Source organism: Diceros bicornis, unplaced genomic scaffold, assembly GCF_020826845.1.
Source record: "Diceros bicornis minor isolate mBicDic1 unplaced genomic scaffold, mDicBic1.mat.cur scaffold_122_ctg1, whole genome shotgun sequence".
NCBI lineage: Eukaryota > Metazoa > Chordata > Mammalia > Perissodactyla > Rhinocerotidae > Diceros > Diceros bicornis.
The window spans coordinates 274,796-418,974 of record NW_026691042.1 but is presented as its reverse complement, the minus strand read 5'-3'; the positions used below and the strand labels follow the sequence as shown (position 1 = coordinate 418,974).

Sequence of the window (144,179 nt, the reverse complement as noted above, 5' to 3'; positions counted from 1 at the left end):
GGGCTAGTGAAATTGTTTTCAAATATGTAATTGATAGCCCCCCCATATCTGATGGTCTAAAATCTGAAAAGATGGCTCTGACACTCCTTTCCTGTTTCTGATTCAGGGATAAGGTATCTGGAAAGACTTCTTTTTTATTTCAGGAGGATACACCTGGCAGGCAGCCAAAGTGTTGCCTGATCCGGGTCTGTAAAACCCAGAAAACCACAGAGCGGGAAGGAAGTAGGAAAAGGACTAATGCAAGTGCATTGCATCCTGGGAGATGTAACATACACAAAGAAGGTGCTGTAGGTTCCTGCTAATCAGAAAACTTCAGCAGGAGTGTACTCTGGGATTTACAGTTTCGTTTTCATGTACTCCATTACTTCAGAGTGACAGAGAATTAACCCGTGGGTGGGGGAAAATGCCTTCTCAATAGAGCACAGGCTCATTACATGGAAGTTTACAGAATACTACTAAAATTGTGCGAGAACTATACATTTAAACTATTATTCAGCCACAGCCCTGGGACTAAAAGAGCACTGAAGCAAAAGAGTCACCCCCAGATCAATCTACATATCCTCTCTGTTGGAAAATACTAGTCTTAGACAAATCTTTTCTTGTTCCAGGCTGAAGAAATAGAAAAAAATAAAAAAACAACTGTATGCAACCCTTGAAAATTATTGCATAACAAAGGCAATGAAATATTATCCTGAAAAGCCGCCAGAAGAGCACACTAATGAAAATTATGTACAGTTGAAAACCAAAAAATTTTAGAAAACTGTTCAAAATCCTCAACAGAATGAAAAAGAACCTGGCATCCAAGAAATAGAGTATAAAGTCATTAAGTGGAGAGTAGAGAAACAGAAGGGTAACAGGATGCGATGAAAAGGGGAGTGGGTGAGATAAGGGTAATTGCAAGACTCTAAAAAATGCAGCGGCAAAATTAAAATCGACAATGGGGCCAGTAAAAAATAAAACTGATACTGTGGAAAATCAGATCAGTATGGCAGAGAACAAGGTAAAGAAATCCTCCCAGAATTCAAAAGAAAAGGAAAAAGAAATTAAAATAATGAAAGTGAAGCCTTGAGGTAAAGAGAATGGAGATTTGATAACAATTATTGATTGTTTCTGAAACATAAACCACAGTAGTAAGAACAGAAATAATAAGCAAAACAAAATTGAAAAAAAATTCCCACTGCTGGGGGGGGGAGAAAAGCGCCCAAGTACGGTCAAGCGCAGCATAACGACATTTTGGTCAACGGACCACATATATGATTGTGGTCCCATAAGATTAGCACCATATAGCCTAGGTGTGTAGTAGGCCATACCAGCTAGGTTTGTGTAAGTACACTCTATGATGTTCACATAATGACAAAATCGCCTAAGGATGCATTTCTCAGAATGTATCCCCGTCGTTAAGTGACACATGATTGTATATGGATTGAAAAGCTTCCTGGTCTCTTAGGCAAAATAAATAAGAAACGATACACACCTGGACTCATCCTGGCAAAGGTTGTGATTTGAAATAATTATTAACCATCATGTAAGCCTCCATGCATGAAGAATGAAACAAAACATAAATAGAGCACTCCAACAAATTACCTGCTAAGGAGCAAAAATGACAGTACTCTGAGTCATCTAAGTTTAGTATCTATCATTTAGGCTCCAAACCAAAGTAACAGAGCAATACCTACAGAATTTTGAGGAGAAAAATGATGTGATCTAAAATTTTATACCCAACCAAGTTATCTTTTTGAGTTCAGGTAATTGACATATATATCAGTTACGTAAGGTTTCAGAAAATCCCACCACTATTTACCTCTTCTTGTTTTTTTTCATTCTATTTATTACTGCCTTTTTACTGAAGAATCAGAGAGGAATTAAAATGTAGAATTCAAGCATGAAATAGAGATAGTATAAAACTTGTGTTGTCTCTGAAACTGATGGATTATAGAGTTAAGTCTAAGGAATCTATTAGGTTTTTTTCAGGTTACAAGGAATAGTGGTACAATTAAAAACTAAAATGTCAGTAAGGCAGACTACTGGTTGGAAATCTAGCTGAGTTAGTGAGGTTTGCATTTTATGTATTTTTAATGCTGTTTTCCTGCTTAAAGTTACACAGAACTATCTGGCCAAATATTTCCTAGCAGAGATACGACTTTAATGAGTACATAAGAATTATTTGTAATTAGAACCTGAAAGTACTCATTTGAATAGGGTTGGTTTTTGCTGCTTTCATTGTGGTTTACATGAATGACTATAAATTGATATGCCTAAATTGGCTAAATTATCTTTTCTGAACTATTAGTGTGCTTTTATTGTTGGTCAGTTTCAAAGGTAAATTCTAGTATTATTTAGGCCTATCTAGAATGAGAATGACTCAGATATTTTAAAGACCTCACCCAATCAGACTGCTCCCATCTTTGATCTTAAATTCTGATTTCAAATAGTGTAGAGTTAAAAAAAAAAAAAAGAACCTTGTGTTATTGTCAGTGTAAATAAGACTTAATCTTGATACTTCACAATGTGAATTCCCTTGGGCTAAAATTTCACTTATGTGTTTACTACCACAGTGCTATGCTGGTATGGAGGATCAATAAATACTATATGATAATAATTGATATGCAGTTTTCTTAATGACTACTCTAAGGAAAAATAATTTCAAAATGAAGAAAAGAATATCTTTCAATCTAGCCATAGATCGCTATCTATAGATCTGTATCTCTATGTCTGTCTCTATGTAGAGATCTCTATCTCTGTCTACATCTCTATCTCTGTTTAGAGATCTCTATCTAAGTTGGAAGTTAATAAGAGTATGATATAGATATGTTAGGAATACAATTGCAATTGCTTTATTCCTACTTGACATTTTTACTGAAGGGCAACCTGGCATTATAATTTAAAATGAATTTTTTCTTCTCATATTTTTAATTTTTCCATATGTTAACACAAGTTAAACTCATAACTTGACTGTAATAAACATATTCGAGCCAATTTCTGTTTGCCACAAAAAGCCATTATGATGTGACCTAATTTGATATTTTAAAAATTGCCATTAGTGACTTTAGGCACAAATAGAAAGGGAGCAGCACTGTGTCAGAAGATCTAAATTATGAAGGCAAAATGAGATTTTTTTCTAGGAGAATGCCTGTCAGATGTAACCTCCTTTGCTTTTTCCTGAAATGGGGCTTGCTCTGTTTTTTTGTAGTGGGAGAATTTCTCAGAGATATTCTGCTGTAGCACCTTTCCCAGTCCTTACGTCCCTCTCATTTCCTTCTTTTTTTTTTTAACACAGACTCTGTGGTCCAACATTATAAGCACATCGTTGCAAACCATCAACTACCATATCCCTTTTTGCCTTCAATCTTATTTACCTAGAAAATCTGTAATTCTAATTAGACCCAACTACCTGCCTACTCATGCCTGCATCTGAGCAGCTGAGTATGATTACAGAAAATCACAGAAGCATGCTATTTGGTCTGCTTGTTATTCGTGATCACAGGTATCAAGTGGGTCCTCACTGCTGTCCAACAATGTACCACATGTCCCTAGTCATGTGAATCTCCTATTCTTACAATGCCTCTTTCACCTATTTTCCTCTATCCTCAAATCTTGGGCATCTCTCCCCTGATCCTCTCACTCAGATCACTCTGTCGCTCAGAGAACAATCTCCATATTGGCGAAAGAGTGTAATGAACTTCCTGTTTGTTTCAATAAGAAAACAAAAGCTATCAGAAGAAACTTCTACATTCTCCCACCATCAGATCTGCCAATCTACCTTCATCTGAAACTGTACTCCCTGTTCCCTGCTGTTACAGTGGATGAACTGTCTGGACCTCTACACTTTTCCACGTGTACGCTGGACTCCACAACCTCTCGTCTACTTGAGCGTTCCAAGACTGACATTATCTCCTCTCCCTCCTGTATTGTACGGTTTTCCATTTTGACTGCTTTATTTCCATCAATCTACAAACATGTAGATTGGTATCTGTGTCATCTCTCAACGTAAATAGAACAGAATAAAATTGATCTTGGTCTTGAATCTTTTCGTGCCACCTTATTTCTCTTGTTCTGTTTTTAGCAAAGCTCCTTGAAAGAACTCTCTGCACTCCCCGTTTCCACTTCCTCTTCTCCCATTCTCTCTTAAACCCACTCCGCTCTGCTGGAAGACCTCTAATCAAGGTCAGCGGTGGCCAGCACGTTGACAAATATAATGCCAATTCTGAGTCTTCATTTAACATAAACTCTCAGGAACATTTGATCCAGTCGGTCACTTTCTTTTTTCTAAAACACTTTCTTAAAACTTGGCTTCTGCTAAAATACATTCTCCTACTTTTCTGGCTGTTTCTTCTTAGTCTGCCTTGCTGGTTTCTCTTCCTCTGCTTAACCTCTCAACGTCAAATGCCCCAGAAATCAGCCCTGGATCCTCTTCCCTGTATAGTCTACATTCCTTCGTTGGGGATCTCACCTATTATTGTGGCTTTAAATACATTCTATCTGATGATGATCCTCCAGATCTATGTCTTGAGTCCCAATCTGTCCTAAGCTCCATTTTCCTATATACAACTGCATGCTTTAGGTCTCTGCTTAGAAGATTAATATGCATTTAAAATTTTTGTTCAAAAACAATTCTTGGTTTCACCTCCCAAATCTGCTTTTACTTCATTGTTCTCTATCTCAGTAAATACCACCATCATCCAGGACTGTGGTTTTGTACAAATCCGAGGTGCATTGTTCTTATGGGTTAATTGAATTTTTATTTACATCTTCTGTGTATTTTCCCCAAGGGCATCTCATTTATTCAAAATGGACTTAAAAATGTAAACAATTTGGCAATTGTACCTAGCTCTTGAAATTTTCAACCTAACTGGGCAGCTACTATATTAATTACATGATGAAAATGATCAACTAATATCCTTTTGAGAAATTACCAAAAATCAGAGAATAACCTTCATATCGGACAGAGCATGTAATGCAAAAACAAACAAACAAACAACAAAAAAAAAACTTTTAACCAGTTTTAGGTCTTGAAGAAATTTTAGCAAAGGGTTTTTGATTTTTAAAAAAATCAGTTTTTACCTAGCATTTAGGGGAGTAACCATACCTTATTTTTTGATTCCACAAAAGATGGCCACATTTGTTTTTCACTAAAAAGTGGTAAATATTATGTAGAAAATCTAAAAGAATTGACCAAAATACATCTCCTAAAGCTAATAAGTGATTGCAGCAAGGTTTCAGGATACACTCACTTTCCTATATACCAACAATGAACAAATGGAATTTGCAATTAAAAACACAATACCATTTACATTAGGAATGAAATGAAATGAAATACTTATATATAAATCTAATGTATTATGTACAGGATCAATATAAGGAAAACTATAAAACTCTGATGAACAAAACCAAAGAAGAACTAAATAAATGGAGAGATAGTCTATGTTCATGGATAGGAAGACTCAATATTGTCAACAAGTCAGTTTTTTCCAACTTAATTTATAGAGATTCAATGCAATCCCAGTCAAAATGCCAGTAAGTTATTTTGTGGACATCAACACACTGATTCTAAAATTTATATGGAGAGGCAAAAGACCCAGAATAACCAATCCAAGATTGAAGGAGAAGGGCAAAGTTAGAGGGCTGACACTGCCTGACTTCAAGACTTACTATAAAGGCATAGTAATCAAGGCAGTGTGGTATTGGTGAAAAAATAAATAGATCAATGGATAGATTAATAGATAAATAGATCTCTGTTCTGAGAATAGAGAGCCCAGAAATAGACCTAAATAAATACAGACAACTGATCTTTGACAAGGAATAAAAGGCAATACAATGGAGAAAAGATAATTTGTGCTGGAACAACTGGACATCTACATGCAGAAAATGAACCTAGGCACAGATCTTACACCCTTCACAACAATAACACAAAATGGATCACAGAATTAAATGTAAAATGCCATATTATAAAAGTACTAGACGATAACATAGGAGAAAACTAGATGGGTTTTGGGTATGGTGATAACTTTTTAGATACAACACCAAAGGCATGATCCATGAAAGAAATAAGTGACAAGCTAGACTTCATTAAAATTAAAAACTTCTGCTCTGCAAAAGACAAGAGAAGGAGAAGACAAGCCACAGACTGGGAGAAAATATTTGCAAAAGACATGTCTGATAAAGGACCGCTATCCAAAGAACTCTTAAACCTCAACTGTAAGAAAACAAAGAACCCAATTTAAGAAATAGGCCAGAGACCTTAACAGATACCTCACCAAAGAAGATATACAGATGGCAAATAAGCATGTGAAAAGATGCTCCACTTCATATGTTATCAAGGAAATGAAAATCAAAACAACCATGAGATACCATTACACACCTATTAGAATGGCCAAAATCTGGAACAATGACAACACCAAACCCTGGCAGGGATATGGAGCGACAGGAACTCTCATTCATTGCTGGGAAATGTACAGCTAATTTGAGAGAGAGTTTGGCTGTTTCTTACAAAACTAAATGTACCCTTACTATATGATCTAGAAGTTGTGTTTCTTGGTATTTACCCAAAGTAGTTGAAAACTTATATCCACAAAAGAACCTGCACACAGATGTTTATAGCAGCTTTATTCATAATTGCCAAAACTTGGAAGCAACCAAGATGTCCTTCGGTAGGTGAATGAATAAATAAACTGTGGTACACCCAGGCAGTGGAATATTGTTCAGCACTAAAACGAAATGAACTATCGAGTCATGAAAACACACGGAGGAACCTTAAATGCATGTCACTAAGTGAAAGAAGTCAATCTGAAAAGGCTACATAATGTGTGATTCCAACTATAGGACAATCTGGAAAAGGCAAAACTATGGATACAATAAAAAAATTAGTGGTTGCCATGGGTTGGGGGGTGGCCGGGGGGATGAATAGGCAAAGCATAGAGGATTTCTAGGGCAGTGAAAATACTCTGTATGATACCATAATGATGGATACATGTCGTTATACATTCATCCAAACCCATCGAATATACATCACCAAGAGTGAACCCTAAGGTAAACTATGGACTTTGGGTGATTATGACTTGTCAATGTAGGTTCATCAGTTGTAACAAATGTACTACTTTGGTGCAGGATGTTGATAATGGGGGAGACTGTGGAGAAGGGGCAGGGAGTATATGGGAAATCTCTGTACCATCCCTTTAATTTTTCTGTGAACCAAAAACTGCTCTTAAAACACTAAAGTCTTAATTTTTAAAAAAGTGATAAATATCAAAGAACTAAAAGCACATCATTAGCTTTTTTTATATGCTGCTGCTACTGCAGAAAACTTCATAAGCTTTTCAGCCAGAATATTGCAAAGATCAAAGAGCTTTCAAAGAGATTTCTAATTCTAACAATAAATATAGATACTCTCTCTATGTAATCCAAGCTTGCTATGCTCTATGACATAGGGTACTCCATATTCTAAGCAAGACAGAGACCTCTTAAAAGTCAATCATGGAAAAAATGATAAACGTTAAATAATATAATAGATGTGTGCACAAATTATTAAGCATAATTAAAAATTCATTTTATGACTACTGTTGTTTTCCATATCATGGTCCTTTCCCATCCTATATTTCTGCCTCCTGCCTAGATGTAGCTGCCATCTTGAATTTTGTGGTATTCCCTTTTTAAAAAATAGTATGTACTCCTAAACAATACATTGTGTTGGTTAGTATTATTGATTAGTTTTGCTTCATAAAAATGGTGTCATTATGGAGGGTTTCTTTATCCAAATAGATATAGCATGTTTAAGTAGGTTAAACTTGACAGTACAATGAGTACAAAAAATATTGTTTACATGCCTGTGTTTTTTATTGCCATCAGTATTGTGTAATTTGGTCTTGCAACTGATTAGCCAATTAGGAATTGGAAGGGTGATATGTAAATGTTACTGTCTAACTGACAGGATGATTTATTAGGAGCGGATTTTTGTGGAATTTCACCTGCGTTGTTGTTGGAGAGGCCCAGTGCCGAACTGAAACATGTGTGTAATGGCAGACTTGTGCCCAGCTTTTTAGTAAAATTCAGCCAGCATTGAATTCCATTCAAGTATGATTTTCTTTGTTTGCCAGTGGTGTCATACTGATTTAAAAACGTGTTTACCCTTTACATGGCTTCAATCAGCATTATTGAAACTTTCAACACCCATGGGATATACGCCATGGGCCCTGATGTCACCCACTGACTATGCTAGGTTAGTTTTTGCCACTGTTTGTGCTAGTACTTTCTCTTCTTCCAATGTCAACTGCTAAGTGGATCTTCTGAACCATAAGATTTGCATGAAGAGGGCTTCCCTTTGCTCTTAGAAAACTGTGTGTTCTACTCATTGACCCAGCTTGTTTACTTTGGTCTCAGAGATGGTTGGAGTTTTGCTTTCGTTAAAAATATTCTTTTGGCTTTTGTCTCAATGTGATATGGATAGAAAAGGCTATCAATTATTTTTATAAGGAAAGCAGAAGAAGAAGGAACTGACATTTTTTAATCTACAAAATAAAAAATGTATTCATCTACTTTAGGAAATAATAAGAATCAATATTATGAAAATGTACTAGTTAAGTCTTCCTAGTTTTAAAAGTGCTCCCTCAAAATTCTCATCTGTCTTTATTCCCTTTGTTTTAAAAGGCAAGTGATGTATACATACCCTCCATAAAGATTTTATAAGCTGTTAATGGAGAATAGAATAATATGGTCATACTTAAAGTTTATTGCCTTAAATAATTAATTTAAGCTCACTGTTGTAAAAAAAGTTTGAATTTTATTTTGTATCATCTTTGGATGCATATCTGAAAACCTTTTATTTTTCTTATAATTCTTTTTACTTATGCTGATGTTAAACTGCTTTAAGTAACAGGCACAGCTAAGTTCACAAAAATGAGATGGATTGCTGGCTTTCATTCTTGAAGTTCCTATTTTAAGGGAATAAGGTGAGAAAATATGATAGTGAGATGGCACATGTAGAGGCATCTGGGAAACCACTGAACCCAATGATCAAAAAAATCCTGGAGAGAACATTCCATCGATTAAAGTGCAAGTAGCCTGCAAGAGTGGTACATATCAATTATTCACAACATTGTGCAAATTACTCTAATTAGGTAATTGCATTGTTTGCCTTCTACTATCTTAGCCTAATTTCTGGGGAATTATTGGTTAGAGGAAAGAGGAGCTATTTGGAAGGGTTGGGGAGAGGAAGACCGTGTTTAAGGGCATGTATTCCTTCTAGAAAGAAGCTTGGAACAGGTAGAGGTCTGCAGGGGCTGGAGACTGTTGGAGGACAGCCGTAGGGATGGGGCCCTGAAAATCGGGGAGACAGAGTCCAGAATGACATGTCAGACATGACCACGATAGAAACATCTACTGTGATCCTGAATTAATGTCTTAGCAAACATTTTCAGTCAGAAGAATGACCTAAAACATCCAGGAGACTTTAAATTGAAATATTATTTCAGGACTCTGGATTTTTTTTTTTCTAGGAAGATTGGCCCTGTGCTAACATCTGTTGCCAATTTTCCTCTTTTTCTTTTTTCTCCCCAAAGCCCCAGTACATAGTTGTATATCATAGTTGTAGAGTTGTAGTTCTTCTATATGGGACACTGCCTCAGTAGGTCCGCGCCCAGGATCCGAACCGGCGAACCCCGGGCCGCCAAAGTGGAACACGCGAACTTAACCACTACGCCACCTGACCGGCCCCTGGATATATTTTAAAGACCATAGACAGAATATACCCAATGAGAGATTATACTAATTGTTTATCATTGCATTCATGCTAACATTCTGAATCTGGCATGTAAAAGTGTCCTAGATAAAATAATAGTGGAGTTGACATTATTTTTCATCACCATCGTGCACCTTTACTTTTTGTTCTAGTTAGCAGATATCTGACTTAATAAAATACAAAGGTTAGTTATGAGCAGAGACAGATGTAGACATATCAAAACAGTCGTTTATTTTTTCATCAAAGTCAAAAGCAAACTAAAACAAAGAAACAAATAAAACTCCATACACTGGATTGCCACTTAATTTAATTTTTATGTTATCCCAGAGTCCTGAAGATTTGTGTACACATTAGCACAAATATCTAGCATACATATATGTCTTAGGCCATTACCAGTGAATCTGTTCTTTCAGAAAGTGTCTCCGAATTATACATTTAAAATCAACGCAAAGAAAATGAAAAAGGAGCCATTTTTTATTAGTTGACTTGTTTACTCAGCAAACACTTTCTAAATACCTACCATGTGCCACTCTGCTAGGTTATGGTAATACAATGACAAGTAATACACAGCTCCTGCCTTCAGAAATGTTGCAGTCTAGTGGGGGCATCAGACCCAAACACTTATAAAGCAATGTGAAAGTGTAGTGAAATAGACATGTACAGGATCTTATGAATGATTGAGAACTCTGCTCCGAGCAGTCACTGCTGGATTCTAAGGTAACATTGATTAGCTGAATTAAGACCACCCACATAAGGAACCACACTGCGTGGTAGAGTGCATATACCTGTTCTGCCTTTGCCTGGTGAAGGATATGGCTGTGTTCAGAAGTACACTGTTTTAGCTCATGCGGTTTCATTTATAGCATTGACAGGTAGATGTGATAAATATCAAAGTTTTCCAAAATGAGTTACTAAACTTCCTTCTTCCTGCGAAGTTCTAACCCAAAATTGTTCAGTAAAGGAGAATTACCAGGGCCCACGAAGAGGTTTGGGTACTAGCCAGAATTCTTATGAGTAACTGAGTGAAAAGTGTTTTCCTCATCAAAGTATTTTGCCTTCATTTTCTGAACTAAATGGAGGGAACTGACAGTGTTTCTGATGGTTGTTGCTGCTGATGGTGGTGGTAGTGGTGGGGATGGTGGTAAGAGATTTCTCTTTTTATTTTAGTCAACCACAGCATTGTTTCTCAGAAGCCATTTGATACACAAATATGGAGGTGAGAGTTGATCCATGCTGGTTTCTGAGAATCCTCCTCATTGCCTTTCTTGAACTTTTTTATTTCAAGTTTTACAGCTAATTCTTCCATGGAAACAGACAAGGGACTAAAATAAAAAATAGAACCATTGCCAAGTTACAGGGCTTCCAGCCCTATTCTATAAAGGCCTTTGCCTTATATTCCTCTAATCCCTTCACAGTAGTAAATGAAGGACACTGGCCCCTCTTTTAATTGAGGGTGGAGCTTCCTTCTGACCTCATTTTAGTGGAGGGATTCTTTTCCTCATGAGGGCACCTCTTTCCAACCTGAAGATGCCATCTGCGGAAGAAGATAGTGGTCCTTTGTCTCAACTGGGCACTTTGTAATTCTAAAGACCTTGAGTGTATGACGTATGATTCACTAAAGACCTCTTAGCCTGCCCAGGTGTGAGCTCTTCTGTTTTTGTTTTTGTTTTTCAGTGCTGGATCAGAGAAACCATGGAAGCCATAGAATATCCTGAGTGTATCCCAGAGCTACAGCTAGTGGGCCTAGAACTAAAGCCTGGAATTGGGGATGTCTGTCTGGGGTGGACAATGGCCTATTAGCAATTTAGCTCAGCTAAGACAGAATTCTGAGTGTGTTCTCAGCTCATTGCCACATTTCTACATTTTCACAAAAATATGTTTAAAAGAAGAGCAGCATGGTACAGACCAAGGAGAACAGAGCAGAATACTGAGGGTGTGGTCAAGCTAGGGTAAGGTAAGTGGTTAGTGAAGTCTCCCAACCAAGGAAACCAGATAAACCAAAGGCATTTGACCGACCGAAGAGAAAACTCAAGACAGTGCTAAGAGTGGGAGGTAGTGAACAGCATATTAGGGGAAGAGGCAGAGCCCTGAGTGGCACTCAGAAGAGAGGCGTCAATGATCTTCACGTTGAGGCTGCTGATGGAGCCATGAGGGTGAGCAAACAGAGCATAGACCTGCAGAGACAAAAATTCGGGAAGCTCGGAGATCTGTTTTGTATTGTCATTTTCCTATTATTTACATCCTTAAGTCTAAAATATTTCCCTAGGAGTGTGATAGCTGAAATGCTTCCTCAAGTTGACTATAAACACTATGAAGTGTAGGTTTTACTGAGAAAAAAGTACCAAATGATATCAATATTTTCCCCACAGCTCCAGAAAAAATGTGTCCACAAGCACAATTCTATCCTTGAATTGGCAACACAAGTGAAATGGATCATTTTCTGTCAGGGAATGTATTACTGAGTTCTCCGATTTATTTTTTTGGAACTTCAGTATTCTGGGTTCTGACATATGGCTTTGCTTTGGAAGTTAAGTAGAAGGCAAGGACCGTCACACAGCTATTGTGCACACTCAGTTGCAGTAGCTCCCATTCATTGAGATTTTAGCTCTGCAGGCAGCCAGCCTCCCACTGGGGCAGATGGTAGGGACAGGGGACTGACTTGGAAATAGGTGGTAGGAATGGAGGCCATTAAGGAAAGTCTGTGGATGATTAGAGGGAGGTTGAATGCCTTTCTTTCTGTATGGTTTTGAATTGAGTTGTGTCCCCGCTCCACACCCCCCCCAATTTTTATGTCAAAATCCTAACCCGCAGTACCTCAGAGTGTAACCTGATTTAGAAATAGGGTCATTGCAGATATAATTAGTTAAGATGAGATCATAATGGCATAGGGTGGGCCCTAATCCAACCTGACTGGTGTCCTTATAAAAATGGAAAGTCTGGCACAGACACACACAGGCGGAACACCAGGTGAAGATGAAGGCAGAGGTTGGGGTGATGCTTCTACAAGCCAAGCAATGCCAGAGATTGCCAGGAAACTACCAGAAGCTGGGGGAGAGGCATGGTAGAGATTTTTCCTCACAGCCCTCAGAAGGAACCAATCTGCTGACACCTTGATCTTGGACTTCTAGCCTCCAGAACTGTGAGACTGACTATACATTTCTGTTGTTTAAGCCATTTAGTTTGTGGTACTAGAAAACAAATATGTGTATTGTTTGTGTTTCTTATCTGTCTCCTCCAATTCACTCTGCATTCATTGAGGTCAGGGACCATGTCCTGGTCATTTCCAAATCCTCGTCACGTAGAACAGTGTCTAGCACACTTAGAGAGCCCCCAAAATGTTTATTGAATAAATAAGTAAATATATTGGTTTCTACCAATAACATTTGGATATCTCTCGATTAGCAAAGCATGTATTCTATTCTCCCAATTCTCAAACTTAGTTCAATTTAGTAATTTGGACCCTGGATTAGGTTCAGGGTGGCCTCCCTTGATTATCCCTTCTTCTCCCCAGATCCTACCACTGCCCTTCATTCAGCTATTTCTGTATTTAAAAGTTAAACATAACAATTTTCATAGTATCTACAGATAAGTGAAATTTTTATACCACTGTTCTAGGAAAGCCTTCATTTACGATAAAATTTGTATAGGTTATATCAAACGTTGGGTTAGGATTTTCTTGAGGGTAAAAAAGCAATTTTTTTTATTGATGGACAAATAAAATCAAGGATTGATTTTAATATAAAGATGTCTACTCATTATAGAGATGTGTCTTGAGTAAATAAAGAACATTAAGTGGACAATTTACTTAGAGCAAAGTGATAGCTTATCCAAAACATTACCATAGATGCAGATCCTATCATCTAGACTGTGGAAACTAGCTATACAAGATTATAGTGATGTCTGAGTGAACTGAGATATTTTTGAACTATAAGTGAAAATGTAGGTCCTTAAAAGTAAACTGGAAAACTTTTCCCCCAGATGCAAGCAATGAAAATATGCCAACTGGCCATATGTGGAAATCTCGGCATCTATTTACTTGCGTTTTAGCCTTTGTACCAAGTAGTTGAGAAGCAGAGGGGAAGGAGCCTTACTGGAGGCTCCAAAGGGGACAAGATGACATAGGGGGACACAGGGAAGAGGGGAAGAATTCTGGGTCAGAGGTGGACAGGATATCTTTCTGTAAGAGTCCTCTGAACCCCTGACTTAGGAGTCTCTTGTGAAAGCTTGGAGATCAACTGAAATATCCTTACACCATGATAACTTGGAAACGTTTTCAACTTCGTATCTTTTGTGTGTTTCAGTTCCTGGGGTTCTTTGTGTTTGTCTGGTTATGTTTCTTCTAAAAGAGGGAAACAAAGATAAACACTTCCATTAAATTCCTGGTCCAGTTAAATATATGATGGACAGCATGATTTTACATAAACTTCCCTCTGAAAACTCATTTGCTTGAATTATGGTTGTTTTAAGTGGAGTTATATGTTTTGCTTGAACGTTTAGACTAGTCAAAATGGCTGCACAAAAGCTTTTATGCTGAATTACATGTCTCAAGTTGCAGTTCAGTAAAAAGGATTTTCAGAGAAAAGGGAAGGTCATATCCCATGTGGTCAGAGGTGACTCTACGCTGGCTTTTCTCTCCGTGTTTACTGTGTAAGATTGCTCTAACAGTGTGAATTAGAGGCACTAGACTCAAATCTGTTTTAAGAACATTCCAGATTTACTGTACTAAAAATGGTGAGATAAAATTTTCTGTAAGCTTTCCCACTTGCTACGTGGCATTTAAGAGAAATTCACTCAGTTGAAGAGACAGTATCTTGTGAAACCTAAAACCAAACGAAAAGACTTGGAAGGAAGCATCTTCTGACTGGGATAGTCCAATGTCTGTGGTGTCTATTCGATGGTGCAGCAAGCGAAAGAGAACTCCTTGGTTTTCCTTGTCCCTAATCTAACCTCGGTTTCTAGGAATTGAAAACAGAAGGGCAGTTTGCAGCTCAGAGAATTCTCCTTAACAACTTCAGCTGGACGGAGCCCAGAATCTGGCTCTGGTATATAAAATTACGCTTTTAACTGTATGTGAGGATATTAACACTCGCTTTTGCCAGTTTCAAACAGACTTATATATGTGGTATACACACAGATATTGAATTTTCTAAGACATTTACTGTGAGAAATGCCTTTTAAACCCCTGGACTAAAGGTGCGTTAGTGTGGAATACCATGATTCCACACATTTGACTCCATTTTACTATGCCCCATTTATTTATAAATTTCTGTATTCATTCACTCACTCATTAATTACTTAATTTATTTATTACCTAAATGTAACAGACTTACTGAGAAGTACACAAATCTTACGTGAGTAGCTCAAAAATCTTTTACAAAGGGGACACATCTGTAAACCACCACCTAAATCAAGATATCAAACACCAGCACCCTGGGGCCGGCCTGGTGGCGTAGTGGTTAAGTTCACATGCTCTACTTCGGCGGCCCGGGGTTCACAGGTTCGGATCCCAGGTGCAGACCTACGCACCATTTATCAAGCCATGCTGTGGTGGTGTCCCACATATAAAGTAGAGGAAGATGAGCACGGATGTTAGCCCAGGGCTAATCTTCCTCAGCAAAAAGAGGAAGATTGGCAACAGATGTTAGCTCAGGGCTAATCTTCCTCACACACACAAAGAACCCCACCAGCACCCCAGAAGCCACCTTGAGTCCCCTCCATGGACTTACCTCCTCAAAGGTAACAACCCTTAAGACCTCTGTCACTGTAGACTAGTGCTGCTGGTTCTTGATTTCCATAGAAATGGAATCATGCAACTCGTACTGCTTTTTTCTCTATCTTCTTTTGCTCAGTATTGTGTCTGGGAGGTTCATCCATGTGATTGCATGTGGCAATAATTTGTTCTATTTCATTGCTTTGTAGAATTCCATTTTGTGTATTTTAAAATTTACGTTCCATCCTATGGCTGACGCATTTTGGGGTTATTTACAGTTTTAAGCTATTAAGAATAATGCATCTGGGGCTGGCCCAGTGGTATAGCAGTTAAGTTCACACACTCTGCTTTGGCAGCCTGGGGTTCATGGGTTCGGATCCTAGGCCTGAACCTACGCACCGCTCATCAAGCCATGCTGAGGCGGCGTCTCATATAAAGTAGAGGAAGATGGGCACAGATGTTAGCCCAGGGCCAACCTTCCTTAGCAAAAAGAGGAGGATTGGCAACAGGTGTTAGCTCAGGGCCAATCTTTATTAAAAAAAACAAAAAGAAGAATGTATCTATAGACGTGCTTGTGTGTGTGTTTGGTGCACATGTGTGTGCATGTCTGCTTAGGATTAGAATGGCTGCATATAGGATACACATTTGTTCAGCTTAGAAGATACTGCCAGACAGTTTTCCAGAGTGGTTTTAAAATTTTACATTCCCACCAACAGTGTTTAAGAGTTCCAGTTATTCTGTATCCTCACCAGTGCTTTATAGAGTCAGTGTTTTTTCTGATTTATTTTATGACTTTTATTTAGCTATTCTGGGGGATATGTAGTAATACTCCATTGTGGTTTGTATTTGTATTTCTCTGGTCATTAATAATGTTAAAATTTTTTATTTGCTTGTTGGCCATTTGGGTAGGCTCTTTTATGAAGTGCCTGTTAATGTCTTTTGCCATTTTTCAAAATTGGGTGGTCTCTCTTTTACTTTCTGATTTGTAGGATGCTTTTTAAAAAAACATGAATTCTTTGTTAGATATATACTACAAGTGTATCTTTTATGATAGCTTATCTTCACTCTTCATGATGTCTTTTTTTTTCTTTTTTTTTCTTTTTTTTTTTTTTTGATGAGGAGGATTGTCCATGAGCTAACCTGTACCAATCTTCCTCTATTTTTTGTACGTGGGATGCCACCACAGCGTGGCTCGATGAGCAGTGTGTAGGTCCACGCCCGGGATCCAAACCTGTGAACCCCAGGCCTCCGAAGCAGAGTGTGTGAGCTTAACCACTACGCCACCGGGCTGGCCCCTTTTCTTCCTTTTCTAAAGCTTCAGTTCGTGGTTGTGTATCCTAGTTGTTAGTTTTAGTTCTCTACGTGAGCTGCCGCCATTGTATGACAACTGACAGACGCGTGGTGTGGTTCCGCGACTGGGAAACAAACCCAGGCCGCGGTGGCGAGAGTGCCAAATCTTAACCACCAGACCACCAGGGCTGGCTCTGTGATATCTTTTGATCAATTTATGTTCTTACTTTCAATGAAGCCCAATTTATTAATGTGTTCCATTACTGTACGTGCTTTCTTTTGTCCTTTTAAGAAATATTTACATAATCCAAGATGGTGAAGATGTTCTCCTATGCTATATTCTGGAAGCTTTGTCATTTTACCATTCACGTTTATGATCCATCTGGTAGTGATTTTTGTGTGTGGTGTGAGGTAGGAGTTGAGGATCATTGTTTTCTTATATGGGTTTATTGCTAGTTATGTGCCCTCTTTTTAGCAGAGAGCTGCTTTAGTTTGTCTAGAAGCAAAAACCTTCCTTTGGACTCACACCCTGAAACAAAATATGACAGAGAAACTCTATTTTGAAACTGAAGAGAGGAAGTGTCCTTGCGCCTTGAGGGGGAAGTGTGGGGTTCTTTTGGTTGTTGGTTTGAGGTAGGTTTGAGGCAGCATGAAGATAGTGCCAACAGCATTTTTCAACTGCTCAATAACCACATGTGACTAGTGGCTGCTGTGGATCTATAACATGTCCATCATCATGGAAAGTTCTTTTGGGCAGCTCTGTTCTATTTCTACTTGCTCTTTCACTCAACAGTATGTCTTGCAAACCAAGAGAAGCAAATTTTTTTTTGTCAAGCATTGAAGCTGGACAATGGGCACATGGCCATTTGTTATACTATTTTCTCTGCCTCTGATTGTTTAATATTTCTATAATAGAAATTTAAGAAAATAATACATTTTGGACAACTTTCCAAGTCAGTCCATATAGACCTAACTCATGCTTTTTAACAGCTGCATAGTATTCCATTATATCCATGAGCTATAGATGCACCAGAGATAGCGAGGTAGCCAAAGATCAAACAAAAACTCCACACTCCCCTTTCTATGGTGTGGAATTGTCACTAGAAGGCAGCTGCCCAACCATGGACTACATTTCCCAGCTCACCTTGCTTCCAGGTATGGTCATGTGACCGTGAGTAGAAGTGACATGTGTCACGGCCAGGCCTAGGATTTTATGAAGTGGATGTGCCTTCTCCACTGTTTCTTTCCCCTTCTGCCGCTGTCTGCAGAAGACTCTGAGACCCTAGCTTGGCTGAGCCACAATACAGAAGGATCTTTGTCCCTGAATCATCGCGTGGAGGAAAGCCACTCACTAGCCAGAAATATCTGCATTGGACTCTTAAACAAACAAGAATTAAATTTCTTTTTATTAAGCCACTGACAGTTTTGGGTTTATTTGTTACAGTAGCTAGAGTTATTCTAACCAACACAACAATTAACCCAACCAGTCCCTGAGTGTAAACAAACATTTAGTTTATACCAGGTTGTTACCAGGATAGTACTAACATGCACACCCTTGAGTGTATAGTGAGATATCTCTCTATGTTATATGACTATTTCTTTGGAGTAAATTCCTGGATGAAGAATTGCTGTGTCAAGTGTATGCGCATTTTGATAACATTTTACTAAGGGTAATATATGTATAGAAAAGTGCAACTATCATAAGTGTACAGTTCAATGAACTCTCACAAAGTTAATACACCTGTGTTTATGGATTTTTAATCCTGATGGTACCAAATTTTCTCAAAGGTTAAGCCTTTTGAATTCCCGTTTATAAATTCCTTGTACATCCCTCTCCCATACTTTTCTCACACTCTCTCTGTGGGGCACATATTCTTCATTTATCCACCTAACTTCCCCACACTCTGCCAGGCTTGGGCGGGGTCCCAGAACTGTGGAGATTAGCTCTTTCTCACCAACCAAAGGCTTTCTGGGCTCAGGTTTATTAAAAATTTTTATTAAAGACTTTTATTGTTTAAAAAATGATAGATTTTTTAAATCAAGGATGATCTTTTTGGAAATATATTGACGTAATTTTCTCTTTTCCACTTATAGGGATGTGACACCCCCCCCCCTCAAACCCATTCTGCCAAAGGATTTCATCTCATTCAGGAAAATTTCAGATGTCTTAGCTGCAGACACACAATGACAGCCAAACGGTAATGTTCAGATTTTCCTTATCAAATTGGGTTTTTGAGTTCCCAAGAAGACAATAGTCTTGAAAGCAAAGCCTTACAAGATGCATAAGTTTGGGGGGTCTAAAGTACAGAATGGTAACTATAGTACACAATACTATATTATATTCTTAAAAGTTGCTGAGAGTAGATCTTAAATGTTCTCACCACAAAAAAAATGGTAATTATGTGAGGTGATGAAGGTCTTAGCTAATGCTATGGTGGTAATCATTGTGCAATATATAACTGTATCTAATCAACACATTGTATGCCTTACACTTGCACAATGTTATATCTCAATAAATTTTATTTTTCAATAGCCAGGCTTGGAGGACTGGAAGATAGAGATTTCATTAAGCTGTGGTGTAGCGAGGACTCAGGATATGATGTAAGGGATATACCTGTTATACAGGCAGAAAGAAAACTGTGGGAAGCTAAAAGAGAGATAAGATGAAGAAGACTCACCAGGATTCCTGCTTCTCTGCCATCTCACCTCAAGGCTAAATGCAAGTGGAGATGGGTCACCTCAGAGACTTCCAGATAGGAGTGGGTGAATTTAGGGGCATCAAGGCTAAGGGGTGACTTCTCCCAACAAAAGCTTTCTTTCTGCTGTTGCCACATCCAACATGGTGTGGGGGCCAAGGATTAGAACCAGCAGACGGGGAGAGCTAGTAGGTGACCCAAGAAAACTCTTCTGGTTTCTATAGCCTGGACATGGAAACCAGGAGCTACTGCATGGACCCCTGGGAGATGCAGAGCTTCTGAGAGGATTGATGGACAAGCAAGAACCAAGGTAGGACCATGCTCCATCTGTAGACAAAACACCCCAACCAGAGTCCACACTTCACAGCTACAAGATCCCATAAGCTGCACCTACACCAACACCCAGATGCCATCTTGGGAGGAACAAGAGCAGGGTGAGAAATTTTGAAAGATTAAGTCTTCACACAATATAAACTGGGTTTTCCAAGTAAGACTAAACTGAGAAACTGAGACATTGAGAACACTAAGAGCTGACAACGTTTTCCTCCTCTATCCAACAGGAGCTTATATGGAAGATGAGAATTCTTAATTAAACATAAAAAATGTATTTTTTTCACATTGAGTTGTAGTTTGATTAAATTTCATCCCAATACCCACCACACTACCATTTATGAAGTTCTTATTACACATACCAGGTGGTTTACAAAGTTACCTCTTTTGATTCAAGCTTCACAACATCCCTGTGGGATAGGAATCTTGTTATCTGTATTTCATAGCTGAGGAAACTGAAGATCAGAGAGGTTATGTGACTTGCCTGAGGTCACACAGCAAGTCTAAGGTACAAAGGAAAGAGCCTGGAGTGGGAACCAGAAGACCTGGAAGTTATCCCTTGTTCTGCCACTAACTAGCTCTCAGCAAGTGACCAGCTGTCAGCCTCTGAACAAAAGAATCTCCTCTCCAGAAGACGTCCTCCCACCACATTGGTCATATGGATTCTCTTGGACCAACTTACGCCATGTCGCTGATTCCGGTGGGGTTGATGCGAATATTCTGCAGCTACATATACCACAACACCCTGTGTAGAAAGAAAAGAAAAATACCGTGAAGCAGCAAGAAGCTTTTTGGGCTCAACCTTAAAAATTACTCCTGGCATGGCCTCAGGTTTGATGAGCTTACATGAGAGACCCAATTGAGTGAGAAACATACATTATTGCACATAATCTTCACAGCCACCATTCCTGCCTTTCTGCACTTTATTTTGGTTTTTCATTTTGATTGTATTCATTTTCTTTTCAATTACAAAAATAGCTCCAGCCGGTTTTCAAAGATGTACAATAAAACACGCATTCTCAAAAGGAATGACATCTCCCCCAAAAGGGCAAAACTTGGTTCTTTTGGGAAAGATGAAAAAAATCTTACTCCTTTATGTATAATACACATATAGATATACATATAATACACAAATAGATGTACAGTCTACCTGTGGTATTAAAATCTCATGAAATGGTAGGGCAATTAGTTTTTTTAAATATCTAAAAGGCAGTGTAGTCCTCCAGCATTTAGCTCTTCTTCAACATCATCATCATCATCATCATCATCATCATTATCCCTCACCACCATCATCATCATCACCACCATCATCACCTTCATCACCACCACCATCATCATCTTCATCAGCACCACTGCCACCACCACCACTACCATCATCATCCTCTTCATCATCACCACCACCACCACCATCATCATCACCACCACCACCATCATCATCTTCATCATCACCATCACCATCATCACCACCACCACCACCATTATTATCACCCTCACCATCAACATCATCAAAGTCATCATCACTACTCTTTGCTGGTTGACTTCAGGGCATAATGAGGGGTGCTAATGGCTAATACCAGTGCTGACCCCCCAAAGCAACAACCCTGCATTCCTGCATTTGGAGTCCATGACTTATCTGCTCCTTCTGATGAAGCCTTCCAGTCAACCAGTTCCACAGACCCAAACTCCCAACACTCCAACTCACCATCACTAACTGAAATCCTCTTGCTCATGAATTATCTTAGAGGCAACCGAGTATCGTATTTAAGCATACCAAATCTGGCATCAAAATATGCGGGTTTAAAAATCTGGCTTCACCAATTACAGACCATGTGGCCTCAGGGAAGTTATTTAATCTCATCATACCTAAGTTTCCTCCTTCATAAAATAGGAGAAACTCTACAACAGCAGAGGAAACCCACACTTGTCACTTAGAAAAGATCCCTCATTCTTAGATTTGAACTCATGACCCAAACTCACAAGACATGTCAAAGAAACCACAACATAGAAGATAAACAATACCAAGAAAAACTGACGCCTAAAGAAGAAGCAATAAGAGGACAGACAGAAAGTCTCCATCTCATTGTTCTGATCTTAGCACAAATATCATCCCCTCAGAAATGTCTTTCCTGACTTCCGCCTTCAATACAACCCCTAGTCACACTCTATAACGACTTCTTTCATAGCACTTATTATTACCTGAAATGCTTTTGTTTATTATTTGTGGTAGCATAGTGTAGTGATAAAGCATACAGACTCTGGACCAGACTGCCTGGTTTTAAACCCTGACTCTACCCCTTACCAGCTAAGCTGTCTTGGGCAAGATATTTAATCTCTTTTGCCTCAATTTTCTCCTTTGTAAAATGGAGCTATTGATGACCCAATATCAGAGAAATTCTGTGAAGGTTGAATGCATTCTATATTTGAGGAACTTAGAATGATGGTAAGTGGGTGGTTGCTGTTACTGTTAGTGGATTCTTTTCCACCCACCCCCTCCCACTAGGATGTTAGCCCCACGAGAGTAGGAACCTCGCCTGTTTATTCACTTCTCTATCCTCATTGCCTAGAACAGCTCCTGATACATAGTAGGTACTCAGGAAATACATGTCAAGTGAATGGCTATAAAGGAATTCTGCTCTGACGGATGGAATTCCCTGAGCTAGAGTGATTTTTGTTGAAGGTCCCCCAATAAAGGTGTTTGCAGTGTACAACCTACATTTATGACCTCTTGGCTGGACGGTCCATGGCCCTCCCTTTTTCCTACAGCCTGTTTCCAGCCCAGGCTTCCCCGAGTGCCCCATTCAGCCTCACATTCACCCCAGAAGAGGAGCAAGCTGAAGGTCCACATCGTGCTGCGTTTCTGTCACTCAAAGAGGGGAACCTTTTCTCTGTTCTCCGGGTTTTCAATTACAGAAAGTGTGGGAAGAGGGCAGGGGTGGAGCTGGAATTGCTCAACACTGTGAGAATATCATGACCCTTTTTGCTGAGTTGCTCCCACTAAATGAGGACAGGGCGGCAAACCCCTTATATTCTCCTCTCATCACCGTGAAGAAAAATTGGTCTGGCTGCTGTGTCACCATGTTCTCTCTCTCCTTCCCTCCTGCTCTCTTTTTTCTTTCCCCACCAACATCTACCTCCCATCTCTCATCACCTTCCTCCATTGCACCCAATAATAAATGGGCTTCCACCACTTGACCCCGATGAGGCAAGTCCCAACTCAAGGGTCTCTTCCCAGCCTGCTCCATAAAAATAAGCACCATAGCCATCATGTACCAGGCACTGTGTAGACACATTGCCAACAAAATTTAATTTCATCATCATGTCAACATTGTAAAGTAGGGATTCCCACCCCCACCTATTTTACCAAAAAATACAAAAGGAAACTGAGGCTTGGAGAAGAGATGTGACTTGTCCAAGATTACTTGGACCTGAAACTTGAATCCAGGACCCTCTGAATCCAAGGTCTAGAGTATAATCATTTCATCTGCCTTCAGCTCTCCATTATATCTGATCATATCCATCATCACCACAATGCACAACAATACTCCCACCCCATTCCCAGCCCTCCAACCCAACCCAACACACACACATGCACAATCTCATACATATGGAGGTCTAGTCATGCCTTAGTTGGGGTCCCCCAGAAGCAGATGCTGAGACAAGAATTCTGGTAAGAGTAGTTCATCAAGGAGGTACCCAAAAACTCCAGCTAGCTAGGAGGAGAAGTGAGATAGGGAAGGGAAAGAGCCCACAGTGGGTGTGTTATCAAGCAGGTTACATAGCGAGAAACTGGATCTTAATCTCCCTGGCACCTCTAGAAGGCAGCATAGACAGCACTTTTCAGAGTTATCCCAACTTAGGGGTGAAGGAACTGGGGTGTTTATCCACCAGCTCCTGTCACTCACAGATTGAGGCTCCAGAGTGTAACCCTCTTGATAACAAAATGCAGTGGCTGGCAGATGTCAGTCTAGTGTGCCTTGAGGGGTTGAGGGTCACGGGGGTGGGCAGGCACCAAGACTATCTGCTACAAGCTAAAAAGTGAGATGGAAAGACCAGCCCCAAGTTCTTGGGAAGAAAAGCCCCACTTGTCTTTGCATTCTCCCTTTTGATCTGTGCAAGGCAAGATACCCATCTTGGAGTTATGATCACTGAAGCAGATTCATCAAGGGACCCTGCCCCAGTGAGGCTGCAGTTAAGAGCCAGCATGAAAATGCAGCAAATTCCACCAAGAAGGAGGATAAACAGAGCTGTGTTGTGTTTGAGAAGCACTGGAGGGTAAAAGCAGACTCTAGAACCAGCTTGCTGGGGGGTTCAAATCCCATTTCCACCACTTGCCAATCATGTGTTGTCCTGGGCAACTTCTCAATCTCTCTATGCCTCAACATTCCCATCCATAAGATGGGCCCAGTAATGGTAGGATCTACTCCGTGTGGCTGACATGAACATCCGAGGAGTGGTCATATGTGATGTGCCTGGAACAGAGCCTGGCACACAGGAAATCTCCAAGCGTTGGCTATCACAGTGAGAGGGTCTGAGGTCAGACAGACCTGGGATCAAATGCTGACTCTGCAAGATATTCCCAAAGTGACCTTGGGAGATGACTTGCCTGTCTGGGCCTCAGTTTCTTCATCTGGAGAAGAGGAATAACAATAGGTCCTGTCCCAAAGGATCGCTGTGGAAGGCATGCAGTAATGTCTGGTAACATTGCTACCTGGGAGGGGATGCTGGGACTTGCACTTTCTTCTATAATCCTTGTTCAATGCATCCAGGAGTGTGGACCCTAGAGGCAGAAAGACCAATGGTGTAGCTTTAACAGATGTCCACAAATTCTTTGATACTCCTGGGTTCAAGAGGGGGAGCCTAATTCCTCTCTCCTTGAGTGTGAGCTGGATTTAGTGACTTGCTTCTAATGAACAGGAAAAGCAGGATGTGACATTGTGTGACATCTGAGACACCTGAGGTTGTAAGAGTCATTGTGGCTTCCTCCGTGCTCTCTCTTTCCAGGATCACTCACTGAGGTGAAGCCAGTCACCATGCTGTTATGACACTCAAGCAGCGCAGTGGCGAAGCCCCTGTGAGGAGGAACTGAGATCTCCAGCCATCTGTTTGACTGCCACCTCATTAGAGACCCCAATCTAGAACCACCGAGCTAGGCCACCTCCAGATACCTGACCCCGATACAGTATAAGAAAATAAAAATATGTTGTTTAAAGTTGTTAAGTTTTGGAGTAATTTGTTACACAGCAAGAAGTAACTAACACACTGAGAAGCAACGTTTCCCCATCAGTAAAATGACGATAATAACTTCATAAGGTTTGAGGTTTCATGTGATAAAATCAAAAAATCCTGCATGACAGATTAAATGCTCAAGAGTATTAGTTACTGTTGTCAATATCATTATCCCACTATGTCAAATAGCTACAGCTACTCATAGGAGGCATGGTACCAGCCACAATTGAATTGAAGAGGTCGCTAAAGATCATTTCATCCAGTATCTTCTGAAGTGGGTGAAAGGGTTGAGGCTTTATCCTCAGGACAATTAAGGAGGTTCAGGAAGGGAGTAATGGGCAGGTTGGTGTTTTACAACACTTGTGCTGTGTAGAGTGGGTGTTGCACAGGATGTGGTCATGGGTGGGGAGACAGGGAGAAAGTGAGGCTGATCCAAGAGAGAGAAAAGAGTGGTGGTGGTCTGGTCTAGGACAGGGGCTGTGGAGATGGAGAGGAATTTGGGAAGTAGGAAGAGAATTGGGGTAACATCAGGATGTGGGTGGGGAGTCTGAGACAGAAGGAAGAGTTGACTTTTGGAGGTTGCATTAAGGAATTGGAAGGTTTTCTGATCAAGCCCAGATTCCTCCTGGGGATGGGAATGGGATGAGGTGATGAATGAGTCTTCTGCTGCTGCCATAATGAATCACCACAAACTTAGAGGCTTGACACAACACAAATTTATTATGTCACAGGGCTGGAAGTCAGAGTCCCACATGAGTCTTATGAGGCCGAAATCAAGACGGCAGCTGGTCTGTGCTCCTTCTGGAAGCTCCAGAGGAGAATCCATTCCTTGCCTTTTCCAGCTTCTGGAGGCCACCTGCATTCTTTGGCTCAAGACCCCTTCCTCCAGCTTCAAAGCCAGCAGTGTAGCCTCCTCAAATCTCTCGCTTCAAATCTCTCTCTCTCTCTTCTTCTTCTACCTTTTCCTCTTTCTCTCTCTCACCCTCTCGATAGATAGACAGATAGATAGATACACACATACATACATACATACATACATACGTACATACATACATACATATATAGATACATAAATACATAGAAACATAGATACATATATAGATACACAGACACATAGATCCCAATCTCTCTCTCTCCCCCTCCATCTCCTTCTCTTATTCTCTCTCTCTGACCCTTGTGCCTCCCTCTTAAAAGGACCCTTGTGATTACATTGGACCCGCCTGGATAATCCAGAAAAATCTCCCCATCTCAAGATCCTTCACTTAATCACATCTGCAAAGTCCCTTTTTCTGTGTAAGGTCATATATTCACAGATTCTAGGGATTAGGATGTGGGCAACTTGGGGTGGGGAGCCACATTATTCTACCTACCACAGATGGGGTCTGGGGTCTTAGTGAGTGATTGAGCACACAAGATGCCATTCACTCTTCAAACCCAAAAGAGGTGACCAAGGCTATAATATCTGGACCACAGAGGTCCTGCAAGGATGAGGGAAGTCGTAAAGGGAGAAAAAGGGGAAAGATGGGATGGAGGAAATGAACCATTCTAGTCAAGCGATTGCAGAAACCTAACCCCTTGTGACTTTCCCAGCAAAGGGGAAATCTAAGGACACTCAAGACGGAAGAGGTCAGCCTGGAGGAGCCCCAGAGATGTCACTCATCCTCACACTGTGTGTGGGGGACTCCAGGGAAGCCCTGCCCACCTTGACTATGCTCCTTCTGTGTTCTAAACCCTCCCATGGCTCCCTATTACCTTCAGGATGAAGTCCATGCTCATTAATATGGCACTCGAGACCCTCCCTCATCTTACACTGGTCTCCCCCTCTAGCCTCCCCACTCCCCCAAAACCCCAGTCATCCTAAACTAATTGAAGCCCCCTGTAGCAGACACTGTTGATGCCTCCCTGTCCAGCCACCCTTGAGCAGCTGGTGCACCCATCCCCCAGCTTCCGGGGGTGTCGCCTGCTCAAAGCTCACAGCTTCCGCTTCCCCAGAGGACTGCTTTCCAGTCCAACAGCTGCACAAGCCCTCTGACCCAGCCCACAGCCAATAACTGGTCACAGAAGTACAAAAAGCCAGCCCTCGCCCCAAGGTGAGATCAATTCGGTGGTGTTGTTCAGGCTACAGGGCTCCCCATGGGATTAGGCTGAGGCTAGATTCCAACTGAGACCACCTCCTTGCTCAGCTCCTCCTTCTGTCCTACCCTGCTCCTCTCGCTCCTCCTCTGCTAAATGTCCTCCCTCAATAAACCCAGTGCACAAGAATCCTCATGGCAGGGTCCAAGTTCCCAGACCCCAACCAATGGCCAATTATGTTAATATTTTTCTGCACAGGTGATATTAAAAGTATAGGATTCCTGGTCTGGGCAGGGCACTGACCATACAGAACGGACACTGGCTATGAGCCTCAGACAAGATCCTAGGGGCCACCCCTGGTGCCAGCCACTAACTCATCAGTAGCTGGATTGGGGGATATCTTATGGTAAAGGCTAGATATGCAGCTGGACTGAAGTCGTGATTTACCAACTAGAATGGAAATATATCCATACACTTTTTTAAGTTTAAGATGTACAACGGGTTGATTTGATATATTTACATATTGTAACATGATTACCACTGCAGCATCAGTTAACATCTCCATCATGTCACATGATTATCAATCCTTTTTTGTGGTGAGAACATTTAAAATCTAGTCTCTTTGCAACATTAAAGTAAACAATACGGTATTGTTGACTATAATCACTATGCTGTGCTTGAGATCCCAAGAACTTATTCATCTTATAACTGCAAGTTTGTACCCTTTGGACAACATCTCCCCATTGCACCAACACCCCAGCACCTGGAAACCACCATTCTACTCTCTGTTTTTACAAGTTCAGCTTTTCTTAGATTCCACCTATAAGTGAGGTCATACAGTACTTGTCTTTCTCTGTCTGACTTATCTCACTTAGCATAATGCCCTCAAGGTCCATCCATATTGTCACAAATGGCAGGATTTCCTTCTTTCTCATGGCTGAATAATATTCCATCATATATATGTCACATCTGCCTTATCCATTCTTCTGTTGACAGACAGGTTGTCCCCACATCTTGGCTATTGTGAATAATGATGCAATAAACATGGGGGTGCAGATATCTTTTCAATATCCTGTTCTCATTTCCTTTGCATATGTACCCAGAAGTTGGATTACTGGATCATATGGTATTTATCCAAGAGAAATAAAAACATACCTCCATAGAATGACTCACACACCAATGTTCACAGCAGCTTTATTCACAAGTACTGAACACTGGAAAGAACCCAAACGTCCATTGATAGGTGATATGTCTACACTATGAAGCGCTGACTTGCTCAATGATGTGGATGAATCTCTAAGACATTATGCTGAGGAAAAGAAATCTGACATAAAAGACACAAAAGAGTAAATGCTGGAATAGTTCTGTACTAGTCAGGGTTCTCCAGAGAAACAAAACCAATAGAAGAGAGAGAGAGAGATCTTAAGGAATTGGCTCATGCAGTTGTGGGGGTTGGCAAGTCCAAAATCTGTAGGACAAGCCAGCAGGCTGGAGACTCAGGTGAGAGTTGATGCTCTAGTCTTGAGGCTGAAGGCCGGACACTCAGGCAGAATTTCTATATTTCTACATTACTGTCTGGAAGAAGAATTCCTTCCACTCTGGGAAACCTCAATCTTTGCTCTTAAGTCCTTCAACTGACTGGATGAGGCCCACCCACATTATGGAGGGCCATCTGGTTTTCTCAAAATCTACTGATTTAAGTGTTAATCACATCTGAAAGATACCTTCACGGCAACACCTAGACTGGTGTTTGACCAAACAACTAGTCCCCACAGTCTAGCCAAACTGACACATAAAGTTAGCCATCACACAGTCCAACAATAGGAAATTTTAGAGGTTGCAAACCATATATAGGGGAGAGAGGAGGAACAAATCAATGGTGGCCTAGAGTGAAGCAGAGGGAGGGATGTATCAGAAAAAGCCTCGAGGAAAGTGAGGGGGATGATGGAAATGTTCTTTATCTTGATTGTGACAGAGGTTGTCAAAACACAGCAAATTTTACATTGTGAAAGGAAGCCGTGTGTTGTATGTGAATCATCCCTCCAAAAGTTGATAAGATTGGCTCCAAAATAAAGAGTGCCCACCATTCTGCCAAGTTATTTTATTGCCCATTCTATATAAAGGGACAAAATTATTTTATGCTATACAAAGGGACCAAAAGACATGAGTTTTGAGTTTCTCCAGAGAATCGCGGTCTCTTAAATTTGTTTTCATATGGGGCTTGATCTCATTTCACAAAGATAAATACATTTGACCTTAGAAAGCTAAGATACAACCTCTAGCTATACTTCCTTAAAAATCAAGATAAAACAATAAAAATGTGTACAGTTTCTATTTCCTAATTGCACTCTGACTGATAAGAAATATTTCTTGGAAACCCCTTCCTTAGCAATAGTTAGAGCTCGGCCACACTCTTTTCAATCTACATTGTGTGCTGTTCTGTGAGTGTATCACAATTTGCTTTCCCACCCCCTTGGAGCAGATTCCTGGTGTTTGCAAGCCCTGATGGACACACACGCTCCCTCTGCAGATTACTGCAGAAACTCAGTTCCACGAATGCTCTTACTTATCATTCTATCTCAAAGGCAGAAGGAACAGCTAGAAGAACTGTCACCCTAGACCTTCAGACACTCCCAGAAGTAGAACCAGAGGAAGATGTGAAAGTGCAGAAGCTTGGAGAGGAAAATAATACATCATCACATTTGCTCCCCAAGCACAGGGCCCACGGGCCAGAATTTCAGGGAAGTGGATCTGCAAGAATCTAGAGAAGAAAAAACGTGAGCCTCCAGGCCTAAGCCTCTGAGAAGGAAGAGGTTCTAGAAGGAGAGGGACGTCTGAAGGGTACAGCCCAAATCAGGGACAATAAATTCTGTGAGCTTAGAGGACTGGCTTTTCTGGCAGATCGCATGAGTTTCACAGGATTAGTTTGCTAGGGCTGCTGTAACAAAATATGACAGTCTACGTGGTTTAAACAACAGACATTTATCGTCTCACCGTGCTGGAGTCTGGAATTCTGAGATAAGGTGTCAGGGGGGTTGGTTTCTCCTGAGGCCTCTCTTCTTGGCTTACAGACGGTCACCTTCTCCCTGTGTCCTCATATGGTCTCCCTTCTGTGCATGTCTGTGTCCTAATCTCCTCTTCTTATGAGGACACCACTCATATTGGATTAGGACCCACCCTAATGACCTCATTTTACCTTAATCACCACTTTAAATGCCTTGTCTCCAAATACAGTCACATTCTAAGGTCCCGGGGGGTTAGGGCGGCAACATACCAATTTGGGGAGACGCAATTCAGCCATAACATCCGCATTCCAGATCCAACCATGTAATATGTGACCTTAACAATTGACAGTCTCTTTGACCCTCAGTTTTCTCATCTACTAAAAAATATTTGTCTACTTCACACAGTTATCTTGAGGACTAAATGAAACAATGCACAGAAAGCATTTGGCAGAGTAGGATGTACACAGTAAATATCTATCAGCTACTATCACTATTACTATACACTGCATACAAATATGTACATATATTATTTTTACAGGATATTACAATGAGGCTCTCTCTTAATTTGTCTGCAGCCCGCAAATGTGGGAGAACATAATAAGAAGAAACAAGAGAGCATTAATATTTCATCCAAGCAGAGATTGCAAAGGAGGTGACTAATAATGAACCTTCTGATTCCTTCGCCGAAGGTTCAGCAACTGTTTCTGTAAAGGGCCAGGTAGTAAATATTTTCAACTTTGCAAGCCATAGGGTCACTGTTGCAACTCCAGTGTTATAATGTGAAAGCAGCCATCGATGTTGTGAATGGATGTGGCTGGGTGCCAATAAAACTTTATCTGTGGACAACAAAATTTGAATTTCATATACTTCTCATGTGTCATGGAATATTATTTTTCTTTTGACTTTCTTTCACCATTTAAAAATGTAAAAACCATTCACAGAAGCACTATTCCCAATAGCCAAAAGGTAAACAGAGCCTAGATGTCTATCAATGGATGAATGAATAATCAAAATGTGACATAGCTATATATTGGAATATTATGCAGCCATGGAAAGGAGTGAAGCAATCCACAAACAAAATGCAGGAAGATTGGCAACAGATGTTAGCTCAGGGTGAATCTTCCTCAGAAAATGAAAAAATATATATATATATATTTGTTAAATGCCCAATAATCTAAAACATTCTAGTTATTAGAAAATTAGTTAAAAGTCACAGCTGTTACCAACAGGTATCTGATTATCTCCAGACTTCATGCTCCTTATGCAGGGAGAATTGTAGTCCTGGATTTAGGAAGAGCCCTCAGGAGAGAGAGGCTTTCTGTTGTTTTCACTGCACTCCCTGCCCAGAGAATGAGATTTCCAATGAGACAGGTGAGTATATGCTTTACAGAGACTTTCTCTACCTCTCTGTTATGTCCGTTATTCATCCGAGGAAATATTCTGGATGAGAACTGCAGAGTTGAAATGCTTCCTTAGTCAATTTAGTAATTGACTATTATAACAGGCCACTCTCCTTCTTGAATTAAGTTCATGTATCCTAAATAAAAATCAAATCAGCATTCCAAATCCAGCTATATTTTATAAGAAGGCCATATCATGACTAAGCTTGGGTCATGCCATGTAATTCAGTACTCTAGTCCCTGAAAAGGGAGAAATAATAACCTCGATAACTGCAGAAAAGGACATTTAATTAAATTCAACACCATTTGTGTATTAAAAAATAAACAGCAACAACAAAAACAACTCTTACAAAATCAGGAATAGAAGGGAACTCTGTCAATCTCATAAAGAGTATTTACAGAGTCAAACTTTATGGTGCAGTGTTGAAATCAAGGATAAGAGAAGAACGTTCATTATCATTGCTTCTACGAAACACACACTGGAGGCCCTGCTTAATGCAATATTGGCAGGAAATGATACAAAAGGAATGATTTATTGGAAAGGATGAAATAAAACTGACATTATCTTCAGCCGCTCCTCGGCTCAGCGGTTCGGGTTCGTCTCTCTCCGATTTCGCGGCCACAGTTCGGCTCTTTCCGTCTCTCCCCGCCAGGTCCCGGGCTCCGCCCACAGCCTGGTCCCCGCCCCTTGCCCCGCCCGCACCCTTGTCCCCGCCCACAGCCCCGCCTCTTTAACTGGTTTCCACCCACAGCCCCGCCCCTAGACCTGGTCCCTGTCCCTGGTGCTGACCCAGCCCGCGGACCGGTCTCACATTAACTCTAGAAACTAGACACCTCCCCCGAGGCTGGGGTGAGAGGCCCCGCCCCGCCCCGCCCCGTCCCCCCCGCGGCCTCAACCCGGAGCCCCCAATCGTCCGTCCTCCCCGAACTTCTCTCCTCCCAGACGCCCGCCCGAGACCGGAAGCGGAAGCGCGGGCGGCGCCCTGGATGGAGCGGGAGGTCTGCGCGGTGTGTCCAGTCTTCTCGGCGCGGACGGGATTCCCCTGGACCTTCGGCCGAAGGGGCGACGCGCGGTGAGCGGCGGGCGGTCCCGGCTCCGGTCGCGGTCCAGGGAGGGGCCTGGGCCGCGGGCAGCCCCGTCAGGGCCCGGCGTCCCCCCGTCCCCCCGGAGCCCCGTTTCCCCGGGCTGTTCGCTCAGGGCGCCCGAGGCTGCTGTTCCTCCCGGCTCCGGGCGCCGCCGGCCCCTCCTCAGAGTCCCCGTCACCGTCCTCCGTGTGATTTTGTCCGCAGGGCGCTTATCCGCGTCTGGAGGCGGTGTTTGGGTTGTTACAAATGGGGGCGCTCCTGGCATCTAGAGGGGGAGGCAGGGATGCTGCTCAGCGTCCTCCAGGGCCCAGGACGGCCCGACAGAGAATCATCCGGCCCCAAATGTCAGTGGTGCCGAGGTTGGGAAACCTGCTCCAGGGCCTGAAAATCTCCCGAGCCCTGAATGAAGTGTGGAAATTGTTTACAAGTCAGCGAGTCACTTACAGGGGCCCTAAATGACAAGCTTGTTTAAAGGGTCCAGAGTCAGCAAAAAGTCTCTGTCCAGCCAAGTGAGTTGAGCGACACAAGTGCACACAGCACGAAGCTGCTTCCTCCCATCTTGGGGAGCAGGTGACTGGATAGGAATCGGAAAAATCCAGTTTCAGCCAACAGTTACAGTTAAATCAGTAAATACAAAAAAGAAAAGTGAATTGGGTGGCCTTTCCATCCAACACCCTAGAAAAGGCCTCAAAAGCTTGTTTGCGCTTTTCTTCTCCCCTCAGACACGAAAACATCCGTGGAGCTCAAGTTTGAGGTGAAAGCAGGCTCAGAGTCCACCTGTCCTCGCTGATCCATGGATTTCTGTGTGACCAGGTGAGTACCCTGTGGACCTGGTACCAACAGGTTCCGGCAGCCTCCGCTGTGCAGAAGACCTGCCAGTGGGCTTTCCTGGGCTCAGGTTGTCACCACATGGACACTGAGAGTGAGGGTATCTTGAGAAAAATTATTGATGTTTGATGGATTATATTCAAGGGAAAGATGGTAAGCTGTGTGTGGTTCTGTGTGGTAAATATTTCAGTAAGTACAGTTATATGCAAATAAGAACACATAAAACAAATGTAAATAACTGCAAATGTGTATTATAGTAGAAAATATAGATTTACTTGCATTGCATAATACTCAAAAGTCAGGATTTATATATAATATAAATACAGAAATGTTTTGCGTGTGTATGTAGTATTAGAAGACATCCCATTAAATATTAGCAGGGATACTCAGCAACATTCCTTAGACCCATTCAACTTGACTTCTAAAGTCCTATAAATCCTCCACAAAAATTTGAAATAAAGGAGCATTCAGGGAAAAAGATGATTGGAACTTCTTTGTATTAATAACAAATTTAACATTGAATTTGCCAGTAGCCAGATTTATTTTGAGCATTTTTTTCTTTATGACATTTCAAATCATTTGGAGGAGTACTAAGCAACACTGTAGATTGCAGGGCAGGGCACTAGTCTCTAAAAAACCTGTTCTCACCACCTTGCCTTCTAAAGGGAATTAACTTTGTTTCTTGAAACTTTTCTGAAATAACGGTCTGGTGATTCATGTTGCAGAGAATCTTGTTAAGTAATTTTGTATTTAGTTGTTGGCCTCTACTAATTGTGTGTGTGTGTGTGTGTGCCTTTTTCATTCTAGCTTTCCTGTGATGTTCTTGAGGGGAATGTGTGCTTGTCATGCAATAGATAGTCTTTGAGTTTATAATTTATGGTGACCCACCATCCTCGTTTATTCAGGACAGAGGGGTTTTCCAGGACACAGGACGTTTAGTATTCAAACCAGGGCAGTCCTAGACAAACTGGGATGGTTCCTCATCTGATGAGCCAGGCTCTGGGCCACATGCATGGGGACCTGGAGAACCAGAGAGACCTTGTCCCACCTCCGTGGAATTTATATTGTATTTGGGAATTTGGATTTTAAACAGTTAATGATGAGAGTAATGTGGGAGTTTGGCACAAGGGGACTCAACCTGAGGGGGCAGGGAAGCCCTCTTGAGAAGGACTGATATTTAGCTTGAGAGCTAGAGTTTGGACAGGATTTAGCTAGTTGGAGGGTTAGACTGGAGTGAGGATGTGGGAGTGTGTTCAAGAGAGCGTTTCAGACAGAGGGACCCGCATGAGGACACCCCTGAAGCAGAGAGCCTGGTGTGTCCATGAACTGAGAAGAGGGATGGCTGAGCCGAGTCAACACAGGGGGAGGGGTGTGAGCCACGCCGGCGATGGGGGACAGGCAGGACCAGATCAGGGGTGACTTGGGACTCTGTTCTAAGACCAGTGGGAAGACTCTGGAGAGATGCGAGTAGAAGGAGGATGTGATTAGCGTTTGGTCTAAGCACGTTGGTTCAAATGGATTTCATGGTTAAGAATGTAGACTTAAGAGGCAAGATGGGAGGTGCTGGGAATAAGATGAGGAATAAGATGATTGTTCCCTAGGCCTGGGTGATGGCTGTGGAGTATTAATCAAATAGAAAGAAAAGACCTTGGAGGGTAGAACCGAGAGAACGTAACGTTACTTTCTTGCCTGCATGTGTCAGATGGCACAGGGCAGAGACTGTTCTCCTCGCTGCTGTCCGTGCAGAGCTGCAGGCACCCCCTCACCCAGGGCTGTGTGTTCACCCCTCTTTGTCACTCACAGGCCCCCCTCCACATCCTACAGGAAGTCAGGCCTTACTTGTGAGGGGGTTGTCTCACATGGGAGACACCGAGGAGAGCCTCTCCAGACATCAGAGCAGCCCCTTCAGCCTCTCCCTCAGCCTCCTCCCTTCCCCTCTCTCGCTTTCCACACCCAGAATGACCCCTGCTCAGTATTCCATGTCCCCAGGTTCTCCCTCCCCCAGGCTTGAGAAGGGTGGGGCAGCCACTGGGGTGGACATCATCTGCACCTTCCACTCTGACCCCCGCAGGTCCCGGGCTGGACAGAGAGTGACTCTACTGGGAGCCGTGCCATGAGACCCAGGGCGTCACCCACCTGGGCTCCCTCACCCTGGACGGGGACAGCCTCTACGTCAGTGGTGAGGGGCTGTGCTACAGCCACACTCTCTCTCCCAGTCAGAGTTCTGTGTTGCCTGCGTTGCTCTAAAGTGAGCTATGATCCATCTCTCTATGCTCCTGGTCTGGGATCAGTCTCCTCATCACTGTGTGATCACTGGGTCCAGCCACCTTCCATCTCGTTGCCTCCCCCCTGAACACCACTCCCCTCTTCCCCTCCCCTCTTCCCCTCCCCTCTTCCCCTCCCCTCTTCCCCTCTGCTTTCCCCACAAAGCTCCCTACATCCTCCCTCTCCCTTAATCCTTTATGTTCACCCCAACTCTTGCTCAGCTCCTCTCGCCTTCTCTCCACAGATTACACCTATGGAGCCGCAGCCCCGACTACCACCAGTGAGTATTCCTGGTCCTGATCTCCTGGGTCCCGTCGACATTTGGGGTTGGGGAGCACTTGTTCTCCTTCACCCGCTGTCCTTGGTGAGGGAAGCACCTGGAAGGGCCCTAATTCATCCCTTCTCTCCCTCCCGGGTTCTGGTGGAGAGTCCCAGCCCAGTGTGAGAAAGCCTTAGACACAGACGTGTTCTCCACCACATTCTGACCCCATGTGGTTTTCACTTTAATTCTCCTAAAGCCCCGCCCTTGGTCCTCCTTTTCCAGGTATCCCATCCGTCTGTCCAGTTTTCTGCCCGTCCATCTGTCTCTCCTCCGAGTTCAGTCTCTCTTGTTCACCTATCTCTCTCTCTCGGGCTCCTCTCATCCACAGGCTTTCTCATCCCTCTACTCACACAGTCACCCCTCCCCTCACTCTCATTTATGCTTCACCTGTGAATGGTGGTCCTGGCACAGCCACTGCTGGAGCCCGGGTGAGCCTGGGGGCTCCTCCCACTCTGTCCCTCCCTGATGACAGCCCTCGCCACAGCTCCCGAGCCAGCCACCACGTCCCTGCATACTTCATCATCACCTGTGCCACCAGAAGCCACCACAGGTATCTGGGGGCCCCTTTTCCTTCCCAAGAGAAGCTCTCCGGCCCCACTCCTCCACCAGCCAGTTGTGATCCAGGAGCTGGGAAGCCAGGGTGTGAAATTCTGGTTTTAGGGCAATCATGCTGATCACAAAGATTATACTGACGATTCAGTCTAATGCCAGCCCTCAGAGAGCCCCTAATATTGTGAAATTAACACACCATTATAGTATGATGTGGGATGTTTTGGGGAGAGGCGCCTGGCATAATTTGGAAGGGAAGAGCTTGCTAGAGAAAGTTTCACCAGAATGGAGTCTTTGAGAATAAGTAGGAGGGACCCTGGAAACTAGAGGATGAAGGGTTTTCCTGGCAGAGAGGATTCCATGATCAAAGGCTCCGGCCAGAAACAACATGCTGTATGATGAGAATTGAAATGAATTTGGATTGCGTGAAGCATAATGTTTAACCCGCAGTAGATGGATAAAATGAGACTGAAAGGTCAGCAGAAGCCAGATTGAGTAGAGCCTTGAGTGCCAGGTCAAGAAGGTTGAACTAAACACTGAAGGCCATAGGGAGCAATGGGTGGTACTAGAGCAGTGGTGGCCCTAGTGAGGTATTCATTTCAGAAAGATTCTTCTAGTAGTCATGTAGAACATCCTTTAGACAGAGCATCCAGTGAGCCTGCTGGGGTGTTGGTCCCGGTGAAGGAAATTAACACCTAAGCTGGGACAGGGATGGAGAGAGGGAGTATATGTGAGGACCAGTGTGCAACTGGAATTTGTGTTACTGGGAGGGAGGAGGAGCTGAGCAGATGTGCTGGTTCTGACTTGGGTGACCACACGGGTGGGTGGTGGTGCCACTGGGAGAGAAGACGACAGATGATAATGAGTGCAGGACTCTGGTCCTGCTCTCAGTGATGGCCATCGCTCTCCCTCTCGTCTTGCAGCTTTGGGGCACAACCTGAAGTCCCTCACAGTCACCTTCCCCATCTCCACCCTCAAGTATTCATCAGACAGGAGCAACGGCTCAGCCACGTTCAACTTCACTGAGAGGGTCCTGCAGAGCCTGGTGAGACCCTGGTCCCAGCAGCTCCCGTTGGGTTAATCCCACCCAGCCCCTCCCCCAATCCCTGTCCCTCCTGCTCCTCCTCCTCCTCCTTCCTCCCCAGCTGGATCCTTGTTCAAGAAGAGCAGCCTGGGCCTCTTCTCCTTGAGTTGCAGACTGGTCTCCCTCAGGTGAGACCCTCCCCTGATTAGTTGCCCCTAATGACCACTTTTGTCACCACCCCTCTCTGTCTCGCCCCTGTCCTCCCATTTCCTCCTTCCTGTTCTGACCCCCACCCCAGAGGTTTCCGGACCTCTCTCTAGAGTCCCCACGTCCCTCTCTCCCCAGGCCTGAAAAGGATGGGGAAGCCAGCAGTGTGGACGCTGTCTGCACCTACCATCCTGACCCCGTGGGCCACCATGCCTGTGTGCTGGGAACGGAGAGTCTCCACCTGTCTGCTCTTCCTCTTGGTGGCTCCAGGCTCTGCAGCACAGAGTTTATCCATCCAGAGAGAGCACCAGCTACATTTCCACATCATCAGCTGGAACCTCAGCAACCCGGAGCCCACATCCTGGGAATACACCGCCCTGCTGAGGGACACCCAGGACCAGGTGGGTTCTCCCCTGTCCCGTCTCTCCTTGCCCTGAGGGCACCGTCATTCCTCCATCTGACTTACATCTGTTACGTGATTGTTTCAACCCTTCACTTTCCCTGCGTACCTGGGTTCTCTCAGTGTCCAGAGGTGATGTCCTAGCTGCCTTCCCCATTTCTCACGTGGGTAAACTGAAGCTCAGAAAGGGGATTATTGTGCCTAAGGTCACACAGTGAGTTAGGGGCAGAGCCAGGATTTGAAGTCAGGTCTCCCTTGCCCCAAGGTCTGTGATCTTTCACTGGCTCCAGTGGCCCCCTGCATCTCCAGGAGACCTCCATCTTCTCACCCACTCTCCCTTGTGTTTGTTCTAGGTCACCAAGCTTTAAATGAAATTACATGAGAAATTCAGTTCCTCACTCACACACACTAGCCACATTTTAAGTGCTTGATAACAACATGGGGCTAATAATGAGTGTATTTGGTAGTGCAGGCAAATGTTGACATTATTGCTGAAAGTTCTCTTGGACAGGACCCAGAAGCAGGGAATCTAGAATCAGGGTAGAATTCCAGAAACCCTTGTTCATCCCTTGTGTCCTTCCAGGTCGGTCTCCCATGGTAACCACACTGGGTGGACTCACTGTGTACCTAGCCGCCTTGGCACAGAGACTGGATAGAGTTGCCATCTATGAGGAATTCCTGCGGCTGACCAGAAGGGTACCCAGCTGCAGAACTTGACCCTGGACGGAAAGAATGCCCTTGGGGATGGTAAGGCTCCCTGGTCATTGGGGAAGAAAGTGAGGCCTTTCTAGGGACTCTGGAGGCCTGGGACTGAGAGAACACTGAACTTGCTCAGGCTGGCAGGAGGTGGCATAGTCCCCCAGTCTTTACCCACCATTGAGAGAGAGAAAAGGACACCAGTGTAGTATGGGAGGCCCTCACCTTCTCCTAGACAGCTCAGTGACCTCAAGCTAGTCACCTCCCCTCTACGGACTTTTGTTTCCTTATCTCTGCACTGAGAGCCACTGGGCCAGATGGTCAATGAGGGCCTCCAGCTGTGTGTGAAGCAGACTTACAGGTTTGGGGGTGGATGTGGTTTCTGATCCACAGGCTATAGTTTGCCAAGTCCCGCTCTAGGTGAGCACCAATGCACTAGAACTTTCTGCAGTGGTGGAATGTTCTATATCTGTGCTGTCCAGTGCATAGCTGCATGTGGCTGTTGAGTGCTCGAAAGATGGTATTGTGACTGGTCTTTATTGTTACTGATTTTTAATGTTACTGAGGTTAGAATTTTTATTTTATTTAACTAAAATTAATTTTAATTCAAAAAGAGACTTGTTGCTGCTGCATATCAGACAGCACACCTCTAAGAGGTTGTCTGGGTAGAGGCACAAGTAGGGTGACCTGCACCCCTCCCCCCATGCCCACTCCCTCCTGGAGTTTATGTTGTAGCTGGCAATAACAAGAATAGAGAATTGAAACTTATCAATTATTTGATCTGAACAAACTCATATTTTTAGGGGGTAACCAGAGAAGACTTCCTGCAGGAAATTACATTGTAGGTTAATCCTAGGAAATGAATATTAAGCAAATAGATAAAGGAGAAGGGGATGATGTGTTTCTAGGCACGGAAGAACAATTTTGAGTGGGAATTTACGAATTTAGAGAGATCACATAGGCTTGCCAACTGTGATGACCCATTCTCCCCCCCGGCCGTCATAAGATAGTCCAACCCAAATTCAGTCCTCTGTGCCCAGAGGTATTAATTTGGTTTAATTTATTACATTTTTGTTCTGTGATAATGGCCTTGGATTTTGTAGCAAAGTGTGCTCACTTTTTAGAGATGGAAAGTAAAATGGGGTGAAACATCATGATGTCTACTTGAGTTTAATATTTCATTGAAAACATGGGATGAATCAAGGGTGGCAAGTGTTAATAATTTATACATTGATGAAATATTGTTTTAATTGGATGGAATGTACATTGTTAAATCTAGATGATGGATGTTTATGAGACTGTTCCCTTTATTTTTCTGTGTCTAAAAAGTTTTATTAAAAAGAGTGAAACACACTCACATGCATTCTCCATTTCATTCACTTCCAGAATATTCTCCCAACAGAGATGACACCTTGACTGAGAAGCATGGTAAACCTGCAGGAAACCCCAGCCCATGGTAGGGGGCGAGTATCTTGATGCTGTGCCTCATTGAAGAGAACCATGCGCACAGGGTCTTGGATGATGAGGAAAGTTGGCCAACCCTTGTCAAGGACGGTTGAGGCACAGTGGGGTCAGCAGGAGCCCTGGGGCGATGACAGGAGGTGGCTCACCCCACCACTTGTCTCCCCAGACCTCCCCTTCTGGACCCTCATCCTCATCTGCTTGGCAGGCCTCCTGGTGCTCATCACAGGCCTGATCTGCTGTCTCCTGGTAAGCCATGACGTGTTGATTGTCTTCTTACCATTGGGTTGTAATCGCTCTTTATATATTATAAGTACACGTCCTTTTCTAGGGATATGTTTTGCAGATGTTTTCTCCCAGTCTGTGCGTGGCTTGCCTTCTCCTTCACAACATGAGTCATTGGGGAAATATAAGTGACAGTCATCATGAGATTCTACCACACTTGAGAATGGCTAAAATTAAAAAGACTGACTATAGCAAGTGTTGTTGAAGATGTCAAGTCACTGAAACTCTCATCGAGTGCTGGTGAAAAATAGCTTGGATGCGTCTTTAATAATTACATACGTCTATCCAGCCATTCCTCTCCTAGGAATCCATCCAAGGGAAATAAACTCATATGTCTACACACAGACTTGTACACACATGTTGATAACAACCTATTTATTCTAGACAAAAACGGAAAACAACCAAAATGTCCATCTACTGGTGAACAGATACACAAAGTGTGGTATATCCCCACGGTGGAATACTATTCAACCATAAAAAAGAATGAATTATTTTTTTTCTTTTTTAATTATTTTATTGAAATTATAAAGGGTGTTAACATTGTGTAATTTCGGGTGTTCATTATTATTTGTGAATTTCTGTATAGACTGCATCATGCTCACCACCAGTAGTCTAACTATTATCCATCACCATGCATATGTGCCCCTTTAACTCTTTCACTCAATGCCCAGCCCCCGTCCCCTCTGGTAACCACTAATCTGTTCTCTTTATCCCTGTGTATGTTTATCTTCTGCGTATGAGTGAAATCATGCATATTTGATTTTGTCTGGCTTATTTCATTTAACATCCTACCCTCAAGGTCCATCCAGGTTGTTGCAAACACGATGATCTTGTCTTTTTTTCTGGCTGAGTAGTATTCCATTGTATATAATACATACCACGTCTTCTTTAAGCATTCATCTGTAGCAGGGCGCTTGGATTGCTTCCATGTTTTGGCTATTGTGAATAATGCCGCAGTGAACACAGGGGTGCATAAATCTCTTTGAATTGTTGATTTCAATTTCTTTGGATAAATACCCAGTAGTGGGATAACTGGAAGGTATGCTATTTCTATTTTTAATTTTTTGAGAAATCTCCATAGTGTTTTCCCTGGTGGCTGCGCCAGTTTGCATTCCCACCAGCAATGTGTGAGCGTGCCCTTTTCTCCTTATCCTCTCCAACATTTGGTACTTTTTGTCTTGGGAATTTTAGTTATTGTGACAGGTATAAGGTGATCTCTCATTGTAGTTTTGATTTGAATATCCCTAATAATTAGTGATGTTTTACATCTTTTCATTTGTCTGTTGGCCTTCTGTATATCTTCTTTGGAAAAGTATCTGTTCATATCCTCTGCCCATTTTTAGATTGGATTATCTGTTTTTTTGTTGTTGGGTTGTATGAGTTGTTTATATATTTTGGAGATTAACCCCTTGTCAGATATATGATTTGCAAATATTTTCTCCCAGTTGGTGGGTTGTCTTTCCTTTTTTTTTTTTTTTTTGGTGAAGAAGATCAGCTCTGAGCTAACATCCATATCCATGGTAATCCTCCTCTTTTTTTCTGAGGAAGACTGGCTCTGAGCTAACATCTATTGCCAATCCTCCTCCTTTTTTTTTCCCCCAAAGTCCCAGTTGACAGTTGTATGTCATAGTTGCACATCCTTCTAGTTGCTGTATGTGGGACGCGGCCGCAGCATGGTGGGAAAAGTGGTGTGTTTGTGTGCGTCTGGGATCCGAACCTGGGCCGCCAGTAGCAGAACGTGCACACTTAACCACTAAGGCTCGGGGCCGGCCCTGTCTTTTCGTTTTGTTCATCGTTTCCTTTGCCTTGCAGAAGCCTTTTAGTCTCATGTAGTCCCATTTGTATATTTTTTCTTTTCTTTCCCTTGCGTGAGTAGACATGGTATTGGAAAAGATGCTGCTAAGATCGATGTCAAAGACTGTACTGCGTATATTTTCTTCTAGGAGTTTTATGGTTTCAAGTGTTAGATTCAAGTCTTTATCCATTTCGAGTTAATTTTTGTGTATGGTGGAAGATAATGATCTACTTTCATTCTTTTGCATGTGGCTGTCCAGTTTTCCCAACAGCATTTATTGAAGAGACTTGCCTTTCTCCATTGTATGATCTTGGCTACTTCGTCAGAGGTTAACTGGCCACAGATGTCTAGTTTTCTTTCTGGGCTTTCAGTTCTGCTCCATTGATCTATGAGTCTGCTTTTGTGCCAGTACCATGCCATTTTGATTACTATAGCTATGTAATATATTTTCAAGTTAGGATTGTGATGCCTCCAGCTTTATTCTTTCTTCTCAGGATTGCTTTGGCTGTTCGAGGTCTTTTGTTATTCCATATATATTTTAGGATTCTGTGTTCTATTTCTGTGAAGAATGTCGTTGGAATTCTGATTGGCATTGCATTGAATCAGTAGATTACTTTAGGTAATATGGACTTTTTAACTGTGTTTATTTTTCCAATCCATGTGCATGGAATATCTTCCCATTACTTCAGGTCATCATTGATTTCTTTCACTAATGTCTTATAGTTTTCATTGTATAGGTCTTTAACCTCTTTGGTTAAATTTATCCCTAGAGACTTTTTTCTTTTTGTTGCAATTGTAAATGGGATTGTATTCTTGAGTTCTCTTTCTGTTAGTTCATTATTAGAGTAGAAATGCAACTGATTGTGGTAAGTTGATTTTGTACACTGCAACTTTACTGTAGTAGTTGATTATTTCTAATAGTTTTCTGATGGATTCTTTATGGTTTTTTCTATTTACAGTCATGTCATCTGCAAACAGCAAGAGTTTCATTTCTTTCTTTCCAATTGGGATTCCTTTTATTTCTTTTTCCAGCCTAATTGCTCTGGACAAAACCTCCAGTACTATGTTGAATGGGATATGTCCTCTTGGTGGAAAGTCCCCTTTATCATTATATACTGCCCCTCTTTGTCTCTCATAGTCTTTTTTATCTTGAAGTCTGCTTTGTCTGATATAAGTATGGCAACACCTACTTTCCTTTATTTGCCATTTTCTTGGAGTATTGTCTCCCATCCATTCATTCTGAGCCTGTTTGTTTTTAGAGCTGATATGTGTTTCCTGGCGGCAGCATATCGTTGGGTCTTCTTTTCTAATCCACCCCACCACTCTGTGTCTGTTGATTGGAGAATTCAATCGATTTACATTTAGAGTGATTATTGATACATGAGGGCTTAATCCCACCTAATCTATATTTCCATTGTTCCTCTTCCTTTGTGTTTCTGACTACCATTTCATTTTGGGGGTTTTCTGTGGCAGTTTTCTCTATTTTTACGATCCAAGGCTCTGCTCTGATTTTTTGTTTGCTGGTTACTCTGAGGTTTGTATGAAGATCTCATAGATGAGACAGTCCATCTTCTGATAGCCTCTTATCTCCATTAGCCTAAGCAGGTTCCATCCCTTTCCTCTTCTCCTTCTGAGTTATTGTTGTCACAAGTTATTCATTTTTGTGTTGTGCGTTTGTGACTAAGTTGAAGTGTTTATAGTTACTTTTGATGCCTTCCTTCCCTTCTTCTTTTAAGTTATAATTAAGTATTTGCTACCCTGTTGTGAAACAGAGCTGTAGCTTTCTGATTCTGTCTATTTATCTCTTTGCTCAAAGCTTTGTAGACATTTGCCTTCTTTTTGTTTCAGGTATGAGGGCGTTCTTGATCATTGCTTGTATGGGAGATCTCGTGGCGATGAACTCCCTCAGCCTTTGTTTATCTGGGAAAACTTTTATTTCTCCATTGTATCATAAGGATCATTTCACTGGATAGAGTATTCTTGGCTGAAAGTTTTTTTCTTTCAGTATTTTTAATATATCATTCCATTCTTTCCTTGCCTGTAAAGTTTCTGCCAAGAAATATGCTGAAAGCCTGATAGGGGTTCCTTTGTAGGTTATTTTCTTCTGTCTTGCTTCCCTTCAAATTTTTTCTTTGTCATTGTCTTTTGCCAATTTTACTATTATACGCCTTGGAGAAGGTCTTTAAGCATTGATGTAATTAGGCGTTCTGTTGGCTTCATGTATTTGTAAGTCCGGTTCTTGCCCAGGGTTGGGAAGTTCTCAGCTATTATTTCTTTGAACAAGCTCTCTGCTCCTTTCTCCCTCTTTTCTCCCTCTGGAATACGTATAATTCTTAGGTTGCTTTTATAATTGCGTCATATATTTCTCCAAGAATTCCTTCATTTTCTAAAAATCTGAGTCCTTTCTCCTCGTCCACTGGAAGCATTTCTATATTTCTATCCTCTAAATCACTTATTCTTTCAACCATGATATCAGCTCTATTTTGTAAGGATTCTAGATTCTTTTTTATCTCATTAATTATGTTCTTTATATCCAGAATTTCTGCTTGTTTTTTTTTTAATAGTTTCAGTCTCTTTGATGAAGTATTCCTTTTCCTCATTAATTTTATTCCTGAGTTCATCGAACTGTCTGAACATTCTTGTAACTTGGTGAGTTTCTTTATGACAGTTATTTTGAATTCTCTGTCATTTAGATTGTAAATTTCTGTGACTTCAAGGTTGGTTTCTGGAGATTTGTCATTTCCTTCTGCTCTGAATTGTTACTGCAGTTTCTTATGGTATTTGATGAACTTATCTTTTGCCTGCGTATTTGTGGTAGTATCAGGTCGCAGACTGGTGAGGGTGGGCCTCTTTACATAGTCTATGGAATTGAATGCTAATCTCTTCCACAAACAGCCGTGTGAACACATCCAGAAATAATGCTTAACTAGCTTTCTGGGCATCCCTTAGCTCTGTCAAGTTGACACCTGAAATTAACCAAAAAGGGTCAAGTTACAGAAGTGAGATGGGGGGATCTTTCACTGGGTCAGGAAGGAAAAGGACTGAGGTGGTTTTGGAAGGATCTGGAATTTTCTGGACTTTCTCGAAGAGCTTTGATAGAGCAGTCTTAGCAGTCATGGGGAAGGAAGCCTATTTCAGAGGGTCAAAGAGTGACTGAGAAACAGAAGGGCAGAGAGGGAGTGGAGGTGGACGGCTGTGCCTTGTGCCTCCTGACAGTGGCCTCTGGATTTAACACAGTGATGGCTCCGTCCCAGAGCCCACAGCTTTGGTGTGGGGCTGACTCCTCACTAGGACTAGGGTGTTCTAATTCCTCAGTGTGAGCTAATCTGCATATTCCAAATCCCCAATGTCCTAGCAATGGGGTGTCAAATGGCCCTCTCTGGTCCAGCAGGATCCAGGCACAGGACCCTTTATGGAACAGGAGGAGGAGCTGGGTATACACGGGGTTCTTACTTGCCAGACCTGGAGTTCTGGGGAGTGGAGCTGAGCGAGGTCACAGTGTAGGAGCCGCTGACAGGGTTTGAGGCCACCTGGGAGGAGAGCAGAGTAGGGGTGGGCATCAGGGACGGTCAGGACAAGACCTGCCCCCTCATTTGTATGCTGCATCTCTGTGCCTGGACACAATCTACTCCTCAAGTCTCGTTACCAAGAGCTGATTTCTTCCCTCATTGACTCTTTTCTTCCTTCTTCTTATATTGTTAAATTATTTTAAGTTAAATTTAGCTGGGTTTTCTCTCCCATACATTTAAAATTATTCCTTACTGATTCTTAGATGGAGACTGTGATTTCAGTGAGTTACAATGAAAAATGAAGGAGTTCAGGGGTGATAACTGTGGACCTGAGAAATTTAAATGATGGCATCGGGCATGGTCCATGATCTTCAGGATAGCCATATGATAAGCCACATGATAATCAGAATTTTTAAGACAAGGTACTGTTAGGTTTTATGGTTTGAGTGAGAACAAAGGGAGAGGCCTACAATTGACACACAGTTTACACACAGCAGAGAACCCTCCCTCACCTCTTCCAGCTCCTGGTGGTTCCTGCTTCCCTGTCTTGTGGCAGCAGATCTCCAATCTCTGCCTATGTCTTTCACATGATCTTTTTCCCTCCATGTCTCTGTGTCCTCATCTCTTCTTATAAGGATGCCAGTCACTGAATTGAGGGCCCACTCGTTTAATCTTCTCAGCAATCCTGGAGGTAGATACTGTTGTTATCCTCATTTTATAGGGAGCCTCAGAGGGGTAAGTTAACTTGTCTAAGACTGTACAGCTAGGCAGAGGCAAAAATCAAACCCTGACCATTTGGCCCCAGCAGCCATACTGTTAGCCATCTTGCTGCACTGCCTTATAAGTGAGCATGGGTGAAAGGCTCTTCAAAAGTTGGGAGGAATTCCTGATCAGATAAAAACATCCTAGCTACATCATGTGAAATATTTCAATTATTTATTTAGATTCTGCATTTTTATCTAACTCTGGGAGCTAGTGAAATGGTCTCCCTTAGTGCTGTAATATTCCAGCTGAATCAGGTGAGCCGTGAAAAGCAGAGTGCCCATCTCTAAACTGCTCACATTTCCAATAAAAGGAGCATCCATTTGAGTTGGCTTTTTTGGAGAGAAGAAATACCTTCAAGCTCCACTGAAGAAAACTTCAAGCAAGAAGACAGATGTGTGCCTAGTGTGCAGTGGCTTTGCAGTGGCTTTGGCTGTGGATTTGAGCCATGTCAGGAGAGGTGGTAGAGCTGTGAGCGGAAGAAGCCCCACAGCAGGAGACGCACCAGACGAAGACACCCCAGCGTTACACAGTGGGAAGAGTTCCATCCTGAGAGGACAGCCTGCAGCTCCCAGGATCTGAGTAGTATTCATAAGACCAAGGCAGCCACTGTAGAGCCCAGGCTTATCTCCAAGGGGTGAAGTGACCCGTGTTCTGGAGGGGACACCTGGTTAAAATAAACATCCTGGCAAGGGGAAAGGAGTCATAAGACTATCCTGAAGTGCCCATATTTAAAGAGGAAATGACTTAGGTTGGAATTGCCGGGAAGCAGATCCTGAGACAAGGATTTGAGTATAAGTAGTTTATGTAGGAGGTGGTCCCAAAAATCCCAAATAGAGGAGAGAGGAAAGTGACAGGGCCGATAAAGAGTGTGACTGAGTAGGTTACCTCTGTGAGCAGCTGGAGCTCAGTCCCCTTACGGAACCTTGGAAGACTGTAGAACATGCCTCAGAGTTATTGCACACGGGGGTGGGAAAGGGAGGCGTTTACCCTTCCCCTCCCGTCTGTCACTGACTGAGTGTTGTGCCTGGCTCCACTTCTGGCAGCTGCACAGCAGCGAGGGAAGTGCTCCGGCCAGGAGGCATGGGTGCTTGTAGGAGGACACTGTGGGCATGTACTGGGGTGGTGAGGGCCCCAGGGATATGGGCCTGGCCTTGTCATACTTGCTACAGGAAAGAACAGTAGGGGAAGGGGGTGAAGGAGTTGGGTTCTTACTTAAAGTTGTCTGTATAAGCCTCAGTTTCTTATCCTTGCTGGCCCACAGTGCTTCCTTCACCAACAGTCCCCTTGAATCACTGCTCAGTTATACACAGTGCACAAGAATCTCCCTAATGTGCGGCTCTGAGCGGTTGCCCAGGTTTCTAATACCAAGCCATTGTGCCTTCATGGGGATGGTGACCCCTCAGCTCTGCCATCCTCAAAGATGTGACTTCATTTGACCCAGAGCGATGACAAGTCGAAAGGTAGTCTCTCTGTGTTCAGCTGGACCTCTTTTATCTTAATAGCTTTTAATTCATGTGTGTTTCTATTCAGAAAACAATTAGAAATTAAACTGAATACACAAACAGTTTTTCAAGTCCTGGCCCTAAAACTAGATCTGCAGGCCTGTTTTCAGGAGAGGGTAGTAACTGCTCTTCTCTCCAGGCTCGCTAGACCATGAGCTCCCGTGGGGCAGGGCCCAGGGCCCCTTCCCCTGCTACACCTGGTGAGTGAGAATGGCCCGCTGACTTCAAAGAGGGAGAGGAGACAGCTATTCTCTTTGAGCCAGGTGTGCACGCCTCCCATTTCACATGGAGTTAGAGGGCAAATGAAGTTTGAACTCTCCACATCCTGCTTCCTTTTAGGGGTGCCTTCCAGGTGGGTAGTGGGGAATGTGGCTCAGATTTACAGCTAACACTTACATTGGTCTTACTGTGTTTCAGGTACTAAGGTCTTTATATGTGTGTGTATATAAATATTTATAAATATACACACAAACATAAACATATACACACTCTCATTGCAACAACCTTACAAAGTAAGAACTATTTTTGTACCCATTTTACAGATTAAGAAACAGAGGCCAAAGAAGTTAGGTAACTTGTTCCCAGGTCACACAACTGGTCGGTAGAAGAGCAAATCTCAGCAGACTGGTTCAGAGCCTTAATTAATAAATATATCTACTCACTTTTCAGTTACTGGAAGAAAGATTTCACTTAGGAAAATGATGAGAGGGAGACTTTCTTTAAGGGATTTAGCTTCTCTCGTAGTCAAGAAAGAAAATAACAATAAAGTCTTACCTTTTGTGGAAATGTTTGGCTACCCAACTATCGTTCCTTTCGCCTTCTCTGTGGTGAAATTATGGGACAAGTGTGTTAGGTGTCAAGGCTCTTACAAGTGAGAAAGCTGTGTTCATACATATAGGTGCACATCTTACAGTGGAGTGATGGGGAAGAGAGAAAAAGTGAACGAGAATGGGAAAAGGAAACATAAGTCGATTTTGCATGAGGCAGATAAATTTTGTGAGTAACAGTTTCTTTTCTCCTTTTGATAGTACAAGGGATTACAGAGGCCTCCACAGGAGAACAAATATTGATTTCTTGTTCTTTAGAAGACTTTCCAAACTTTGTGTACTTATATTCTATGAAATACTGTATTAGTAGAAAAGGACAGCCTGCTTCATATAGTCTGAAAAAAAATGTTAGTGCCTAGAACTTTTTTTGGAAAGGAATCTAGCAATAACCATCACAGTTAATAGCCATATATACTTTATCCCAGCCATCCAACTTTTGGTAATCTATGCTCTAGGAATAGAAGCTCTAGTTAATTTAATAATGTTAATATAGTGAAAAAAAATTAAATATATGAGGAAGGAATGGACAGGTGGTTAATCCATTTTAGGAAAAAGGAGCCTGCCTGTGGATGAGATTGCTTTTTTAATTGTGGTAGAGTATGAGTTGCTTTTATCTTTACTCAGGTCTCTCAGAATTAGAAAATGGAGTTGGTGTTCTGTCTCTCTGTGGTAATTCTTTAGTGAACAGGGAACTCTAAGAGACATAGTTATATCCTGAGTCACCCTATTTGGGAATTTCCAAGCAGATACAGGGCATATTAAATTGTATTATAAAAGAATGAGCTGTTGCCTTGATATTCTCAGACACTTGTTAAGCTTCTGTTCTTTACTTGAAACCAAGACTTAACTTGTATTGTTTTGATGAAGGCAGTTGCTTTGGCTTAGAGTTATTGGGGAAAATGTTGAACAAAAAATGTTCCATCATTTTTGGAAAATCACCTACTGGTACAATTTAGGAATGCTGAATTTCTCCTGAAGCTTCTGTCTGCTTTTCTACTCTTCCCATTTACCCTACAGGGACTTGATTTTATTTATCAGGTACAAGTTCCACTTAGAGTCTATTTTAGTAGATCTGGTTTTGTACTGGTTGTATTTACTAAGAAATTAGACATAGACTTCAGATTCATTATTAGGGATTTTTATTTATTTTTTCAAAAAAGCTATGGTTCAGTAACACAATTTGAGTTTAAATGATTCAGTTTTGAGAATTGTAGCATAAGAAATGGGCACTGGAGTGCTTGTGTCTGGGTTTGAATCCTGTGACAGAGAGCAAATTGTTCAACCTTGCTAAATCTTGTAAGAGTGGGGATAATAATAATGGTTGTTTTGAAGATTAAAAAAGGTAATAGATATCTGCTTGACATCTGGTAAGTGCTTGACAAATGTTCACTGATCTTGTCACCACCACTCTTACCACTGTCACCATCATCACCATCTTTATTCTCCACTAGGTTAGCCATACTTTGGTCCTGGCTTCTTGCCGCTGATCTAGGATAGTGGAGAGGCCAGCTATGGGGGTAGAGAGGCTAGCTATGAATTAAAGAAATGGGAAGTAAAGCCCCCTGGTGGTAACAACTCATAATATATTGATTTTATAGTGATTTATCCTACAAAATAACTTAGAATACATCCTTTGAAGCCTAAATTTAATGGATCCATTTTAAAATTTAGATAGTTCCAATGACTATTGGATTTAATGGCCAGAGACATCTCTTTGTGGCCTCAGTTGAGAAAATTTGGTTGTGTCTATAATCTGTCACAGTGGCAAAAAGGAAAGAACAGTTACAAATCACATTGGTGTGGTGTCTTAGTTGGCTCAGGCTGCCATAACAAAATACTACAAACTGGGTGGCTTAAACAACAGAAATGTATTTTCTCCCTCTTCTGGAGGCTGGAAGTCCAAGAGCACGGTGCCAGCAGGGTTGGTTTCTGGTGAGGCCTCTCTCCTTGTGTTGCATGTGGCCACCCTCCTCTGTGTCCTCATATGGCCTCTCCTCTGTGCCTGTGCGTGGAGAGAGAGCGATCTCTGCTGTCTCTTCCTCTTCTAAGGACACCAGTCCTATCAGATTAGGGCTCTACCCTTATGACCTCATTTAACCTTAATGACCTCCCTAAAGGCCCTGTCACATTGGGGATTGGAGCTTCAACATAAGAATTTGGGGCCAGCACAATTCAGTTTATAACACATGGTAAAGTAAAATAATTCCTTCAGGATTGTTATATGTGTTTTTATTAAGGGATATTTTTGAAATCTTCTTAATGTAATTTAAGGACTTGTTTATGTGGAAACTAAAAAGTGATAATTATACTGTGTGAAAAGCTGAAAATTTAGTCTGACAGCTCTGTTTCCATTCTACATTCACCTTGATGCTTCCCAATTCCCTTGTCTGGGGAAAAAATATATTAAGAAAAAATTAAAATTTCCTCAGCATATTGTAAAACGAAGTATAACAAATATTTTTTCAAAGTACAGTAGTGGTCAAGATCCTCTTGCTTTGAAAATTCCGGTTAGTAATTATTAACCGAGACATCATTACAATAATTCTAAACTTGCTGATATCTCCTTATATATGTCCCCTCTTTTCCTCCAGCAAAGAGGAATGCCTGATTGAAGAAGTTACCTTCTGTTCCTTAATAAGTATTTTCAGTTGTGTTTGTTTGCTTTGCTATCACTTTGCCCAACTCTCAATATTTTTTAAGAAATTGCAGATGGGTAACTGTGACAGGAAAAGGAAGAACTGAACTAAAATCTTTGATTATAGATTTACCTCAAGCACTCAACTACAGAAAGTAATAGGAAGGCGTAAAAAAGTTGATCATTATGTCAGATCCTTAAATTCTGATACACGATCCTTCTTTCGGCAATAACATCTGTCTCTCAAAAACCTGTCAATTCCTAATATTATTCTAGTGTCAACAATAATGTGAAACGCGACATTCTCTCTTCAGCTTCCCTGGTTCAGAAACTGCTTTGAGAAGACGCATAATTATGTTCAGAATTTTAAGATTCAAGACCACCCTATTTCCTGTTGCTAAGCAAACCAACTGACAGACTATTTTAAAAAAGAAAAGAGACGCCTGTCTTTGTGCCTGTTCTCGGCAAGTGGGAAATCTGCCAACCTGCAAAAGCCCAGCTTGTATTTCGCTAGAGCCAATATTTTACTTTGCAAATGTTGAGCCCGTTCAAATGTAGCATTACCTTATGGTGAGCAGGAGTTAATTTTTGCAGATTTCTTGTACATTTTTTGTTATAAAAGTTTAAAGTATTGCTGGTGGGCATGTAAAATGGTACAGCCACTTTGGAAAACAGTTTGGCAGTTTCTCAGAATGTTCAATATAGTTCCCATATGACCCAGCAACTCCACACCTAGGTATATACTCAAGAGAGGTAAAAACATGCACACAAAATCTTATGTGCAAATTTCAAAGCAGCAGTATTCATAACAGCCAAAAAGTGGAAACAACTCAAATGTCCATCATCTGATAAATGGAGAAACAAAATGTGGTATATCCATGCAATGGAATATTATTTGGCCGTTAAACGGAAGTACTTATAACTGCTACAGCATGGATAAACCTTGAAAACGTTATGCTGAGTGAAAAAAGCCAGTCAGGGGCTGGCCCAGTGGTGTAGCGCTTAAGTACACGCGCTCTGCTTTGGCGCCGCCGGGTTCGCAGGTTTGGATCCCAGGCACAGACCTATGCACTGCTCATCAAGCCATGCTATGGTGGCATCCCATATACAAAACAGACGAAGATGGGGACAGATGTTAACTCAGGGCTAATCTTCCTCAGCAAAAAGAGGAAGATTGGCAACAGATGTTAGCTCAGGGCCGATCTTCCTCACCAAAAAAACGAAAAAGAAAAAAGCCACTCAAAAAAGACCACCTATTACACCTATTGTATAATTTTATTGATATGAAATGTCCAGAAGAGGCAAATCTTTAGAGACAGAAGGTAAGTGGTTGCTAGGGCTGGAGGTTGGGGAGGATGGGGAGTGATTGCTAAAGGGTATGGAGTTTCTTTCTGGAATGATGAAAATGTTCTAAAATTGATTGTGGTGATAGTGGCACAGCTTTGTGAATAAACTAAAAAACTGCTAAACTATATAGTTTAAAAAGATGAATTGTATGATCTGTGAATTATGTCTCAATAAAACTGTTTTTAACAGTTTCAATTAAGTTAAATTTGTTAAATTTGGGGAAAAAAAGCCAAGAAGACAATGTTCATTTTCCTGGCATAATCCTTTACAAACAGATTTTGGGTAATTTCTTTTTCCTGTGTTTAGATTGATCTTTACATAGGTATAAGCATACTGAATATATAATTTTTTTTTCATTTACCATATTTCAGCATTTCCCTTGATGTGACATAGTCTTCATTTGCCTCATTTTTATGACTTCCTAATCTTGCCTATTTTGTTGTCATATAGGTCGCTTCCAACTTTTCATGATTATAAATAATGCTGCAAATGAACTTGTTTGTCCACGTAGCTTTTTTTTCTGTTAGGTTTATTTCCTTACAATGTTTCCATGTAGAATTATAGAATCAAAGGCAACAAGGATATTTAGGACCCTTAATGTCTGACTCTTTTCCAAGAGGATTCTGCCTGTTTATTCTGCTACCAAGAATGCAAGAGCTTCTATTTTACCTATCATTCATCAGTACTGGGGGTTATAATTTTTTAAGTGAACTTTTCATTCTAGAATAATTTTAGGTTTGCAGAAAAGCTGCAAAGATAATATCAAGATTTCCCTTGAATTCCTTACTCAGTGTCCGCCATTGTTAACCTCTTACATTATAGTGCCACACTTGTCAAATCTAAGAAACCAACATAGGTACATCACTATTGACTAAACTCCAGACTTTATTCAGATTTCACCAGTTTTTCTATTAATGCCTCTTTGCTGTTCCAGGACCCAGTCCAGGATTGAGTGTTATAATTTTAATTTAAAAAAATTTAATGTAATGGGTATAAAATGATATTACATTGTTGTCAGTCTTGTTTTTTGTTTTTTTTAAGCCAAGTTTTTAAGGGAATATTTCTAACTATTTTGTTTGATAGGAGAAAGATTGGAAGTTAATTTCCCTCCCAATAAACTTAGTTTATCGGGGCTGGCCTGGTGACACAAGCGGTTAAGTGCGCGCGCTCCGCTGCAGTACCCAGGGTTCGCTGGTTCGGACCCCGGGCGCGCACCGACGCACCGCTTGTCAAGCCATGCTGTGGCGGCGTCCCATATAAAGTGGAGGAGGATGGGCATGGACGTTAGCCCAGGGCCAGTCTTCCTCAGCAAAAAGAGGAGGATTGGCAGATGTTAACTCAGGGCCCATCTTCCTCACAAAAGAAAAAAAAAAACTTACTTTATGAAAGTGTTATTCCTGTCACTTGAAAACTAGAAACACACTTCTGCGGTCTTCCTGCCAAAAATGCATAACCAGAATGTAACCATGAGGAAACATCAGTCAAACACATATTGAGAGACAGTCTACAAAGTAGCCAGCCTATATTCTTAAAAAGATGTCAAGGTCAAGAATGACAAAGACAGACTGAGGAGCTGTTCCAGATTAAAAGAAATTTAAGAGACATGACCCTAGATTGGATCCTGAACCTGGAAAAAAGTTGGCTACAAAGGAGATTGTTGGGCCAATTGACAAAATCTGAATGTGGACTGTGGAATGAAAAATAAGATTGTATCAATGTAAAATTTCCTGATTTTAATCATTGAACTCTGCTCATGAAAGAGAATGTCCCTGTGGACATTTGGAAATACATACTGAACTGTTTAGGGGGAGAGAGGGAAGATGTCTGTAACTTACCTTCAAATGGTTCAGGAAAAAATAGTATGCATATATATAAACATACTCACATGCATGTATGTAGAGGGAGAGAGAATGATAAAATAAATGGGGCAAAACATAAACAATTGTTAAATCCAGCTAAAGAGTATTAGGGAAGTTTCTTGTATGATTCTTGCAACTTTTCTGTAAGTTTGAAGTTATATCAAAATAAAAAGTTACCCCTCTCCCCCTCCAAAAAAGTAGAACTTTTTTCCCTATTGAGTCTCCTAAATAATTTTCTATTTATTCCTATTGGGTCTCAGCAGATCCTCAAATACAAGTTGCCTCCTTTGATCCTTATGGGGGAATAATGCACCAGACTGATTTTTATGCATAATTAAGGGTAATCTTTTTATAACTCCTGATTTATTACATGCCACTAAAATATAATGTTCTCATTAATTAGTGTATTACTAGAGTTTGTTGAGGACCCAGAGTTCCATATTCTAAAAAGTCTGGAATTCTTGGCAAAATGGCACTTAATAACTACTTGCTATCACAGAGAATTGTAACTTCTCCTGTTTTTAGGAAGTACCCACTGTTAACAGTGCTTTTTTGAATTGGTCATTGTTTTCAGTTCCTGTGGTTACGGAAGCGTTTACTGTAAGTTAAATCATGGTTTTGTGCTACTTTTGTTGATCGCACAGGTTACCATTTAGACTCTTGTTGTTTCTCTCCGCTTCTTGGCTCTCTGCATTCTTTGTCCAGTGGAAATGGGCCTGGAGTCTTCTGCCTCTCTTAGTGGGTCAGAGGAGTTTGAGAACTACTGGTTGCAAGGAGTAACTCAAGGCACTTCCTTTGGCCCTCCCAGGTGGCTTTCTCATCTCTGAGACAGGCCTACACCTTTGCTTTATGTCTTGGCCTTTAACAGACCAACAAAGAGGGAGGGACTGCTGTGTACTCCCTGAGCTGGGTTAGTAATTTCTCTGGTATTGGTTCATCAACACTCCCTAAATGAGTCTTGAAAGTGAAATATCCAGGGCCTTCCAAACTCACAAGTCTGGTCACTGATTTGCCTCAGGTCTTCACTAAATGACCGCTATTGTGTACCTACTCTGAGTCCTCACATGCAGCCAGCTGAAGCTCAAGCACAGTAGCACATCACTTGGAGCCATCTTTATAAATAACTTATTTTGAGAACAGGAAAAATGAAAGTAGTTGTTACATTAGGGTACTGGTAATAGGTGATTTTTGCCTGTTTTAAAATTTGTCTTTGTTATTATATCAGCTTTTCAATTACAAAAGGAATAGAAGACACATTGTATCACAAATACTGTTCATATTGATAAATCAGAATGTTGATTAATATAATTTTGCTAATTAAACCATATGGTATAATGGAAAACTCTTAGGAATGACGTAATGGCCTCTTTGGATGGTGAAATTGCAATATCCTCTAAGGCAATCTTGACCCAACAATTTTATTTCTAGGAAGCTGTCCCACTAGTATTGTCACGTTTGCAGATAGACATACACTCAAGGATATTGTTGCAGCATGGTTTGCAGTGGTAGATGGTGGGAAACAAACCAAGGTCCATCAAAATGAGACTGGTTAAATAAATTATGGTGCATCTATAGAACAGGATAATATGCAGCTGTTAAAATTGCAATATAGTCTCTTTGCCAGTCCAACAAGTAAGAAACTTAGAAGTCACCACTCCATCCTAACAAGTAAAAACACAAACAAACCAAAAAATCAGCAACTCTTCTTCAGTCTGTCAGAGAAGTGAGATCATAGGGCAGTCCACTACTCCTAAAATTGGAGGGACTGCCAGGTGCATAGAGAAAACACAACTTACCAGAACAGAGCTGAAACCTCTACAATAACCAGTGCTGAGAGAGAGAAACCTCAACTGTAACTGACAAATTGCTGGAGGCTCAGTGTAAATAGGTTCAAGAGATTAAAAACTCCAGGGGGACTAGTCATAGGGAGACTCCCCTCTTTTGTGAGTTTACAGGTCCTCACAGTGAACATCGGAGAAAAATTCCCTCATAATTCAGGTAGAGGAATGGGGAAAAGGAACCATTTTTGAAATGCACTAGAGCATTCTGTTCTTAGCAGTATCTGCCCTCAGGAGAAGCTATTTAACCAGAGCCTAACTGATCTAGGGGAAGGGAAATACCCAACTCCAGAAGGCCCTAGGCTTCTATGTGGAGAAAAGGAAATAACCAATTCCAGCCCCTTCTACCCTTGAACCTAAAATTGCTCTAAAAAGATGATGTCTTAAAAATCAATTGACTTAGATGCATGGATTTATTTCTGGACTCTCAGTTCTGTTTCATTCATCTGTATGTCTGTCCTTATACCAGTACAGACTAGAATTACTCTAGTTTTGTAGTAAGTTTTGAAATTGGGAAGTGTGAGTCCTCCAACTTTGCACTTCTGTGGAAGATTTTTTTGGCTATTCTAGGTCCCTTGTATTTCCATATGAATTTTAGTATCAGCTTGTCAATTTCTGAAAAAATGCCAGCTGGGATTTTGATAGAGATTGCTTTGAATCTGTAGATCAGTTTAGGAGTATTGTTGTCTTATCAATATTAAGTCTTACATTGCTTGTACACAGAATGTGTTTCCATTTGTTTAGGTCTCCTTTAATTTTTTTCTTCAATGTTTTATAGTTTTCAGTGTATTTGTCTTGCACTTCTTTGTTAAATTTATTCTGTTGTATTTTATTCTTTTTGATGCTATTGTAAATGGAATTGTTTTCTGATGTCAATTTCAGATTGTTTATTGCTAATGTATAGAAGTACATTATTTCTATTTATATATTGATCTTGTATCCTACAACCTTGCAGAACTTGTTTATTAGCTCTGTTTGTTCCTTGTGGAGTCCTTTATATAAGATCACGTTATCTTCAAATAGAGATAGATTTACAGTGATGCATCACTTAACGATGGGGATATGTTTTGAGGAATGCATTGTTAGGCAATTTCACTGTTGTGCAAACATCATAGAGTGTACTTACACAAATCTGGATGGTATAGCCTACTACACACCTAGGCTATATGGTACTAGTCTTTTGGAACTACCGTCATATGTGCAGTGCGTCATTGACTGAAACATCATTATTCAGCACGTGACTACTTTTTCTTTTGCAGTTTAGATGCCTTTCGTTTCTTTTTCTTGTCATACTTCCTGGCTAGAATCTGCAGTACAGTGTTAAATAGAAGTGATGAGAGCAGACATTCTTGTGTTAATCTGAATCATAGGGAGAGAGCTTTCAATCTTTCACCGTTGACTATGATGTTAGCTGTGGGTTTTTCTTAGATGCATTTTATCAAGTTGAGGGAGTTCCCTTCTATTCCTAGTTTGTTGAGTGTTTTTTTCTTATCATGAACACGTTGGATTTTGTCAAATGCTTTTTCTGTGTCTATGGAGATAATTATTCAGAGGGATTGTCTTTTATTCTATTAATATGGTATGTTACATTACTTGATTGTCATATGTTGAACCGACTTTGCATTGCTGGGATAAATCCTCCTTGATCATGGTGTATAATCCCTTTTATATGTTGCTGAATTTGGTTTGCTAGTATTTTATTGAAATTTTTTACATCTATATTCATAAGAAATATTGGTCTGTAATTTTCTTGAGACATCTTTGTCTAGTTTCAGTGTTAGGGACTGGCCTCATAGAATGAGTTGAGAAGTATTTCTTCCTCACCTGCTTTTGGAAGAGTTGATGAAGGATTAGTGTTAACTATTCTTTAAATGTCTGGTAGAATTCACCAGTGAAGCCTTTGGTCCTGGACTTTTCTTTAGGGGAAGTTTTTTGATTACTAATTCAATTGCTTAACTTGTTATAAGCCTATTTAGATTTTCTATTTCTTCTTGAGTAGATTTTGTTAGTGTGTGTCCATCTAAGAGTTTGTCCAGTTCATCTAGGTTATCTAATTTGTTGGCATACAATTATTTTTAGTATGCCTTTATAATATTTTTTATATCTGTAAGGTAGGTAACATAGTACCCATTTTCATTTCTGATTTACTTAGTAATTTAAATCTTCTCTCTATTTATTTATTTATTTATTTATTTATTTATTTATTTGTCAGTCTAGCTAAAGGTATCTCAATTTGTTGATCTTTTCAAAGAATCAACTTTTGGTTTTGTTGATTTTCTGTATTGCTTTTCTCTTCTCTAATTCATTTATTTCTGCTCTAATCTTTATAATTTTCCTCCTTCTGCTTGCTTTGGATTTAATTTGCTCTTCTTTTTCTAATTTCTTAACATGGAAGTTTAGGTTACTGATTTGAGTTCTTTCTTCTTTTTTGATATAGACACATACAGCTATGAATTTCCCTAGTCTAAGCACTGCTTCTGATAGGTTTTGGTATGTTGTGTTTTCCTTTTCATTCATCTCAAACTATCTTCTAATTTCCCTTGTGATTTTTTCTTTGACCCATTAGTTATTTAAGAGTGTGTTTTTAAATTCCCACATATTTTTGAATTTGCCAAATTTCCTTCCTTTATTGATTTCTAATTTCATTCTATTGTCAGCAGAATTCATACTTTCAATCCCTTTAAATTTATTGAGACTTCACTTATGGCCTAACATATAGAATGTTCCATGTGCAGTTGAGAAGAATATGTATTCTGCTGTTGGGTGGGTTGAGTCTTCTGTATATGTCTATTGGGTCTCATTGGTTTATAGTTGTTCAAGACCTCTGTTTCCTTATTGATCTTCTATCCAGTTGTTCTATCCATTATTGAATGTGGGGTATTGAAGTCTCCAACTACTATTGTTGAATTGTCTATTTCTCCTTTTAATTCTCTCAGTTTTTGCTTCAGGTATTTTAGGGCTTTGTTGTTAAGATATGTGTAGATATATAGATATAGGTATAGATATCTGTTTCTCATTGTTATAAATTTGTCATAAACTGATCCTTTTATCATTATAAAATGTCCTTTGTCTCAAGTAACAATTTTGTGTCTTAAAGTCTATTTTGTCTGATATTAATATAGCCACTCTAGCTTTCTTTTGGTTACTGTTTGCATAGTATATTTTTTCCATGAGGCTTTGTTCATATACCCTTTTCTGTCTCTTTGCTTGGAACCTCTTTGTGTCTTTGAATCTAAAATGAGTCTCTTTAGACAGCATATAGTTGGATCATGTTTTTTATCCATTCTACCAGTCTCTTACCTTAATGGTAGTATTTATTCCATTTAAACTTAATGTCATTATCGGAAAAGTAGGATTTGCATTTGCCATTTTGCTCTTTGTTTTCTATATATCTTTTTTTGTTCCTTTAATCCTCCATGCTGCCTTCTTTTGCACTAAATATATATTTTCTAGTATACCATTTTAAATCTCTGTCATTTATTTTGCTGTGGGTACCTTGCTGTCATAATTAATATCTTAGCTTATAATAATCTAGTTTGGATTAATACCATTTTAATTTAAATAGCATACAAAAACTTTGCTCCTATATAGCTCCATTCTTTTCCCACTCCTTTGCGATGTTATTGTAATACAAACTTAATCTTTATATCTTATATGCTACTCATCAACATAGATTTATAATTACTGCTTGATGCACTTGTCTTTTAAATTATATAGGAGAAGAAGAAGAGTTACAAACAAAAAATATATTTATGCTTTGTTTTATATTTCCCAATGTAGTTACCCTTACTAGTGCTATTTATTTCTTACTATGAATGTGAGTTACTGTGTAGTGTCCCTTCATTTCAGCCTGAGGGATTCCCTGTAGTATTTCTTGTAGGGCGGGTATGGTAATGACAAATTTTCTCTGTTTTTGTTTAGCAAGGGATACCTCAATTTCTCCTTCATTTTTGAAGGAAAGTTTTGGTGGATATAGAATTCTTGATTGACAGTCTTTTTCTTTCAGCACTTTGAGTATGTTATCCTACTGCCTGCTGGCTTCCATGGTTTCTGATGAGACATCAACTGCTAATCTTATTGAGGATCCCTTATATATGAGGAGTCACTCCTCTGTTTTCACTTTCAAGATTCTCTTTTTCTTTGGCTTTCAATAGTTTGATTATGATGTATCTAGGTAAGGATCTCTGAGTTTATCATACTTGGACTTTGTTGAGTTTCTTTAAAGTGTAGATTAATGTTTTTCATCAAATTTGGGAAGTTTTTGCCATTATTTCTTCAGAATTTCTTTCTGCACCTTTTTCTTTCTCGTCTCCTTCTGGGACTTTCATTGTGCCTATGCTGGTATGCTTGATGGTGTCCCACAGATCTCTCTCTGTTCATTTTCCTTCATTCTTTTTTCTTTCTTTTCCTCAGTCTGATAATCTCAATTGACTTATATTCAAGTTTGTTGATACTTTCTTCTGCCTGTTTATATCTGCTGCTGAACCCTTCTAGTGAATTTTTTATTCTGGTGATTGTACTTTTCAACTGCAGAATTTCTATTTGGTTCTTTTTTTTTTTTAATAATTTCTATCTCTTTATTGATAATCTCTTTTTGGACATTGTTCTCATACTTTCCTTTATTTTTTTAGACATGATTTCCCTTAGTTCTTTGAACATATTTAAAATAGCTAATTTAAAGCCTTTTTCTAGTAAGTCCAACATCTGGGCTTCCTCAGGAATAGTTTCTTTTGACTGCTTTTTTTTTTTTTCCTGTGTATGGGCTTTATTTTCTTGTTTTTTTTCATGTCTCATAATTTTTTGTTAAAATTTGGACATTTGAAAATAATAAAATATGACAACTCTGAACATCTGATTCTCTTCCTCTCAGAGTTTGTTGTTGCTGTTTGTTTACTGACTTTCTGGACTAATTATGTAAAGTATTTTTTTGTCATGTGTGGTCACTGAAGGGTCTATTCACTTATTAGTGATCAGCTAATGATTAGACAGAGTTTTTTGAAATGCCTAAAACCAGTAAGTTTCACAGTCTTTGACAAGGGGCTTTGAGTGTGTCTTCAGGCACACCTTCAGCCCTCATCCAGACAGTTTACAATTCCACCTTGACCTTTGCTAAGTGCTTGCACAGAGCCTCAGGGTAAGCCTGAGGTGAGAGCTTAGGCCCTTCTCAGGACTTTTGCTGAGCATGCCCAAGGCCTGAGGGTGCAGGTGGCCATCTGGATTTCCAGGAGTATGTTGGAGCTTTTCAAAGCCCCCTATGGACATCTTGTTAATCAGCTTTTCCTTTTAAGGTTTTTGGTTAGCCTGTTGTTTGCCCAACTGTTATCTACTGCCCAACTTTTATATACAGCCTTGATGTTAAACAATTGTCTCTGATTTTTTTTTTTTTTTTTGTGAGGGAGATCAGTCCTGAGCTAACATCTGATGCCAATCTTCCTCTTTTTTCTGAGGAAGACTGGCCCTGAGCTAACATCCGTGCTCATCTTCCTCCACTTTATATGGGATGCCGCCACAGCATGGCTCGACAAGCAGTGCGTCAGTGCATGCCGGGGATCCAAACCGGCAAACCCCGGGCTGCCGCAGCAGAGTGTGTGCACTTAACCGCCTGCACCACTGGGCCGGCCCCTGTCTCTGATTATTTTTGACAAATACCCCCAAGGAGAAGGCTTTTTGCACTGTGTGAGCTCCAAGTCAAGTCAAATAAAGACAGTCTTGTGAGTGTAGCCTTCCAGGAAACCACCAGATAAGTCACGTAATGACAGTTCTCTGAGAATGGGGCGTTGAAGGAATTCCATCTCTTTTCCACTCCTTCCAGTAGCTGTTAGACTGCTGGGTTACAGGCTGTGGATTTTCAAAGTTACCGCAGACCTGAAGAGTGGGAAATGAGAATAGGACAAGTTAAAGCACCATAAAGTGTACTGTTCCTACCAAGATTCAGTTGTTTTTCTTGAGTAAATGCTCCCCTGATTGCTGCAAGCCTGTGGTTAATCTCCGGAATTCTAAGTTATTTTCCAGTGTTGAAGATGTTTTCCAGTGTCACTGTTTCTTTTATGAAACATAGAATTTTGAGAGGTTCTTATTCTACCATTTTCTCTGACATCTCTGTTCATTTGTTTTTAACATCCAAGTTGTTTCTTTTATTTTTTGGAATAGAAGAGATGGTATATTTGAAGAGAAGCAACACCTGATTCTGTTGCAGCTGTGTTTATAGCATTTTCTGTCTGAACATTTGGGCCTCAGTTTTTCCATATGCAGAAAAGGGGTGCAAATACGTCTCCCCATCTATTCTGTAGGGCTCTGTGAACTAAATGCTACTGTATATGTGGAGATGCTTTGGTCTCTTTGGAAGAAAAGCACTTAAATTCCTCAAGGCTTCAGGGTTGTTACTTCCAGTTCTGCTTCCCACTGTGTGTCCTTGATCAAGCCACTGAACCAATTGCTTCTGTTTCTTTTTCCACCTCTCCCCTCCCCTCTCTCTTTTCAAGGAAGAGACAATGTTCATTTTCCTGATAGACATGCCAGTAAATTTAAATTGCTTTAAATGTATTTAAAATGATTTGAAGATGTTCAGGAAAAACTGTTGTTATTTGAGGTTGACTAGAAATTATGGCTGTTTGCACATATGCAGAATATTTTAATGCAATCTCGAATGTGATTATTGGAGGGTTTTTTATATTACACATAATACCAGAAATAGAGTTTTGAAACCTCTGGTAGTCCTTTGTATGCGTCTCTCTCTCTCCCTCTCCCTTTTTTTTTTTTCCATCAGGTACCTTCCTAGCTCCATCAAATCTGAGCATCTCTGAGGAAAGAGGCTAGAACTCACAGCTGTTTTTTTTGCTTGTGGCAAAATATACATAACATAAAATTTACCATTTTAACCACGTTTAAGTGTACAATTCAGTGGCGTTAATTACATTCACATAGTTGTGCAATGTATGCATTTCTTTTTGAAAAATATAGATTCCATAGTTCCTTGACAATATTTGCTTTGTGAACCAACACTGTTTTTAAAATTAAAGAGTATGGACTATACCAGTTTTTTGCTCATTCGTTTTGTAGGAAGCCATGAGTTTTATAAACATGGTAGCTGTTGATTTCAATGGTCATGCTTCCTTTACCTCATTTCATTTCTGAAAACAACCTAAACAACCTAATTGTTCATACACAATACATTTAACTCACGTCTCTTTTGGTGCTGCAGGTTGCAATGCAGGCAGGGATTAACTTGGGGACAGCTGTGTCAAGAGGATTGTATCAACCAGCAACAATCTTTATGGGCCGCCAAATGTCAGCCATCTCAAGCACTGGAGATGTTAGTACAGAGCGGAAATCTCCCCAACCCACGAAGAACTTCAGAACAATTCCTGACCCATGTTCACAGCAACAGACAGCCCAGAGCAGTGATGTGACAGACAGCTATGTAGTCTGCACTAATAGTGGCACACAGTGCTTAAATAAGTCTGACAAAATAGATGGAAGGACATCTCTTCAGATTGATGAGAAAATGCCAGTCACAGCCAGCCCATTGTCTGAGGAGGAAGAGACTCATTGCTTGGAGATAGGAAGCAACTCACATCACGGCAAGAGTAATTTATCTGAAAGCAGAAAGTCTGCTGAACTCCATTCCCTGTTACGGGGAAGATTACGTCCAGGGAGCAGAACCACTGATTTAAAGTGTGACAGTTCCAGCAGATCAGGGGCATCAGAGGGAGATATACTGACACGGGAACATATTGAAGTCAAGGAAGACAGTGCCAGACTACCAGTCGCTCCGATATCAGTCTCAGAATACTGTGCATCTGAAAGTAAGTGTTCTCAAGAGAAGCATTCTGCTCAGGAAGGTTTCTCAGGTGGGGTGAGAGGCTGAGATTGTTTGCTGATTTTTGTTGATATTTAGTTTTTCTGGGTGGTAGTGGTCTTATGTAAGAACAAAGTGTACTCTCTAATTTTATCTTTTGTCAAAAAACAAAGTACAGTGCTGACTTTGCCAACAAATTCCATTCTAATGAATTCTTAAATATGTATGTGGAAATATTCTTACAAGCGAATTCTCTGATTTTTAAACTCATTGTTATATTTTTAATATATTTAATAAAATATTTTTAATGAGTTTTTAAATACTGTAATTAATCATAGATTGTTTCTACATGTTTTAACTGATGAATAATCGCACTCCGTGAGGTGGAACGTCTTACCTCGCTTCTCCCTGCACTTAGTGATCAGTAGTCTCTTCATATCCCCTGTTACAGATCATCCTCCTCACGGGGACCCCGAGGCACAGAAGCCCTTCAGGAAAATGCAGCAACAGCAGGAAGAGGAAGGTCTGAGCAGCAGCAGTGACCTCACAGTTGCCGTAAGTGAAGATGATCTGATTTTAGAGAGTCCAGAACCACAGCCAGATCCCAGTGACAAGATGGAGGGAGAAGATGGAATAGAGGCCTTAAAATTAATCCACTCTGAGCAAGAAAGAGGTGCCCTATCCACCGAAAAACATAATTGTATTTTGCAAACTCTAAGCTCTCCTGATTCAAAAAAGGAATCCTCCGCTAACTCACCAACAAGAGAGTAAGCCATTGAATTTTTTTTTACTATTCTGTTTTTAATTATAGACATTTTTAGAGATCATTCCACTGGGAATGTATTGTCGAACACTCAGTCATGAATGTATAAGTTCCTTACTCATAAATAATCTCTTAGCAAAGGTCTAATTTGCTTTCTTTTCTTTTTTTATAAAATAGCTTTAAAAGTCTGAATATCATTGAAATCATGGTGATTTGCAGTTTATAATTATATCCAAACAATCCCTGGTTAATTCATAAGTCATTCCCCCCACCCCTACCCTCCAGCCTTTTAAGAAAACAAATCATTTTGAAGTTGTGGTAACACAGAAGGTGACAAACGGTTAAACTTACTAGGAATTCAGCTTTAGAGGCTAGGAACTTTGTATCTAATTAATTTGCTTAATCCTAATATCCCTTGCCATGGTGTCATTTTTGTCATACGATTAAATATGAGTTAATAAGTTCTTCTAAGTGTATATCTAAGCCAGCTTTCCTTTTCTGAATGTAAATATGAGAACACTGGAATCTTTAATGTTAAATAGGAACAACATCAGTGTTATACATTTTGAGCACTTATTATAATATCCAACTCATGAAAGCTCATGTATAATTTTTTATTATTGATTGGAGGTACTAGGTGGAATTGTGTAGAAAACATGGAAACTGTTGAAAACCAATTCTGCAATGAAAAATAACTCTAATAGCATCAAATCTCTTTTAGGAGTGGAAGGAACCTACGTAACAAACTAAGGTAGATCTCGCCTTTTAAAAATGAAGAAATCAAGGCTAGGGGCATAGGAATGACACGGAGGCCGTTGGGGCAGACCTTCCATACAGCCTGCCTCCCCAACCCACATGCCACCACTAGAATTTTCTGTTACACTGTGATGCCATCACTCTTTCTTTCCAACAGTCCCAGCAACAGTGAAAAGCCAAGTGGGCATCCTTGTATATGAGGGGATATGTTCTCTTTTAGAGCAGCATTGCACCTTTAATGTATTGCCTCTTACCATTCATTATCTACTTATGGTGAAAATTTTAATTTATAGTCTGATTGACTTTAAAGTGATGTTCAAGAAATATTTATTAATAGCACATCCAAGTACAAAGTACTTGTACTGTGGATGGAAGAACCAACATGGTTCCTGTCATTGGGAAATTTGATTTATTAGAGTGGCAAGCCAAATGGATTTTTTTGTGTGTGTGTGAGGAAGATCGGCCCTGAGGTAACATCTGCCAATCCTCCTCTTTTTGCTGAGGAAGACTGGCCCTGGGCTAACATCCATGGCCATCTTCCTCCACTTTATATGGGACGCCGCCACAGCATGGCTTGACAAGTGGTGCGTCAGTGCGCACCCGGGATCCAAACCAGCGAACCCCGGGCCGCCGCAGCGGAGCGCATGCACTTAACCGCTTGTGCCCCCGGGCTGGCCCCCCATTGGATTTTTCTAGTAAGAATACTTCTCTCGTCAAAGAGGTACAGGTATTATATACTACATCATCAGAAACTTTATTACTAGAGATAGAATGTATCTGTTTTGGGTTTCGTATTTGTAGGCTTCTTTTTATAGCAATTCATTGGACCAGTAAGTAGTTTGGTGGATTAACTGGGGGACTAGCGTACTTACCCAGGACTCAGGCTTTTTCTGAGATGAAAAAAGTTGGGTATGTGTATAGAATTAAGAATGTTCTCTCTCTCCTTCTCCTATATGACTGACTTTTTCCTATGATCTTAAAGCCAAGTTCCTCAGAATTTTGGGATATAGTTTTCCAAAATTTGTTAGAAAATATGGGCATTTGGGGAATTTTTGAATAGTTTGTCCTAATGGAATGGTCCCAGAATGAAAGGTCAGTCACCAATGGTTGTTTTCTGTCTGTTACCAAATTTGAGCCCATTGATTTTTCTGTGGTAAAAGTACTACCCAGGGGCCGGCCCTGTGGCTTAGCGGTTAAGTGCGCGCACTCCGCTGCTGGCGGCCCAGGTTCGGATCCCAGGCGCACACTGACGCACCGCTTCTTGGGCCATGCTGAGGCCGTGTCCCACGTACAGCAACTAGAAGGATTTGCATCTATGACATACAGCTATCTACTGGGGCTTTGGGGGGAAAAATTAAATAAATAAATAAACAAAACAAAAAAAAAAGTACTACCCAGGAATAGGTTGAAGGTGGTTTAAATGATCCTGGTTAACCTGCTGACATCCTCACCGCTTTTGAGGCGCTGCGTTCTCTTATTTCCTCTTTAGCATGAGCTCTTCTCCTTGCTCTGAGGGTTAATTATTCATCTGAGACTATAGTGTCATATTTACAGAGCTAATACTATGACCTCAAAGGTTCATTATCTCAGTTTACTTTAGGGTCTGTTGGGGGCCTGGAGAAAAGTCACTTGAATGAATTTTAGTTAACAAAGATCGAGAGATGGGACAAAGGAAGACACATAGAAGGATCTGAACAGGAAAGCGGAACCTCTGATTTGATGAGAATGATGATAGATACTATGTTTGAGCACATCTATGTGCCAGCTGAGTTGCTGACCTTGAACATAAAACTTGGTCTTAAGCTTCCTGGCAGTGAAGGGAAAATAGATGTGCAGTATGCAGCGTAGTTTCCATCTGAGGAGAAAAGTGAAATCAAGGGTGACTTTTGGTGGTGTTTTCTCTTGTTTTTTGTTTGTTTTATTTAAAAAAACTTTTTAACAGCTTTATTGAGATATAATTCACGTACCATACAATCCACCCATTTAAAGTGTATAATTCAAGAGTTTTTGGCATATTATATTATTAATATTTAAATGCTGTGTTAAAATGTATATAACATAAAATTTTCCATTTTTAAGTGTACAATTTAGTGACGTTAATTATGTTCATGATATTGTACAACCATCACCACTACCTATTTCCAAAACTTTTTTGTCCCCCTTATATATTTGTCCTTTTGGTCTATTTCAATTCACATAACATTTTCAAGATTCATCCATGTTGTAGCAGGTATCAGAACTTCATTCCTTTTTAGGCTAAATAATATTCCAGTGTATGGATATACCACATTTTGTTTATCCATTCATCTGTTGATGGACATATGGATTGCTTCTCTGTTTAAAAGCCAAGCATCTTTGAGAAGGTTCATGACCCACCCCCATGGATATTTCCAGATAATTGAAGACCAGCTTGTGCTTCCTGCACAGTTCCTTCATTGCAAGCTATAATTCACATTTCTCACAAGGAAGCATACTAGAATGAAGCTGAGTAAAAGCAATGTTGTTAAAAAGGAGGACCTTGAATCTCATTGTTAAAGAGTAGTTTGCTGCAAACATTGGTACAAAGCTCCATGACCTAAAACACCAGACATTTATTATTTTTCAGGTGCCAGGTGGTTGGCCCAGTGTCATTTGGGGCTACAAGAATTATTTGGCCAGATGTCCCTTATCGTCCAGTAGAGTAGTCCAACCTCAGTCACCTGGTGGTGGTAGCAGGGTTCCCAGCACAGCAAGAGGGCAAGCCCCAGTGCACAAATGCTTTAAAGTGTCTGCTTGTGTCAGGTTTGCTCATGTCCCATTGGTTAAAGAAAGTCACAGGACCCAGCCTAGAGTCAAGAGGTGAAAAAATATAATCCACCTCTTGATGGGATGAGTGGCAAAGTCACATTGCAAATGATTGCACACAGGAATGAGAAGATTACGGTTGCTTTTTGCAATCCACCACAGTACTTGAGGACAAATTCAAATGAAGATAACCTCAGTGTGAGTCAAAAGGGTCAGGAAAGGTTTTATCCCAGGGTGTTGATGCAGCATCTTGAAGGCTGTAAAGGCTTGAATAAGAAGGAGGAGGGAAAGGAGTGAATGAGGTCTGGAGGAAGAGTGCAAGAAGGAATGCAGATACAGAGAACACAAAGGGCGTGGGAGGGCAGAGCAAAGCGTGTGACTAAGGGCTCATTGAGCAGGGCTTGTTGGAGTAAAGGTTTAAAATGTTGCCTGGGTCATGTTTGAGAAAGACCTTGAATATCAGGGTAAAGAATTTAAAGTTCCTTCTCTGTGTTTTCCAGAACTATTGAAGGTTATTTTAAGAGAAGAGTGGTATGGTGAGTAACTTGATTTAGGAGAATTAATCTGACATCATTAGTTTCATCAGGATTAATTGTATACACTGGTGGGCAGAATTCTGAGATGGCCCCTGAGGTTCCTGCCCCCTGATGTACACTCTGTATAATCCCCTCACTTTGCGTGCGGGCAGGACTGTGAGTTTGAAGGATTTCCTTTCTGTGATTAGGCTATGTTACGTGACAGAGGTGAAGAATTTTGCAAACATAATGAAAGTCCCCAAATCAGTTGACTTTGAGGTAATCAAAAAGGAATTGTTCGGGGTGGGCCAGACCTAAACAGATCAACCTTTAAAAGGGACTGGGCACTTACTGAAATCAGATTCAAAGCAGCTGAGATACTCTCCTGTTCACCTGAAGAAGCAAACTTGCCATCTTGTGACGAAGGCCACGTGGCAGACGATGGTATGTGCCCTGTGGGAGCTGAGGGCCTCAGTCCTATAGCCACGAGGACCTGAATTCTGCCAACAACCAGTGAACTTGGAAGAGGACCCTGAGCTTTAAATGAGATTGCCTATGAGGAGATGATAAAGATTAAATGAGATCATAAGGGTGAAGCCGTTATCCAATGGGGCTGGTCTCTTAAAAGAAGAGGAAGAGACACCAGAGCTTTCTTTCTCTGCCATGTGAGGACACAGTGAGAGGTGGCCATCTGCAAGTCTCACTAGGAACCAAATCAGCTGACACCTTGATCTTGGACTTCCCTGCCTCTAGAATTGCAAAAAATAAATTTTTGTTGTCTAAATCACCCAATTTGTGATATTTTGTTATGGCAACCTGAGCAGACTAATAAACCTGGCTAGAGGTTTATCCATTTTGTTGGGTTTTTCCCCAAAGAACCAGCTTTTTGTCTTTTGATTTTCTTTATTGTTTGCCTATTTTCAATTTCATTGGTTTCTGTTCTAAATTTTATTACTTCTTTTCTTCTGCTCACTTTGAATTTAATTTGCTCTTCTCTTTTCTAGTTTCCTAAGGTGGGAGCTTAGATTATTGACTTTTAGAGCTTTCTTCTTTTCTAATGTGTGCATTCAGTGCTATAAATTTCCCTGGAAGCACTGCTTTCACTGCATCCCACAAATTTTGATAAGTTGTATTTTCATTTTCGTTCAGTTCAAAATATTTTTAAATTTCTTCTGAGACTTCCTCTTTTACCCATGTGTTTAGGAGTGTGTTGTTTAATCTCCAAATATTTTGAGATTTCCTAGCTATGTTTCTGTTATTGATCTCAGTTTAATTCTGTTGTGGTCTGAGAACATACTTTCTATGACTTCTGTTCTTGTAACTTTGTTGAGGTGTGTTTTATGGCCCAGAATGTGGTTTGTCTTAGCAAACGTTCCATGTGACCATGTGTATTTTGCTGTTGTTGGATGAAGTATCTTATAAATGTCGATTAGATCCAATTTAATGGTGCTATTCAGTTTAGCTATATCCTTGCTGCTTTTTACCTGCTGGATATGTTAGTCACCGACAGAGGTGACTAAATATTCAACTATAATAGTGGCTTTATCTATTTCTCCTTACAGTTCTATCACTTTTTGCCTGTGTATTTCAATGCTCTGTTGTTAGGTGCATACACTTTAAGGATTTTTGTGATATTCCTAGGTGTAGATTTTTTGGGTAATTATCCTACTTGGTGTTCTCTGAGCTTCCTGGATCTGTAGTTTGGTGGTATATGTTGTTAACTTCGGAAAATTCTTAGCCATTATTACTTCAAATATTCCTTCTGCTCCTTTCTCTCTTTCTCCTCCTTCTGGTATTCCCATTACTTGTATGTTACACCCTTTGTAATTATCCTACAATTCTTGGATGTTCTGTCCCATTTTTTTTTCATTCTTCCTTCTCTTTGCATTTCAGTTTGGGAAATTTGTACTGACATATCCTCAAGCTCACTGATTCTTTCCTCAGCTATGTCCAGTGTATTGGTGAGCCCCTCATAGATGGTCTGTTTTGAGTTTGATGTTTAGTTTTTTGGTTTTGAAATTATGTAGACCATTTAAAATTAATTATTTTTTATAAACCCCTGTATTAAAGAACCAAACTGTTCTCTCTTCTAGTTATAGTACCTTAGTTGAAAATCCCATTTTGTAATTCCATTTTGAGTCAACCAAAATTTCCTGAATACCTAGTAGGCCCAAAGCTCTGTACTGTGAGGTATGGGGTTGTAGCAATCTGAAATATGGCTGCAAATTCTTCAACACTCCTCTTATTAAAAGATGGGATCTCTCTCCCCTTCCCTTGAATATGGATGGGCTTATGACTGCTTCAACCAAATAGAGCATGGTAGAATTGATCCTCTATGACTTCCAAAGTTGAGTTATAAAAGGCCGTGCAGTTGCCACTCTTTTTGCTGGAACATGTGTTCTTGGAACCCTGAACCACCATGTAAGAAGTCTGACTATTCTGAGACTGCCGTGGTAAAGAAATTATGTGTAGGTGCTCTAGACTGTGGTCCCAGCTGTGCCCATCCTTGCAGCTATCCCCTCCAAAGTACCAGACATGTAGGCGAAGCCTTCTTGGACCCTCTACCAAGTGCATCCACCAGCTGATATCACTGAATAACCTCTCTCAATAATACCTAAAACAGAAGAATCCACTCAGCCAAGCCCTGACTGATTTTCTGATCCACAAAGTCATTAGATATAATAAAATGGTGGTGTTTTTTTTTTTTATTATTGTTTTTTGTGTGTGTGTGTGTGTGTAAGGAAGATCAGCCCTGAGCTAACATCCATGCCAATCCTCCTCTTTTTGCTGAGGAAGACTGGCCCTGAGCTAACATGCATGCCCATCTTCCTCTACTTTATATGGGATGCCGCCACAGCATGGCCTGACAAGTGGTGCGTGGTGCCCACCCGGGATCCAAACCCAGGCTGCCAGCAGCGGAGAGCGCACACTTAACCACTACACCACGGGGCCGGCCCCAAAATGGTTGTTGTTTTAAGCTACAAAGCTTTGGGGTAGTTTGTTACGAGTCTATAGATAGCTAGTATAGGACTTTGTTCATTTAACATTAAATATTTACTGAGTGCCTACTCTGTCCCAGGCACTACTCTTGCTCTTATGGTATTTATGATCATGCGTGTGGAGGGGAGGAAGAAAACACAAACCAATAAACAATCTGTGTGAAAATATTATGACAAAGAACGAGCAGGTTAAGTGCATAGAGAATGCATAGATGCAATTTAGTGTAGGATACTCAGGGAAAGTCTCTGTGGTGATTTGACATTTGAGAGGAGATCTAAAGTGAGTGAGAGTAAGCCACATTAAATTGTACCCATGCCTTCTCTGTCTATTTAACCTGCTTTATTCTTTGTTACCTTAATTTTCACCCTGGTATATTTGTTTGTTTATCAATTTATGTTTCATTTCTCTCCTTCAGTGTCTTGGAGATGAGTGGGATATATCTTGAGGAAGAGAATACCATGCAGCAGGAACAGCAAGTACAGAGGCCCTCTAGTGGCAGCATACGTGGTGTTTCTAGGAACAGCAAAGAAGCCAGTGCAGCTGGACCACAACAGGTGAGTGAGGAAGGTAGGAGATGGAGTGAGAGAAATATCAGTGGGCCACATCACAAAGGGTCTTGTAGGCTGTCGGAAGAACTTTGGATTGTGCTTCAAGGGAGGTGAAGAACCACTCTGGCTGCTTAATGGAAAATGAACTGTAGGGGACAGGGTGGGAGCAAGGAGACCTGTTTAGAGAATATTACAGTAATCTAGGGAGTAGGTGGTGGTGCCTTGGGTCAGGGTGGCAGCAGTGAGAAGTGTCAAATTCTGGATATACATATATTTTTTGTGTTTAAAAAAAAATACAGGGCTGGCCCCGTGGCTTAGCGGTTAAGTGCGCGCGCTCCGCTGCTGGCGGCCCAGGTTCAGATCCCGGGCGCGCACTGACGCGCCGCTTCTCCGGCCATGCTGAGGCCACGTCCCACGTACAGCAACTAGAAGGATGTGCAACTATGACATACAACTATCTACTGGGGCTTAGGGGGGGAAAAATAAATAAATAAAATAAAATAAAATAATACATAACATGAGATCTATCCTCTTAACATTTTTTAAGACTTTATTTTTTGGAACAGTTTTAGGTTCACAATAAAATTAAGAATTAGGTACAGAGATTTCCTATATACCGCCTGCCCCTACACATACATAGCCTCCCCCATCATCAATATCCTACACCAGAGTGGTACATTTGTTACAACTGATGAACCTGCATTGACACATCATAATCACCCAAAGTCCACAATTTATATTACAATTCACCCTTGGTATTGTACATTCTATGAGTTTGAACAATGTATAATGACATGTATCCATCATTATAGTATCATAAAGAGTATTTTCACTGCCCTAAAAATCCTGTGTGCTCTACCTATTCATACCCCCACCCCCACCCCCTGCTAACTACTGATCCTTTTACAGTTTATAGTTTTGGCTTTTCCAGAATGTCATATTCTTGAAATCGTATAGTATGTAGCCTTTTCAGATTGGGTTCTTTCACTTAGTAATATGCCTTTGAGGTTCCTCCATGTCTTTTTGCGGCTTGATAGATCATTTCTTTTTAGTGCTGAATAATATTATGTTGTCTTGATGTACTGCAGTTTATCCATTCACCTACTGGAGGACATCTTTGTGACTTCCACATTGTTGGCAATTATGAATAAAGCTGCTGTAGACATCCATGTGCAGGTTTTTGTGTGGATGTAAGTTTTCAGTTCATTTGGGTAAATACCGAAGAGTGCAATTGCTGGATTGTTTGGTAAGACTATGTTTAGTTTTATAAGAGGCTCCCAAACTGTCTCCCAAAGTGGCTGTACCATTTTGCATTCCCATCAGCAATGAATGAGAGTTCTTGTTTCTATAATCCTTGTTAGCATTTGTTATTGTCAGTTTTTTTGGATTTTAGCCATTCTAATAGGTATGTAATGATATCTTCTTGTTTTAATTTGCAGTTCCCTAATGACATATGATGTTGAGTATCTTTTCATATGCTTATTTACCATCTGTATATCTTCTTTGGTGAGGTGTCTGTTCAGATCTTTTCCCGTTTTTTAATTGGGTTATTCGTTTTCTTATTGTTGAGTTTTAAAGAGCTCTTTGTATATTTTGGATATAAGTCCTTTATCAGATGTGTCTTTTGCAAATATTTTCTCCCAGTCTGTGGCTTGTCTTCTCATTCTCTTGATGTTATCTTTTGCAGAGCATAAGTTTTTTAATTTTAATGAAGTCTAGCTTATTAGTTATATTGTTCCTGGATCATGTCTTTAGTGTTGTATCTAAAAAGTCATCACCAGGGCCGGCCCCGTGGCTTAGCGGTTAAGTGCGCACACTCTGCTACTGGCGGCCCGGGTTCAGATCCCGGGCGTGCACTGACGCACTGCTTCTCTGGCCATGCTGAGGCCGCGTCCCACATACAGCAACTAGAAGGATGTGCAACTATAACGTACAACTATCTACTGGGGTTTTGGGAACAAAAAAAAAAAGGAGGAGGATTGGCAATAGATGTTAGCTCAGAGCCGGTCTTCCTCAGCAAAAAGAGGAGGATTAGCGTGGATGTTAGCTCAGGATTGATCTTCCTCACAAAAAAATAAAAAATAAATAAACAAATAAAAAGTTATCACCATACCCAAAGTCATCTAGGCTTTCTGCTGTGTTATCTTCTAGGAGTTTTATAGTTTTATATTTTACATTTAGGTCTGTGATCCATTTTGAGTTAATTTTTGTGAAGGGTGTAAGATCTGTGCCTAGATTCATTTTTGTTCATGTGGATATCCCGTTCCAGCACCATTTATTGAAAAGTTAACATTTTTACATGTACAGTACAATATTGTTAACTGTAAGCACACTGTTGTATACCATATCCCTAGAACTTTTTCATCTTGAATGACTGAAACTTCATACTCATTGAACAGTAAATCCTCATTTCCCTCTTCCCCCAGCCCCTGGCAACCGCCATTCTACTTTCTACTTCTATGAATTTGACTACTTCAGATATCTTATATAAGTGGAACCAACCAGTGTTTGTCCTTCTGTGACTGACTTATTTCGTGTAGCATGATGTCCTCAAGGTTCATGCATGTTGTAGCATCTGACAGGATTTCCTTCTTTTTATGGCTAAATAATATTCCGTTGCATTTATATACTACATTTTCTTTATCCATTCATCTGTCGATGACATTTAGTTTGTTTCCCCCTCTTGGCTATTGTGAATAATGCTGCAGTGAACATGGGAGTGAGGCTGTGTCTCTGAGATCCTGATTTCAGTTCTTTTGGATAAATACCCAGAGTGAGATTGCTGGATCATATGGTAGTTCTATTTTTAATTTTTTGAGGAACTTCCATGCTGTTTTCCATAGCGGCTGCAACATTTTACACTCCCACTAATAGTGCACAGGGTTCCAGTTTTTCCACATCCTCAACAATACTTGTTATTTTCTTTTCTTTCGTTTTTTTTTTAATAATGGCCATCCTAACAAGTATGAAGTGATATCTCATTGTGGTTTTGATTTGCATTTCCCCGATGATAGGTAATGTTAAGCATCTTTTCATATACCTGTTGGCCATTTATATATCGTCTTTTGAGAAATATCTATTCAAATCCTTTCTCCATTTTTTTTTTTTTTTTTTTGTGAGGGTATCAGCCCTGTGCTAACAGCCGCCAATCCTCCTCTTTTTTTTTTTTTTTTGCTGAGGAAGACGGCCCTGGGCTAACATCTGTGCCCATCTTCCTCCACTTTATATGGGACGCCGCCACAGCATGGCCTGCCAAGCAGTGCGTCGGTGCGCGCCCGGGATCCGAACCAGCGAACCCCGGGCCACCGCAGCGGAGCGCGCGCACTTAACCGCTTGCGCCACCGGGCTGGCCCCCTTTCTCCATTTTTTAATCAGGTTATTTGGTTTTTTGCAATTGAGTTGTTAGAGTTCCTTTTGTATTTTGGATGTGAACCTCTTACCAGATATATGGTTTGCAGATATTTTTTCCATTCTGTAGGTTGCCTTTTCACTCTGTTGATTGTTTCCTTTGCTGTGTAGAAATTTTCTAGTTTGATGTAGGCCCACTTATCTATTTTTGCTTTTGTTGCCTGTGCTTTTGATGTCATATTTAAGAAATCATTGCTAAGACCAATGTCAGGCAGCTTTTCCCCTATGTTTTCTTCTAGGAGTTTTACAGTTTCAGGTCTTACGTTTAAGTTGATTTTTAAGTCTATTTTGAGTTGATTTTTGTGTATAGTGTAAGATAAGGGTCCAGTTTTATTCTTTTGCACGTGAATAACAGCACCATTTGTTGAAGAGACTATCTTTTCCCCATTGTGCCTCCTTGATGCCCTTGTCAAAGATCAGTTGACTATATATATGTGGATTTATTTCTGGGTTTCTATTCTGTTCCATTTGTCTGTGTGTCTGTGTTTATGCCAGTACCATACTGTTTTGATTATTGTAGCTTTGTAATATGTTTTGCAATCAGTAGGTGTGACTCCTCCAGCTTTGTTCATTTTCTCCATGTTATTTTGGCTATTCAGAGTCCTTTGTGGTTCCATATGAATTTTAGGATTGGTTTTTCTATTTCTGTGAAAAATGCCATTGGAATTTTGATAGGGATTGCATTGAATGTGTAGCTCACTTTGGATAGTGTGAACATTTTAACAATATTAAATCTTCCAATCCATGAATATGAGATATCTTTCCATTTGTCTGTGTCTTCTTTAATTTCTTTCAGCTATGTTTTGTAGTTTTTAATGTACAAGTCTTTTGCCTCCTTGGTTAAATTTATTCCTAAGTATTTTATTCTTTTTGATACTATTGTAAATGGGATTGTTTTCTTTGGATTGTTATATAGAAATGCAGCTGATTTTTGTATGTTGATTCTGTATCCTGCAACTTTACTGAATCATCAGAGTATAAATGCACTTTAAAGCCGTGGACCCTGAGAAGAACATTAGGCAATGAGTGTGAATAGGAAAGCAGCCCAAGGCCTGGCTCCACATTCAAGGTCAGGAAAATGAGCAGGAAACAGCAAAGGAGTTTGAGGCGAAGCTGCAGGGAAGAATCAAGAGAACCGAGAAGAAGTTGTGCTGCAGATGCCAAGTGGAGTATTTCAAGTGAGGTTTAGAAGGATTAAATAACCTTAGAGGTGCAGCTAGCATTCGAACTGACCGCCGGATGCCAGAATTCATGCTCTTAATTTCTGTGCTCTACCATGCAAATCACAATCATAATGGTGATATACCCTTCAATAGCACCCACTCTGTGCCAGGCACTGTTGTGAAAAGCTTTGTTTATAATAATCCATTTATTCCTATCATCATTACCCTTTTACAAAGGAGAAAACTGAGACACAGAGAAGTTATGTTCAAAGTCACAAAGTGGCTCAGTGTACTTTGAGCTCGGCCGTCTGGGTCCAGAGTCTGTATTCTTAACTGATACCCTGGGCTGGTTCCCAGTAACTCTCTACTGCCTAAAAAACTGGAATATCAGAGATAATATTTCATTAGGTTGAATAAGGAAGCTCCAGAAGCAAATGAGATTATTTAATTAGGAAAAGAAAAGAAAACTAAGCGGTGGCAATTTGACCTTTGGCTCTGTCCGTATTGATTTTTGTGCCTTCCAGCCTCAAATAAGCTGAGGAAGTGCTGTGTGCCCTTCTTCAAGCCCGAGCAAAGCACTCGCAGAGTTGCTTTGTTCTTTCCCCCCTGGAGTATGGCTGAAAGCAAAACGTAATGCTGCCTTTTACACTAAATAAGTGAAAGCCTTGGTTTCTCAGGGTCATAAAAATGTGATCACATGAAGTGAATCTCCTCTAGTGATTTTAATTTAGCCCCTCTTCAAAGTTAAATATGGGAAGGAAGTTCTTGCATCTGAAATTCTTGCATAAAACTGTGTTTCTTGTAGCATTTACCCGCAAGTCACTCTAAGCGGAGCTGGCAGCATGTTTATCGATTCAGTGTTCCTTCAGATGTGATGATGCCTTCAGGTGTCTGCTTCACTTGCTTTTTTTCTTCACCACTGTCTCTTGTTTTTCCTGGACCTGACCTCTGCCCCTCAACAAGTGGCCCCCTGAGCTTTTTCTTGCTGCCCCACAAATGATCGCTTTTGTTCCCAAAGTAAGGTTGTGCATTACACTTTTGAAAAGATAACCTGGTGCCAGCAGGTGGGGCTGTCAGTGTATCCCCTTCCTGTTCTGCCTGGCACTTCATTCCCCAGTCTTGCCTGTGCCTCTCCTGTTAGCTCACCTACTTTGATCTGAAAAATCTAAGACTTTCCTTATCTTTATTTTGGTTTAAATTTTTAAAAGTCCAGAACCAGGCTTCCAAGAGGGCAGCAGTCCTCAGACCAGATGGTCAGCAAAGTAGGCATTAACTGTCACTCAGTGTCTGTGCGGGAGATGTTAAAAGAAGTCTCCATTGACCGACCTGAACCTGGTTCCCCAGCCTTTCCCACCCTTCTCACCATAGGCTTCTGGCCTCAGTCAGAAGAGGTGGGTGCCCTAGAGCAAAGACAGGAGTCGGGGATACTGAGAACACCTGCAGAGGTTAAACCAGAGGAACTTTTAACATTTCTTGCAAGACAGGTGCACTGATGAAAATTCTCTCAATTTTTGTCTACTTTTTCCGTTTCTTAAATTCTTATACATATATTGATGTTTTCATTCATCTTGAGTCAATTTTGAAAATGTAGAGTGTACTAGAAAAATTTTCTAGTTTCTTAATACTTTTTTAAGTTTTCAAATTTGTGGGCAGCTTTTATATTTTACATTTTTTTTTCTTTTTTTCTTTTTTTTTTTTTTTCTGAGGAAGATCATCCCTGAGCTAACATCTGTTGCCAGTCTTCCTGTATTTTGGGTGTGGGTTACCACCACAGCATGGCTGCCGACAAGTGGTGTAGGTCCACGCCCGGGAACTGAACCTGGGCCGCCAAAGCAGAGCATGCCAAACTTAACCACTAGGGCACGGGGCTGGACCCTATATTTTAGAATTTTTACCGTGTCAATAATTATGTTTCTTTTTCATTCATAATTTTATGTCTGCCCAACTTTTTTCATCAATCAATCCTGCATGAGATTTGTCTATTTTATTAATTTCTCCAAATAATCAGATTTCATCCCATCTGTTGCTTTTTAAAAATCTCGTTTGTTTCTGTTATTATCTTTATTATTCCCTTTTTACTTTGCTTGGTTTTACCAGGTGGTTTTTTCTAACTGAGTTGAATGCCTAATTTTCAATCTTTCCCATTTTAGAACATATACTTTTGAGGCTTTAAATTTCCATGTAAGTACTGCTTGACTTGCACCCCACTGGTTTTGACAAATAATGCTATCACTCCCATTCAGTTTTAAGTATTTTAATTTAATTATCTAAATGTTTATAATTATTATATCTTTTTCTTGACATAGGTATTATGTAAAATGATTTTTGGTTGTTTCTAAACATATTAGGGGAAAAGAGGATTCTCTTTTCATTATAGATTTCCAATTTTATCACATTGTTGGCAGAAAATGTGTTCTGAACAACATCTGTGCTTTGGTCTTTGTTGATTGGCCATAGTAATGGCCAATGTTTATAAATGCCCATAATGCTTGAAAACATGTATATTCACTCTTCATTGGGTAGGGTTCTGTATGTTTCCGTTAGCTCGAGCTTAATAATTACATGATTCTAATCACCTATATATTTACTAATTTTTGTTTCATCTATAAGTTTCTGACCTTTCAAAATCTATTGTTAATTAATATTTTTACTTTCTTTCCAGACAGTATAAGTACCTTAGAGACTGGATCTCCATTTCTTCCCCATGGGTCTGCTTCTGTTTTCTTTTCTTTCTCTCGCTTTTTAATCACTCTTGTCTTGTTTTTCTCAAATCTCTGGCAATTTTTGAATGGATATTGTGTAGGAGCATTTTGGGAGTGATTTGAGGACAAGGAAGTTTTCCTCCTCTAAAGAGGATTTGCATTTGCTTCTGGCAGGCGCCTGGGGCACAAGTGATCCTGGGTCCCTTTCATCCAGGTTGAAGAATTGAGACAGTGTGAAGCCAGGCCTTGGTCCCTTTGAGGGCCAGACTCAGTTTCACCATTATCCACAGGAAGCAGCCCTTTGAAGTTCCAGTTCAAAGTGTGGGTGATTTATTAGGGTTCCCCTTCGTTGGTAGACCTGGACTTCAGTTTTTATTCTCCCACTCTGTGGGATTGCCTGGAGCTCCACTCAGCTTCTCAGACTCTCAGCTGCCTTTTCTGGAATTGGCACATGCCCTTCAAAGAAAAATTGCCCCAGATGTTAGGCTTATCTCTCTGAATTTCCTTTTTTTCTAGGTTTTGATCCTGTAATTCATCACTGCCTTATCTCTCTAAGCTATCAAAGAGATATTTTTTATACTTTTTTTTGTTCTTAGTGCAAGGATTGGCCTGCATTACCTAGGATGCCTTTACAAGAAGCAGAAGTCCTTGTCATGTGCTCTTTTTAAAATGAATTTTATTATTGAAGTATAGCCTACATACTAGTGAACAAATCATGAGTGTACTGCTCCATTAATTATCACAGAGTGAACACAGCTGGTAACCCCCACCCAGTCAAGAAATAGTATCAGCACCCTGAAGCCTACCTGGTGTCTCTTCTTCCCTTCTCCCTCATAGTCGCTTCCACTTGGCTGCTGCTTCCTTTCTGAAGGCCGGGGAAACCAGATATTGTTTGGCCACTTTCAGTTTTAGTTATGAAATGCATAGCTTTGACAAAGTCATTTCTAATTTAGTTTGTCTTTTACCTTTTAAATCTATTGGTGGAACAGTTTTCTCCCCTTCCATTTCATCTTTCTTTCCTTGTGATGAGCCCTCCCAAGTCTTTTAACAATTTGTCCTTTTAGATTATACACAGTACTTTCTTATTTTATTATGTGTGGTTACTAGAAAGCCTTCCAAACTCATAACCGTCTGCTGACATGGAGAATATGTGATTTCAGAATATTATGTTTTGTACACATTTATGAAAAATTATCCAGAATATGAACCTGTTCCCTTTTATTTCTCCTGTCAGGCTAGCCCTGTCCCTAATTCCCTTTCTTTAACTAGAGAGGATCACAAGAAACAAATCAGGAACTTACTGATTTGTTTGGAATGTTCTCTTTCTCTTTCCCTGCTCTAGACCACAGGAAGACTGGCAGAGCCATGACCTTTTGTGATTATAGTCTTGGATCTCCTTTTGACCAGTATCATCTTTTGACTAATTAAATTTGACTTCAAAGTTCTAGTTTACTATCTTCATCAGATTGATTTTTTCAGCTAAAGCACCTGGTACAGTGGCTGGCACATGTTGGCATTTGATAGTTAATGGTAATCTGATAGTGTGGTTCTGGAAGTCAAGATGCAGGGACATACATGACATATAAAGGGAATGGCCAACCTCTTTTTTTTTTTAAGTCAGAAATGAACTTGGCTTCTGTCTCTCCTACTCTGACTCTTAGCAATTTGATAAATTTAATTTCTAGCATCAATGAATCAGAATCCTGACAAAATGGACAGTTTGTTTTATTTAGCCCTTTTCACTGAGAAGTGTTGGGTATGATGCCCTGTAAGTAGAGCTTGTGCTTAGCATCAGTACATGAGGTCACCAGCGAGGCTCCAGAAGTCTGCGAGTTCAACCAGGAAATCATCATCCAATTGGGTGTGATCAGAAGTTTTCCTAAAACCTGAGATACCTTCCAGAAACAAGATAATCAGGGCGGAAAATTGATCATAAAGGAAAATCGTAGACCAGGGAGCTGTAAGAGGCTCTCTGAAGCAAGGATGTGTGAGCAGCTGGAAAAGGGTCAGCTTGCAGCTGGGGAAAGGGAAGGCGAGAGGCAGAATTGAGCAATTATGTACTGGGTAGTACTGTTCTGCGGAGGAGGGTGCTGAGTCCGGGGTGGACAACTTGGGAAATGTCCTCTGGAGTGGGACAGTGGTGTTTTACCACACTTCACTGTGGCCTGACTGAAATCTTTAATCTTTTGTTAGAGTTAGGCTTAAGGTTGTTATATAAACTTGATATGCTAATGTTTATAATAATGGTAATAATTTCGATCATCTTTGAGTGCTTACTGTGTACCCGATGCTGTGCCAGCTGCTTTACATACATTATCTCATCTGCTGCCTCAGCCCTATGCAGTGGAGGTGTCGTTACCTGCGCTTTACTGATAAAGAGACCTGGAATCTTTTCTGGGCCTATGTCTGGTGAGAGGAGTTCTCCTGCACTCAGGAGGGGCAGGTGGGCCAGGCTGGCTTTCCTAGTTTTATGGCTCCAGAGCTCCCTCTTCTGTTGTTCTCCCAGAATGTTTGTATGTGGCCTCTTACTTTCTTAGATCCCTTGGCTCTTTTCCCCTCCTCCACTTGAAATGGGAAGATTCTTCCTCTGCCGTTATTGTCCCAGTTAAGTTCAATTTAGAGTTCACTCCCAGCAGCTTCTCCTCAGTGCAGAGCTCTACTGAAAGGGCACTTAGACTGGTAAGGTTCTGGAGTGGTAGGGCCCGGATTGCTCCTGCACCTACCGCAGTCCCTCTGTTCTAACCCTTGAAATGGACCTGCAGCCCCCTTCCAGATGGGCTGCCCTTCTCACCTCAGCCTGCCAGTGAGTACCGCTTGACGATGTGGAGGTTCTTGCATTCTCAGGAACGTCATTCATACTTTTGCTGTCCCTCCACTTCCTTCTGTACAATTGCAGATATAATGGGGGTTTAGTTGCTATCAGTAGTTTGTTCCACTCACTCATATTTTGTCACATAATTTTGTCATAGATATTATGCATGAATTTTTGGTTTGCTCTCCTAGTTGTTCTATCTTTTTTTTTATATTTATATAAGGGAATTCAGGGAGATTTTTAAAAATAAAGGCTGTGCTGCCACTGTTTTCCTAGAATCCCTCTTATCATTTGATGTTTAAGTGAGTTACAACATTTTTGGGGAGATGTCTCAATGGAGTGTTAAGAGGCCCTATCCCAGCACTCCGGGAGCCAAATAAGAGATGTAGAGGGAGAGGAGGGAGGAGGCGATTGGGGAGAGGGAGAAAGGGAGGGCAGGGGGAAAGAGAGACTAGGGAGGCTGATGAGAGAATATAGCAGGCCTGCATCTCTGCTAGGGAGGGAACCAGCAGCCCAAATTCCACGAGGGCTGCAGAAAAATGAGACCTCTTTCAATACAAATTTGAGATCTAAAAGTAGTTTATTCTGAGTGGAACAAGTTTACCTATGGTTTCAAAAGTTGGAGAGGAGACTCTAGGGGTCAAGTCTTGGTTGTTTAAGATTCAAATAAGGTAGGAGAGACTGGAATATGGCCAGGTTTCCAAGAAAGTGGGGCTAACAGCAAACAAGCCTCAGGGAGAGGCCGTGTGTCAGTGTTGCAGTCAGCAGGCCCAGCTGAGCCTGAATTTAGTCCAGCCCAGGCTCCAGATGTGAGTGTAGAAGCCTCCAGATAATTCCAGTCACCTGTGTTCCACATCACCCCATGATATTCAGACTGAGGTCCCTGACATTGCAGAGCAGAGACAAGCCACCTGCCCTGTGCCCTGTCCAAATTCCTGACCCGCAGAAGCCATGAGCATAACAAAAAGTTGTCGATTGTTGTTTTACACCACTAAATTCAGGTTAGCTATTACAAGCAATAGAAAACCAGAATAGCCATGGTGATTGGTTTGGCTGATGAAAGGAGATTAGCCATTCCAGATTTTAAGAGAGGAATGGCTGGAGCACAGGCCTGAAGACAGACCAGCATGGCCCATGTCTAGGGAACTGTTGGTCACTCCAGCTGAAGGAGTGGCTCATGTGGCAGAGTATAGCACCACTGCAGGCCAGGGGAACACATTCAGGGGCTACAGGGGTCTTTTTCTTATCCCTCCACACCCAGCACATGAACAGCCCCTCGATCCTGCTTTGTGCTGGCCCAGCCACACCAAGAGCAAAGATTCTGCTGTTACTGGTATTTATAAAAAGGAGACATGGTAGGGGAGCAGAGTGACAGGGGTAGGATCGTCATTTTAAGATACCTCCCTTAAATTCTTTTCAATGAAATGTAAATTTGAATTATGGAAAAGCCATCCATCAGAGTTCTTTTTTCAAACTTGGCTTTCTGGCCTTGTTGAACATTTACCTATTAATTATCTTGATATACCAGGCTACAAATAACGGGAACACTGTCTCGAACTGCCTTAAACAATAAACACATTTTTGTTTATTTCTGGAAGTCCGGGAGTAAAGCAGGCCCTGGGATTGGTTGATACTGCCCTTCACTTTTGTCATCAAAGACCCAGGTCCTTTCCGTTTCCCTGCTCTGTCATCCTCAGTGCTGACCTCATCCTTAGGCCAGGAACAAGATGGTGGCAGCGGTGTTCTTATGGACTGAGTTGTGTCCCTGCAGAATTCATATGTTGAAGCCTGAACCCCCAATGTGATGGTATTTGGAGATGGGCCCTTAGTGGGTAATTAAGGTTAGATGAGGTTATGAGGGTCAGGCCCTCGTGATGGGATTAGTGCCCTTATGAGAAGAGACCTGAGAGAGCTCTCCTCCTCTCTCTGCCCTGTGAGGACACAACAAGAAGGCAGCCGTCTGCAAGCTAGGAAGTGGGCCCTCACCAGGAACCAAGCCAGCCAGCACCTTGATCTTAGACTTGATCAGTTCCTTATGGCTCATCTTCCCTTTTATTCTCTTAAACTTGTATTTCTCACCTTTTGAAGAGCAGTTGTTGAGCTATTGGTGATAGGCTTCTAGAAAAACGAAACTTATTTTAAGGTGGGATTTGATAAGGAACATTTGAGCTTGATAACTGAGTGGGAAAGCTTCCATTCAGTGATGGCTTCTGTGAGGGAATCTGTGCAGATAGGCCAAGCAGATAAGAAAAACTCAAAAAGCAATAAGTGAGACCTTGATATGTTTTCTTGTGCTTTTGTACTGAATCTCACTGTTTTGAGTCCCAGTTAGGAGACTTACAGTATTACTTTAACCTACAAGAGAGATGTGAGGAGCACTTCTGAACACCTTGTGTTTAATGGCCTTCAACTAGTTGTCTAACTTTTTTCTATTTTCCTTTGTCAGCGTAAATTCATTTTAATTTGCTTGTCATTTTTGTGGACTGGAAGTGTGTTTGAATCTGCTGCTTAAAACAATGCTAGATTCGTTTTCTTTAGTGCAGTGATTCTCAGATATATTCCAGTAGAATTCTCCTGCTATTGAGTCAAGTGGTCTTTTCCAATTTTTAGGAAAATAAATCTTTGTAATTTTGAGAACTTCCTCAAAATTATTTTAATAAAACTTTGGTTACCTGCTATAGCTTGCCTACTGGAAGAGAAAATGAATGAGAGTACCAAATGAATAATAATGAAAAATGTGAAATCAGCTGATCCTGTTAGGTTTGATAGATTGGTTTTTCATCATGGGTATTTGTGTTAGTGGTTTGATTTTTATATTGTATATTCATTGTCCGCTAGTAAAAATGTTCCTAATTTGTGTGATGAAATGACGTATATCAGTACTTCATGATATTTTACAGAAAGTTCTAAGAATTCCAGGTGTTCTGCCACCTTAAACATTGAAAAGCACTACTTTCTAGGATAATTGAATCCCTAAAAGAATTTCCAGTGCTGGGTCTGGGATTGATGGTGCTTGCTGATCAGATGTTATATATTACATGGATGTATGCTGGACATGGTTGTTTTGGAGCATTATTACATCTGTAATCATGGGCACAGCTGAAACTGGTTTCTGCTGTTTTGAAAGGTGTACTTACCTGGAATTGGGGATGTGCTTGTCTTACATCCCCTGAACTTTCACACTGACGAGAAGCCTTTTCACCTGGCTCCCAGGGTCTACCCAGGAGGGCATTATTTCCTAGCTTGCATCCCGCCTGCCTTTCCTCCCGGTTAATCCCCTTTATTCATTCATAATGATGGTTTGTTATCATTCACTTTCTTGTTTCTTTTGGCTTCCTTTTAGCAGCTTCTTAGGTGAATGAGCATTTGAATAATAAATTGATTCAGCTTCTTCATTTTAATACAGTATTGGCCCTCTGAAGGAGCCAGCAGAAAACCAGCACAATTTTGTCAGTAATTCTGTCTTTGATTTCTACCATACTCACATAGCAGGAGGCAATCATTAATAGCCAAGTGTTCAGTCTCCTTCCTGCTGGTGCCCTCCCAGGGTGCTGCCACTCCCATCTCATTGTCATCATAGAGGTGGGCCCGGAACACTGAGTCAGAACCCAGGGAGGGACCTGCCCTACAGGTCTGAGCTCTCCCTCAGTGGAGGGTGACTGCCCTAGACCCCATTCCCATTCATCAGAGTTAATTGGCTTCTAAGGAGACTCACTTATCCCAGAGAAGTGACATACTAACTTATTTCAGAGTCTGAACGTTGCCTGAGCCCTCAGTAAGCCCATCCACCATCCCATCATGCCTTCTGATTTGCCTTCTCCCTGGATCCCCTCACGTAGCATAATCTTTGCCAGCCCAGTCTGGTCCTCCTTGTCTCTTCTCTTACAGAGGCACGTACACCCGCACCGGCACATACACACATGTGGAGACAGACGGAGAGCCGTGTGACAGCAAAAGTCTGGTGTTTTGTTTTATGATCCTCTGTTAGTCCTTAAGCTCCAGCAAAGATGATTCTACCCTGAAAATATCAGATGCCCTTTTACAAAAAGCGCCCTCTAGAGTTTAATTATAGAACCAATTATGATAATGTCTAATAAAAAAATTTATTATGTTCATAGTATTCTTTAAATTTAGTCAAAATACAAGGCCTGATTGTATTACATTTCTGAAAGGTGTCGGGGGAAGAGGGGGAATCTCCCTCTGTCCTTTTCCTTAAGGTTCTTATGGCTGGCCAAATAACAAGACAGGTTAGCAGGAGAAAATAATACCAAGTTTAATAACATGTATACATGGGAGAAAGCAGGGACACTGCGTTTATCAACACAGTAGCAGAGATTCTCGTCTTAAATACCATGTCCAACCAAAGACAAGGAGGATGTTGGGGGCGGGGGTGTTAGTTACAGGAGATTATCACTAAAGCACTATAAACAAGAGTAAGGTTTATTATGCAGTTTTAAGGCCTCACCTTCTACATTGATAAGTCTCTAGAAATGAGGTCATCCCCTCTCTTCCCAATACAGAGAGGGAGATACCTTTACAAATGGAGACTTCCCTTGTAAATGATTGTCTGGTAACTCCTCGCAGGGCTATCTAGAGCATGTGGCCAGAGAGACAGAGCTTCCGATAAGATGGGCTTGTTGGTGCCTTTTCTATTGTAACCTCTATCCTACATTATCTTTATAGCAGTCATGATAATAACTCCTTCCTGAAACAGATCTTTTGTTTTAAATTCTTTAGGCAGTTTGGGAGGGGAAACTCAAATATTCTTCCTGAGTTCTCTGAGTCCTTATTGTCTTCAGCTCGAAATAATCCGCATACCAGAGTGGTGCTTCCTGGGGTAGCTTGCCCTGAGCACCATCAAAGGCATAAAGTTGTACGATAAGACATTTACCCTCCATGTTCTTTTTTGCAGCAGATATTTAAAGCTAGGTCACTTTAGGTGACTGGCTCCATAAATCCGTTGTGTGCACCTCAGATTGGAGGGTGCAGCCAGCACCCTAATGACAACACCCCACTGGCGACACATCTGTGCTGATTTAAAGGAAATCCAGGGAGCAAGAGTAAATGTTTCCAGTGTTCACCTTCCCAGCAAAGAGGATTTTTATCAACTCAGGTGTTGTTTGGGATCCACAGACCTATCAAAGAGCAAATTAAGAACACATCCATTTCAGGGCCGGCCCCGTGGCTTGGCGGTTAAGTGCTCACGCTCCGCTGCTGGTGGCCTGGGTTCGGATCCCGGTTGCACACCGACGCACCGCTTCTCTGGCCATGCTGAGGCCGTGTCCCACGTACAGCAACTAGAGGGATGTGCATCTATGACATGCAACTATCTACTGGGGCTTTGGGGTAAAAAATAAATAATAAAAAAAAAAAAGAACACATCCATTTCATAAAGGAATCATCCTTTATGCAGCCATCGCTAATGACTCGGCTGCTAAAATCTCATTATGGGTTCAGGCTGGTTATCTCTGTTTAAGGGTAGAGGGAAACACCCTATTATAAATTCTCTCAGGCCTCCCAGCACCTCAGTAAGCAACTTAAAAAAAAAAAAAAGGAAAGGTGATATGGGAGAAGGAGTAGTTCTGAAAATTAAAATGGAACAGAATGATGTTTTGAAGCCAAAGAGGGGGAAAAGGCAAGGGTTTTGCTTGTGAGGCCTCTGCTACAATAAAGAGGACCTTAACGCAGACGGACCGTACCCTACAAAATGCAGCCCATAATTCAAGCTGTCAGCTTAATCACGCTGTTTCCAGGTATAGAGAAGGAGCCCTTGTTTCCAGGGCTAAACAGAGAGCCTTGTTTGCTGACCCCTAGTCTGCAGCCTGCCGCTGCAGACCGCCCAGCTCTGTTGGCCTTTGTGTTGCTGTCCCCTCCTTCCCTCATTTTTGGCATTGTGTTCCCTTCAAGTGGCCCCCTGGAAGGGACCACCCAGGGGGCTGCACAATGGGGACCAAGGGAGCCACCAAAACATAGGTTTTGTAAGACAGCCCGTTAAAAGAAAAATACTCTTTAACTATGTATGTGTTTGTCCTTTCTACAACTGTTTTGTGTGGCAAACAAAACCCCGTATACAGACTTCACTGTGGCCGCACATACAGCTGTTCCAGCCATCGGGTGTCAGGCTTGAGATAGTTCCTCCCAGTTTATTTTCCCAGGGCACTAATTCTCGATGTGGTTTATATTTACATGTTTGGATTTATGGTCAGGAAACTTGATATCAGAGTAAACAAATTGCACTGGCTTTATGAAACTATTTTATCAATAGTCTTCAGAATTGGTGGCATTGCTCTTGGGTGAAACTTGTCTGTAATGCTACTTAACAAAAGCTAGCAGCCGGAATTCAGTTCTCAATAGCCATTTACACCTCTGTAAAAGGATTAGCTCTCGCCAATTGTTACACTGTTTAAATCTTAATTTGCATCTTTATGGAGGTAGGGCTTCTACAGACCTCTCTGGTTCTCTGTTGTATTTGTGTACCTGTGGGTGGGAGGTCACTGGAGGTTTTCTCTTATTGGTGAAGGTGCTAAATTGCTTCAGGATGACCAGTAAGCTACACAAATTGAATTAGCATATCAGGGTTTGACTGACAACAGCCCGCTTTGGTTCGTTAGTTATATTTTGTAGCAGTTGTGGTCTTTAAGTGTTGGGTGCATGAATGCATTCTGTTACTTCTGTTTAAACTTAACAATTCTCCTGGGTCTTAGGAGGATTTTAAATGTTGTTGATTGTAATCAACAAATTTCCTTGGGAATTAAATGTGAAAAACAGAACCAGAACATGATCAAGTGATGGTTTTATTTATTTATTTTTTTAATAGAGATAAAATATGCAACTAAGACTTTATTTATTTATTTATTTATTTATTTATTTATTTATTTATTGGTGAGGAAGATTGTTCCTGAGCTAACATCTGTGCCAGTCTTCGTCTGTGTTGTATGTGGGATGCCACCACAGCATGGCTTGATGAGCGGTGTGTAGGTCCGTACCCGGGATCAGAACCTGAGAACCCTGGGCTGCCGAAGCAGAGCGCTCCAACTTAACTACTATGCCACCGGGCCAGCCCCAAAGTGATGGTTTTAAAAGTAATCTTTTCTATCCAGGCCATGTGTTCTTAGTTTAAAGATCAAAACCTTCTTATGTTTTGGAAGGAGTGTAGGGTCAAACCCATGAGAAGGAAGAAGTTGAGTGTGCAGGCCAGTGTTCTGCAGGCACTGGAATGGGAAGCAAAGGCCGGTCGTGTTGCCCTTTGCCCACTGTTCTGTATATGGGATGTTCCTAAACCCCACACTCAGAACTACAGACCACCTCTGCAGATGATGCCTTTTTGTTGTTGCTCATTTAGCAATACAATTTCCTTCCCCAAAACGTTGTTCCGGATGTGACCAACTATGGTGCTTTATTATTCTTCAGTCTCATTAAAAATACAGTAAATGTATAAAACTTTTTAAAAGTAACATTATATTATGTAAATTATGAAGTAAACTCATTACTAGTTATGGGCAGTGATTACCACACCATTTTGAGACTGTTGTTCCCTAGAGAAAATAAAACCTGAAAGTCATGCCTTTAGTGCTGCAACTGAAACATGTCCACTCTGATAGAACACCCACGGGAATGTGTGGAAGTTACCTGGTGGGGTTAAGGAAAAGTTTATTTTCTACAGCCCTAATACAGGGTCATTTTTGCCAAAATGTAATTCTCAGTTTGCAGTACTGAAAGGAAAAGCATGGCACTTTTTCTCTCTTCCTTGCTTCCAAAAAAAATTGTACCTTCCTTTGAGTGTTCCCATTAGCCTGGAGTGGAGTTGTTTTCTTTTAAATTCTCTCTTAAATTCTGTATGACTGAAAGATGAAAATGAAGCTAGAAAGCAATTACTTTAAATTTGGCCAAAAAAATTTATTTATTATCTGCCTGCACTGTTGGGTAAAATAAAATATACCTCTTTAAAGTGCCTTTTGTGCTTCTAGAGATTACTTGTCATCCATCACGTTTGTCCACTTGCTGGAGTTCACAGAGACAAACTGATGGTAAGGCCCAGTGTGTTAGTGCCAGGCCCGTCTACATATTCCCCAGGAAGGACTGGGCATGGGCTGGTCAGACTGATGCCCCTCCAGCTGGAATTATTTTGATGGGAATGCAAATAGAAGACATGAAAGAAATTGAGGTCTTGAATTCTAGGATAGTGTTTTTTATAACACATAGTCTTTAATCTTTAGCTCCATAGTGTTTGAATTCTTTAATAGAGGTTTTTTCAGCAAAGGACTGATGAATATTTTGTAAGCTAAAGTCAGGTATCACGTGGAGAAATAACTACTAGAAACCCTCAGCACAGACCAACTTGTCTTTTAGCCAGAGAAGGTTCTGAATTAATCTAGAGTAGACCATAAGCTCTGTGCAGACAGTACTTGTGGCCGTCTTATTGATCGCTCCTTGCCAAGCCATGGACGCCATGGAAGCCCTGGACTGGTCTAACAGCAACCGTATAAAAACATACTGTAAAAATAGGTGTCATGGATTTCTCTAATCTAGGTTTAAATCTTGGCCTGTCATTCAACTCGTGGTGTTAAGTATGTCTTCAGTATTGTGCTGAGTGCAACATGAAACTTCAAGTAAGATAAAAATTCAGAAGTCCAATTGTTGTTCTCAACAAGCTTTTGGTCTTGTTGAGAAGACTAGACAGACATGACATAACTAGAGAACAGTACAATGTAGGATGTGGTCTGTATTGTGCTAAAGGAATTCAGGGATAAGAAAGATCCCTGTGAATGAGGTAGTCAGAGAAGCTCCTAGACAAGTATGAGAAGAGCTAGTCTAAGTAAGCCTGATATTTGGATTGATCAAATTGGAAAAGAACAAAGGTTATCTGGCATCTGTCCTGACTGGACAATCAGGTATTATTTAGCACTGGCATACCATGGTGGGGGGGTGGGGGATACAGGCAACAAAGGGTGCATTGTCTGTAGAGCATTTATAAACAGTAATAAAACCACTAAAACTGTTTTCTCTTATCACCATTCCTAAGAATGGCAGAGATAAAATACTCCTCCTTGGAGGGAGGCTGCTGCCACCCGAACACCCTGCCTATACCCCACTGTGGTACCCCAGCATTGGTGAGTGTCTGCTAACTTCCGCCATTGTACCAGCATTTCAGAGGAGGTGCAAAAACATCAAGCCCTGGTCCTTGCTCAGGGTCTACCACCTGGGGTGGGAGGTGAGACTAGAGGCAGTCTAAGCTGGAGACCCCAAGCCTGCAGACCAGCTCTGTTTGTCCAGCATAGTATTTAACCTCCTTTTGAATTAGCTGCCAGATTTTTAAATTTGGGAGATGTCACGTAAAAATAAAACTAGCAATTGTGAATTTCCAGCTTCTCTTGAAAACTAGGAAGATCGACGTCACTGAGACACATTCCACTGCGGGAGCTGGGAGTGACTGGCCCTTTGAGTGAGGCACACACCCCAGTTTTTCGCGAGCCCACCCCACCAGCTGTAGGCACTTGACTTCCCCCCAGCTGAGCCGTGAATGACTGTTCTCCCTCTCTGCCACCCCCACCACTGCTCTCCCACTTACACACTCTTCCCCTGCCGTCTAGAGCACAAGTTCAGTCTCCTGGCTGTGGTCTGGGTCTCGTGTCTGTCCCCTCACCAACTGCATCTGTGCACGGCTGCCAGGCTAACCCTCTCAAAAACACTGCTTTCAAGAAACCAGCCATAGCTCAGAAATCCGCAAGATTTATTACTATTTTCTCACCCGAGTTTCATATTGAATTTTATTTCCCATTACTATCTTATCACCACAAACAGCAACCCCCACCTGGCCAGACTTGTGTCCTTGCTGGTCCCGACACCCCTCCTACCATGGCATTTCCTCTCACCTTTGCCTGTGCCGCCCCTTAGCTTAAAGGGTCATCTCCCCTTCTGTCTAAATCTTGCCCAGCTGAAGTTCCTCCTCCATAGTCAAGCCCTTGTGATGCCAAGGAGCTCTCTGTCTCTCTACTGCCTCACAACTCCTGATTGCCTTCCCAGTGATTATGTGCTCTCCTTTGCTGCTCTGAAATTGGCTTACCTCCGATGGGCCTGTCTTCCTTTTCTTAAGGGCAGGTGTTATTTTGTGAATTGAGTGGTGACGAGATAAAGCCTTCCAGGAAGAATTAGGAACCAGATTTTGCCAAAGGAAAAAGAAGTATTATAGGTACTGTAAGTCATATAGGCCAGGAGTCTGGAAGGATTTTTGTTTGTTTGTTTTTTAATTTATTTTTTAAATTATTTTATTGAGGTCATATTGGCATATAACATTGTATAAATTTCAGGTACACAATATCATATATCAGTTTCTGTATAGATTGCTTTGTGTTCACCACCAATAGTCTAGTTTTTATCTGTGACCATACATATGTGTCCCTTTACTCCTTTCACTCTCCGCCTACTCCCTTCCCCTCTGGTAACCAGTAATCTGTTCTCCGTATCCACGTGTTTATCTTCCACATATGAGTGAAATCATACGGTGTTTATCTTTCTCTGTCTGGCTTATTTTGCCTGGTATAATACCCTCAAGGTCCATCTATTTTGTCACAAATGGCATGATTTTGTCTTTTTTTATGGCTGAGTAGTATTCCACTGTATCTATATACCATGTCTTCTTTATCCATTCATCCGTTGATGGGCACTTGGGTTGCTTCCATGTCTTGGCTGTTGTGAATATTGCTGTGATGAACATAGGGATGCATAAATCTCTTTGAATTGTTGCTTTCATGTTTTTGGATGAACACTCAGTAGTGGGATATATGGATCATATGGTATTTCTATTTTTAATTTTATAAGAAATCTCCATACTGTTTTCCATAGTGGCTGCACCAGTTTGCATTTGCACCAGTTATGTATGAGGGTTCCCTTTTCTCCACATCCTCTCCAATATTTGTTATTTCTTGTCTTGTTAATTATAGCCATTCTGATGGATGTAAGGTGAAATCGCATTGTAGTTTTGATTTGCATTTCCCTGATAATTAGTGATGTTGAACATCTTGTCATATGCCTGTTGGCCATTCATGAACAAAATGAAAAAACAACCCACCAACTAGGAGAAAATATTTGCAAATCATATATCCAACAGGGGGTTAATTTCCAAAATATATAAAGAACTCATACAACTCAACAACAAAAAACAAAACAACCCGATCAAAAAATGGAAGGTTTTTGGCAGCAGAGCTCAGAGGTGAAGGATCCAACACAGGATGTGGCCCAGAAGGACTAAGAATCTTAGGCTTAGAGTTTAGACAAGAGCTTGAGACACGGCAAGGAACTGGAGCGCCCATAGGGTGGCCTAGGGTCCAGAATAGGGCTTGAATGGGGGGTGGGGGGGGGTGGGGGTGGGGGACGGACATGACACGACATTTGTATTTCCTGCCCAGGATAAAAGCCTGCTTCAGAGTGAGGGTGCCGAGCCTACACTTGTCACTCACCCTCTAATAGACAAACAGAGCACATCTCTTTCATCCTTTTGATATTAGGCACATGGCCATCAAGTGGATCCAGTAACTTAACCCACTGTTGTACTAACTACAAGTTAGTAAGATGTTGCTAATTAACACATTGCTTTACAAGTTGCTTCATTTTCTTTTTGGAGTACATGTTGAATATTCCCAACTACGTATGTCATCAGCTTCTTTAAAGTAGAAATACTGTTTTGTCTTTGATGTCTTCTCCTATAGCTTTTTAGAATCATGCTTTCCCCCAAATAGACATGTTTTTAAAGGAAGTTTCTAATCAGTCTCTTTGGAAGCTACTATGATACCGTGACAGACCTAACCTAAAACAGTGGCCAAATTGTTAGACTAGACCAGTCCCCCAGTAGACTGGAAATAGATAATGAAGGCTAAATCCCTCTTTCCCTCCCTTCCTCTTCTTACTAAAAATAAAGAAAATTGTATTGCAGTGGGATCTGAATGGAGAAATAATAGTCATTTTTCTGCGTTCAGAAATAGAGGACATAACCAGTATCCAGCCAGCAGTTTTCAATTTCTTAGCAGTGACGATTTAAGTAAATTTCACATGAGTTGTGGAGATCTAACTTTGTTATGATTGACAATAGAAAATTAGCCTTTTCTGCTGTTAAGATTATCTAGCATTCCTATCAGTCAGGTGGAATGTGGAATGAGATTGCATAGCTGTCGATTTGAAGGTCATTAAAGTCTTCAAAGGGTTAAAAGTTACTTCCACTGATGGATTTAAAACTGCCACATACACACAAACAAGGTTTTCAAAATGCCCCATTTTACATCTTTGTCGAGAGAGAGTCTGGTTGCTGCATTTTTGTGTCTAGATTATATTACAGATATGTCAATAAACCACGAAGAACCTCCATAGATTCTAGAAGCTGGGCCATCTGTGCTTAAATAAACATCTCATGCAGCACCTGTTTTATTTTATAGGCTCTATAATCACAGTGACATTCTGAAAGAAGACCTTGAAGCCTGTGGAACAGCTGTCCTTCACCAGCCTCCGAGACTCTTACCTGGAGGTGGCAGCCATGAAAAGCAAGTCAGGTATTATTGGGATGAAATTGCTGCTGTGGAAGGATGGCCATTCTTGTTCCCAGATGCTTCCAAATGAAAACAAAACACTAGTCCACACGGTCACCACTGGGATAGACACTTGTAGTTGTCAGTTTAACTGTTTTATGGACTTGACCATTAACTTCTTTGTAAATGTATTTGTTTCTAATTGTTAATTGGATATATCCACTCAATCCCTACTCATAACAACGTTTTAAGGGCTTACTTGGGGGGAGGGAGCACAGGTAGCCTTCATCTGGTATATTAGCATACCTTCGTGAACAACCCAGGATATAATCTAGTCTAGCCACCACCCTAGAGGGATGTCATTGGCAAGTCCAAACCCCAGATGGATTCCTCAATTTCCAAGGTCATGCTGGTGATACAGGCCCCCAATCTAGAAGATACAGGCCCCCAATCTGCAAGTATGGTCTCTGGACCAGCAGCATCAACAAGACCTGGGAACACGTTTTCCCCACCCAGGCCTCACTGAATCAGGAATCTGGGGGTAAGACCCAGCCATCTGGGTTTTAATGAGCCCTTAAGGGAACTACCCTCACTCAGGTTTGAGAGCCACCACTTCAAGGATATCCCTTAAAGGCCATAAAGCTAGGATGAGAGAGAGAGGGGGTTAATTATTTGCAGGGTAGTTGGCACATGTGAACCATGATTCTTGTACATCCTTCCTGAGTCAATCAGAAATCTGTTCTCTACCCTCTACCCACCTTTTAGGTAGTGTGGGTTTCTTTTCATGGCCTCAGAAGCTTTGTGGCATCTGAGTGACTTATTGAGGTCATAGAATTACATATGTGTAATTTGTGTAATGGTTTGTCCAGCGTTGGCACCTGGTCGGTGCCTAATTCATGTTGCATAATTGTTGCCAGTGACCTAACTCTGATTTTTATTTTGGGGACTGACTATATTTCCTTTTATTAAAATATATCCCCACTATTTACTAGCAGAGAACAAATTATTTCTCGAGCATGGTCAGCAGATGAGTGTCTGTGAAAGCCCACCTGAAAGGACCTTGTTTCGCTGAGAGTGAGAGGGGCTTTGGGTCTGGTTATCTTATATCAAACATCATTTTCTCTACCTTCAGTGTGCCACATAGGCTGTTTTATGTTAATGATTTTCTTCAGAGTAGAATTCAGCATAAATCCCATGAAGGCGTGAGAAGTCAAGATGATGGTTTCTAAAAGGGCCTTGTCACAAGAAGACTTGGCCAATCATATGTTCCATTTAACAGAGCACAAGATGAGGTTCACAAGTCCTGAATGTGTATACATTACCTTCTGCATCTGTACTAGTGATCTCCAAACTGTGGAAAATGCTGGAAATGACCTTCCTGGTCAGTAACTTTTCAACCTGAAGCAGTAAAGGGCAATGCAAGAAAATCCTCTTTCCTGTTTTTTTTTTTTTTTTTTTTTTTTGTGAGGAAGATCAGCCCTGAGCTAACATTCATGCCAATCCTCCTCTTTTTGCTGAGGAAGACCAGCTCTGAGCTAACATGTATTGCCAATCCTCCTCCTTTTTTTCCCCAAAGCCCCAGTAGATAGTTGTATGTCATAGTTGCACATCCTTCTAGTTGCTGTATGTGGGACAAGGCCTCAGCATGGCCGTTCAAGCGGTACGTCAGTGGGCGCCGGGATCCGAACCTGGGCCGCCAGTAGCGGAGCGCGCGCACTTAACCACTAACCCAGGGGGCCGGCTCCCCCTCTTTCCTGTTGTTTTATCATGCAAAATAAAAAACAGCAGTCTCAAATACTCCTTTACAAGGCGGTGGAAGAAGCTGTCTGGGGTGGAGTCTTTCTGCACTCTGTAGGTCATTTGGTGATTATGTGTTGTGAGGCTCTGTAACCAGGCCCCTGTTTCTTTCTCACTGCTTTTTGTATCTGTTGATATACTATTTTGCATAAACCACAGTTGTGGTATGTGGCGTAGAAAGCATATATGCATTTGTAATTCTCTGTGCAAACTGACTTGTTAGACTAAATGATTCATTGTGTGACTCTCTTAACCTACGCTGCCAAACTGTGATTGTGGGTGATGAGATAAAATATCTACATCTACTAGACTAGACATTTGTATAGTTTCTCAACATGCATAAGAGAGCATTGATTTCCATTATGAAAGATTGCATTTTGCATGACTGTTGGTCTACAGTTATGTATAAATCAGCTTTCCCTAAGAAATGATCCTTCTTTATGACCAACACAAATTTTAAAATTAATATCTGGAGGCTGCAAGACTGCTTCTTTACCACAATCATTTTTTTAAGCCAGATAAAGAAGTCAGGAATGGTTACTAATGTCAGTGTTATGTTCTGTTACGATTAGGATTGCCCTTTTATGCCACATTGTGTGTTGTGACTGGGGGTGCTGTTTAATGCACACTGATTGTCACTGGTTCACTGTCTAGCCTTGGAAAAAGTGCCAAGTGTTTATATGACCTTTGAGAGATAAGCAGTCAGGTCTTTAAATACAGATTCTTTCTAACGAGTTTTATTTATTTATTTATTTTTGCTGAAGAAGATTAGCCCTGAGCTAACATCTGTTGCCAGTCTTCCTCTTTTTTTGCTTGAGGAAGTTTAGCCCTGAGCTAACATCTGTGCTAATCCTCCTCTATTTTGTATGTGGGTCACTGCCACAGCATGGCTGATGAGTGAGTGGTGTGGATTCACACCTGGGATCCGAACCCGTGAAGCAGGGCTGCCAAAGTGGAGCACGCCAAACTCAACCACTAGGTCACCAGGCCAGCCCCTCTAACAAGTTTTAATCATGGCATCGGGCTCCTTGCTGCTCTTCTTGCTCTAGCCACCCTCTGTGCCCCTCAGCACCCAGGAATTATTTTGGGCACTCCCCTAAGTGATATATTCCCATCTGCTTTGAGATCTCCCCTGGACCAAAGCAGTCAACTGGTCAACTTGATAAACTATTTCAGAAACACAGATTTGGAGAGAATGATCTACTTTTGTTCCTTAATTGTTAATGACACTGATGTCATTAGAATTCTAAGCCAGGCAGAGTAGGAAGGCTCTAATGGGTTATGAACTCCTTAAAGCCTGTTGAAGAGAACTGTGTTTGGTGTGGCGGCAGCCCTGCTTGTGCCCCTGACCCAACCATGGCTGTCGAGGTCTATCTCTTTACTATAATCTCATCTGCAAAATGGGATACCTGCCCCACAGCGTACTCTAAAAGATAGTGAGAAGACTTCTGAATTCCTGCTCACAAAGTGAAGCATCTTAAAAGGAAAAAGAACAAAACCGTTCCTATCATCATTATTGATTTTTGTTATATCAGGGATTAAGTGTTCAAAGACCTTCATATGAAAAGTTTACTGTTATTAGGTGGAAGACCAAGTTGTTATTTTAGACAATCGTGAATTATTAAAATATAATTCATGTCATTTGGGGTAATTGATAAAAAATTTGTTCATTATTGCCTTCTGGAAAACATATTTTAACATAAAAATGATTACTTAAGTAATTTTATCGTATATGAAATCCATATTGAGAGTACTCATTATTTTATTTTTTTTCCAGGTGCAACTAATTAATTGTCTCTTGTTAGTGGCTACTTTCAGATACAGTTGCCCAATTGTGCTCTCAAACTCATGCTGAAAAATTGAGTCAGCTTTATATTATTTGGATTACAGTATGTAAAAACCTCTTTATTTTATTCTGCCTATTATGTTCAGAATAAAATTCAGGGTACTTACTATTTTGTCTGCATTTAAAACTTTGGTCAAGTTACCAATCTGTTGTAAATCAGTTGTAATTAGGAAATGTTGGTACATTTACTTAAATTGCAGTTTTCTGATTGGAAGCCATTCCAAGTGTATGAAGTTAATTATAGACTGTTTAAAGTCTATTCTTTTATTATCTTTTTAATTAAAGGAGTATATCATTTAGCTGACATTGAACTTTGTTTTTTCTCTGTGGCATTGATGTTATAAATTTTCCAATGTAAAGTAGACAAAAGAGAAAAAAAAAACTCCTTTAAATCCTTTGTACCTTGGGCCGGCCCAGTGGCACAAGCGGTTAAGTGCTCGCGCTCCTCTGTGGCAGCCCGGGGTTCGCTGGCCAGGATCCCGGGCGCACACCAGCGCACCGCTTGTCGGGCCATGCTGTGGCGGCGTCCCATATAAAGTAGAGGAAGATGGGCACGGGTGTTAGCCCAGGGCCAGTCTTCCTCAGCAAAAAAGAGGAGGATTGGCATTGGATGTTAGCTCAGGGCTGGTCTTCCTCACACACACACAAAAAAATCCTTTGTACCACTTTGCAAATTTTCTGATTTGGTGTGTTTATGTAGAAACATGGGCAAGACTCCATGCAAGGAGAGCCATGGCTGTTGTACTCCTCACCCAATTTGTCCTGAAATCAATCTGCACGAAAGCCTGGTTTTGTGCTGTAAGTGTTGGCTTAACTGTTCAGAAGTCACAGACTCTAGATGCTGTACCTCCTTCCATAGCTCATTTGCTATTTGACCCCATGCAAGTCAATTAATGGGTTTTGTCCTTTTGTGAGGTATGTATAATAATTATAGGAAACCTTAGCTAGTTCTTTCATACCAGAGCCCAAAGGATGGTTACAGTTGGTGGGGACATTAGTAGCCTCTTGCCTTGGCTTTGCCTCTGCAGAAGTCACGTGTATCAGTCACCAGCGAGACGGTCTCTGATAATTCAGTCCATCCCAACTACTTGAACTAACTTAATTCACCCTACTTCAACTTGTTTCCAAGTTTAACTCAACCTAAGTAAGCATCTTTTCAGACCAGAAGCACAATTGATTTACTCATTATGAGAAATGTAACGGCTGAATGGACTAGAATTTGCTGGTAGCCTGTGATTGCATTTTCCCAGTAGGGAAATCTCTTGTGAAACCAAATGTAGAAAAAGGTTGCTTCATTTACATAGAAACAGAACAAAGGAATTGGGTGGCATTATGACATTGGTGAGGTCTAGACAGAACCAAGAAAGGCAAGTTGCTGAAGGGGCTTTCTACCAAACCAGCCAGAAACCTTAGAATCATTCTGGGAAGTTTTTAAATAAGTTCAAGGATTCCGATGACCCATCCCACTTTATTCAACTCTTGGGAAAAACTAGAGTTAGGTCAGGCAAAGATTATAACAATTAAGATTTATTAAAGAAGGTTCTGAATTGTACCTAGACTTACTTTTTTTCCAAATATTTTCTTATGAAAATTCCAAACATACAGAAAAGTAAAAGGAACTGTGTAATGAGCATCCATATACCCACCACCCAGAATCTACCATTGACATTTGATTGCACTCCCATATGTCTGTCTCTTCATATTTCCATCCATCCATCAGTCACAATCTCTTATTTTTATGCATTTCCAAGTAAGTTGCAGACATTAGTACACTGTTTTTTAACTTTTTACTTTGAAATTTTTAAAACATTCACAAAAGCCACTATAATAACATAATGAAGTCCCATGTACCCCTCACCCAGATCCACCAGTTGTCAACATTTTGCTAGTCTTGTTTTATCTTTCCCTCATCCACACTTTTTTCTTTGAGTAGTTTAAGAGAGACAACATATTTTACTTATAAATACTCACAAATACTTATATCTCTAACATATAAGGATATAATACATTACCATTTAACAAGATTCTTTACTTTATCTGATACCTATTTCTTGTGAGTTTGTCTTGATTATCTCAAAAAAGTCATTTTACATTTGCTTTGTTTGTATCAGGATCGAAATGCTATCACCTGTAAACTGCTGGTTCAATCCAGATACATGATTATACTCCAGCCCAGTTATTTTGGCAAGACAACGTCATAGGTGGTGCTTGTACTTCTTCTTTTTTTTTTTTTGTGAGGAAGATCAGCCCTGAGCTAACATCCGATGCCAATCCTCCTCCTTTTTTTTTTTTTTTTTTTGCTGAGGAAGATTGGCCTTGAGCTAACATCCATGCCCATCTTCCTCTACTTTATATGGGATGCCGCCACAGCATGGCTTGACAAGCGGTGCGTTGGTGCACGCTCGGGATCCGAACCTGCGAACCCCAGGCCACCAAAGCGGAGTGCGCGCATTTAACTGCTGCGCCACCGGGCTGCCCCAGTGCTTGTACTTCTTATTACACCCCCTCAGGCCGCATGTGATATCTGGTTGTCATGTTGTTAGGAAGACTGCTCTGTGGGTTTGAACATTGATAGACTGATGCTTCAGTATAAAGTTTACTGTTATGCAGTTTCCACAAAATTATGATCATTTCCTAGATGCATTCATTAATTTGGACTTACAAAATGGTGACTTTTCTAATTTGTTAATTTCTTCTGCATTTATTAGTTGGAAGAACTTTTCCCATCAACTACTTGTTAATTGTAAAATGCATTTTTTGACCACAAAGGCAGGATAAATGCTTGATTCTATCCCTTTACTTACCAATTTTCAGAATATCAAGTTGTTGCCCTAGCAGTCTCCAAAGGTTTGTTTATTTGTTTATATTTTTAATTTTGGTGAAACACACATAACATAAAATTTACCATCTTAACCATTTTTGAGTGTACAGCTCAGTACTGTTAAGTACATTCACATTGTTCTGCAACAGATCTCTAGAACTTTTTCATCTTACAAAACTGAAACTCTGTATCCATTAAATAGCTCTCCATTTCTCCCTCACCCAGCACCTAGCATCACCATTCTGCTTTCTGTTTCTGTGAATGTGACTGCTCTAGGTGTCTTATGTAAGTGGAATCATAAAGTATTTGTCTTTTTGTGACTAGCTTATTTTACTTAGCATAGTGTCCTTAAGATTCATCCATGTTGTAGAATGTGACGGGATTTCCTTCCTTTTTGAGGCTGAATCCAAAGACTTTTTATTATTTTTAAAACTTTTTATTATTTATTTTTTAAATGAACTTGTAGATTTTTATATATTTGCTGTGTTTAAGTCCATTGCACTCATTGTTCTTTTTGGTGCTCAAATTGTCCCATCTTTGGCCAGCAGGAACCCTTTCAAGATGGCCTCTGAGGCCTTTTGACATGACTCAGTAGTCTTTGATAGCTTCCATGCTTTCTGGTATGACAAGGTTTTCCAGGCTCATCTTGTACATTTCCTGCCCCAGAACTAGAACAGGGCATTTCCCTAAGGGAACCTGGTTCCTTTTAGTATCTAAATACCGTAGTCTAGGCAGCAATATAGGCTTCCTTTTAACTCTTTCCTAATAATATCTTAATTTTTAAAAAATTTCATAGTAAGTATATAACAGGAATCAACTGTTGTTGAGATGGAAATGTGATTTGTTTCTCTTAACTACACTTAAGAGGAGGCTGACTATCTGTGCAGTGATTTGAAACCATGGCCGCGCATTAGAATCGCTCTGTGAGCCTTAAAAAATCCAAATGGCTGGACCACACCTCAGGCCAATTTTACTAGACTCTGTAGGGGTGGTATTAGGCACCTGAATTTTGCAAACCTCCCCAGGTAGTTCCAGTATGCAGCCAAAGTTGAGAATGCTCATCTAGCAATGAAATCATAACCAAAATAAAATTAAAAAAGAAATACCAAGACTCTGGAAATTCCCTTAGTCCAGAATATATTAGGTTCTAGACTTTTCTGGATGAACTGTCTTTAACCAACTTGATTAAGGGGCCTTTGAAAATATGGGAATCTCATAAGTAACCCAATACTACAAATTTCTAATGTGTCTCCTATTTCTGTGTTATAGATCTGAACAAGCGTCAGCCTCAGGCTTGTTGAGGGCACAGTTGGGTCAGCACATGGCCACCTTGAAAGAACGTGATAATTCTATCACAGAAGAGGTAGCTAAGAAGTCTGAAGTTTTCCTAGTCAAAAACGTGGACCAGAGGACAGGGGTTAGTAATTTTTATTTTTTTTAATAAGTTTCAAGATGTACAAATTATTCATTTAAGGAAATAGTCATGTTCTTAACAATGGTTAACATATTTGAAAAAAGATTAAATAATAGTGAGGTTTTATGGTTGGTTTTAACTTTCTGCTCTCAGGCCTTTTGCATAGTGTTTTATGTAGGAATCTCAACTCCTTACATAAAGTTGATTCAGGTTTTGGAGCTAACCTAATTAAGCATATCTACCCCAGCATTTTCCAAGGAACTTAGAAGCCTCTTGTAGCATCCTGGTTTTCTTTCTCCACTCCATCGAGACCCGGGAAACAGAGCCGTCTTCTGTGGCTGGTGTGTGGGCTGGTGGGCGAGAAGGTCCAAGGGAGTGGAGCCTTGTTGTGCCGGGTCCAGCCTAGGCTAAGGAGTTTGTGTTTAATTGAGTAGATCTTGAAAAGCCGGTAGAGCTTTTCGAGCGGGGCTATAATAAGATCTCTGCTGCGCCTTGGGGAGTTCTGTCTGCTTGGAGTGGGACTGAGACGGAGAGGAGCGAGCCCTGCTGTGGGTCAGACAAGACAGCAAGGGGCCTGACTCAGGAGCTGGCACAGAGGGGAGTGTGAGCTGCTGAAGAGACAAGGGAACCGATGGAGCAGATTCCCAAGGAAGGCAGGATGGGCTCCCACCCAGGAGCCCAGATTTAGAGCGTTTCCGTCGTAGTCCTTGTCATTCCCTGGAAAAGCCATATGTTCAGAGAGATGGCCTTTCCTTTCCTAAATTTAATGTCTTGTGAACGTGTCTAGTTTCATGTATGGTTTCTCATCCTTATATGTAATATAGGGTTTTCTGGCTTTGATCCTTTTTATTTTTATCATGCACAAAGTTCGAGGATTCTGCATGTGCCCCTCCCGGAGGCGCGGCTTGCCATCTCTGCACTGAAGTGACACACCTGTGTGGCTGTGCGGTCCAGAGCCTCGGCCATCACCCCTCAAGCCTCTCAGAGCACCTTCAGTCCTTCTCAAGCCCCCCTTTCTTTGCCCCTTTGATTAAAAGAGAGTAGAAGTGCTTTTTTAAGCATTTCAAACATACAAACAGAGAGTGATAAAATGAACCCAGGAATCCCATGCCTACCAGCCCAGACTCACATGTGTCGTTACCATTGCACCCTATTTATTTCAGACCTGCTCCTCATCTTCCTTCTCCTCATCTTCCTACCCGTCCTCCTTTTCCCCCTCCCTCTTGGCTTCTCTCTCTCCCCCTTTCACGCACCTTCCCTCCCTTCTTCTGCTCTTTCTCTCCTCTTCTTCTCCCCTCCTTTTCTCCTTCTCCTCCTCTCCCTCCTCTAACCTCCTTCCTCCCCAATTTCTTTCTCCTGAAATAAATTATTATGGAGATACAGCCCCTGTGCGCTTCTCCTCAAGCCCATGCCCCTTTTCAGAGGTAATCTTGTGCTATCCTTCCCACACATATTTTCATTTCACTGCACTTCCTGTGACTCAATAAATAACCTATAGTTTTGTTTTGTTTGAGGTATGATACCACTTGTGTGAATGTTCTTTGAGAAAGAACCATGTTCTTGAGGAAAAACAGAACCTGTGTTTTTTAGATCCGTTCCACACCTATTGATAAATGTAGATCTTTTTTTTTTTTAGGTCAGGAAGGTTAGCCCTGAGCTAACATCTGTTGCCAATCCTCCTCTTTTTACTGAGGAAGATTGGCCCTGGGCTAACATCCATGCCCATCTTCCTCTACTTTATATGTGGGATGCCTGCCACAGTATGGCTTGATGCACCTGCCATGCATCTGTCCACGCCTGGGATCCCAACTTGTGAACCCTGGGCCGCTGAAGCGGAGCAGGGAAACTTAACCACTATGCCACTGGGCTGGCCCAATAAATGTAGATCTTAAGAAGGATTTGTTTTCCGGTTTTGTTGTCCATTTTATCTAGTACCATTTTGTAACAACATTGTATTCCATTCTTGTTCACTCAAGTAGGTCACATTTCAGCCGTGTCAAGGCTGAAATAAGCAGTGGTCTACTGCCCTTTCCTATCTAGTCATCTTTTTTTAAAAAGGTGTTGTTTATATTAGAAAACGTATTCCCAGTTCCAGACAACCAATCCACTCATAATTTTTCAAATAATAACTCCATTATTTTTTTTTTTAAAGGATCTCTCAGTGTTGCTTGGTTTTTGTTTTTGTTTTTTTAATTTTATTTATTTATTTTTTCCCCCAAAGCCCCAGTAGATAGTTGTGTCATAGTTGCACATCCTTCTAGTTGCTGTATGTGGGATGCAGCCTCAGCGTGGCCGGAGAAGCAGTGCGTCGGTGCGCGCCCGGGATCTGAACCCGGGCCGCCAGCAGCGGAGCGCGCGCACCCAACCGCCAAGCCACGGGGCTGGCCCAATAACTCCATTATTAATGAGAAGGGGCTGCCCAATTAATAACTTATGAATCAAGTGCTATTCTGCCTCCCCTCGTAGGTTTTTTGTTCCCTTTTAAATCATCCTGATCTCATCTTAGTGACAATCATAAAAATTACCAATAAATTAATCACAAAATCTGTCCTTAAAAATCGAAGTAAGCAGGCAGTTTCTGAAACTGTTAGGTTGTGACTGAAGAAATGCACAGCCGTAAAGAACAATGTTACCAAAATGACGTGGGCAGGGCAAGCCTTGCAAACTTTAGAACAAAATGCTTTTGTGAGTTCTAGGACTGTTTTGATTTACATGTCATGCTTTTACTATTAGCAAAATCAAGTATCTTTGGTTGTTTCCCTGTATTGAAACAATATACACCTTTAGTAAATAGCATGAGTTACATATTTCTCTGTAGATAAAAATCTTAAAAATAAGAGATTTTCAAAATTTAAGAAAGTTCTACTAAAAATTACTTGGCTAAGAGTCTAATGAAGCTCAGAAATATTTACTTTGATCTCTTGGGTAAATGGCTAAGTAAACAGTCACATGTAAATGATGTTTACCTGTGGGTCCCCTTGCTGTCAGCTAGAGTCAATCCTGTCTCTTGAGTAAATACATCATTAAAGCCGCTGCAACTCGGATTATGTCCCCTTGAGACCAGATAAGATCCACAGCACCCGCATACCCTATTAGGCAATTACATAATTGAGCTGCAGGCTTTTAAATCAGAAAAATTTATAATTACTTGATGTGGGAAAAAAAATGAGTTGGGTGCTTCATTAAAACACAAAGTGACTTAATACTCCTTCTCTCCTAAGTGATGTCTGTTTCCACCCAGGAGAACTTCTCCAGGGAAAGCAGAGTGGCTTACTGGTGGCACTCATAGAGTGCCCCCACCACACATACCAGCAAGACACATGACTAGTCACAGAAATCCCTTCATCTCTCCCTAAGGATCGACTGTTCTCTTGATCTTCTCTCTTGAATACTCATTTGCTGGCTCATATGAATACTTTCCGCTTTCTTTTAATTGCTGCACAGATAAAATCCCCTTCCTATAACTTAGACATACCTTAGGTGATGATGCTTGCATTTCTCTTTAAACATTGAAAAATTACTTCTGGTGTGCAAGAGGAAGGTTCTTGAGGAAAAAGTCAGTTAAATCTGTGTATTAGGGGAAATTGTCATCTACTGTCTACATCCGTGGTTTTTAATTCTCTTGCTTTTCTGTATCTGCATTAATAGCACTGATTTACATATAGAAGGAAATGTAATTTTATTAAATGCTTTCACATTCGCTTTCTGTTTGTATTTGTACCATGCATCGCAGAAATCAGATTCCTTTGGAGCTAGCATGTGTTTTTCTTAAAAAACTAGCAGGAAAAAAAGAAAACCAAACTTGGAATATTAAGGTAAACAAAAAGGAGAAAATAAAATTGCCCGTTGACGTTGTGGTGTATGGTTTTTAATATTTAATATATTGGCAAACATGGGTTGTACTGTTTGTGTCCATAGCTTCTTTTTTTCCCACTTGTCACAAGTGAACTTCCTTTCATACCCATCACATGTTCTTCTACATCATTTCCAACAGCTGTGCAGAAACCCCTGCGTGGATATTCCACTGTCCCTTTAACCAGCCTCTTGTTCAACATTTAAGTTGTTTTTAATTTTTCCTGTAGTAAAAAAATTTCAAAGAACATCTGAGCAATTCAGTTTGTACAAATATCCATGCTATTTCCTTAGAATGAATTCCTAGATGTAGAGTTGTTAGGTCAAAGGGAATGTGTGTCTTTCAGCCTTTTGCTCTGCACTGCCAGATCTCACTCTGGAGGGGTCATCAAAGTCACAAGGAATGGAGGAAAATATATATATATATAATCTGAGCTCTTTATGAAACTGGGTGCTATCAACTTTTTTTTTTGGAGCACCAAATTGAGAAGTGCAAATGACATCCAATTTTTTTGTTCATTTGACCTTTATATTACCATTGAGGTCAAACTTTTCCCCTACCTGTTTGTGAGCCATTTGTGTTTCTTCTTTTATAATTTGCCAGTTCATGTCCTTTGCTCATTTTTCTATTAGGTTAGTAATGTTTTTTCTTGTTGACTCGTAAGAATTGTTTTTATATAAATTCGTACAATTTGTTGCAATATTTTGAGCAGTTTGATTTTTGCCTTTCATTTTTCTTAATGATATTTTGGACACAAAGTCTTTTCCGTTATTATCTTCATCTGTCTATTTATGCATTTGAATATCACAGTTAAGTTTCTGGATATAAATTAAGAGGCAGCCTAGATGACTCTTGGGGTTCTAGACCTAGCAGGAACCGTAACGGACCTTTGAGAAAAATTCTGGTAGAACTGAGCCAGTAATTCTAAGTGTCCTGCTAAGTGTAAATCATAGGACGATTTGTCTTTCTAAGATGTGAAATATGACCATCAGTCATTCTACAAATAGTGTGTGCCTTGGCATTGAATTTCTAAGCCTTTTCTCCTGGCTTCTGGGAAGGCAGAAAAGTGAGGAACTAGTTTGTTCTATTGACTTAGGCTTCAGACTGCTGAGAACAGTGAGACAGTCCCCAGTCTCCCTCCTGGGCTCCAAATGTATGAAATCAAAGAGAGCCTTTATTAGCTAACAGATAAGTTGAAACCCAAGCATAGTCTATTCATAAGCACCATCAGGAGGCCCATGGTAAAACTGTTGTCTGGTGGCATTTTTCAGATAGAGAGCTCCAATTTGCAGAGCCCATTCAGTCCCAGCATGAGCTGTGTAAAGCAGCTTGTTTCCTCTTCTCTGGGCTTTTGTTTCTTTGTAGGTATGGGTTAGTGTTGTCAGTTTCAGACTACAAGCTCCTTCAAATTGGGGGCTTCCTTAGAAATATGCCTGGCTAAAGCATCTGCAAACAGTACATCCTGAGAATGTATTACAGATGTTTTTCCTGACTCTGCAGAAGTTGTTTTTGACTAGAAACCTCTAACCATTCCTTGTCTGAGATTGACTTTTGTTTCTGTCCCTGCTTATCATTATTACCTGCTTATTAGGGATTTATATTGTGGGTTCCCTTATGAATGACCCATTGGGCAGATCTGCTGCTCTCTTTGTTGGCTCTGTGGTCCAGTAAAGTGAAGCCAACCATTCTCATGTAATTTGACCATCCATCAAAATCCTTATAAAATAAAAGACTCATCTTTGAGAAATTATCTCTAGGATTATCTTAAAAGATGAGTCCTTTTATAAACATCTCTATCAAAAAAGTAAGAGAAATCCTAGAGATAAGAGTATTGAGTAGTGAAGATAAATGGGATAAAATATATGAAATAAATGAAAACCTGCAGTATGCCCACTACTTTATTTACCTCACCATGGTAAAAAAAAAAAAAAAAGAGGGCAGAGTGTAGAACTAGTAGCAGTGGTGGTATTCTTATCAAGCATACAAGGACTTATTAGAAAGACATTTGCAGGATTATTATAGCATTTTATTCTGTGTTCTTTTGAAACCCAGTTGGAACCCAGCTAAAGCAAAAGAGGGTCTTAATATGAAAGGGGTGCACAAAACAGTGAGATAAATTGTGTGTCATCATTGAGGGCCCAGTTACAAGTAATCTGAGTCATTGACAATCCAAAACAGTTTCCATTATCTGCAAATTCTACAGTAAAAAGTGTAGAAAGTCCTTTAACAATTTTATTCTTAAAATAGGTGTTAAAACAGTGGCTATTATGAAGTCATGCCAAGAAATTATTAGTTACAGCTATTGCATAAGGTAATACGACGAAGAAATGCATATTTGAGGCTCTCTCAGAATGTTTGAATTATTTTAGGAAAAGAAAATTATAACTTTCACTTCAGAATTTGGGTCAGTTCTTTTTGTTCATATTCTAAAATGCTTTTCATAGATCCAGGATGATTGGGCACACAAAATAGGAGCTTTTCTCTCTGTGGAAACAGACAGACTAGAGCAGGAGAGGTGGAGATCTGGAAATGAGACAGGCCACAGTGGTCCAGCTTGCGTACTGACAACTGAGAGATGGCAGATCAAGGAGGTGACACTCTTCTTCACACCTGTCTTCCTGGACAGATTCTGGAAGCAGATGTAGTACAGTGGTCCATGTAGGCAGCTGGAATTGAGGCATTATGGCAGCCAGTGATGGGAACCAGCCCTGGCCTGAGCTTCGAGGGCAGGACTCTACACCTGAACCCCAGTGTGCAGAAACAGGGATACAATGCAGGTCATCCCAACAGAGAATTATCACAACTCGAGTAAAAGTCAGGGACTACTTTATGTAAATAGAGGAAGAGCTCCTGGTTACTAGAACTGGACCACAGACAGGTGCTGGCTACAAGGCTAACTTGACACCAAGTCCTTCGGCCGAGGAGACTAGAATTCCTTAAATCCCCTGAAATCAGCTGCTCCGGCCCCTAGGATAGGCCGTGGATCCAGGTGGCCAGCTGGTCCAGGGGAGGGCAGAGGGCAGGAGCCTTGCAGGGATATCAAGGCCGATGGCAGTGGCCTTGTATGTTCAAAGCCAAACTTACAAGGCAAGATCTTCCATATTCTGCCTCTGTGATTCTTCCTGTCAGGGCATCTTCATGAGGAGAGATGATTAATCTTCCCCCTTGTTCACTAGAGAATTATGTTGTTACCCCTTCGCTCTCAAACTAAAGATGACCTATGAGGCTTTGTCCAGTTTTGCTCTTCATATTAACTTGTAGAGTCTCGTGTCCATTCTACAGGTTGAGTTGGACATTTCCTTGTATTTACTACTGTTGCCAGAGACCAGGGAAAGGTCAGCACCACCACCGCGATTTCCTCTCCCAGCTGCCTGGGCAAATCACCACTTCCAAGTAGGAAATGAGAGAGAAACACACTCTGGCAGTGGGACAATGTCATCATTGGTTGTTTAACTCTTGTTACCAGTACAGTTTTATTTCTTGGGGGAAGAGTGTTGACCTAGAAATTAAGAGACATGGGTATTTACCTGTCCTGTTAATTTTTACTTTTTCTCTGCCTCTCAAGTTGGCTGTGATAAAATCTGTGCCCACCTCCCTGCCCAGGACACATGAGGCGATATGGGTAAGACAGTTTGGTGCCCTTTGAAAACAGATAGGCAGTGTGGCTAGTAAGTTTCCTGAGCTCCCCAGCAGACTTAGCAGCAAAGTGCAGAGTGCGTTTATCCTTGATTGACAATTATGCTTTAAAATAAGGGCAATTCTCTTTTTGCTTAGTGTCTCCTTCTCAGCCACCAAGTTTTTCTACAGTCTTCTCATTTGGGGGAAGTTCAGGGGTCATTTCTGGAAGGATGGGGATACTGCAAGGTCACATTTTTCCAGATCTCTTTCTCAATCCAAACCAACAGCATTCATGCAATGAGAGAGTCGATCTTGGATAAACCAGCCCAGGTTCACAAGAGTGGTCACATTTCACATACGTACTTCACAAGTAGAACACTTCAGCATGACATAAGATTCAGGCCACAAAAAAATGTATTATTACAAGTGTAAGTTGTTGTAAAGAATTAAATTATGCTGCAAAATAATCAGATGTTATTTTATCTTGAAGACATTTTAATTTCAGTTAAATGTCAGGAAGCAAATTAAATCCAAAGTAAAGCTTAACCTAAAGTTATGTCTGAAGGCTGGGTCTTTGAGACCAACGGGAATGTGGCTAGAGTTTATTTTTATTTCTTTTAAACACTGTAGGCAGCAGCGTTATTGAAAAAAGCCCCTACAGAAGAGTGTGACGATAGTTCGGCCGTTCTGAATCATCTTGCAGCTTGCCATCTATTCTGAATGACAGTAGTGGAATAAAGGAAGCGAAACCCACTCTATGGCTCAACAGTGTTCTTACAAGGGAACAAGGTAACTGTTGTTAAAGGGTCTGTCCACAGCAAAAACGCATTCAGAGTCAACGCAAACACCCTTTCTCAAGGTGTACCTATAAAATAAAGCAGACTCAAGAACACTTCTAATTTTAATATGTATAATATGTTATTTGTTTTATACCACCTTCCAATAAATATATGTTTTCATTTAGTCTAACAGGAATAGGAAACCTAATTGTAGATCTGCTGTCCTGCTGAATTTCCAATAAAATAAGTTTTTATAAATTGAAATCTTAACAGAACTAACAGCACTTGGCAGTAGATAATTATTATCATCCCACAAAGATGAAGATGATTCTATGAAAATGAGTCCATCAAGTACTTCACATAGAGTACTGTGATGTTTTTGATATCACTTAATAGAATTTACTCATAATTGGTAAACATTCTTTTTAATTATATTAGAACCTTTTACAAGTTTAAACAGATGATCAAGAATCAGAGTTTATGCCCCCCAAAACTTAATAACCAATTTTTAGTATCCAGAAATTGTGATGATTATTTTTTTTTAAAGATTTTATTTATTTATTTTCTTCCCCCCAAAGCCCCAGTAGATAGTTGTCTGTCATAGCTGCACATCCTTCTAGTTGCTGTATGTGGGACGCGGCCTCAGCATGGCCGGAGAAGCGGTGCGTCGGTGCGCGCCCAGAATCCGAACCCGGGCCGCCAGCAGCGGAGCGCGCGCACTTAACCGCTAAGCCACCAGGCCGGCCCGAAAATTGTGATTATTTTAACGTTATTGTTAAGACATGCCAATAAACCGCTATAATGTATTCCCAGGAGAGCTATGAGTTGCTCAGGATATTCAGAAGTTAATACACATGCACAGGATTTGAGGCTCGCTTGTTTTAAGCCCCAGTCAAATTTGGTAGATGTCAGGCTAAATCATTTTGCATGAAAGCAACATAGAGATACCTTAGTTTTAGAATAGGTTTCTTTTTAGGAACAGTACTATTTCAGACAAGAAATAAACTAAGCAAAGAAAGGAGGTGGGGAAGCAGTGAAAATAAAAGGAATGGCAGTTAAGAAAAAAAAAAAGCAAAGGCCTATTCCGTAAATATAACCTTGAAATACACTTTTATTATCGTGTGTTTGATTTTTAGACGTTTCAAGTGGCTGCGGAGACGAGAGCAAGGAAGAGAGCATGGCAGCAAAGATTCCAATCACAGGTAAAGTTATGGTTGCCTAAGAGTTTCAAACACAGGATTCAACCTTGTTTTATAATCAGAACATTCTAGGTTAGTGGTGTGTGGACTCTGCTAAGAGCAAGTATATTCAACTACTACGTGCTGGAGGGGACGATTAATTGTAAGAGCATGACATGTGCGCTTACATTAACATAAACTGAGGTGGAAAATAACCATGCCTATTGAATTCTTCAGATCATGTTACACAGTTACACGTGTGAGCACCCCATCACATAGCCTTTCAGCACCTGCGTCTGTGTGACAAGGTCAGTCTCCATGGGGAACACCAGTCATTGTGTGGCCAACTACAGCTGTTTCTGATTTTACTCTTTTCTTTCCTGTGATAATTGAATGTGTCTCATTAAAATAAGAGCAGGAAAAAAAAAAATGCCAGACAAGAAGCTTGCTTGTGCCTCAGTTACAAAGCCCATGTGATAATTTAAAAATTTTAGCAGTAACGTTTCATCAAGACCTATTAAGATTTCTGCACATGTATTACGCTTGTTTAGCTGGAATCTGAATATCATTACGTTTTTAGTTTTAGAATATCAACAGCAGCAATGAGTATTCTGAACAGAGTTCTATTTGTCATACATCTAAATTTACTAGGATCTCATTTTGTAAAGTGGTACACTACTTCATTATAAATTCAAAGGTCTGACTTTAAATATTTATACAAGTAACCGCACCACTGCAGTGCGGTACTGAGGCACGCATCTGCACATGTGGTCGTTTTGTTGTTTATAAGCGGAAAAGAATGGCTTTCTTTTATGACAATACAATTCATAGCCTGATGATTAATTTTTTAAACTCATGTTTCTGTGATGAACTCTGGTTTTGAAAAAAGAGTTTATAGTAGAGCAATTATTGTATATATTCTGCATCAGATAATATTTCATTCCGAAATACAGAGGTTTTCTTTTCTTTTAAACATTTTCCCAGTGATATGTTTATTGCATTTTTATTCTTCATTTTGAGAAAACTCTGGTAGCGTTCCCTCTTTATTTTTTTGTTAGTAGAAGTGTAGATGATCCCAAATTGCAGATAATCAAGAAGTCATTTGGAGACTTTTCTCTTGCATTTACCTTTGAATGCAGAAGTATCTAATGACCTCTGAATTTATTTCAGTTAAAATTATAAAGACTTATTGGAGAGAAACCAGGAAGTGATCTCGTTGCCCATTCTTGCTTCTCTTTTCAGTATTCTTTCCAGTCATTCCTTGCTGTGAGCAGATGACTGCCCTCAAAATTAGTGCAAACGTTATTTTCTCATAGACTTTCTTTATAAGAGAAGAGACAGTCAAGTACTGGAGTTTCAAATCTTTCTTTTTTTCTTGCAGAAAGAGGTGTGATGTGCCTAGAAATAATAAGGGCTATTTACCATTAAGATTTTTAAAGAAATTTTAATTCCAACAACCTGCCATCAGTCAATTAATAGTTGGCAGTTTTAAAAAAATGCTTTGTGGGGCCAGCTCGGTGGCGTAGTGGTTAAGTTTGCACGCTCTGCTTTGACGGCCCGGGGTTCATGGGTTCAGATCCTGGGCGCGGACCTACACCCTGCTCATCAAGCCATGCTATGGAGGCATCCTACATACAAAATAGAGGAAGATTGAGAAAGATGTTAGCTCAGAGACAATCTTCCTCAAACAAAAAGAGGAATATTGGCAACAGATGTTAGCTCAGGGCCAATCTTCCTCACCAAAAAAAAAAGAAAAGAAATAAAGAAAAAAATGCTTTGTGCCTGTTGCATGCCAAAGTTTTAGACATATAAAATAACTTGGGAGATATAAAAATAAACTTTCAAAGCCATTTACTTTGAGCATTTCCATTCTGTCCTCGCCACCATACTCTCTTTCTTCTTTGCTCCCCACCCACGGGACTTCCCATGAAATTAATGTTTGAGGGCCTCATGTGCCTTGACTCTTTAATGCTGTTGTCATGTCTGTCATTGAAACTACTTTGATCTCTAAGTTCTTTTTTCCCCAGTTTTTTAAATTGAGATATAATTGACATATAACATTGTATTAGTTTAATCTCTAAGTTCTTGACCATTATCTCTTTATTAAATCTTTGTGTCTTTGGCATAATTATTTGGAGATTTGGCCTTGGTAGAGTAAAGCAGGTATATAGTTTGATTTAAGATAGAGTCTGGGGCCAGCCCGGTGGCGCAAGTGGTTAAGTATGCGCGCTCCGCTGTGGCAGCCCAGGGTTCTCAGGTTCAGATCCCGGGAGTGTACCGATGCACTGCTTGTCAAGCCATGCTGTGGCAGCATCCCATATAAAGTAGAGGAAGATGGGCACGGATGTTAGCTCAGGGCCAATCTTCCTCAGCAAAAAAAAGAGGAGGATTGGCATGGGATGTTAGCTCAGGGCTGAGCTTCCTCACAAAGAAAAAAAAAAGGGATAGACTCTGCCTCCCCCTTTATAATAGTTTTATTGAGACTTTCCTGTTTTATGGGCTGCATTCCTTCTAGAATATTCCAAAGAAAAGGAATATTCCAGAGGCTGTTCTCAGGGTTGAGGGGATGTTGCAATTGAGCCTGGGCTTTGGCATCAGCCGTCAGTGTCAGCATTTTACTCCCTGCTCTATTTCTCCACCTCTCTGAGCCTCTGTACTGGGAAGGCAGACATACCACCTGGCAAGATGGTCTTAAAGTTTACATGAGATCGTGTGTGTGCAAGTGCCAGGCGTGTACTAGACACTCAATACATGTAAGCTGCGATTCATAATAATAATATTCATGTGAATGTTAGTAGTAGTATTGATCTTCTGCACTGGCCCCACAGTCCCCAGTTTTTCAAGCCAATGCCATCTAGTTAAAAGGAATCTCACAAAGCAAACTCAAAGAGGAAAAGAAGCAGGGGGCTGGGGGTGCAGTGCCATAGAAAGCATAATCCTGAGACGAGTCTTGGAAAGGCATCTGAACACCACCTCCTGAATTGCGGTAGCCACTTGGGACCAAGACTCGCCCAAGCCCTGTGCTGCCATAATTCCTCCTAGACAGTGCTTCCCAGTGGTACCGCTAAATTAGTTTCTGCAAGAAATTTCCGCTTAAGAACTCAATTGATGATTTGAATCCAGAAGGATATTTACCCCATCAAAAAGGAATCTTGAGGAGAGTTGCATGATATTTTTGGAACTTCTAATTAGTCCCGTGGAGAAACCCTTAGAGAAGAATCACAACAACGTGGTGCAGTGGCTCCTGGGGATCTCACTGGTCAAGGCCCAGCATCTCTGCCTGTGAGTGACTATATGCCATAACTCTTACAGGCTCACAGGTGAGGGCATTGCAGGGCACATGGTTCCCAGGCGACAGTCCTCCCCTGCTGTGCCGCCTCACCGTGTGGATGGGCGGATGCAGCGTTTCCCCAAGCGTGTTCTGTGCAGGCTCCACCCCGAAAATGCTTCAGGGAATACACATTCTCTGACCAAATCCCGCATAATCGCTCTCTCCCTCTGCAACATGCACAGTGCAGGGAGCACGTTGAAAACTTTTAGACTTTCAGTAAATGACCCATTTAAAGGTGGGAACTTAAAGTTTCAAATAATTATCTTCTATTTGAAAATGGAATCCTTCCTATGAACAGCCAACAGAATTAATATTCTGTGGAACGTGTTTTGGGAAATATACACAGATATACACAGAATGTTTTTTAAAACCTTGAGTCTAATGAGGGCACCAGTATTCTTAATACACTAAAATTATCGTCAACATTTTCCCATGAGTCCTTTTTGTGGGAATCTCCCTTGTGGATGAGATTGCTTTATAATGAAGCTTTGGCTACTTTAGTGTAACTAAACCCAGTTGATGTTATGATTGAAAGTTATTTGTTAAAGCTGCTTTCTGAATTGATGTATTGACGACCAGCATGTTCCAGTAGTGAGTTTGGACAGTCCAGAAGTGCTCTTCTTTAGTGTGTGTCCTTCTGCGTGACTATTTGCTTTACAGCCGTCTCAGAGGAGATGTAGTAGAGAAAGACACCGAAGTGAACCCAGGCAGGCACCAGGAGTTTGGGCAGAATGGAGGGGAAGCTCTGAAGTTAGACTACTTTCAGAATGATGAGGGCCCTGGGGAAGTTTAACCTGAGAAGGGTACAAAAGCTATCTTTAAATATTTGCGAGGCCTCCACGTACAAGACAGAACGTTGATCAAGCGTAATTTTAGATTCTAACTCAGGGGGCTCTGTGTGTGAGTGGTGCAGGGAAAGAATTCACAGCTCAGTAATGGAAGAACTTTCTAGCTCTTCTTTGAGGCAAAACCAAGCTGAGTGTCTTCCAGGTATAAGATTCTGTGCTGGGTGCTTGAACCATGGCAGGAACCTACTCTCTAGAGGGACACTGTGGAAAGAATTCTTGTTTCTGGAACTGACATTCCTTCTAATGCTAAGAGACTGTGATTCTCATTCCATATGAAAGAAATCAAATGTGCCAATATTCTCATTTCTTTATTTCCCTTTCTTATTTGCTTATCACTTCCAAATATAGGTCTCCGTGGCAGAGGGGCTCATCCTTAAAGAGTTTGCTGTCACTCTGAAGGCATCTGCTTTGTTAATCATTTGCAGAGTGTTGGTTTCATAAGTTGAGCTCCTGCAGTCTGTGCTAAGATTTACATAGAAACCCTCCCGTACACAGACCCACACACACAACCAGAATAAGTATTCCCACAGCCTGTATGATCTGTTGTTGTTAACACAATCTACCCCTTTTATTAGTCTGGTTGTTCACACTGAAGAATTAAGGTAGAAATGAAAGAATAATTTTGATGTCTATGAATGTGTGGTTTTCTCCCTATAATAGATAGTATATCATTTGCATGTATATTACACCTTTACTTTGGCTAAGTCCTGGGAATAAGACTGGGTCCTTGCCCCTCCTAAGTCTTCATCATCTCTGATCCTCACAACAGTCCTGTGGGGTAAACATTAGGGACCCATTCTACAGTCAGTCCAACAGAAACTTAGGAAGGTTGAGTCCTGCTCAAGGCCATATAGCTAGTGTGTTGGATCTTGAATCGAACTCAAACTTCAGGATTTAATCCCTGAACTCCTTCTGTTCCACCAGCCTGCTGCTTTCGTTTTACGAGAGGCGACTGCATCAAGGTGTCTGGATTAATTAAACATCAGTGTATATCATCACAAAAGATGAGCTCCACAAGGATGCTTTGCGAGTGACGATGAGCGAAGCTATACCTTTCCTTCCTCTTGTGTTAGGCCTAGAGAGGTGGGCACTTGCAAGGATTTCCGAGTATGGATTTTGCCAAGAGGTGTGTGTGCCCTTTATAAAGCGGGGCGAGCCTGAGAACACGCGCAGGACTAGAATACTCAGGCCAGTGCTTCCCTGGAACACTTAGACCAGGATTAAAGCCATGCTTGTCTAGACTATGAGAGAAAATCTCATCTGAACTACTTATACCCCCAAGTGAAATTTCCCACGTTGGCAATTTTATTTGTATTCATACTGAGTTTACCTCTGAGAGTGAAGTGAGTTTTAGTTTTAGCAAGTGACACAGGTTATGCTAAATGTCATAGAAACCCATCACCTGACACGGTATCTGGCACACAACACAGTGGGCACTCAGTTTGTCAAACGAATGAGTAAAAACGAGTTGGAATCCAAAGATTAAGGAGTTTCCTTAAATGCTTGTTGATTCAGGCCAGAACGCTGTCTCTTTCACTCAGTCACTCTACCAATGCTTTCCCCACCCCACGTGCCCATCCTGGCAAAACTCATCTCCTTAAGCTCCATGTGAAAAGGGCTCTCAGCTTTTATCTGAAGAGGATTAAGCCTCTAAGAATGTCCATTCAGCCTCTCATTCTTTTGACTCCTATTCTCTCGGTCAAGCTGTGTTGAAAGTGGTTGCCTGACAGTGCCATTTCTCACTGATATTCTTTGGCAAGCTGAAATATTCAATGTCATACTAAGGTATGTCCATTTAGAAGCTGTGAGGGAGGTCAGCCACTTGGGGTTCTGGGCAGTGCTTCTCAAAACGTTATTGCTTGAGTTTTACATCAAATTGGAAAAGGCTGGGAACATACAATAGCCAGGTTGTCATTGGTGACTGGATTTACCCTGGGAGAGAAGACTGTGGTGACAACGTTGGACGCCAGAGTACCGTGGCGTAACACTGCACTAAGGAGACTTTACTAAGAATGGGTCTCACCTGTCCTGTCCCAGAAATGCATGAGAATCAGGAAAGACGTGTTACCTGCCAAGCCTGGGAGCCCCAACTCGTGCAAAACCAGGGGAACCATCTCATGCTGCTGGATTGTCCACTGCAGTCCCTGTGGCCCTGTCTCTGTGGTAGATGTCAGGCTGCTGGGGCTTCCCCTTTGCTGCTACAGCAAAGCGTCTTCACTCATGACATTGCAGGGCGGTGGTGTTTGTTTAACATGGTCAGTAAAGAATGAAAGGCACCTTTCTGAAGAGTGTTTTCGATTGGTTGCTCCTGCATTCAAGGAAATTAATTCATAAACGACTAGAGAAATTCTCCTTGGTCGTTGACAGTAGAATCCTGGGTGGATACCTATGCCCCAGCCACACCCTTGACCAGTTACATCAGAACCTCTAGGGGTGGGGCTCAGGCATCAGTCTTTTATAACACCCCCAGGTGACTCCCCAGGTTTGAGAACCATGGAGCAGGGGGTCTCAAAGCTGAAAGAGCCTTTGTAGGTCATGTTGTGAAACACCTTCATTTTATACAAGAGACTCAAGTGGGGAGAGAAGAGGTTGGGCTTCAGATATTTTAATAAAATCGAGGATCAGGAAGTGTATTATTTTCCTAGGGCTGTTGTAACAAAGTACCACAAACTTAAAACAACAGAAATGTATTCTCTCCCAGTTCTGGATGCCAGAAGTCTAAACCAAAGGCCAGCAGTGCCGTGCTCCTGAAGGCTCTAGGGGAGAAGCCTTCCTTGCCTGTTGCAGCTTCTGGTGGCTCTCAGTTTGTGACAGCTTGACTTCAGTCTCTGCCTCCATCTTCACATCACCTTCTTTCCTGTCTCTGTGTCCACTCTTCCTGTCAGGATACCTGTCATTGGATTTAGGGCCCACCACAAATCTAGGATGATTTCATCTTGAGATCCTTAACTAATTACATCTGCAAAGAACCTATTTCCAAATAAGGTCACATTCTGAGGTTCTGAGTGGACATGAATTTTAGGGGAGACATCATTCAACCCACTGTAGGGGGTGAAGAGAGATTTCTTCATATTTTACATTTCTAACATCTAGTTCATCTTATACATTGATTATTCCTGACCCTACTATAATGCTAATGATAATATTATTGTCTTTATTTCTGATTCTTCTCATTATATAAATCATTGAATGCAAATTGCTAAAAATATTGTTTTTAAAAATATTTAATTATGCCAATAAAATATAGCTTCCTGATCAAGATTACTCAGTCTTTGAAAAGTTCAAGATTGCATGACTTGGAGAGTTAAAAATTCCCCTCCCATGGCTGAACAATGTTAAGTGGCAGGCACTATGGTTATAAATTTACATATGAAGTAATACCGGCAGGACTGTTCAGTTCAGTTTTGGAACATTCGTTAAAGTTCAGTTACAAGCCTGACATTTATCTTCAAGTGTAATTGTTGAATTACTCCGTAGAAATTAAGAATGTGATGTAAATATTTTTTTTTAACTGAGGAAGATTCACCCTGAGCTAACATCTGTTGCCAATCTTCCTCTTGTTTTTGCTTGAGGAAGGCTAGCCTTAGGCTAACATCTGTGCCAGTCTTCCTCTATTTTGCATGTGGGTCGCCGCCACAGCATGGCTGACAAGTTGTATAGGTTGGTACCCAGGATCCGAGCCCGCGAACCCAGGCTGCCGAAGCGGAGCATGCCGAACTTAACCACTATGCCATAGGGCTGGCCCCTAAATATTTATTTTCTGAAGCAGCTCCAGGCAACTCATGTGAAGTAGGAGTTTCTCTTCTCTGTACATCAGCAATCTCTGAGAGCACAGAGAAACCTTGGCAATAGATTTACAGGCCCACGACACTGGGGGAGTGGAGTTTATTGCAGAAAGTCTGGACATGAAAAGTGATTCTGGTCATGGATCCAACCTATGTATCTCAGGTTCACATTGACTTATGGCCTTTGAAAAAAATCCTAAATATAGATGAGTTTTCTGTATTTTCAGAATTGTGAAGGCACCCATATCCTAATATTTTCTTGTTTTCATTTGAGCAGATTACTAGACAAATGACTTCTGGATTTTCAGTGATAATATTTATCTTTAGAATTAATTTTAGAAATATATGTCACAATTTTTATTTTATTTTACAAAAATGACTATGTTTGCTGCATCAGCAACACATCTAGTAACAGTGTGGAAAAAAATTTGCATGGGTGTAGAAATATGTGAAAAGTAACAGCACTGGGAAACTCAGTGGACAGAAAATACTTTTCAAATTTAATTTTTAAATTTCTACATACTTCCTATAGGAATAGTAATTCCCCTTCCTTACTCAAAGATGCCCAGTTCTTTGTTGGTTCAAGGTTTTTCTATTTGTAGTGATGGTATTGTTTGCATCTCCCTTTGTTACTCCTTTTCCGGGCCCAACTTTTCTTTCTTTCATTAGGGATTTCTGCGCAAGCCAGGGGCAGATTCTCTGCCTGGAGACACCCCTAGGGGCTGGTGAACCCTGTCTCTCTCTGGTTCTTGTAATGAGTTGTTAAAAGCACTTGTTCATCAGATATTTTCTTTTTCTTTTTATTTCTAGATTTAGAAGTATTTTAGCAGGTGTACATTTGCATATAAAAGAGAATAAAAGATAAGAAGTTGAGGCTTTTTCTTTCTTCCCTCCTCAACATCATCTCTCTCCTACCTCCCTTTATTCAGCATGTTTTCACTTTCCTTCTCTGGCTGTTTCCGTTTTCTAGACACGAAATGCATATCAAAAAAAAAAAAAAAACAATCTCAGTGATTCTTCACCACTTTGTAGGAAGATAGATGATTGGGTTTGGCTGGCTTATGTAACAAAGTAGGGAAAAACATATTTATCTCTTTGTGTCATCAGTCTGGAATTAATAGCCAAGGATGGATTTTAACCCCCTGGACTCCTTTATTTTATGTTTTAAATTGCAATATTTTCTACTTTTTAAATTAAATCTTGACACAGATTTGAGTGTATAATAGATGCTTGACTGAGAGATCCAGAACTGAAAGCTTGAGCATGCAGATATATTTGTTTCTGTGTGTACCAGAACATTCTAATTGACAATGATTGTATTCTTTAGAAATATTTGTTTTATCTAATTATATGCACTTCTCAATAATTTTCTGGGAGTTTGACATGACTAATGAGCGGAAATGTTGCTCTGGAGTTCTCAGTCACAGGCTGGAAAGTAAAGCCTTAAGGGGCTACCTAGTCCTCGAATTTGCAGACTTAGGGTTTACTTGCAGTTGAGAAGACTCAAGTCTTTTCTCCTTGGAACTGGAGGAACTCGGCCCCCACTTGTCTATAGCAGGCTGATTTGAACTCTAGACTTGTTACTTTTGCTCTTTTGTTCGTTCATTCATTTCGTAACTATAAATCTGCAGGGCAATACAGTGCAGCTTTGAACTGCGTGATTCTTCACTATCCTTCTTCCTTCTAGGAAAGCCTGGGCCTGAGTTACCAGAAACTTCACGCCCATAGCTTTGCCTCCTTGACTTATGAAGTTGGCGTCCTGGCCAAGACCTCTAGGCTTTTCCAGGAGGAGGTCTGAATTGTTTGAGTGCCCCTAGCAAGACGTAGACTCTTGCCTCCAAAGAGTCTGAAACCTGGTCTATTTGATACAAACAGCTGCTTAAAAACCTCCACACAGCTGTTGCAGCCTGCCTTAGATAGTGTGTTCCCGGGTCTCTCAGCTCTGTCAACTACGAAAGCTTTTGCTAACATCTAGCTTCTAGCCCTTGGCTGAAGTTTTTCTCCGAGTGTTCTTGTGCCACTTTTAGGGAACACAGAAAAAATTGCTCACCACCATCTAGTTTCGAGGTTTCCAGTGTGTTCTGTTTGGCCTGTGCAGTGTTGTATTTTTTTTTTTAAGAAAGGCAGGAGTCTGGCAAGACTAGGCCCACTTTCCCACCTGGCAGCAGTTGGCTGTAGCCGGAGAACAGCTGTCCCCCTGGCCAGGCATGTGCTCTCCAGCTGGCCAGACTCACTTCTCTCTGCTACCTGCTTGGCCCCAGAGCATCTGCATTTATAATCCTGCCCTGTCCAATCTATGCAATTTCTGTTCTTAAACCCTCTTCCCTTGTTTCTACGCAGGCTATGTAGCCTTTATCCTCTCATTGTTATTTTTTAACCAAACCTTAATTTTGTTTTTCCTTTTTGGGTTGTTTCCCAGTCCTTCAAATGTTTTGTGCAGCTCTTCTGACTAAAACAGGGGTGACTGAGGGTGTGATACATGCCATGGGAGAATGACCACAGCTCTGAGCATCTGCTGCCCGACACAGACCTCCTGTTAGACAGCAGCACCTGCCGCCTGCTCCAACCCCTCTGGCTGGTTTGGTGTCTTGGTCCTGCCTCAGTTAGTGTTTCTTCCTCCAAGTGAATACACTTAATCCTTTCACCTTTTAAACTTCACTTTGCCCTTAAACCACACGAGGAAGCATGCATCGGGGATGGGAGCAGGCCATGTGCCCAGCAGTCCTCAGCTTGATTTTGCCAACCCTCTATTACTTAGGTCAGGGCGGCTATGTCCCAGATAAAAATTGTCCAGGTGAGCTTCACTGACTTTCCGCTTAGAGAAGGGCTACAGAAGGTTTAAAGATCAAATACCAGTAAGGAGCTATGGCTGGGAAGCGGGGTGGGCTCTGGGAGAACGAGACTGGAGAGACAAGCTACATCCCTCCAAAACTGTGTACGGTTGAAAGCAGACTCAGGGCAGCCTTGAAGGGAAAGGCCAGTTACAGAGTCCAAGTCCTTCAAGAAGCAAGGGAAGGGTAGATCCTACAATTCCTCACCCACAAGAAAAGAAACTTTGTAACTATGTATGGTGACTGATGTTAACTAACTGTGGTGATCATTTCACAATATGTACAAATATTGGATCATTATGTTGCATACCTGAAACTAATATAATGCTGTATGTCGATTATACTTCAATTAAAAAAAAAGAATAAGAGGAAGGAAGAGAAGGAAACCAGAATGGAAAGTGTGTGGAACATGGAAACGGCCTTTCTTTTCCAGAGTGGTAAAATGGTCCCTTGCTGCTAATGTGAATTCACTTCACATTCCTCCCTTGCTAGACTCAGACCAGTGATAATATCCGTACTGTCCTATATTTGGACAGAATACTTAATCCTCCCAAATGTGAAATTAACTCACAACTACTAGCTTTATATTTTTCACGAAAATCTTCTCCTAAAAATAAAAGGCACGTGTTTTCTGAGGAGCAGGAGAGCCAGCTCACTGGAGTCAGATGATTTACCTCACAACAATAGATGAGAGGAAAGCCTAACTCCAGCTTCCAGCTGCCAGGAGCCTTTGTTTACCAAGAAGCTACTCTTTTTTTCTTTTCCTATTCTTTTTTTTTTTTAACTTTTATCTTTGCTCTCTTTTCCTTGACCAAGTCAGTATAATTGAGTGCAGAAATAGCATATGGTCATTATGATCTGGACTTGTATCCTAAAAGCTGAAAAACTTTTTGGTTGATCTTTTAGAATAAAAACAAAACAGAATATTTTTACCTCTTTTACAGTGATTCCTTACCTTTTTAGAATTCTTTGATTTTATTGATACTTCTCCTCTCCCAAAAGTACCTTACCACAAATCTGAAGTAATATAGGTAGTAGGACTGACAGGAGAGTGTTATGATGCTGTCCTAGGACAGTGGGACTAATCTACAGCAAGAAACACTTTCTGTCCCAGGCCAGTACCCAACACATTTACAGAAGTTATGCAAAACAGTACTTTCCCCTTCTGCATGCATGACATCTGGTGTTTTCTTTATTAAATTTGTCAAAATACTAGTTCAGGTTTGCCCAACTAATATCACAATCCAGCAATGTTAAAAAGTGTTGCCTTAGGATTTATTATTTTCAGAGTTGAGTCCCTGATCTGTACATATTTTAACTATATAGCATTTAATATTTCAAAATATGATGCTCATTTTAAGTACTTATTTTTATCTTGATTGATTCTCAGTAGGGCAAGATAAGTTACATTTTTATTCGTCAGCGTGACGGTAGTTTTAATCCAGTAATAAGGGGCTCATGGTTAAGTTCTTAAATTGAACCAGCAAAAGCAGGAAAGCAGTGATTGCCAGCCTCTGGTGCTGACAGCAGGAGTCCTTTTGTTTGTGGCCACGTTGGAGATGTGGACGTGGATGCTGTTTTGTTATGTCTGTGCTAAAACTCTATTTCTCCAGCCTCTGTTTCATCCAGGCATCCTTGAGACTTGAGGTAATGGGAAAGTTGTGTCTCTCAGGTTCTTTACGTGATCATTATTTATTGTTTTTCCCAACAGTCTTCCCCACTTTAACTTACAGCAGACACTGTTAACAGTCCTGCAGGGTAAGGGTGTCCTGTGGGTGCCCAGGCTGCTGCTGACCCCTCTGGGGCACCTGGCTTTGCTCCCTGCAGATGCTCTTCTCTGTCCCTACCATGAGCCTGGTTAGATTTTCTCAGCGGTGGGTCCCCCAGCTCATCCTGCTGCCGCCTCCCCTTCCTGACCTTCCCGCCCCTCACTCAGCCCAGAGACCCCACACTCAAATGTGCAAGCCTGAGGGCCAGGGCAGCGCGTGCTGCAGAGGACCAGCTGCCCAACCAAGGCAGTCAGTTACGTGTCCTCTGATTCATTCCTGTAGCCGCTTCTGCAAGGCCTGGACTGGAGAGAAACCATTTTACTGTGAGGTGAACCTATCCACAGACCCACTCAAAATAATGACTGGAATTTGGCCACCTCAAATAAATTCATACAACTTGACTTCGAGTCTTGAAACCTGGGTTCAACTAAATTGTTTTTTGTTTGTTTGTTTTCAGAGTTTCTAAAAAGGGACAGTTCAAAAAACTAATTTGCATGCATTTGAAAAGTGTTAACGTCGTAGGAGGAATTCAAGAAACTTGTTTCTAGGTAGTAGAAAATTCAGTATTTCTGTGTATTTTTTTCACACCTAAAGCAGTTAATAACAATTTAGCAATATCATATATCCAATCAGTGTTCAGTCAGGAGCCAAGCAAATATCTTTTCAGTTGATTTTTTTTGATGAGTAGCCCAACTGTGCCATTGCATTGCATTTGCTTCATATGTCTCTTAAGTAGCGTCACCATATAATTTATTGTCTAAATTAGGAAACTTTTGATTAACAAAAGACAACTCTATTAATTATTATGCTGGGACAACAGGCAGAAACCTGAATTGTCATGGACAAATTCTACTTTTTATTTTAATTGTGGTAAAAAAATACATAACTTTAAATTTACCATCTTAACTGTTTTTAAGTGTGCAGCTCAGTAGTGTTAAGTATATTCACATTGTTGTGCAACAGATCTCTAGAACTTTTTCATCTTGCAGTACTGAAACACTATACCCACTAAACACTAATACTCCCTCCCCCTTCTTCCCAGCCCTTAATAACCACCTTTCCACTTTCTGTTTCTATGATTTTGACCACTTTTGTTACTTCATATGAGTGGAATCATACAGTACTTGGCCTCTTGTGACTGGCTTATTTCGCTTAGTATAAGGTCCTCAGGGTTCATCCACACTGTAGTATGTGACAGGATTTCCTTCTTTTTAAAGGCTGCATAATATTCCATTGTATGTACATGCCACATTTTCTTTATCCATTCAACTATTGATGGACATTTGGGTTGCTTCCATCTCTTGGCCATTGTGGAAAATGCTGTGATGAACAAAGGTGTGCCAATAACTCTTTGAGATCCTGTTTTTAGTTCTTTTGGATATATACCCAGAGTGGATTGCTGGATCATATAGTAATTCTATTTTTAATTTGTTGAGGAAGCTCCATACTGTTTTCCCTAATAGCTACACCCACCAGCAGTGCACAAGAGTTCTGATTTGTCCACATCCTCCACAACGCTGATTTTCTGTTCTTTTGATAGTGGTCATCCTGATGGGTGTGAGGTGATATCTCATTGTGGTTTTGATTTACATTTCCCTGGTGATTAGTGATTTTGAGCATCTTTTCATGTGCTTATTGACCATTTGTATATGGAGAAATGTCTATTCAAGCACTTTGCCCATTTTTAATTGGGTTATTTGATTTTTGTTATTGTTGTCAAGTGGTAGAAGTTCCTTATATATTCTGGATATTAACCCCTTTTCCAAATATATGATTTCAGTTATTTTCTCCCATTGTGTAGGTTGCCTTTTCACTCTGTTGATTGTTTCCTTTGACATGCAAAAGTTAAGTTTGAGATAGTCCTGTGTGTCTATTTTTAATTTTGTTGACTGTGCTTTTGGTGTCATATCCAAGAAATCGTTGCCAAAACCAATGTCCTGAAGCTTTTCTCCTATGTTTTCTTCTGGGAATTTAATAGTTTTCAGTCTTATGTTTAAGTCTTTAACCCTTTTTGAGTTGATTTTGTGTATGGTATAAGGTAAGGGTCCAACTTCATTCTTTTGCATGTGGATATCCAGTTATCTGTGCCTTTTTTTAAATCTGTAGAAACAAAAGCCTACCAGTTGCTGAAGTGGTCTACCCTTCAGGATAATACAAATCAAACTGAAGACAGGTTCCAAAAGGCAGATGCTTCTGCATCACAACTGTCAGGTAAGTGAGCAGATTCAGCACTCACAGCCAGTGTCTAGGTGATCCAAGGCAGCAGCTAGTGCTGTGCTCAGGGAAGGGTGGTCATTCTTTGAAAGTTTCTGGAGTTTGCTTTGTAATAAGCTATCACTGGATCAGAATCAGCCAGTACTTTTTCAGTCCTTAACAAACAAGAGTTTGGAAGAGTCTTCCCTCCGGGATATGTGCCAGCCCTGGCATGGCGATGGTCCTTACAGGCCCTTGGATTATACCTGGCATGTCATGATAGTAACTTGTCGCTAAGTACCACAGGAGACACCCCAAGTTCTTTCTTTGCCCACATCTTCCAGTTTCTTAATCATCAATGGGGAACATCATCCTGGGCTATTTTCCCTCACCAGAATGTTGGAAAACTTTGGGTTTTTTAAATGAAAAGACTGTAAATCCCAGTAAAGCTAAATTTTAAGCTTAAGTGTAGTTCCTTCAATCTAGGATTTTTGTTTTAATTGTAATTTTCTTTGTTTTCGTATACTTTATTGCATTTTTATTATTTTCATTGGTTTTTATTTTATTACACCTTTTTTTAGTATGTCACTTCAGCTCCCTTTGTGAAAGTAAATGGATTCATACAGAAGGAAGTACACCTTAGTCACTTCCTTATCCTTACATAAACCACCATTCCATAATTTCGCCCATCAGAATGAACAGTGATCTCTTAACATCACATAATTCCCAGGCCATATCCAGATTTCCCAATTGTCTCAAAGATGTCTATATCAGACAGGCATTTTTTCGAGGGACATGTGGTGCATTAGACTTAGCTGTCTGTCTTCAGAGAGCTATTTCCTAGATAATATTAGTGTTAGAATTGGTTGCTGCAAAATTCTGTTATTTTGGTTGTTTTGAGGATTCAGTGAGCCACTGCAGGCGAAATGCCCAGCACAGGGCCTGTTAGAGAGCAGCCCTCGGCAACTGCTGGCCGCGGTGGTGCTGGGTGTTATGTGAACTCCGCAAATGTGAGACATTGTAGTTGGCTGAGGTATGAAGCAGGGCCTCTGCCCCAATGGAGGGCTTCATCACTTTGGAAAGATGTAGCACTCGTGAGCCCTTAACCGTTTGCTTTTCACCACTTTCTTCACATTTGAGTCACAGAATTAGAATCCAGAGAGATTTAGAAAGTATTTATCCAACCCCCTCATTTTACAAAAGGAGGCGACAAGAGAGTAGCACCTCCCTCGGAGCCTTACAGCCAGTTAGCAGACACACGTGGTTGGAAGGTGACTCCACAAATCTGTGTTTGGTAAGTTTATTTTATATGGATAGTTAATTGGACAAGTTCAAAGGATGAGTAAATTTGACATAAGTTGTAGTCCCTTGGATGTATATCAAAAATGTTGGGGGCCAGCCTCATGGCTTAGCGGTTAAGTGCGCGCGCTCCGCTACTGATGGCCTGGTTCGCATCCCGGGCACACACCGACGCACAACTTCTCCAGCCATGCTGAGGCCGCATCCCACATACAGCAACTAGAAGGATGCGCAACTATGACATACAACTATCTACTGGGGCTTTGGGGAAAAAAAAAGGAGGAGGATTGGCAATAGATGTTAGCTCAGAGCTGGTTTTCCTCAGCAAAAAGAGGAGGATTAGCATGGATGTTAGCTCAGGGCTCATCTTCCTCACAAAAAAAAAAAAAATGGTACTATTAATATACTAATGATTAATGTATTTGTTTATTAATTTATTCATAAGTGAAGTGATACTTTATAGGTTGTATAATCAAGCACCCCTAGATTCAGTTCCCTCACTCCACACTCAAATTTACACTATGTGCTTTGCAAGATTCCACATTTTCCTGCGTTGGGATCACAGAAGTCCTTCTGGTGGTGTCAGCCATCTCTGAGGTCAGATACGGCCTCTGGCGTTTAGTTTACGTGTGGTCACACAATACTTTTCACTCTCACTCTCACTCTCTCGCTCTCACTCTGATCCTGGGGACTTCTCTGAGCTCCAAAGAGAAGCAGGAGGCAGGCTGGCAGGGTGGAGGGAAATGGAAGCCACGTACCCTGTGGTTAGCGTACCCCGCTACTGCTGTTACAGGTAGTGGTGAGGATGGGCACCCTGAACTCAGGAGCCACCCCAAATCTGACTATTGAAGAAGCAGTGCATGTTTCAGTTACTTTCTGCATCAGATGTGTTAGGTCTCTGCCTCTGGACCTGTCACTAAGGAAAGCCACTGCCACCTTGCGCCTTCCTTTCCATGTCTGAAAAGGCCTTATGCTGTTAAGCACATGGAAGCCCTCTTCAGGCTGAGCACGGACACATTGTTAAGAGAATGGCTTGGCTGCAGAGGTTACATGCAGGCAAGCAGGTTACAGGATAGAAACTCAGCAAATGCCTTTTGCAGAGACACCCATGCACTCTCTATCCGTGATCTCAGGTGAATGCCAGTTAAGAATCAGACTTGAAGCAGAAACATCCAAGGCTGAAGTCACCCAGCAGGCAGAGGTCAAGGATTGCCCTGCACGCTGATAGCATCATGGGAACAGTCTGGTTCCCCTGGCTCCAGGAAAGAGGTGGATTGTGCATCTTCCCCATCAACTTTTTCAGGCTGGTTAAAGAGTGGCCTTGATGGTTTTCAATGGAGATTCAGTCTCTCCTGGGAGATGGAAAAACAGAGGATTTGGCAGAGGGCTTAAGGGTGGGTGGGGTGGGTAACTGTCATCCAGCGGTGTCAGTTATTTCTGAGACCTGGTTCCCAGCACCCATTATTTTGATGATCCCTTGCTGCCCATGTGTTATAACAAGGTGAATTATCCAGTGCATGGTGCTGTAGTAGAGACCCATGTGCTCACATGTGCATCGTGGTCATTTGGAATAGAGCTCTTCGAATGATTTTATTTTTTATTTTTTGTGGCTTCTAAGTATCACCGGAAAACACTCCACTTCCTTTCAGAGTTCTATCAACATGTTCCTTGCCTCAGAAGCTCCCTGCCTTCTGTGGCTTGAGCAGCATCTTCCCCTGTTGACATTTGTTTCACCAAAGTTATTGTGAGCCCTCTTCTTCACTCGTTGCTGCGTGGTGGCTGACACTCTCCATGTTTGTGCTTCTCACAGGTTTGAATATTGGCAGCGGTACATTCAAGACAAAGACAACTAACAAAATCGCTTCGGAAGCTAGTTTTTCATCTAGTGAAGGAAGTCGTTTGTCAAGGTAAAGTCCTGAAAGCCTGTCTAAATAGTGGCAACAAGATGAGAAATGTCGCTACGCAATGAATTAAACTCCGGCCGCGTGTTCTTTTGTTTTGTGACTTGATGGAAGGTTATGGTTTGGGGTTTTGTTTATCTAAAATAACAGTTGAAACTTTAGTCTACCTTTGAAAATATTTGCACCAGAGCCAAGTATTGTTTTGCAGCTGTTGTTTCCTTGGTTTAAGACTCAATTGACACCTCAGTGAACCACGAATTAGCGTCTACAGCTGCTCGCAGTAGGGCTGCTTAGAGACCACACAATGGAGGGTGTCGGAAAAGGGCAGAGAGAAAAATGTCAGGCCTTAAAGGAAATAAAGTGGCCTGTTTCTTCTTTCTGAAGTGGCTGATACATATACTAGCAATTTCTGGTTATTTGTTTTTGTATTCCTGTTTCTTACCGAGTATTTGGCCTAAATTATTCTTTCCTTTCCTGATACTTTCTTCCTTATTTTCCATAAAGGACAAAATGTATTTTTTCAGTTTTGTTAAACAGTAGCACTTCTTGTAAGTTTTTCAAGCAATGATAAGTGAGTTGTGTGCGAGATTTGTCATCAACATAAAATACTGATCAGGCAAGGGCACTGAGTCACTGGGGAAGAATTTATAGATGGGAATGGAAGCAGTCACCTGCTGAAATACCTCCCTTGTTGCTTTGGGCTAAATATCATTTAAAACAGCCCAAGTCTCCTTTAGTAATAGCATTGCTCATTAAAAAGATGTCCTTTAGATGACTGCATTCCATTTGAATTAGTTGCTTGCCCCTGATGAAATTTTAAAGCAGGAACTTTACATTTCTCATATTCCTTAATTTTGATGATGAAGTTTAACTTATTTATTCATTTATTTAGTTGCTTCTGCTTTTGGTGTCAGATCTGAGTCCATTGCCAAATACAAGGTCATGAAGATTTATGCCTGTGTGTTCTTCTAAGTGTTTTATAGTTCTAGCTCTTAAATTTAAGTGTATGATCCATTTTGAGTAAACTTTTGCTTATGGGATAAGGTTAGGGTCTAACTTCATTCTTTTGCATATAGCTATTCAATTGTCACAGCACCATTGGCACCCTTGTGCAAAATCAGTTGACCATAGGTGTATAGGTTTATTTCTGGTCTTTCAGTTCCGTTCCATTGATCTGTATGTTTGTCCTTGTACTAGTACCACACTGTCTTGACAACTGTTGCTTTGTAGTAACTTTTGAAATTGGGAAGTATGAGTCTTACACTATTTATTCTTCTTTTTCAGAATTGTTTTGTTAGCTGTAGCTTGTTGCCTTAGAATTCCGTATGAATTTAGAATCAACTTCAGAGTATGAGTTTTGCATTTCTTTGGTTAATTTATTCCTGGTTTTGGATACTATTGTGAATGGAATTGTTTTCTTAATTTTACTTTTGGGTTTTTCAATGCAAATGTATAGAAATTAAATTGGGTTTTGTATATTGATCTTGTATCCTGCAACCTTGCTGAACTCATTTATTACTTCTAATAGTTTTTTGGTAGATTCCTTAGGATTTTCTATATACAGGATCACTTCATGCAAATAGAGATAGTTTTACCTCCTCCTTTCCGATATAGATGCCTTTTATTTCTTTTTCTTGCCTAATTGCCCTGGTTAGAACCTCCGCTACAATTTAGAATAGAAATGGCAAGAGTGGAAATCTTTGTCTTGTTCCTAATCTTAAAGGGAAACCATTCAGTATGTCACCATTAAGTATGATGTTAACTGGAGATTTTTTGTAGATGGCCTTTATATTGAGGAACTTCCCTTCTGTTCCTAGTTTATTGAGTTTTTTTTTAAATCATGAAAGCGTGTTAGATTTTGTCAAATGCTTTTTCCTACATCTGCTGAGATGGTCTTGTGATTTTTTGTTTTTCATTCTATTTGTATGATGTATTACATTAATTATTTTTGGATGTTAAACCAACTTTGCATCCCTAGGATAAATCCCACTTGGTCATGGTGTATAATTCTTTTTATATCTTGCTAGATTCAGTTTGCTAGTATTTTGTTGAGGACTTTTACATCCATGTTCGTAAGAGATATTAGTCTGTAGTTTTGTTTTCTTTTTTTTTTGGTGAGGAAGATTAGCCCTGAGCTAACATCCGTTGCCAATCTTCCTCTTCTTGCGGAGGAAGATTGGCCCTGGGGTAACATCCGTGCCCATCTTCCTCTATTTATTTTTTTTTATATGGGACACCGCCATAGCATGGCTTGACAAGCAGTACATCAGTCCATACCCGGGATCCAAACCTGTGAACCCTGGGCCGCCACAGTGGAGCGTGCAAACTTAATCTCTACGCCACCAGGCTGACCCCTGTAGTTTTGCTTTCTTGTGACATCTTTGTCTGATTTTGGTATCGGGGTAATATTAGCCCCATAAAATGTGTTGGAAAGTGTTTCTTCCTCTTCTTTTTTTTTTTGGAAGAATTGGTATTAATTCTTCCGTTAGTGTTTGGCAGATTTCAGCAGTGAAACCATTTAGGCCTGGGCTTTTCTTTGTGCATAGTTTGTGGATTACTGATTCAATCTCTTCACTTATTATAGGTTTATTCAGATTATCTTGAGTCATTTTTGTAGTTTGTGTTTTTCTAGTAATTTGTGTATTTCATCTAAGTTATCTAATTTGTGTACTATTATTCATAGTATTTGTTTACAATCCTTTTTGTTTCTGTAAGGTTGGTAATCTTGTCCTCTCTTTTTTTTTTTTTCCCTCCAGTTTTGTCTTTTTATTTTATTGATGTTTTAATAGTTTTTAACATTGTGAAATTTTGGGTTGTACGTTTTTGTTTGTCCATCACCATATATATGTCTCCCTTCACCCCTTGTGCCCACCCCCCACCCCCATTGCCCCTGGTAACCACAATACAGTTTTCTCTGTCCATGTGTTGGTTTATATTCCACATATGAGTGAGATCACACAGTGTTTGTCTTTCTCTTTCTGGCTTCCTTCATTTAACATAATACCCTCCAGGCCCATCCATGTTGTTGCAAACGGGACGATTTTGTCTTTTTTTATGGCTGAGTAGTATTCCATTGTATATATATACCACCTTTTCTTGATCCAGTCATCAGTCGAGGGACACTTAGGTTGCTTCCACTTCTTGGCTATGGTGAATAATGCTGCAATGAACATAGGGGTGCATAAGGCCCTTTGGATTGTTGATTTCAGGTTTGTTGGATAGATTCCCAGTAGTGGGACAGCTGGATCATAGGGCATCTCTATTTTTAATTCTTTGAGGAATCTCCATACCGTTTTCCATAGAGGCTGCACCAGTTTGCATTCCCACCAGCTGTGTACGAGGGTTCCTGTTTCTCCACATCCTCTCCAGTGTTGGTTGTTTTTTGGCTTGGTGATTATAGCCATTCTAATGGGCGTGAGGTGATATCTTAGTGTTGTTTTCTCTCTTTTGTTTTTGATTCAAGTAATTTGAATCTTCTCTCTTTTTCTTGGTCAGACTGGACAGAGGTTTGTCAATTGTGTTGATCTCTTCAAAGAACCAGCGTTTTCTGATTTCCCTTTAGATTTCTTCTTCGACTCGTTGGTTATTCATGAATGTGTTGTTTAATTCCCACATATTTATGAATTTGCCAAATTTATTCCTACTATTGATTTCTAATTTTATTTTATTATGGTTGGAGAACATACTTTGTATTATTTTTATGCTTTTAAATTTATTGGGGTTTGTTCTATAGCCCAACATTTGATCTGTTCTGGAGAATGTTCCCTGTGTACTTGAGAATGTATATTCTGTTGTTGGATGGAGTGCTCTGTAGAAGTCTGTTAGATCTGGTTGGTTTGTAGTGTTGTTCAAGTCGTCTATTTCCGTGTTGATCTTCTGTCTAATTGTTCTATACATTATTGAAAGTGGGGTATTGAAGTCTCCAACTATTGTTGAATTGTCTGTTTTCATTTCTATTAAAAGTTTCATGTATTTCAATGCTCCATTAATAGATGCATATATGTTTTTAATTGTTATGTCTTGAACTATTGACCGTTTCATCATTATAAAATGTCACTGTCTCTAGTATTCTTGTTTTAAAGTCTGTGTTGTCTGATGTTAGTGCAGCCACTCCAGCTTTCTTGTGGTTGCTGTTTGCATGATATTCTTCCCCATCCATTTACTTTCAGTGTTTTTGTCTCTGTGACTCTCGTGTGTCTCCTGTAGACAACATATAGTTGGATCATGTTTTTTTTAAATCCAATCTAACAATCTTTCCCTTTTGATTGTTCAATCTATTCACATTTAATGTTACTGATAGAGTTGGATTTACATCTGCCATTTTAGTTTTTGTTTTCTATATGTATTTTCTAATGTAGCATTTTAATTTCATTAGTGATCTGTTTTTTAGTTTTTTTTTTTTTTGAATTTTTTTAAGTAATTGCTCTAGGGTTTACTATACACGTCTTATCAGCTTTAGATTTGTACTAGCTGAATTTCGGTAATATGTAGAACCTTTACTGCTATGCAGCTTGATTCCCATTTTCCCTTTTTTTTTTTTTTGGTATTGTTGTTATATGTATTATATCTGTTAATGTTACAAACTCAACATTGCATTGTTATAATTATCATTTTACCATCTGCAGTCATTTCCTTAGCTCATTGCAACTTTGCTTCCATCCACCTCCTTTTGGGCTGTTACTAGGAAATATATTACACTTATATTAAATTGTGCGTTTGAAGCCATGATACGTTGTGTGATATTATTTTATACAATTGGTTTTTAAATCAGTTAAGAATAGAAAGGATAAAAAATATGTATAATTACCTTTACTGGGGTCACTTGTTTTCAGCCTGAAGAACTTTCTTTAGTATTTCTTGTAAATCAGGTCTACTAGCAATGAATTCTCTTAATTTTTGTTTATCTGGCAAAGTCTTTATTTTTTCTTCATTTTTGAACAGTACCTTTCCTGAATATAGAATTCTTAGTTAACAGTTTTTTCCTTCAGCACTTTATATGTGCTATCCCACTGCCTTCTGGCCTCCATTGTTTTGTCCCAAACTAGCGTGGGACAAAAGGAGAATTTACTGGCTCATAGAATTAAAGAATAGGTTTACCAACCAAACTGCAGGAAGAGGGATTTAGCTGTACTCAAAAACCACTGGAACCAGGGACTTAAATCTGCTTCTCTCATTGCGGACTGGCAGCAAGTCCCATTCTCTTTCAGCTTTCAGCTATCTGGGAGGGACTGCCTTACCACCTTCCTATGGTTCTCAGTTCAAAAATGCTGGGCAAGGACTCTCAATGGCCCAATTTGCCCAGCTGTTCAATCACCTACCTTGTGTGTGGTCTTACAAGAACACAGCACCTCCTAGGGGAACCAAATACTTGATGAGGAGGGCCTGTTTCCAGAAGAAATGAGGGACTTCACAATAGACACAATACTCCGGAATAGTTCTGGCTGTCCTTAAGTAAAACATGGGCTAACCATTTCTCTTAATTTCCACACCAGCAGTTTAAACAGTTTAAAGAAGTTTAAAGTGGCATCAGACCACAGAGGAAGGGGCAGTAAATATTTGCACACCAGGTAGCACGGAGAAATACTTTCATAAAGGCCTCTTGAGGTGAGCCTTTAGGACTGAGCGTGATTTGTCAAGCCAAGAGGGGATTCCATGGAGAAACGCTTCCAGGCTTGAACAAATGGACATAAATCTCTCTTCTTCCAGATCTCTTTGTATATGCTTAACAAAAGGATTTGAAGCCATCAGAAAATAAAGGATAAAAGCATCCTGTTAGTGTAAGGACAGAGCATTAAATGATCTTTACTTGGACTAAAACACAGCAGTATGAATAAGCAAGTAACTTAACCCCTTTACAGCTCGGCTTTCTCATCTGTTCCATGAAGATGATAATATGTAACACTCTCAGAAGGTTCACGTGACAATTAAATGAGATAATCCCTTAGCCAAAGCTTTAGTATGTGGTAAGCGCTCAAGTAAATGCTGGAGAGTGATATCAGCAATTATTTTATACTCATAAACGTAGCTGGAAGGTTCAATTAGATGCTAAATGCCGGCTAGATCCCATTTTATAACTAAAGGGAGTTCCGCAAACCAGCCATCATTGGTGTAAAATACCTAAAAATATTCCTTTTCATAGTCCAAGTACGTACTGTGGCACAAAACCGGGAGAAACCAGGACATAGAAATAATGAGTGTGTTTAGATGCTTTGATTCTACTCTGAATTGAGATGGGTGAGAAAAAGGAGGTGATCAAACCGGCAAGGAAGACCTACCTCCCCAGGCGCCTGCGGAGCACGGGGATCCCGGCCCAGTGGAACCCGAGGGCTGGGGAAGCAAGACGCCGGCGCAGCCCGGGATTCCCCGCGACTCACATGAGGTCGACCTCGGGCTTCAGGGCTGGCACCACTGAAAGCTAACGCCGCAAGCGAGGCCAGCCGCAGCCCCCACCACCCGGTCAGCCGTAGAACCGCGAATCCGACAACCAGCCCGGTCCCGAGCCTCCTTCCCGGCTTCCCCTGCGGCGGCGGCGCCGTGACATCACTTCCCATTGACGGCGCGCACGTGGGAGGAAGTCCCAGTGCCGCGGCTGCTGCTCCCGCCTGTCTGTCTGGTTACGTTCGTTGGGGGCCGCGCCGCTGCTGTAGGAGGCCCGGCTTTCTCTCGCTGGCTCAGCCGCAGGTCCCCGTCCATCATTGTCGACTGCGTGGAAGAGAAGGTGAGGAGGCGCCTGGCGGCAAGCCCGGAGCCCCAGCGCGTCTCGGCCGCGGCCCTCGGGACCCGCCGCCTGTCCCCGGGGTGCCGCGCCGGGGCCCGCGCTGCTCTGTGGGCCCCGCGGGCGGCCGCGGCCCGACACGCGGTTGGTCGCCGACACTCATTGTCGGGGCCCTGGGAGAGCGGCCTCGGCGGGGCGAGGGCCGAGCGGGGTCTGTGCTCGCTGGAGGGCGGCTCCTCCCTGCCCGCTGTTTCCGGCCCGGAAGGCCCCGCCCGAGGCTGTTTCCTCTCGGCGCAGCGCGTTTCGGGTTTCAGAACAGGCTCGAAGGTGTTGGGCTGCGCACGCCTGGTCCGCTGAGTTAGCTGGAGAGCGAGGCGCACGTGTTGAGCCCAGCCTCTCACAGCCTTGTAAAGTCACCCCCCGCGGCGAGCTTTTTGTTGTTTACTGCCCGTGCTCGAAAGGTTTTCTCCTGGTGTGAAAGGACTGTTGTTGCTGTTTTAGATCCTACGGTGAAAGCAGCATCTTAGAAACGTCTAGGACGAGACAGAAGTCTCATAAGTGCCCCCTTCTCTAGGTGCCGCGACTGCTGGCCAGAAGGCTTGTTGAAATTTTCAGAATTCCTGGATGCACTTAAATACTTGGTTGTTTGTTTGTTAATGTATGTGTCGACTTCTGGCCATGATTGAGTTTTCTCTTTATCGTTCCCGTGATCCCGTCCGAGTTCGATTTTGTGCTTGGAATTTCTGGATTGGGAAGGTTCAGCGGCGCTTCATGCCCCTCGCCCCTTCGTTTTTGAAGGAAGTGCCCGTCAGTCACAGTGAACTGCATTCTTTTGCTGAGGTTGGTGAGATCTTGATTTTTACTTAGCTCCTATCCAGGAGGAACCGAAAGGCTGGTTTTGACGGCAGTTTCAGTATTCCTTGTGTTTTTCCCAAAGAGAAACTGTTAAACTGAATGCTGGTTTCCTTTGTTTTTAAAACTTCCATCAAACTTGACTTGCATCTCATCCCATTTCTACTCTGTAGAGATAACCATTTTTAACTGTTTTGGTTCTGTCCTTAGATATCATGATTATGGCTGATTTATTGGTTTTGGATCTATCTATTGAATTCTAGCTATGATAGAAGAGGATTTCGTCACTTATGCGGCATCCCCTGCCCCATTCCTAATAGTAAATCACTGTCTTTATTTCTTCTCTTGGTAAGCTTTATAACTTTGAGTAATGTGTCTTTTTTATTACATCTTCTATTTAAAGTATCCCTTGACTTCTCACTTTCTAAGGTTAGGTATTAGCTTTTCTACCTCTGCTGCTCTTACTCTTCACCCCAAACTTGCCAGCTGTCCTTTTGCCTTGTTGGCATCCCAAATTAAATTGTCAGGGCTTTGGCTATATATGGGATTGTTTTAAAAGCTGAAAAATCAAATAGTATTGTAAATTCTTGTCACTTTCCAGATTCAAGTTATGCTGTGATACTGTTTCTTTTCTTGTGCTACTTTTGTCTTTTTCTTGGTGTTCTCTTTCTGTTTTCCTCTTTATATGGTTCCACATCCAAACTCCCTGTTTTATTAGGTATTCTATCAAGTCCTCTTTCTTCTTGGAGACTCCTTCTTGAGGTCTTTATTTCTGTTGCTGTCACACCTGGTTCTTTAGGCTTGCTGGAAAGCTGCTTCCTGAGATTTTTAAAAATTCCTTTCTTCAGTTGAGGGTACTATTTTCTGATCATCTTTCTTGCCCTAAATCCTTCCTTGGTTTTTATTCTCAATTGAATTCTTAAGAAATGCCGTGCGGGGTGTGAGTTTTCTGAATCTGTTCTACCCTTGTACACATGAGTGGTCATTAGCTAGGCATCAAGTTCGAGTTTGCAAATTAGTTTCCCTCAAATCTTTGAAAGTGCTGTTCTTTTGACTTACGTCATCCAGTATTTTTGATGAGTTTTTTTTTTTTTTGGTGAGGAAGATCGGCCCTGAGCTAACATCTACCAATCCTCCCCTTTTTGCTAAGAAAGACTGGCCCTGGGCTAACATCCGTGCCCATCTTCCTCCACTTTATATGGGACGCTGCCACAGCATGGCTTGCCAAGCGGTGCGTTGGTGCCCGCCCGGGATCCAAACCGGCGAACCCCGGGCCGCCGCAGCGGAGTGCTAGCACTTAACTGGTTGCACCACCGGGCCGGCCCTTTGATGAGAAGTTGAATGTTAATGTGATTTATTTATTTAACCGATACTTATGTAGTATTTAACACATACCAGGCACTGTTCTAGGCACTTTATAGATTAATTTATTAAATTCTCATAACAACCACATGACTGTTACTCCTTACTATTATTACTATTACAGATGAGAAAACTGAAGCACAGAGGGGTTAAGTAATGTACTCAGGGTCACTTGGCTAATACATGGCAGAGCCATTGTCAAAATCAGGAAGGTCATGCGCTTAATTTTTATGTTCTGCTTTCGTTCTTTTGTAGTTGATCTATTTTTCTTTCTGAATTTTTTCAAGATCTTTATCCTTGGTAGTGTAAGTGTTCATGATTATGTACTTAGGTATAGATTCTTTTAAAATTTCAGTTTATTTTGATCGGTGCTTGGCTGACTCTGAGGCTGAGGACTTGTGTTCTTCAGTTCTAGGGAATGCTCCTTGATTGTTTCTTGACCTCTTTTTTCACTGCCCTCTCTGAACTCTGGATCCTGGTCCTCCTAGACTGATTTATTTTTCTTTTGTCTCTCTGTTCTCCCCCTCCTCTCGCAGCTTTATTGAGGTATTATTGACCTACAACAAACTGCACATATTTAAAGTGTACAGTTTAATACATTTTGAGATATGTGTACATCCATGAAACCGTCACCATAATCAAGATAATGAGCGTCACCTCTAAAACATTCCTTCTGGCCCTTTGTTATTCCTCCCTGCAACTGTGTGCTGCCTGTCGTTAGTCAACCACTGATTTGTTTCTGACTCTGTAGATAAGTTTTCATTTTCTACAATTTTATATACATGGAATTATATAATATGTACTCTTTGTTTTACCTGGCTCAGTTACTTTCATTCAGAATAATTATTTTGAAATTCGCCCATGTTCTTACATATATCAATAGTTCATTTCTTGTTATTTTTGAGTAGTATTCTGTGTTGTGCATGTATCACATTTTGTTTGTTCCTTCACCTGATTGAGGAACATTTGGATTGTTTCCAGTTTTGGGCTATTAAACAAAACACTTCTGTGAACATTGGTGTACAAGTCTTTGTGTGGACATGTGCTTTCATTTCTTTAGAGAAAATACTCAGGAGTGAAATGGTTGAATTGTGTGGTAGGTGTGTGATTATTTAAAAACTTGCCAAGCTGTTTTCCAAAGTGGTTGTACGATTTTACATTGCCGCCAGCATGTGTGCAGGTTCTGGTTGCTCCACTCCCTCTCCAGCACTTAGTCTGGTTAGTCTTTTTTAGTTTTAGCCGTTCTAGTCTAGTGTTATCTCGTTGTCGTTTTAATTTTCATTTGCCTGATGACAGATGATGTTGACCATCTTTTCAGGTGCTTATTTGCGTGCTGTATATCTTCTCGAGCAAGGTGTCTATTCAGATCTTTTGCTCATTTTTAAGTTGGGTTGTTTGTCTTATTGAATTGTAGAGTTTCTTACGTGTTGATATATCTTTTGCAGGTATTTTCTCCTACTCTGTGGCTTACCTTTTTACTTCTTACCAGTGCAAAGAACAGAAGTTTTTAATTTTCATGAAGTCTGTTTTATATATATTTTTTTATATTTCCTCTCTTTGTATTGTATTTAACAATCTTTGCCAAAGCCAAGGTCACTAAGATTCTAATCTCTTGTGTTTTCTTAGAGATGTTTTATAGTTTTAATTCATCCCATGGTTTCTGTTTTTAGTTTTTTAATATGATGAATTACATTGATTTTGAAATGTTAAACTCGCCTTGCATTCCTTGGGTAAATCCCACTTGGTCATGGTATATTATTTTTATATACTGTTGGATTCAATTTGCTAAAGATTTCTTCATTTACATTTTTACATTTATGTTCAAAAAGGATATTTGTCTGTAGTGTTCTTGAAATGTCTTTGTCTAGTTTTAGTTTTTGAGTAACCTTGGCCTCAGATTGAGCTGCGCGGTATATACCCTCCCCAGTTTTCTGGAAGGGTGTGTCTAGAATTGGTGTTATTTCTTGCTTAAATATTTGGTAGAATTCACCAGTGAAGCTTTCTGGGCCTGAAGTTTTGGGGGAAGGTTTTTGTCTACAAATTCAATTTCTTTAGTAGATATAGAGCTATTCAGATTATCTATTTCTTTTTGAATGAGCTGTTGTAATTTTTAACTTTCACAGGTTTTGTCCATTTCATCTGAGTAGTCAAATGTGTTGACAAAAGTTGTTCATAGTATTCCTTATTATCCTTTTACTATTGATAGAAAATGTGGTGATGTCACCTCTCTTATTTCTGATACTAATTTTGTCTTTTCTCTTTTGTTCCGTTAATAGTCTGGTTAGACTGATCTCAGAGAACTATCTTTTGGTTTCATTGATTTTTCTCTGTTGTTTCTCTGTTTTCTTTTTCATCACCTTCTGCTCTTATTTGTTTCTTATGCTCACTTTGTGTTTAGCTTGCGTTTCTTGTCCTTATTTCTTAAGGTGGAAACTTAGGTCATTGCTTTGGTACATTGCATTTTCTATAATAAAGGTGTTGAGTGCCATAAACAGCCTTCTAGATACTGTTTCAACTCTATGCCACAAATAATGACATGTTGTGTTTTCATTTTCATTCAGTAACCAATATTTTCTGATATCCTCTTTGACTTCTTCTTTGGCCCATTGCTTATTTAGAAGAGTATTATTTAATTTTCAAATATTTGGGGGATTTTCCAGACTTTTTTTCTGTTATTGATTTCTAGTTTAGTTCCCCTGTCAGAGAACATGCTTTGCATAATTTGAATCTTTTAAAAGCTTATCTGATTTGTTGTATGTCCCAGGATATGGTCTCGGTAGATGTTTCATTTTGACTTTAAAAAGATATATGTGCTGCTGGTATTGGGTGGAGTGTTCTATAAATGTTATCACGTTTGTTGATAGGATATGAAAGACTTGAACAACATTTACTGATTTTCTGTCTCCTTGTTCTGTCAATTATTGGTAGGGGTGTGGAAATCTCCTATTATAATTTTTTGGATTTGTCTGTTTCTTCTTTTAGTTCCATTGTTTTTTGCTCCTTGCATTTTGAAGCTCTTTTATTAGGTACATAAATGCTTAGGATTGTTATGTCTTCTTGATGAATGTACTCCTTTATCGTTATAAAGTGGCCCTCTTTATCCCTGGTAATATTCTTTGCTCTGAAGTCTACTTTGTCCAATATTAATGTAGCCAGATCTTTTGACTAGTGCTAGCGTGGTCTATTTCCATCCTTTTACTTTTAGCCTGTTTGTGTCTTTATACTTAAAGTGTTTGTTTTTGTAGGCAAAATACACTTGGGTCCTGCTTTTTTATAGTTTGATGATCTCTGCCCTTTTTTTTTTATTGTGGCAAAATATACGCAACATAAAAATTGCCATTTTAACCATTATAAGGTTTAGAATTCAGTGACATTAAGTACATTTACAATATTGTGAAACCATTGTGACTCTTCATTTCTGTAAGTTTTTCATCATCCTAAACAGAAACTCTATACCCATTACACAATAATTCCCCGTTCTCCCTTCTCCCCTACCTTCTGTCTTATGAATTTGCCTATTCTAGGTACCTGAGATGAGTGGAGTCATATAGTATTTGGCATTTTGTGTCTGGCTTATTTCACTTAGCATATTTTCTAGTTTCATCCATGTTTAGCATATATCAGAGTTTCATTCATCTTTAAGGTTGACTAATATCCCATTGTATGTGTTTATCACATTTTGTTTGGACACTTGGGTTATTTTTACCTTTTGACTATTGTGAATAATGCTGCTGTGATCATTGGTGGACAAGTATCTGTATGCCACATCAATGCTTTGGGTGTATACCTGTGAGTGATTCCTGCTTTCATTTCTTTGGGTATGTACCTATGAGTGGAATTGCAACATCATATGGTAATTCCGTGTTTATCTTTTTGAGGAACTGCCACACTGTTTTCACAATCTCTGCCTTGTAATTGGGGCATTTAGAACATTTACGTTGAATGTAATTATTGATATGGTTAGATTTAAATCTATCATCTTACTGTTTGTTTTCTGTCTCATCTGTTTTTTGTTTCCCTTCTCCATTTCTTCTTCTTTTGGTTTAAGTATTTTTTATGATCTCGTTTTATCTCTTTTTTTAGCCTTTTAACTATTAATTCATTCAACCATCAATTTCTTCACTTTGTGTCCTTGGCTCATACAGTCCTCCATTCGTTAGCTTTCTGATCTAGGGAAAATGACTTAAACTCTCCTGAACTCTAAAGAACTGGAGCTTCTTGCATTACACCACACTGCTCCCTACCATCTCTATTCTCTGGTCATTTCTGTATGAGAGCTGAAGTAAGGCAGAGTGTCACCTTGTTTGACCTCAACTGGAACGTGTGTGTTGATAGACTGAAATTTTTCACTGCTCTGCTCATGTTTACGAATGACCATGAGAATGCTGCAAATACTGATTTGGGATTCCAAAAAAATTTTAGTGAGTAGGTGAATTCACAAATATGGAACTTGTAAATAATGAAGATCAGCTATGTATGTACCACATAGGGTGGTTGTGTGGGTTAAGTCAATTAATACAAGTTAAGTTCTTCAAACAATGCCTTACACAGACTCATTTGATG

The 144,179-nt window shown here is 40.8% G+C and overlaps 1 protein-coding gene and 1 long non-coding RNA gene across 2 annotated transcripts; one reads left to right on the top strand and one right to left on the bottom strand.

Annotated features, from left to right (window-relative positions):
* Positions 1 to 46,473: 46,473 nt before the first annotated feature.
* LOC131402520 (uncharacterized) lies at positions 46,474 to 55,875 on the bottom strand. Its single transcript, XR_009218741.1, has 3 exons — positions 55,816 to 55,875; positions 48,929 to 48,976; positions 46,474 to 46,572 (listed from the first exon to the last, which is right to left on the bottom strand). It is a non-coding gene; the product is annotated as an uncharacterized LOC131402520 (long non-coding RNA).
* A 7,992-nt stretch (positions 55,876 to 63,867) lies between these two features.
* Positions 63,868 to 130,697, top strand: LOC131402511 (centrosomal protein kizuna-like). The gene is given in 10 exon segments (XM_058537226.1): positions 63,868 to 64,465; positions 64,910 to 65,225; positions 95,335 to 95,448; positions 103,158 to 103,305; positions 110,721 to 110,777; positions 111,404 to 111,455; positions 111,458 to 111,562; positions 112,689 to 112,754; positions 127,401 to 127,505; positions 130,597 to 130,697. Coding segments are annotated over 10 exon segments (1,662 nt in total).
* The last annotated feature ends 13,482 nt before the right edge of the window (positions 130,698 to 144,179 follow it).